This window comes from Ruditapes philippinarum, unplaced genomic scaffold (genome assembly GCF_026571515.1).
Source record: "Ruditapes philippinarum isolate M1 unplaced genomic scaffold, ASM2657151v2 ctg1890_1_1_1_1, whole genome shotgun sequence".
NCBI lineage: Eukaryota > Metazoa > Mollusca > Bivalvia > Venerida > Veneridae > Ruditapes > Ruditapes philippinarum.
The window spans coordinates 1-111,731 of NW_026858947.1; the positions used below are offsets into that span (position 1 = coordinate 1).

At 30.4% G+C, this 111,731-nt stretch overlaps 2 protein-coding genes across 4 annotated transcripts; one reads left to right on the forward strand and one right to left on the reverse strand.

Moving 5' to 3' along the window:
- Positions 1-46,456: 46,456 nt before the first annotated feature.
- Positions 46,457-110,628, forward strand: LOC132754751 (tyrosine-protein kinase SRK3-like; the record flags this gene model as incomplete). 3 transcript variants are annotated; one of them, XM_060745439.1, is given in 7 exon segments in its annotated part: positions 46,457-46,583; positions 55,191-55,618; positions 81,110-81,219; positions 102,191-102,590; positions 105,135-105,238; positions 106,905-107,069; positions 110,474-110,628. In XM_060745439.1, coding segments are annotated over 6 exon segments (1,020 nt in total), but the record flags the coding sequence as incomplete, so codon positions are not given.
- LOC132754753 (uncharacterized) lies at positions 50,199-53,490 on the reverse strand. The gene is made up of 4 exons (XM_060745441.1): positions 53,039-53,490; positions 51,889-52,050; positions 51,136-51,281; positions 50,199-50,643 (listed from the first exon to the last, which is right to left on the reverse strand). Exons 1-4 carry the CDS (start codon positions 53,166-53,168, stop codon positions 50,527-50,529), a joined length of 555 nt encoding a protein of 184 aa, XP_060601424.1. The 5' UTR covers positions 53,169-53,490; the 3' UTR covers positions 50,199-50,526.
- Positions 110,629-111,731: the final 1,103 nt, after the last annotated feature.

Below are 111,731 nucleotides of genomic sequence, written 5' to 3' on the forward strand. Positions count from 1 at the left end.
GCGGAAACATTGTAGTTGTAATTTACCTTTTTTTTCTGAAACCGAAATTGTATTTTGGTATTTTGGTTATGGTATATCCTGGTGGGAATGTGTTTTATATATTAAGGAAATTATGTTTTTGGTCAATTGTTCTTGAAAATGAACTTTTGACAAACTTATGAATAAAACAACAGGATGTTTTTACCTATGTAGATTCACGACAAGGGTATACATATAATAACAGTTTACGTCCGTTTGGTCATTCCGCATTTTGTTAAAAAGAATACCGGGCCGTCATTGCTGTCAGCTATTTTTACATGACGCCAGGGCTTAATTCTATAGTTTGTGATTATAACAAATATTCAATATGTATAAACAGTTGTTTATGTATACAGCAATATCACTATCACGTGGTCACAAATAAAAGGAAAATGCATTTATTAATGACAATTTTAAAATTGTTAGTTGAAGAACTAACAAAAAATTAAATTCTCTCTATTCTGAAAAAAAAAACAGATTATATTTTTAACATTTAAAACAATTTTAAAGTTATTTGTCTTTTTTTTATTTATATGCATGGTCTTAAGAGCTAATATGTAAAATCTTTTTCATATTCTTTTAACAGCTGAAAATTTTGAAAAAAAAAATTGTATTAAAAAAATCATCTTTTAATTCCCCGATGCATTTTGTTCACAATTGTATGAAAAAAATAAAGTTTTTGGTGCATTTCCCAAAAAATATCTTTTAGGTATTGTTAATCTAATGGTATTGGGAATTAAAAAAAACATGCTTTCGCAATGTAATCGGGCCCTTTGGGATTTTAATTTATAGCTTTAACATGATATCAGCACAGTTTTTTACTTTAATTTGAATTTAATTAATGCTACTCTGTAACGAATAATATTTATTTTATAGAATACAGATAATATTGCTCAAAATACCAAGCATTTTGTCATGTCAATGCTTTTTCAACTGAGATAATGTGAAACATTTAGCAAATACAATGTTACAAAACAATCGTTATGTCTAGCAGTTTGGTTAAACATACTCCTTAGGGATTAGATATCTAGCATAATATAGCTACAAAAGCTTAAATACCAAAGCCTTATGTAATTGAGTATGCTATAGCATTTACCCTTTAAAAATTATTCATCGTGTTACTGATTTCTTGGAAATTTTAAATGGAAGAAAACTGATTTTAACCGATGTATTATTATTTCATTATCTTTAAGCTCTTTTCTGATTGATGTTGTCTACTTATGTTCAGTAAATTTGCCCGTTAAAAATGTATCATTCTTGAATTTCAGAAATAAAACTTTGTCTTATTTTAAGGTTTTTTTTCTGAGACTGTTAACAAGCAACAACCTGAAGGGATAACGTATTATATTATAGGAATGCTAGCTTAATGCATTTGTACTTGCTTGGTGCATTATGCAATTAATCAACAAAGTAAAGAATTTGATTAATGAACTTGCTCGGCAAATGTGTTATAATTTGACTTTTAGTCAAAAAGTTTTAACTTCATTATATAACTCACGTATTAATTTTTGATATAAGTATAACGATTGTTATAGATAATGAAACCGAATGTAAACGCTCTTCTTCTCTGACGTGTAATGATTTTAGGTGATTGCTTAAATAAATCATATGATCATTCATATGGAATTGTTAATGCTGTAACATAGTGACGTATCAGAAATTATATGATTTATTTCTGGAAATACGTTTATGTTAATCTTTTAGGTTTTGTCCGATATTTAACCTCGTGTATTATCTGAATAGCGTCTCTCTGACTATATTTGCATTGTAACGTTTCTTTCACTTTTATTTCTGTAAGATTGATGTCTCCTAATCTAGCATAGCAAAATTAACTGTTATCCTAGCTTTATTACAAACCATATCATTATTTCTACTCAACAATCTTCAGAATTAATTTCTCAGAAATTTGATACAGTGCCCGAGGTTCTTTTAAGATAATAACTTCTCATTTATCACAGCATATTGGTTGTCATATTCTGCTCTTTATGATTTTATTATACACTTTATAATCGGCATATGACAATGATACAAATCTGTAAAAGATTTTTCGTTGATAACTTTCTATTGCATTGATATTGTTAAATGAATACTGTCTATCTTAACTATGTATTTGTCTCACATTATTCTTATCGATTTCAGTGTACATTTTATAAAATTAATGTATGACATATACCATTCGTCAATTTAACTATCTTAATGGATGGCAGTTCTGTTTTTGTTACTTTCTGTGACAGAAAATACGTTATTTGAACTTTGCATCATATATCTTTAAATACAGTGATAAATATAACAAATATTTGGTCACTATGATCACTTCTAACTTAACAGTAGAAACGAAATACTTTCTATTTATAGGACGTTATAACATTCTTAACCTTGTAAACGTTATTATCTACCTGTAACGTTGCTTTTACATTATGTCATTTTGATGATTTAAATATTGGAAAACTTTGTCAAATAGTATTTTAAAATTGTTATACTTTTAATTGTATCATTTTAGTTTGAGTATTGTTTATTATTGCCGATATATGCAACACAACTTCTGTTAATCGGGTTCGTCCTTATTGAATTGAATACTCGTTCTCATTGAAATGTGTCAAGTCTCAGCTAGGTATACGTATGTCTTTACCAAAACAGTGCCATAAATAACGAAATTGCCATTTCTCCCGGCTTGATTAAATCAAAATCTGCCAGAAATGGCATCAGTAACAATTATGTATATCCATTATATCTATTGATACACCTTGAGGAAGGAAGGGAGGTGGGTTTCATACATATTTTATCAGTCACTCAGGATTGATGATAACTCATTTTAGATTGATAGACAAGATGAGATGTTTCCAAGAAATGCACCATTGGTCCTAATACGCTACTTCAAATTTAAGATGACGCAAACAATCTCTCTCAATTGCCTTATCTTTTGAACTATCTTTATAGCTTTTCGGTGCAAAAATGCTTTAAGCTTAACAATGTACTCAAAAATAAAGTTTAGTAACATAAGCGCTTGCGAATTTTTTAGTTTGTTTTGACATATAAATGCAAACTAAATAGTTCCCCTTTATTCTAATATCTCTCGCGAAATTGTTTACAATTTAATCATCTACACATTTGATTTGCATGGTGTTATTAATACTGCAGATGGAACAATGGCTAATGTATTAAAATACAATCAAATGATTACATCTAAAAGGAGTGGTTTTATTAACACATTTCCCTTGTAATTACTCCGGTAATAAAAAAAATATTTCAAGGAGAATACATATATATGTTAACATGTTTGGTTCATATATTTGAGTGTACTAATCAAATTTTGTATCATCGTTTGGAGACCTTTCTGTTGAAAATGTTTTAGAGTTAAACAACACAAAGTAAAATATCGAAAAATTTTACACCACATAAAACATCTAGAAAACACTTAGTTTACTCGAGTGAATACATTTCTGTTATGTTTGCTTGTTTTCACATGTAGTACAATATTAGAATTAGATAATGAAAATTGTTCTGAACTCGTTTCGCTGGAAGCATGACTTGGCTTCGACATTTTATGATTATTTAAAAAAAAGTAAAATGGCATTTTCAAAATATCAAGTAAAAGATATAGAGATAAGATAATTGACACCAAATTGCCATACATAAATCAAGCAAAAAATACAAATGCAACTTGTAACTCTATATTTTTAATAAAAGAATTACATCAATATCAACAAAAAATATTACTCAGAGAACAAATATGATATCTGAGGTTTCATTTTAGATGATAACAACGCATTTATCACAGAAATTAATTATCAGATATTGTCTGGTTTTTGTGACTTTTTTAATCGTTTATTGCAATAAATAGTAAATGAATTAGACTAAGTACGAAATTGTTTCAAATTTACATGTATCACAGTATTCGATATCCAGTATATATTGTTAAATGTGTTAGTTATGAGAATGTCGCAGATTCTTCAAATCTATTTTTTTTAGAACATCATTAAAAATAGACAAATCAGTGTCCAATGTTATATCTCATCTATCTTATTGACAGTTCCCTCTATGTTTGATGTTAGATTAATTACTGCACCATTTCAACACAACAGTTAAATGTATAAAATTATTCTACGCTTCATATTTCTTAAAAGATTGTTTTGCAGAAACAATTTAAAAAATAATATAGGGACAAGGAAGAATAAAAGAATCGATTAAGTGTTTGTTTTATAACACGCTGTATGTGACAGCATAATAGTATTGAAACCAATTTTGATGTTTATTGTTTTTACAAAATATGTATTTTAGAATACACACATTCATATTGTACCATTCTGTTATATTGGTAAAAGTAAAACATTTCTTAATCATTGGTACACTTGTAGAAACAGTTAGTTTAAAAATAATTTTCATTCATTATGGGAATAAACATTACAAAGAAAGTAAGGGGAATGATAAAAAGTATTGATTTTAAACTTGAAAGTCGGTTTAACAATGATTAGATTTTAAAGGTTAACCAAGATAGATTACCGAGATAAATTACCGTTCAAGTGATCTCGATAACAAACACGTACTGAAATAATTTTAGACACAAAAGTAAATGAAAGCCTATAGCTTCCTGTATTTAAAGAAAACTTTAGAACGTTGATTAGCTACAACGCAAAGTAACGTGAGATGATGCAACAAAAACTACAGACGTTCATTAATAAAATCTTTGAAATAAGACATGTGACAGAATAAGGACCACCGCAAGTGCATATAAATACTTTGTGACATTTTGATCTTTAAGACTGGTTTCTATAAAGACTTCTTGTAAGTTGTTTATTACATTTTTTTTCTGAAAATTCGTTTTAAAAAGAGAGAGATTTTGCAGTATGATTAACTTGTTGATAGATAAATCTAGATATAGTTACGATAATTTTATAAATAATTTGATACGTTAAGCCTGAAGAGATCGCGAGGATGGGAGATTTAAAAACAGAATGATTTCATGGAATTATCTTTTGCTTTTATTGTTTTGTTGAAATAAACTTATTTAGCAAAAGTTAATAATTAGAACAGAGAATTGCTGTTGATTTTTATGACTGTTTTTCAATAATTATGTGTCGGGCAATATGTTGTTATTTTGTTGTTGTTTTTTTTTTTGTTTGTTTGTGTGTGTGTTTTTTTGTTTTGTTTTTTGCCTAATGAAAGTGTGCATGCACGGAATGATGCAATTTTACGATCACTGCAATTTTTAAAATACAATACTGTTTGAAATGCATTTATTTTCTTTGATTGTGCCATTAAAAACGATTAATGGTATTCTAGCATGTCACTTTTGTAAAACTTATGAATTCAGCGTTGCTAGAGATGGCAACACTCATTTACGTTTTAGCCTTCTTTAAGTGTTTGACAAAGTTGATGCCTTGTTGGCAGTTGCCATTTATGTCTTCTGCAAATAATACTCTGTAACAAGGTGACTTTTAGTTTATTTCTAATTTCATAAAAACGTAGCTTAACAAGCGTTCAATAAATGAGATCCAATGAATATACATGTAGGTTAACCAAGGAATCTCGCAGTTCGTTCATCTGTTTGGAAGAAATAGAAATAACGACAAATGCCTTATGATGTTGACATCATTTCCTTTATATCATATTTGCTTGAAAGAAGTGTTTATAATTATCAACTTGCTAATGTTTTGTCGCAATTTAGACTGAAATATAAAATTATTTGATGCATGTCCAAAACTATCTTTTAGGTATTTGTTAATCTAATGGTATTGATGTTAAACAAAACATGCGTTACGCAATGTAATCGTGCCTTTGGGATATAATTTGATAGCTTTAACATGATATCAGCACAGTTTTTACTTTAATTTGAATTTAATTAATGCAACTCTGTAACGAATAATATTTATTTCATTGAATACAGATAATATTGCTCAAAATACAAAGCATTTTGTCATGTCAATGCATTTTCTACTGATATAATGTGAAACATTTAACAAAGATCATGTTACAAAGCAATCATTATGTCTAGCAGTTTGGTTAAACATACTCCAGAAAGATTAGATATCTAGCATAATATAGGTACAAAAGCTTAACTAACAAAGCCTTATTTAGACATTTGAGCATTTACCCTTCAAATTTATTCATTGTGTTTTTGATTTCTTGGAAATTTGAATTTTTTTTATTTTTTCTCGGAAGAAAGCTGATTTTAGGCCATGTTTGATAAACAATCTAATTTGTTTTTGGTGTTGTCTACTTAAGTTAATTAAGTTTGCCCGTGATTATTTTATGCTGTAATTGTTGACATTTATAATTTGGCATATTGTTAAACTTATGCGTTATTGGTGAAAACAAACCTGTCTGTCCTGGAAATCTTGTATTAAATTCAATACTCGTTTTTATTACAATGTGTCCAATGACTGTATATCTTAACCGGAAAAGTGCAAAAACTTACGACATTACCATTTTACTGGCTTGATTAAATCAAATAATGTCAAAAATGACAGCACTAACTATTATGTATATCCATTTTGTCTGATGATAAACACTTGCGGGAAGAAGAGACAAGTTTCATACATATTCAATAAGACAAACAAGATTGATGATAGCTCAGAAAAGATTGATAAAGACAAGATTATATGTCTCTCTCGCAAAATGATTTTATGAAAATCTGCTCCCCGAAGCTACCCTTTTTACAAGGGATGATATTTTTACAGATATCTACAAATATATATGTACTTTATTTTCTATTCCTTACAAATACTGTGATGCAATTAAATGATCAACTGTCTATCACACAACTGAACTAATTTTAATTCAAACCTTACCTTGAAAAGATACTTTTTTTTACTTTCGGCTACATATTGTACCAGACTGTTATATTTGTAACTGTTCAATATTTCTTAGTCATCCTTTGGTACACTTGTGGAAACAGTAAAAATAACTTACATTGCGTATGAGAATGAACATTACAGTGAAAGTAAGTGGAAATAGTAAGAGGTATTGATTTTAAACTGAAAATTCGGTTTAACAATGATTAAATGTAAAAGGTTAAACAAGATAGATTACTAAGATAACTTATCTTTCAAGTGATTTTGACAACGAACAAACGCGTACTGATATCACTTTTAACTCAAAGGTATATGAAAGCCTAAAGCTTCCTATATTTGAAAGCAACCCTAGAACTTTGATTAACTACAATGCAAAGTACAATTAGTATAGTGCAACCAACACTACATATGGACTTGTATGATAATTAATCTACATTTTTGTTGGATAATTCTCTGAATAATATGATATTTTAAACCTGAATAGATCGCGAGAATGCGTGATTTAAAAACAAACAATTATTACATGTCGTTTCTACTTTTTTTATTACAACATGGAATTATCTGTTGCTTTCATTTTTTGAAAAACGATATAATATTTAACAAAATTTAAGACTTTAAACAGTTTACTAACTTTGAATTTCTATGATTTAGTTCTTATTATTCTGTGTAAAGCAAAGGTTTGTTAGCCCTACGCAAAGTGCGTTATCACGAGAAAACTGTGCTATAAATCTGTTTTACTTTAATCATTAGATAGTTCCCGTTTTCATGTGAAATAGGCAGTGTGTTTTGAGTTAAAAATCATCACTTTTTCATATTGATTTTGCGTGCTACTACAAGCTGTTAAAATTTAATATTTTACTGATTATATTGTTACTGCTCATTTAAAGACGACATTGTCGTCAAACATGCAATTGATTTCCTTTGAAGAATATTTTAGTCGCACTTTTATTTTATTTTAGTATCACAAATGAATCGAAATGATTAGAGAGCTCCATAATGAAAAGGATATCTTGAACCCTTTGAACACTTGATCAGAATTTTTTACATTTATTGCTAATATTAAAGTACAACGTCTTTTGATTTCCTATGATTGTGCAATCAAAAACCATTAACGGTTTTCTATCATGAACACTTTTTGTAAAATATTTAAATTCAGCATTGCTACAGATTGCAACATCCCCTTACGATTTAATCCATATATTATGCTTCTCTAAGTGCAAACTTGATACCTGGTTGACAGCCGTCTGTATTTGTCTGTATCAATACGAGTTTTTGAATTATTTTTATTTTTTTAAAGAAAATTGGATTAAAATTGTGATGATTGAAAATATTTTTTCTTCTCACAGGTGTTCAATGAATGAGATCTACTCTAGAAAACAATACAAAAATAAAAAAAAATAATCTTAATGTCTCTTTAAACTTATGTTATTGTACTTGTAATATGCCAAACGTTCTTTGAGAATCTAAAGAAACAACGGATTTTCATCATTGTGTATCGCTTATTTATGTCCATTATTTTCATCACAAGACATCAAACCATTATCTTTTATGCTGGATATGCAGTTTTTAGTAAACAACAGCTTGATTACTTTTTTGATATTGCAGTTCCTTTACTTCTTTGTATTTGAATTTAAACGTTTGAGATAATAGTTTATCAATGAGTATATTGGTCGACACTTTATTGAACTATTAGTAAAATGATAATGATTGTTCATATGAAGTTGAAAAGGAACTTTAACGTACGCTGAACAAGAAACATATTTCGATATGAAATTCACTAGAAACTCTTAGCAGGATGATTTACCTTGTGGGTGTTTCACACAATTATTTAATGTATGAGCTAGTTGCCAACATGGCAACATTGTTTATGTTAACGATCTAGTCTAGTACCAGCATGTTACGGATGATAAATTAATTACCCGTTACTTGTGATGTAAGTTGAAGTGTTTCGATACAAATTTTAGGTTGAAGAAGTTCAATCGTTTATTATGCGTAACTCTTGCAATTTCATTAGAAAATAATTATGTTATGTAAAGAAAACTATTTATTAACGATATGAATTCTTTAATAAATGAAATCAGTACATATCATAGGTATAAAAGTATATCTTAATAGAATATGTTCTTATAAATTTTATAAACGGTAAAATTATGTTGTTTCCATATACTTATACTCGATTCTAATGTTAGGTGAACAGGAATAAATCATTATGTTGTTTTTTGTAATAATTAATTTTGTGCGTACGCAATTCGCCTATAAATTAATATACGAATATGTTTGTTTTGAACAGGAAGTTTGAAATTATTCCTTTTTTAGAACTAATGTAATCTTTGATCCCTTTACTTCAAATAGACGTGTTTTGACGGCTTTTCGACCCCCCCCCCCCCCCCTTTTTTGAGGCTAAAAATGGCCCTATTTACGTCACAAACACTGTTAATCACTTTTTCGGCGCCGCCCCCTATCAAAAAGGTACATCAGGTGGTTGCCTGAAAGGGGTTGTGCCCCCTTCTGTTTTGGGGGTTTGAGAAGAGCAGTAGTCCCCCTCATCGCCAAGAAAATTTTGGATTTATGAGAGGCTAAAAATGACCTCTTGTAACAGGAGGCTTTTCATTGAAAACTGCCATTTTTCACAATATGCTCATGAAGGAAAGGGTTAAACTACTAGCAGCAGATATAGAGAAATATGCAATTTTATTGGAATGTTTTCAGCTCAAGCAAGATACATGCATGATATTGTTTTAAATTATATCGAAATTTTAATAAAAAAATAAATAAATAAATTTCTAATTTTGTTGATACTGAGAATATATGTGAAAAGGCTTTGCAATGAAAAGACAATCATTAGTTATAGAACTTTTTGTGTGTTCAATGCATCAGAGTGTGTCTGTTTCTAATAATACACACTTAAACTTTCTAAAATTGTCGCACAGTATGATTGATGCTATTTGGAGACAAACCAATCAGGCTGATTTAAAATGTCAATGTAACAAGGTGGATTACGTGACATGCGAAAGAACTCCAATATTAGACACTTTTGCTGGGAAAGTTTCATTTTCAAAGTTTTGTAACAATTATATGTTGATATATCAATACTGATGTGAAAAATATTTTATGACCTCGGAAACTGAAATATGTTTAAAATGTCAATGTAGCAAAGTGGATTGCGTGACCAGCGAAAGATTTCCAATATTAGACACATTTTCTGGCGGAGATTCATTTTCAAAAGTTTTACATCAATGATAAGTTGATATATCAATACTGATGTGAAGAATATTTTATGACCTCGGAAACTGAAATCTGTTTAAAATGTCAATGTAGCAAAGTGGATTACGTGACCAGCGAAAGATTTTCAATATTAGACACATTTTCTAGGAATGTTCAGTTTCAAAAGTTCTATCATAAGTTGATTATAAAGGAAAATTTTATGACTTCAGGAAAAATATTTTATTAAAAACTTTTGAGTCTATGGCTTTTTATGGATTAGTGACAGCAAGAATTAAGGAAGAATAAGCGTTTAATAACTATCAGTGAAAAACTATTTTGACAATAATGTAATATTTCAGTCACTAAGGAATAGTAAGACTCTATATTTATTTAAATGAAGTCATTTTGATCAAAAATTTATTAATAATGTCAAATACCTTGCCAACTGCAAAGTTCAACATTATGTAATCTTCGGAAAAAGACAGGATAAACATTTTAAAATACTAATAAAAAGTATGTTTTTCTTAGAACCTTAGTGTAGCTTAATAAAATGATGAAATTGCAAACATGTATGTGACAACAAATGTAGTGTTCGTTATGATACTGACATAAGTTGATATGTGGTTTAAATATTGAAACAGTTTAGAAGAACCATTTATCATAAGTATGCTCATGGTTTTCTTCTTTTATTTTATTAATATAATATGAAGGAATATCGAGTTTAAATGACTATAACCATTATAAGGTATGTATTTTTTTATACGCGAATGAATTTTGATGAGATGATATATGTTTTCAGTGTACGAATTGGCATGGACGTAGTTTGTACTACCCTGTATAGAATATTATATTCGTTTTGTGTTCAACCATAGTTTTAATAAGTTTCATTTAGAATATGTTATATGACAGTTTAACATCAATCAACTGATCTCATCAATAACTTCTGTCTCAAACATAATGAAGTAGAACTCATATTGACACATCTTAGAAAATAGCTGTGGAAAGAATGAAAAAACTTAACATCATGCAAGACAAAAATTACAATCTTCCACATGTTGTATCAGAGTTTTAAATTGTAGCCTTTTGAACTATTTACTTCAATAACCACTACGTTTTCTTAGTAGCATGTTACACAAACATCAATGTTTGAACAAAGAATCTGGAAGGCTTTAACTATTATTATATGGATAATGTGTTTCAAGTTCCAATCATTACTACTTTAGGTTTACTTAAACGGAATTATTCTTTATTTTGATTCTTTAAGATGCTTTATTATTTCTCTTAGCAGTATATTCGTTGTGATTTTTCCATCTTTTAATATACAGTATAAACATAGGCTTTGAATACATTTTTGTCAATAAAATTTAATTCCTGTCATAACAAGCTATTGACTTGTAGAGATTTGATGCCTGATAGATATAGCAGTCAGGTCAAACAGAGGTAGCATTGTTTTGACTTTCAGTATTTTCTTGGAATATCTATACAAAATTTAGTTCATTATACTGTACCAGCTAAACTATCAATGCCTAAAGTGATGCACTCACTTAATAAGATACCTTAAGTGATCTTTAAAATATCTATTAAAAGAAACAAATTGGATGTATTTAACAAGTAGCATCCAATAATCAAAGATATTTAAAGATCAACTAAAAATAATGGGAAAATTAACGGTATATCCAATTAACATCCACGTCGGCCAATGTGACATAACAATATGAAAATATGTAATGCGGGTGAATTGAAAAATAGTTTTTCTTCTAATTGTTCTTAATACAAATATCAGCTTTTCACCTTAAATTATATATGCTTCGGTTTAAACCGTAAAAACCTTTCCGGCTTAAGACTTTAACATTATCGTTATGACAAAATGACACATTTTATTTGAAAAAAACGGTTACCAGAACCAAAACGAAAACACAAAGTAAACACAGAGAAAGAAAAATCTAAAAAGGAAAATTCGTTAACAGGACAGTCAACATTGATTGGGCAATAATTAAGGTACTTGTATGTAGAAAATATATATAATATGTAGTTCTAGGAACAATTGTCCACATATTATCGATATAATTAGATTTGTTAATTAAAACAATACCTGAAACATTGTAAGCAGTAATTATCTTGCCATTTGGCAAGTGCTTCGTTCCGATCATGTGAGTTAGTATTGATTTTCATTTCTTGTGTTCATAATTCAATCGAAGACGTATTGTCTATGGATTCACTCTAGTATTGCGTTATAAACTGATAACTTCTTCATGTCATAGTTTTTAAAGACGAATTACTATACCTGTTCTTAACACAAAATCAAAACTTTACCTGATATGTACTGAACCATGTTTCTTATTTGCACCACCCACAATTGTGTAGGATAGAATATGTTGTCTTTTCTAAATAGTCATAGTTTAAGATAACATTATTAACAGTACGTAAAACTTTTTTTCTTTTAATCCTGACAAGTTAACTTATTGGCCACGCGCCCACAATTATTGTTGAGTTTAACATGTATGCATGTTTTTTCATTGGATTTTAATTTTTGTGCTTAGGTCACAAAGACTTGACGGTTAAATTTTACTGATTTTTTGTCGATACTACATTAATAAATCATCACTCATTGCTGTTTAGCATGCACCTCATTTGCCTGATACCTTGTTTCAGACGCAAGCAAATTTATCGGAATGATCAGAGAGTTTCGGATTATCTAAAAGATATCTTTGAGAAAATGATAACCAATAATGGCAAACACTTACTGTTTCTAATGTATTTATTTCATCTAATGTATTTATTCCATAAGATTGCGTGATGGCAAAAGTAATTAGTTGCAATGTTTTACTTCCTGCCAACGTTTTGATGACAAAAAGGTTAAAATAAAACGTTGCGTAATAGTTTCCTTCTATGAACATGCTTAACTAATCTTAATCATCTACATATCATTTGAATTTGTTAGATGTCAAGGTGGCGATGCAATACTTCCAGCATCTGACTTTATATGCTATGCATCTATGCTAGATTTTGGATAGTTCTATCATTAAGAGTTGAACTGATTATTTGGCACAATAATGTACAACTTGATTAGTGCCTTTCTTTCAACTTGTTTTATTATTTGATTATAAACACATAAAAATAGGACAATGGCATATGTAAATGAAGTTTAAAAAAAAGAAATGCAGTATCGTTCTCGTTTAGGTGAATAATGAAAACATTGAATAATACATTATTGAAAGAAATTAAAAAGAACTCTATTTAGCGATGATTATTTCGCTGCGGGTGTTTAACACATTTGTTTGATATATTAGCTACGTACCAACACGGCGGGAATGATAATGCTAACTATCTTACCTACCAGCATGATACCGCATAATAGCGGGGACATAAATTAAGCACGTTGTGCTATTGACATATACAGACGAATTGCTCTGTTAATTATTCTGCTGGTGGTGTAAAATGTAAATGTCTCGTCATAGTCAAAAGGTATTTCGCAACAGTGGAGCGTTTAGTGCTACTTTTGTCTCCTTATTTTCTCTCAAGAGTATACTATATGTAATCCTCCAAATGTGTAACAACGTTTGATGTTTCAGAAGAATTTAAAAAGGATTATATATAAGTGATGTTTTTCTTCACAAAAAATTAAGGGGACTTTTCAGTTATTTACATATATTTGCTTGTTGAAAATTCAGAACCATACATTGGGTTTTGTGGTATACCGAGTAGTAAACGTGAGGAAATAGTAATCTAATGATCTCAAACAAACCAATAATAGTGATCTTAATTTCAATGTCGGGAAATGGAATATGAGATCAGCGAAATAATTTCAATAATATACCTTTTTCGGCGAGGCACAATTTCAAAAGATATAAACAATGATCGTTGATAGATATATCGACATTTACAAATAGAAATACTTTATTATTTCGTGAATTTAAAATGAATTGTTAATTATTTTACTTTTTATGCATCAGCGTCTGCAGTTTATTGTAAAATAGCAACAATTTGTTGTTTGAAATATTCTGTGAAACTGTTTTGACGGTCTGATAATCAATTTCAGTCACAATGGAAAACTAAAAATAAATGTGTTTTGATAAAGTCATTTTGATAATAAGTTCACATGTAATGCTAAAAGCCTTGTCAACAGTGTTGTCTTACTTCATGTAATATGCAACAAAACGATTGAAGTAATTGACGTTTCAACTGAATAATTTATAATTGGTTTCTTAGAACTTTAATGTAGTTTCCTTCTAAATATATGCAGCAATGAAAGGCTGATATTGCATAATATTTGTGGCAACAAATGTTGTTTGTGTATATTGGCATTTAACATAAATTGATTCGTATAATTATCAAAAACATACGTATTAGATTCACATTTTACTTTTTTATTAAATGGTAAGGTTTAATGTAAAAAAATGAATATCAAGTATCAATGATTATCAATAATTATCTTGAAAAAAAACCTAACGGAAGGAATGGAACAAGGTCCGTTAATTCTTTTTTACAAAGATAAAAGTCTTTGATGACAGTTTTTGTTTCGATTTAAATTGGTGTGATTTAGGTTTGTTCAACCCTTCATAAAAACTGCGTGTGGCTTTCCCCCTTATATCTTTCTGTTAACAAAATCCATTTAAAAAAATTTGCATGAGAATTTAACATAAATCATTGGTACTCATCGATAACGATTTTCTTAGACATAATGGAGGGGAGCCTTCATTGACACAAAATTTGAAATTGCTGGTGAAAAAATTGAAAACATTAGTCAAAAGCATGGTTGTTAAAATCGATACAAATTAGACAGTTACTAATTACTTTACTTCGATCGCATGTCTTCAATCAATCATTATTTATTAACCTTTTTGTAATTCACAAATCTAAAACTTGATAAAACATGCAGTTTGAAGGTCTGTTATTCACTACAAACAAGCTCTATGATCTACTCTTTTATGTGAACTTCAAAAGTTAATACCAATTTCCAGTTGCATGTGATTCGCAATGTATGCAGTTATTTGATATTCTCCAACAGACTCGGCGAGCCTTTCATGTTTTTAGTGTCTGGAAGAATATCTATTATGTCTCTTACTTACTAGTTGTTATCATAATTCAAAGCAGTTGTATGTTCTTTTGGAACAAACAAACAGCACCTTCCATTTGTAATGACACTGACAATTCAGCTCACTTTCAAGATTTCTTTTTATCACACAAAAGCTATTTAGTCTGATGTTTATTACACAGAATCACTTGCAATTGTATAAAATGCCTGTAAGACATTTAATGAAATTGAAATGAATCTGAAAGAAATACCTGCAGCTCATTTGCATGGAATTTTGATTATTTCTGAAAATTGACATTTAAATGCTTTATTCTTCATCTGAGCAGCATATCTGTTGACATTGTGAATGTTTTTATATTTACATACACTGTTATATTGACATAGATTAAATACACTGCTTCCAATGTAATATGAATTCTTCTGTTTTACGCGATTGAGTTGAAGACTAGTATTAAAACAAGAATACAGAACATTTTGGATGGAACCAATCTTTATAGCAGCTGTTTTACATCCAATGAGGGTTTCCTATAACACTGGTAAAATAAGAATTTTTTATTTTTTAAATGCACGAGCGCTATCATATCAAACACTTTCACATGCACTTGCTTCATTATAAAGATAATCCGTGCAACCCTGCAAGAAGATTAATTGCTTGATTTGCATTGTAGTCAAAAATCTCAAAACATACGATAAAATCCTTTGAAAATCATTAACTTTTCGTGAGAATTTATGTAATAGTCTTCACGTTTTTATAAACAGTCAAATAACCATATTGTACTGTATTGTAAAGATACACATGTATAATAAATATCAAATTTGTTTTAATATATATCAAATATTTGAGAAGAAAATACATAAATTAGTGTTTAAAAAAAGTTATATTGAATAAGCATATATTTAAAAGGTACATATTGGTAGTGAATTGTTGATTGTAGAACTTTTAATTACATTATTATACATATTTTTATTAAGTGTAAAAAATTAGCTTCTACTCAAAGGTTGTGTTTACCATGCTAATATTTTTGAATTTATTACCTTGGTAGCTAAATAATATTGAAATATCTGTTTCGATTAAAAGGATGTGAAAGAGTCTTCTAAATACCCTGATTATACATTTTGTTACGAGAATTGATTCATTTGAGAATGTGAGAAACACTGTTTACTGTATTTACCACCAATGTATTGCATGGTAGATATTTTATGATATGGGGTATCTAAACCATTGGCCGTATCAGTTAAAAAAGAAACTATAGTGTTATTGACTAGCAATGATCCCTTTGAATAGGATATATATTGGCGTCATATATCTAAGAAGTTGAAGGTTAGATTTTAGGATAGAAAGATTTTATTTTTGTTCCTTACATATCTATTGTATATTTTAATAACTCTGTAGGTCAAAGTCTGATGATATACTGTTTATCTCAGGGTATAATTCTGTAAAACAATTAATAAATTTACGATATTTATTATTTTGATATTACTTTTTATTTAAGTATTGAAATGTACTTTCAGTTTAAAAGCATAAACCAGTTCAAGCATTTGTACTTCTAAAATTTATTCCAAACATATGATTGATTTTTCAGTGGAGTTTATGTCTCTCTTTTCTTTGTAATATCTTTTAGGTTTTTCTAAATACCAAAAGGTTTTAAGAATGACTTTTAATTGAAAAAAATTTAAACGACAAATAGACATTCAGAACTGTTGACTTAAAATGTTTTAAGGTTTATACTATAATCATTTATTATTATATATTTATACATTTGTATTTTTAATGGTATCGCCATCAAGCAACTTCTCTTTTCTCATACTATATTGAGTTTATGTCACTATTCAATTTTAGATTAAAGCAATATTGATACCATTTTTCTCGCTATAACTTTAATATTTAGACATGTTCTTGAATTGGTAATTTACTCTAAGTTAATTGTCAATTAACATTATTTGTATTCGAAAAAAAGAGACAATTGCCTCTTAATTAATCGATTAGCATTGTCAAGGTTGATGAGTTGGATCAACAGCGAGCTATTTAAAAACGATCCTTATTGAATTAAGCAAATATGATTAATGAGCCTGTGGCCAAATGCCTGAATTTCTTAAATTATCTTATTGAATTTTTTGTCTTAATGATTATGCTGAATGTTAACGATTAAAATTATATTATTTGAATAATGCAATCGTTCATTTCAGTAATAGGTAGATTTCTTTACAAATATGAGCACTTTCATTTTTGACACAAGGCGCTGCTGATTATATAAGTATACCTTTATAATTGAAGTGTTATCATGTTTTCATTTAGATATTTCCTCATATAAAACAAACGTTTCATGTATTCTGCCATGCTCTTCAAGTTATCAAACAATTGTGCCGGTGTTATATAGCAAATTATAATAAGTATTTCCACTTAATATCTGGAGATTTTACCTTGGGAGATGTTGTAATTACACTTGTAGGTTTACTTCTTAGATTATAGTTCATATCTTTAATATTTTTTTTTTCTACAATTAAATCAAAATAAAAATAAGTGTTGAAGATAATGCGTTAAAAAGCTTGTCAATTGGAACATTCTTTTAAGATTTGTAGCATTTTAATTGCATTGTATTTCCCAAACGTGACACAATTACTTACAGGTGTAAGCTTAACATTAAATCTACGTTACCTAGTAAAAAATGTGTCGATTTTAAGAAAAATAGTGCTGCCAGTTTTCTTGGCAGACAAATACTTTGTCTAGAAGAATATTACCAATAATCCTACCTGATTTGGTAAAGGTTTTCTTAGACATTTATTTTTGTAGAACCAACGAAACACACTATACGTGTAACAACATTACAGGGTATAGATACTTTGATATTTGTTTTCGTTGAATAGCCAGCTATTTTGTTTTATATTCAAATTTCATTCACTGTGAAACAGACTTTTATATTGATGCGAAGAAACAGAATTATTTCATGAAATAACTATTAGTTTCTTTCTTTCTTTCTAGAAGAAATTGTACAAGATATGCTTTGATTACTTGAAGATAACCTCCTAAGATTAACCTCCTAAGTCTTTAATAAGATATATAGAATTCGATCATATCATTGGAGAGTACAAATATTTTTTATATATGTTCATATTTATAAACCTAAAATATAGTTGTAAAATTATAATTTCTGCTCTCTTGGCAGACTTTCAGTTTGATATGGAGACAAAAAAAGACTTGAGATGGTGAATATAAAAAGTTTCTCTCGTCCTAGTCAGAAATACGTCTCGGAAATTGTTATTTACATTGCGATCTTACGCTAAAATCAGATTACTTGCGTGTTCTGTCACAATAGTTGTGATATTTCTGAACAGGGCAGATAAACTGTCAGAAAAAAATCTGAAATGTACTTAATTACATCTACTTTGACAATAATACTGAAATTTATAAAAGAGATGAATATACGTATTATCTAAATCGATTCAATTTATCGTCACCGTTGCAGTAACCCACAGCTTAGTTTTTTTTTGTTTTTTTTTTTTTTGTTTGTTGTTGTTGTCTATTAAGTAAGCGAATTTAACAGCATATTTTTAAAAAATAATTTTGATTACACGCATATGTTATAATAATTTAACCTTTTTCTCCAAATTGTTGAATTTAACAATTTATTATGTATTTTTTTATCCCACACCGTACGTTATTAAATGTTTTCAAAGTAGTAATTTATTAATGAGATCATGTTAAAGATTCAGTTTAATGGAAAAATTACCCTTCTTCATCTTCACTTCTTCTTTTTCTTCCTCTTCTTCTTCTTTTTCCTCTTCTTCTTCTTCTTAGTAGGAGTAGTAGTAGTAGAAGTAGTATGTATTTATTAAGAGACAGCTAACGAACTGACTAATAAATTAATCTAATATTATCTCTAGTCTGCAAAAAACAACATGATTTATGTTTTAAATAACATTTTACAAACAATTTGAAAGTTCATGTTTGTCTTTTATAATTGATATGCATTGTTATGCCAGAGCGTAATGTGTAAAGAGCTCTTACTTAAAAGCATGCTGAATATTTGCTTGAAAGAAATGTGTATAACTACCAACTTGCTAAATTCTATTTTTATAGCATTAAATTTGTGTTTTGTCACCATTGAGATTTAAATATAAAAGTATTTGGTGCATGTCTAAAATAATGTTTAAGGTTTGGGAAAAACCGATATAATTTAATAGTTTTAAATGATATCAGCACGGTTATGTGTATTTGGTGCATGTCCAAAACTATCTTAAAAGTATTTGTTTTTTTGTTTTTTCTAATGGTATTGAAATTAAACAAAACAGGCGTTACACATCATGCCTTCGGGATACACCGATAAAATTTGACATGATATCAGCACGGTTTTAACTTTAATTTGAATTTAATGCTACTCTGTAACGAATAATATTTATTTCATAGAATACAAATAATATGAATCATAATACAAAGCATTTTGTCATGTCAATGCTTTTTCTACTGAGATAATGTGAAACATTTAACAAATACCATGTCACAAAATGATAGTACTGTCTAGCAGTTTGGTTAAACATAGTCCCTAGAGATTAGATATCTAGCATAATATAGCTACAAGAGCTTAAATACCAAAGCCATATTTAATTGAATATGCTAGAAATGTGCGCATTTATCCTTCAAATTTATTCATTGTGTTAGTGATTTCTTGGAAATTTTAAATGTAAGAAACTGATTTTAGGCCATGTTCTATAAACTTTCTTAAAGCTAATTTGTTATTGGTCTTGTCTTCTTAAATTAATCAAGTTTGCCCGTCAAACATTTATTATTTTGAATATCAGAAATTCAACGTTGCCTTATTTTAAAGATTATTCTCTGAGAATGTTATTAACGAGTAACGACCTGAAGGGACAACATATTACATTTCAGAAAGCTAGGTTACTGTCTTGGTGCAAAAGTCATTTAATCAATAAAGTAAAGAATTAAATTTTTACTTTAGGTCAAGAAATGTTCACTTCATTATATTATACACTTTTTATACATGTATAACGATTGTAATAATATTGCAGCCGAATGTATTTTAGATCTTCATTGACGTAGAATGTTTTTAAAAGTCAAAACATTTGTGTATTAAATAACTCAATCATTTGATCATTCCGATGATATTGTTAATTGTGTTACATAGTGACGCATCAACGCATCAGAAAGTGTATGACTTATTTCTGGAAATACGTTTATGGTAATATACAACGTTTTGTCCGACATTTAACCTCGTGTATTATCTGAATAGCGTCTCTCTGACTCTTATTTGCATTGTAACGCTTCTTTCACTTTCACTTCTGTAATGATTGATGTTTGATAGGGTCAATCTTGCATAGTTAAATTAAATGTTAGCATAGCATTATTACAAACTATATCATTACTTCTACTTAAAAATTTTCAGAATTAATTTCTCAGAAATTTGATACAGTTCCCGAGGTTCATTTGAAATAACGACTTCAACAATTATAACAGCATATTTATCACACAGCATATTGGTTGTCATATTTATGATGTTTATTTCGTTGCTCATTCTTTTGTCTATACTATTTGGCAACTTACGTAGCTTACTGTTGTTTTTCTTTCGTGTGTGTTTTTTTATATATAATTCATTTAAAAGTAGTTACGAAATACTTGTTTGTATATGTTTTATAAACAAGAAAATATTCTTAACCTAATCATCATTATTATCCACCTATAACGTGTCCTTTTTGTATCTAGCATGATGACAATTTGACAATATGCATATTTAAAACTGTGTCAAAGTGGTATATTTCTCAAATTTAGGCAAAAAAAACTAAACTTTTTAAATTTAAATACATTTAAATTTATCATTATTAGTTTGGCTTATTGTTTACTTTATTTATATATTTCATACTCATTCCCATTGGAATGTGTCCATATTTTATCAAAATAGTTGTAATTGCTTAACAAAAATAATGCCAGAAATTACGAAATTGTCATGTCTTTTGGCTTAATTAAATAAAAATCTGCCAGAAATGTATATACATTTTGTCTATTGATACACAAGGAAGAGTGAAAGAGTATATTTGGTATAATCGATGAAGTGTTTGGTTTGTAATACGCTGTATGTGACAGCATATAGCTATGAAACAAATTTTGATGTCTATAATTTTTACAAAATATGTATTTGAGAAAACATAAAGATGTTTTTTGCAAGCAAAGGACAATCAATATTTTATACCGCCGGTGTTCTGATTTATTATTTGGTATATTGTTAAATATATCCGATATAGGTGAAAACAAACCTGTCTATACTGGGTATCCTTTATCTAATTCAATGCTCATGTTCATTACAATGTGTCCAGTCTAATTCAATCCGTAAAAGTGCCAGATATTACGACATTACCATTTTTCCCGTCCTAATTGATTTAGATTATGTCAAAACATGACAGCACTAACTGTGATATATATCCATTATGTCTGTTGATAAACCAATGTGGTAAGAAGAGACAAGATTCATACATATTCAATAAGTCAAACAAGATTGATGAGAACTCAGAAAAGATTGATATAGACAAGATTATTTGTCTCTATGAAAAGCTGCTGTCCGAAGCGTAATTTTTACAAGGAATGATATTTTTACTGACATTCACAAATCTGTATGAAGTTTATTTTATGTCCCAAATAAATACTGCAATGCACTTAATTTTGTAAACGTCAAACTATCTGTAACATAATAGAACTAACATTAACTCAAAGCCTTACCTGAAAACATGTTGATATCGACCAAAAATATCACATATTTTTTAACAGTTAAACATTTCTTAAGTATTTGGTACACTTGTAGAGAAACAGTAAAAGTAACTTCCATTTTCGTATGGGAATAAACTTTACAAAGAAAGTAAGAAAAAAATGATAAAAAAATATTGATTTTAAACTGGCAATTCTGTTTAACAATGATTATTTTTAAAGGTTAAACAATGATAGATTACCAAGATAAATTACCTTTCAAGTGATATTGACAACAAACAAACACATACTAAAATAGCTTTAAAACTCAAAAGTAAATGAAAGCCTAAAAGTTCCTGTATTGGAAAGTAACTCTAGAATTTTGATTAACAACAACGCAAAGTAACATGAGTTTAAAGCAACAAACACTTTATACGGACGTGTTCATTAACTATGTCTTTGAAATAAAACTTAAGGCAAAATAAGGAACCTCGCATGCATGCATTGCGACATGTTTTCCCTTTTATAATGTTTTTTTTGATTTAAGAAATGATATCGGTCTTAGCGGTGTTTATCGGCTATTTAACACCGGTATGTAGTTTTGATGCGTATGAATTGACCACGAAGGCCGTAGGCTTGAGTATTTAATTTTTTCACATCAAAACGACAAAACCGTTGAAAAATAGCCGATAAAAACCGATACGACCGATATTATTTAGATTCTAACACGATAAAATAAGGAAGATCACTAATATTATTTTTTCAAGCGGAAATAACTTCCGGTGCCGATTTTCGTATAACGTATAGTTATTTAATCAAGTTTTCAACATCAAAAAACTTAGGTCTTAGAATGGATTGTATTGTGTTTACATCAGTGCCCCATTTATCATTCTTGTATGTATGACGTCAGCGTTTATGAATGAGTTGTATACTTAGGATGACGTCATTACGCTGCTTACAGATTGGCGACCTTTTGTCAAAATATTTATTAACTGATATGGATCAAATATGTGGCGTTAGTGTATGGTGATATTATTTCGGTATTGTATGAAAAGAAAGCATTATAAGAACTAAAAATATGAATAAAAATGCTTTGTGTTGTTGCTTTAAAAGGCTTTGTAAACTATATAATCGAGGGTGTAAACATAACAACCGCATATACAAGTAGTCCCTAACCAGTGTTTATTGGCAGTTTCACACCGGTTATTATTTGTTTGGGTCGTCAGACCAAACAAATAATGGTAGCGAAATTTCAGACTCTAATGCTGTTAATTGCAAGTGCCGAAAGTAGTCCGCTTTTTTGAAGCGGTTACTTCCTTTTATATGTAACACTTAGGCCGAAAAAATTAGGGGGGATCACTGCGTAAATATGGTCACATGACAGGCGGATTAATTTTCAAGCAAAATAATTCCCGAATGGTCGAAGATTTCTAATATTGTTTTATTATTTATAAATATACATGCTTATAGTAAGCGCCATGATTATTTACACAAGTGTTAAACAACAATTAGCGTCGTCACAAACCCTAAATTGAATAATATGGTTTTCTTCAGGCCGTTTACATATAAATTCACCGTGGCCGAGGGGTTTGCGCGCTCGCTTAGGAAGCGAGAGGTCTGGTGTTCAAATCCCAATTACGGCAACTCATTTTTTTCAAATTGTTTAAGTTAAATAAACATTGGATCGAATATCAGTGTTGCAATTAGTCTTGTAGCCAATCTACTACAATTAAAACGCTGGAAAGCATTGGTGGCACTTTATAAAAACAAATTGTTTTATAATCTCACAACCTTCACCTTTCTGACATTCTGAGACCCAAACAAATTCAGCGCTTTCTGTGCTTTGATTCTCTTCTTTGTCTATAGTGACAAAATCACGTGGAGTGTTAGAATACTTTTTTTAACACCTTGTTGTAAGATTTTCTTAAAGGAGATTTTGCAATTTGTGAGTAGTATTTACTTATTGATAGGTTAATGATGATTTATGATAATTGTATATAAATAACTTGATACTTTTAGTATCATGAAGGGATCGCGAGAATGGGTGATTTTAAAACATAGATTATTTCGTGTCGTTTCCATTTCCTTATTACACCATGGGATTATCTGTTACTTCCACTTTTTTGTTAAAATATATAATATTAAACAAAATTTAAGACTTCAAACAGTGAATAAACATTGAATTTCTATGATTCAATTCTAATAATTCTGTGTAAAGCAACGGGATTTTTTGCCCTGCGCAAATTGCTTAATCACGAGAAAACTGTGCTATCAATTGGTTTATATCATTAGATAGTTCCCCTTTTTATGTGAAATGCGCATTGTGTTATGATTTTTCGTGCTGCTAGAAGCTGTTTAAACTTTACTTCTTTACTGATAATATTGATAATGCACATTAAGAGACGTCACTGTCGTCAAATATTCTATTGATTTCCTTTGAAGAGTATTCAAGTCGCCCTTTTATTTTATTTTAGTATCACAAAATTAATCTAAATGATTAGAGAGCTCCATAATGAAAAGGATATCTTAAACACTTTCGTGAGTTTTTTTTACATTTATTGCTAATATTAAAGTACAATGCCCTTTGATTTGATACAAAATATAATGTTTTTAATCTTATTGTCCCTTTATAGTTATGTTATTAACCTATTCGTATGCCAAACTTTCTTTGACAATGCAAACAATCAATGGATTTTCTTCATTGTGTATCGCGTATTTATACCCAAGACATCACGCCATTAGCTTTTTGCTTGATATACAAATTTTAGTAAACAACAATTTGATTAATTCCATGATAAGACATTTCCTTTCCTTGTATTTCAATTAAAACATGTCAGATAATAGTTTATCAATGAGTATGTTGCTTGAAACTATATTTAACTATTATTAGTTAAATGATAATGGTTGTTCATATAAAGTTGAAGAAGAAAATTTTACGTACGCTGAATACAAGTAACATATTGCGATAAGAAATTCACAAGAAACTCTTAGCAGGGTGATTTCCTTGTGGGTGTTTTTCACAATTATTTAATGTATGAGCTAATTGCCAACATGGCAATTTGTTTATGTTAACGATCTAATCTAGTACCAGCATGTTACGGATAATATAAATTAATTATCCCTTACTTTTGATGTAAGATAAAGTGTTTCGATACAAAGTGTTTGGGAACAGTAGTTCTTTCAGTCGTTTATTATACGTGACCCTTGAAAAGAATTATATTATGTAATTTGAACTATTCATATACGCTATGAATTTTGTAAATGGTATTCAGACGTTTAACGGGTATAAAGGTATATATTTTTGTTTATGGTTATAGAATTTATAAACGGTAATATAATATTGTTTCTATAATCATTTTGTCGATTCTAATGGTATTTGTACAGAATAAAATGTTCCAGAATAGATTGTTGTTTTTTTAATTATTTTAGTGAATGCGTAATTCGCCTAAATATACAATCGTACAGGTAGTTTGGAATTATTTTTTTTTGTTTTAAAATTCAAATAATAATCTTAAAACTACTGGAAGTTATAATCAAAAATTAAATCTTGAGTATCTGGATTTGTTTAAGCTCAACATGCAAGCTATTGTTTTAAATTATGTAAAAGTTAATAAATAAATAAATAAATAAAGGTCTATTTCAGTTGATACTGATAATGTATTTGAAAAAGCTATATAGGGAAAAAGACAATCTTTAGTTATAAGAAAATTTTGCATGTTCAATGCATCAAAGTGTGTATATTTCCTATAATACTCACTAAAATTTTCAAAAATTGTCGCACTGTATGATTGATGCTATTTTCAGACAAACCAATAAGGCTGATTTAAAATGTCAATGTAGCCAAAGTGAATTACGTGACCAGCGAAAGATTTCCAATATTAGACACCTTTTCTGGGAACGTTTCATTTTCAAAAGTTTTGTAACTATGATAAGTTGATACATCAATACTGATGAAGAATATTTTATGACCTGGGAAACTAAAATATGTTTAAAATGTCAATGTAGCAAAGTGGATTACGTGACCAGGGAAAGATTTCCAATATTAGACACCTTTTCTTTCAAAAGTTTTGTAACTATCATAAGTTGATTCATCAACACTAATAAAAAGGAATATTTTATTTACTTCGGGAATTTGAATATTTTATTAACTTTTGAGCTTATGACTTTTTATGGATCAGTGTCAGCAATAAATTAGGAAGAATAGACCGTTTAATAGCCATCAGTGAAAAACTGTTTTGACAGTAATGTATAATATTTCAGTCACTAAGGAATAGTAAGAATCTATATTTATTTAAATGAAGTCATTTAGATCATAGGTTTATTTATACTGTCAAAGATTTTGTCAACAGCATAGTTTAACACAATGTTTTCTCCAAAAAATACAAGATAAACTTTTTAACATTTTAATAGACTAAAAAATGGATGTTTTTCTTAGAACAATAAAATGCTGAAATTGCAGTGTGACAAAGTGTTTGTAGTAATATTGGCATAAATGTGGTTTAAATATTAAAACCGTTTAGAAGTACAATTTTCATAAGTATGGTCATGGCTTACTTTTTGTTATTTTATTAAATGGATTCATTCATATAATATGAAGAAATATCGAGTTTAAATGACTATAACCATTATAAGGTATGTACAACTTTAACACTCATGAATTTTGACTTGATGAGATTTTTTTTCAATACACGAATTGGCATGGACGTAGTATGTACTACCCTGTATATAATATTATATTCGTTTTGTTTTCAACCATAGTTTTAATAAGTTCCATTTAGAATATGTTGGTAAGACAGTTTAACATCAATCAACTGATCTCATCAATAACGTGTGTCTCAAACATAATGAAGTAGAACTCTTATTGACACAAGTTAAAAAATAGTTGTGGAAAGAATGAATAAACTTAACATCATGCAACGGAAGACAAAAAAAATACAATATTCCACTTGTTGTATCAGAGTTTTAAATTGTAGCCTTTTGAATGTAGCCTTTTGAAGTATTTACATCAATAACCACTACGTTTTCTTTGTCCGCATGTTACAAAGGCATCAATAATTGAACAAAAAGTCTGGAAGCCTTTGACTGTAATTATATTGATAATGTGTTTCAAGTTCCAGTCTTAACTACTTTAGGTTTACTTAAATGGAATTATTCTTATATTTCGATTCTTTAAGATGCTTCATTATTTCTCTTAGCAGTATATTCGTTGTGATTTTTCCATATTTTAATATACAGTATAAACCTAGGCTTTGAATACATTTTTGACAATAAAATTTAAATTTTTCTATTTAAACCAATTGTGTAAAAGAAGTTTGATAACAAAAACAGGAAAATGATATTACATTGTTGCAACCAACTAAAATCTATAACGTCTAATGAAGGTATCCTTTTTACCGGTAAACCAGAAGTGTTATCATATTTAACACTTTCTCATGAACTTGCTACATTACTTAGATAATCTATGAAACGCTGCAATAAGATTACATTGCGGATTGGCAGTATAGTGAAATTAATATCTGTTAAGGTTCGCAAAACATCAAAACGTTTTTCCAATCTTCGATACATAAAAAAACACTTTGAAAAAAAAACATTTATATTACGTTTGAAAAAATAACGTTCATGGTTTGAGAATTAGTTTATTGTAATAATTTTGAATATTTAGTTATTCTGGGAGAAAGACAAATATTATGACGTATATCATACACTTTATTTGGAAACCATAAATTTAGTTTTAAAAACTCTATTCAGTTATTGCATAAATTGCCTCAAAATATGAAGAATGATTTTGTCCAAGATTGGACAAGTCTATTACAGATATTAATATTTGTATATCATACACTGCCTCGTATCTTTATTACATATCAGCTAATTGCCACTGTAATATGATTAATGACGTAATTGTCTTCCTGTCATAACAAGTTATTGACTTGTAGAGATTTGATGCCTGATAGATATAGCAGTCAGGTCAAACAGAGGTATTATTGTTTTGACTTTCAGTATTTTCTTGGAATATCTATACAAAATTTAGTTCATTGAACTGTACCAGTTAAACTATCAATGCCTAAAGTGATGCACTCACTTAATAAGATACCTTAAGTGATCTTAAACAACAAATTGGATGTATTTAACAAGTAGTATCCAATAATCAAAGGTATTTAAAGATCAACTAAAAATAATGGGAAATTTAACGGTATATCCAATTAACATCCACGTCGGCCAATGTGACATAACACTATTAAAATATTTAATGCAGGTGAATTGAAAATTAGTTTTTCTTCTAATTGTTCTTAATACAAATATAAGCTATTCACCTTAAATTATATATGCTTCGGTTTAAACCGTAAAATCCTTTCCGGCTTAAGACTTTAACATTATCGTTATGACGAAATGAAACATTTTATTTGTAAAAAAGGTTACCAGAACCAAAACGATAACACAAAGTAAACCAAGAGAAAGAAAAATTTGAAACGGAAAATTCGTTAACAGGACAGTAAACATTGATTGGGCAATAATTAAGGTACTTGTATGTAGAAAATGTTAATAAGGTGTAGTTCCGGAAGCAATTACCCACATATTATCTGTATAATTAGATTTGTTAATTAAAACAATACCTGAAACATTGTAGGCAGTAATTACCTTGTCTTTTGGCACGTGCTTCATTCCGATCATGTGAGTTAGTATTGATTTTCATTACTGCAGTTAATAAAGACGTAGTGTATATAGATTCACATTAGTACTGCATTTAAAACCGATTTTTTTATTTCATGACGTCTTGTTTAAAGACAAACTTTCACATTTCTTCGAGTGAAACTTCAAAATTAAAACTTTACCTGATATGTACTGGACCATGTATCTTTAAACTCATAAAATTATCTCAACAATTGTATAGGATAGAACATGTTGTTGTCTTTTCTAAATTGTCATAGTTAAAGATATAACATTTTACACAATACGTAGCACTTAGTTAAATCTTGTAATCAGAGAGTTAAACAAATAGTTGACGAATTATTTGTATTCACTTATTATTCTATAGTATTTGTTATTTTCACGAAAATATATTCGGAAACATTTGTGTTAGACAAACATGATTCAAACAAATGAAATTACATCATGTAACATTATTCATCGTCTTTTGTTAATGAATTAAAAAGTAAACAATCAGTTAAAGTAGATATGACTTTTTTTTGACACTTATGCTATAAGTTTATAAGCTTTATTGACTTAGTTTATACATGATGTATTTCTATTTTGATTGTGTATGAAGATTAAATTTGAAATACACACTCCCGAAATCATTCCCGGAAATAACCAGTTCTGAGCAATAGGGGAAAGAGTTGTTGTTTTTTTTTTCGAGGAAACCACGGCTTGCCCCTTCCGGTACTTGAATCCTGACAACTGTGCCACTCTGCCACAAATTTTGCTGAGTTATCATACATTGAATTTAATTGTTGTGCTCAGGCCACAAAGACCGGACAATGAAATTTTTACTGATTTGGTGATACTACAATAATAAAACAACACTAATTGTCGTTTAGCATGCAACTCATTTGCCTGATATCTTTATTCAGACGCATGCATTCGTTCCATCAGACGAATTTATCGGAATGATCAGAGAGATTCGGATTATTCAAAAAGATATCTTGAAAATCTTAGTGAAAATGATAACCGATAATGGCAAACGCTTACTGTTTCAAACGTATTTTTTTCATTCAATTGCGTGATAGCAAAATTAATTAATTGCAATGTTACATAATTACTTCCTGAGAACGTATTGATGTTAAATGTTTCATTAAAGTTTCATTCTGTGAATAAGGTTAACAAAGCTGAATCATCTATGTACAATTTCAATTTGTTAGATGTCCAGTTGACGATGCAATACTTCAACCATCTGACGTTATATCGTAAGCATCTTTACCAGATTATGGATATCTTTTATTACGATTGAATAATCAACAACTTGGTGATTTCAACGATAAGGCTAGGTTTTTTTCTTTCATCTTATGTTAATATTGGATGATAAGTAAATTGCCAAATGGCATATGCAAGTGGAGATTTTTTTAAAAAAAGGGAGTATTTATACCAATACATACTGAGTACAATAAAAACAGGAAATTTAAAAGGACCCTATGTAGCAATGATTATTTCTCTGCGGGTGTTTGACACATTTGTTTGATATATTAGCTAAGTACTAACACGGCGGGAAAGTTAATGCTAACTATCTTGTCTACCAGCATGATACCGCATGTTTACGGGAAAATAAATTAATAACGTTGTGCTAATTGACATATGCAGACGAATTGTTCTGGTAATTATTCTGCTAGTGGTGTAAAATGTAACGTAATATGTAATTTGTGTCGTCCAAATAAATTTTATGTAACAGTGGAGCGTTTAATCGTATATAAAGTGCTACCCCTGTCTTTATATTTTCTCTCAAGAATTGATGATGATAACGTATAAAGAACAAAAAATAAAGAACAAAATATGAAAAAATAAATGATATGTAATCCTCAAAAATGTTTAAGAACGTTTGTTATTTTAGAAGAATTTTAAAAAAAGAGTAAATTGAGTAATAATGTTTATAATAATAAGTATTTCCTTCACAAAAATTAAAGGGGAATTAAATCTGATTAATTGTAAGAAGAAAAATTACTGTTTGATATACTTGTGGTTTGTGAACATGTTGTGGTAAAAGCGTCGGACTACTAATCTAAGGATATCTGGTGATATATTCAAACTTACAGTACTGATCTAAAAGTTTAATGTCGGCAAGTAGAATATAATATCAGCGAAATATTTCCGATACAAAATACTTTTTCCGGCGAGGTTCAGTTTCAAAAGAATTTAAACAATGATCAATTGATTAATATATCGACACTTACACAAATAAATATTTTATGACTTCGTAGGTTGGAAATGAATTGTAAACTATTTACTTTTTCATGACTTAGTGTATGCAGTTTTTTTGTAAATTATTAACGCTATATTGCCTGTGAAACAGCTTTGACTGCCAAAATGGAAAACTTAAACTGTTTTGATGAATTCATTCTCATGTAATGCCAAATGCCTTGCCAACAGCAATATTTCACGTCATGCAATATGCAACAAAATTATTAAAGGTATTGACGTTTCAGCGGAATAATTTATTATTGCTTACTCAGAACTCAGATTCTTATTTTAATTAAATAAAATAACAAAAAGTCATGAAAATGTGTACCTTTTAAACTGTTGTCACATTTTTTTGCAATTTCAGCAATTTATTGAGCTACACCAATTATTTAAGATAAACACCATTTTTATTAGTCTATAAAAATGCCTTTCTATTCTTTTCTATTCTTTTCTGGAGATAAAATAATGTTTAATTTTGCTGATGGCAAGGTCTTTGACACTATAAATAGACCTTAGATGTAAATGACTTCATTTAAATAAATAAAGATTCTGACTATTCCTTTATGACTGAAATGTTATACATTACTGTCAATATTTTATACTGCAAGTGTTGTGATTTATATTTTGTTATATTGTTAAATTATTCGATATAGGTAAAAATAAACCTGTATATTTTGGGTGTCCTTTATTAAATTTATTACTTGTTTTCAATACAATGTGTCCAGTCTAGTTTTAATGAAGAAAATAATAAACAAGTGCCAGCAATTACGACATTACCAATTCTTCCGTCTGGATCGAATCAAGTTATGTCAAAAAGTGACAGCACTAACTATGATATATACCCATTATGTCTATTGATAAACAAATGCGGTAGGAAGAGACAAGTTTCATACATATTCAATAAGTCATACAAGATTGATGAGAACTCAGAAAAGATTGATATAGACAAGATACCATGTCTCGCAAAATGATTGTCATGAAAAATAGCCACCCGAAGCTTAATATTACAAGCCGTACTGATAACCACAAATCTATATGTTGTTTTTTATATATGACAAAGGAATTTGCTGTAATGCAGTTGAATGTTCTTACTGTAACACAATTGAAGTAAACTTAACTCAACTCCTTACGTTGAAAAGATTCGTTTTACTTTATGGCTGCATATTGTACCAGACTGTTATATTTGTAACAGTAAAACATTTCTTAGTCATCCTTTGGTACACTTGTGGAAACAGTAAAAATATTTTCCATTGGGTTTGAGAATGAACATTACAATGAAAGTAAGGAGAAATGATAAAAGTATTGATTTTAAACTGGAAATTCTGTTTAACAATGATTTGATTTTAAAGGTTAAACAAGAAAGATTACCAAGATGAATTACCTTTCAAGTGATCTTGACAACGAACAAACACATACTGAAATAACTTTTAACTGAAAAGTAAATGAAAGCCTAAAGCTTCCTGCATTGAAAGTAACTCTAGCACTTTTATTAACTAGAATGCAAAGTACAATTTGTATAGTGCAACCAACACTACATAAGGACTTGTCAATAATCAAGTCTTTGAAATAAGACATGTCAAATGTGACATGTGCATATACGTGCATTGTAACATGTTTGATCTTTTATATTATTTTTTAATTAGTTATTGTAACACCTTCCGCCTTTTTTAAGAATATTCGTTTTACATAAATGAAGATAGATTAACTTAGAATTTTTTAAATTGTTTTATACTTGGATTCTTTGAGTCTGAAGGGATAGCAAGCAAGGAATGTTCGCGTCATAAAATAGTCCTTAATTAGTTTAATCAATCGATCCTTTTTCATGTGAAATATGCATTGTGTTTTAAGTTCAAAATCATGACTTTTTGATATAGATTTTTCCTGCTACTATCAAAAACAGAACATGTTAAAACTTTACTACTTCACTGATTATATTGATACTGTACATTTAAAGACGTCATTGTCATCAGACATGCAATTGATTTCCTTTGAAGAGTATTTTAGTGGTACTTTTATTTTGTTTTAATATCACAAGTTAATCTAAATGATTAGAGAGTTCAGTTCCTTAATGAAAAGGATATGTTTAACACTTGCATGAGTATTTTTACATTTATTACGAATGTTAAAAGTACAATTGCCTTTGATTTCCTATGATTAACGGTATTCTATCATGATTACTTTTGTCAAAAAGTTAAAATTCGTTATAAATGGTAAAATTATGTTAATTTCTTTATCGATTATAATGGTATGTGAATAAAAAAAATGTTCCAGAATATACAATTACGTTGCTTTTTAAAAACAATTACTTTTGTGCATGCGCAATTCGCCTATAAATATATATACATTGTACAAATATATTTGTTTCATACAAGTAGTCTGGAATTATTCATTTTTTTAAATTAAATAATATCATTAGATATTCTGTTGCTTCTAAGAATGTATGTGAAAAAAGCTAGACAGGGAAAAGATCATTTTAAAAGAAAGCTATATATCACAGTGTTTGTTTCCAATAATACACACTATCATTTTCTAAAATTGTCGCACAGTATGATTGATTCTATTTTTCAGACAAACCAATAAGGCTGATTTAAAATGTCAATGAAGCAAAGTGGATTACGTGACCAGCGAAAGTTTTCCAATATTAGACACCTTTTCTGGCGGAGTTTCATTTTCAAAAGTTTTGTAACAATGATAAGTTGATATATCACTACTGATATGAAGAATATTTTATGACCTCGGAAATTTGAAATATTTTTAAAATGCCAATGTTACAAAGTGAATTACGTGACCAGCGAAGGATTTCCAATATTGGACACCTTTTCTTTCAAAAGATTTGTAACTATCATAAGTTGATTCATCAACATTGATAAAAATGAATATTTTATGACTTCGGGAATTTGGAATATTTTATTCACTTTTGAGCTTATGACTTTTTGTGGATTAGTGTCAGCAATAAATAAGGAAGAATAGACCGTTTAATAGCCATCAGTGAAAAACTACTTTGACAGTAATGTATACTATTTCAGTCATAAAGGAATAGTCAGAATCTATATTTATTTAAATGATGTCATTTAGATATACTGTCAAAGACCTTGCCATCAGCAAATTTTAACATTATTTATCTCCAGAAAAGAATAGAAAAGCATTTTTGTAGACTAATAAAAAGGGTGTTTTTCTTAAATAATCGGTGTAGCTAAATAAATTGCTGAAATTGCAAACAGATGTAGTGTTCATGGTGATCTTTGACATAAGTTGATATTTGCTTTAAATATTGTAACAGTTTAAAAGGTACACTTTTTCATGACTTTTTGTTATTTTATTTAATTGAAATCTTTCATATTATTTGAAGGAATATCGAGTATTAATGAATATAATCATAATCAGGTATGTACATATTTATACTTAATTAAATGTAAAACTTCATGAGATGAGATATTTTTCAATACGAATGTCTGTTGCTTAGTATTTACTTACCTGTATAGAAATTTGGCTTCATATTTTTTTGCCATATTCTTAATACATGTAAATTCTTTTTAGAAAATGTTGTATGATAATTAAACATCAATCAACTGATCTCATCAATGACGTCTGTATCTAACATATTGAAGGGAACTTTTATTGACACTATTTAGAAAATAGTTAGAAAGAATGAATTCACAAAATCATGCATCGGAAGCATGGTTATTAAAATCAATACAAAATCGTCACTCGGTGCATGTATTTAATCATTATTTTCAGTTCTTGGTGGTAACCATAAAACCTACTAGAACTTAAAAAGGACTGTATATTAACATTAGACAATCTCTAAATCACTTATTTTATTATCTCATCTTTTATTGACGTGTTCTTTAGAAGTTAAAATGAATTTCATTTCCAGTTGCATATAATTTGAAATGCATATTCTGTATTCTCGTATAGTTTTGAAGAAACTTTCATGTGAATTGCGTCTAGAAAATTGTTTTTATATAATAATTCTAAACTATCAAATTCTCCTTGAAGACAAACAAATACAATCTTCCACTTGGTTGTATTGTATCCTTTTGTACTCTTTACTTCAATAACAACTACGTTTTCTTAGTCCACTTGTTACAAAGGCAACATTGTTTGAACAAAAAATCTGGAAGGCTTTAACAGTAATTATTTTGATAGTGTGTTTCAAGTTCTAGTCAGAACTACTTTAGGTTTACTTAAATGAAATTATGCTTTGAGAAGATTGAATGAAGTTTGGTTCTTTATGGTGTTTCATTTTTTTCTCACAGCATTTATTCTGATACTGTATCAAAATTGGCTTTGTCTACATTTTTGCCAATAAAATTTAGATTCTTCTATCAAACTCGATTGTGTATATAAGGTTTATAACAAAACAGGAAATGATAGGATATATTTTTGCAACCAATTAAAATCTATAACATCAAATGAATGTTTACTTTTAAACCGGTAAAACAATAGATATCCTTTTCTTAAAAAATGCAAAAGTGTTATCGTGTTAAACACTTTCTCATGAACTTGCAACATTATATAGATAATCTGTGCAACGCTACAAGAAGATTACACCGCGTATTGGCAATAAAGTGAGAATTATATCTGTAAAGGTTCGCAAAACATTCAAACGTCTTTTATAATCTTCGATATAAAATCCTTTGAAAAGCATTTATATATCATTTTGAACAGAAAAAAAAACGTTAATCATTTGAGAATTAGTTTATTGTATTAAACTTTGAGAATACTTAAGATATGTTTATTTATTTTGGTAGAAAGGGCAAACATTCTTTCATGGAAAAAGACATATCCAATTTGATGTTCTGAAATAGTAGCATATTGTAGTTATGAGAAAAAGGTTTATAAACTTTTTAATTATAGACTTATATATTATTTATATTAACAAACAATTATGTACATCTCGGATGTCTCATCACAATGATACATATTGATCTTGTTTCTTTGACAGCTATTCCTAGGTACTTACTAGTTACGAGTAGTAATGATTCTCTGTTAGAGGGAAAATGTTTTATTTCTTTTATAAGTAAACAAGTTATCATTATGGTCATCATTTCAATATTGTTCTAAATTCTTATTAGATGTGTCGGTTAAAATAAGCTTGTTAAACATTATACAATAATATAATTGTTTAACCTATTATATTGTTATTATGCCGCATTCGTCCAGTTGTTAATTTTAAGGTAAAAGGCAATTTTAAATCATTAATAATATAAATTTTCTAAATTTATATGATCAATGGCATCAGTTTGTATTTTAATTACCATACACCATACATGATTTGGGAACCATAAAGTTTGAAAAGAAAGGTTAATTTTTGTGGTTTGCATAGGTAATACGACGATAAAATCTTGCCCCAAATTAGAAGGAAAATAACGAAAATCAAAAATGAAGAATTATATTATGTTTGACGCCAAAATTTACTACAAAGATTTTAACATTTTCATTCATAACTAATTAAGTAGTTTAAGTTTCATAATGTTTCATTGCAAAATGTTTAAAGATATTTATCCTCAAAAAACGTAAATATAATATACTTTTGGCGGAGCATCATTGGTTTACCTGAATTAACCTATTCAGCCAGTACAGACCAAGATAAAAAGGCAAATCCGTGCCTTCTGTTCATGGTCTGCTCTATTATAATGAATGTTTTTGTCCAAACTAACAAGAATTGTAAACGTCTATTAAAAATATTAATATTTGTATATCAAATTCTGCTAAATATATGTATTACATGTCTGCTAATTGCCCTTGTTACATGATTAATGATTATCTCTCTTGGCGTCATAACAAGCTATTGAATGGAAGATAATATATGTTTGCTAGACGTATATAGCTTTACCCATGACTTGCCGTCAGGTCAAACAGAGGTATCATTGTTTTGACTTCCAGCGTTTTCTTGTTACATCTATACACAATTTTAGTTCATTGTTCTGCACAAGATAATCTATAACGTTTTCTTTAAATATATTCATCTATTATAAAGTGAATTATCTGGTTTCAATAAAAAGAAAGTTTCTTTTTTATATGATTTAATGATTTAATACTGGTACTCTGTATCAATCATTTTGCATACAATCACTTATTTCACTTTTTTTCTATCATGTTAATTTCGATGGTATCCAATCAAAGAATTCACATCTGCTATACTTAAACATGACCCTATAGTAGATGATATTCATTGTGACTATTAATCAATCAGTGGCAAGTGACTTTCGATTAATCAGTTAACATTGTATAGTGGAATACTTGGTTAAATAACAAACTATTTACACAAGTGGTGTCGTTAAATTAAGCTTCATAACATTGATTTTGTGATTAGTGAGTTTGTAAAAGAACATTTGATATGATGTTCTGTTTTTACTGAACATGGGTTGCTTTAAGTATTATGATCAAACATGCGCACCATTATTCCATCTGAAAAGGCGACGATATTGCCAATCGATTTAAACAAATTTTATCCTACTTCATACGTAGAATATACAATTACATAGTGTTAAAATAGCAAATAATACCTACGATATATATAAATGCAAAATTATATTAGAAGTATATGTTGTGCAAACGTTTTTTTTCTATCTGTGTGAGAGTAATTTGCATTTAAGCATATGCTAATGTTGCAAACATTTTATACTTATTCACACTTTTCATAACCTAAATTGAAAAGTCTATGTTTTATTATAATAATAAATTGCATTACGTAGGTCAATTTAATGTACGTTCTTAAGTTCCAGGTGTGTTATATAATGCATTTAATTCCAACTGCATCACATTATTTAGAGTTTCCGTGTGGGTAAATACAAAGTTACGATTATTGTTGTTAACAAACACGTAGCCACTGAACTTGTTAGAAGAGCTTAATTGGATTGAGTGAATAATGTTTGTTGAATCTAAGCAATGTTAGTGCAAGTCTTTTGGAGACAAAGTAGACACGCAAAACATGCAACACGTAAGGAATAAATAATTCCAGACGCTTGTTTGATAGTCATATAAAATAGAGTTTAATTTATCATCCTGTTCCAGCATTGTACAAAATGAATTTGGTTGCATTCAAATGGTGTTTAATCTTAAATTTCAGCTAAGAATGTATCCTGGGATAAAATCTCCCGAAACTTTTCTGTATCAGACATAAATCTTACTTACATGTTTTGCTGTCAAATTAGATAACATACGTGTTTATGCACACTAGTGGTGATGTATCCATACAATAATGACAAACAGTCAAGAATATATGTGAAATATCAATGTATATATTCTTTATCACGTCAATGACCTTTTGACCGTAATAAAGATAGAAAACAAAAAGTTTTAACAAGGATAATTCGTATAGTGATGCACTCACTGATTAGGTTTCCTTAAGTAATTAAAATGTGTGAAAGTTTAAGATTTTTTTTAAAAAGAAACAAAATAGATAAATTTGTAAGTGGCATACTATGATCCAAGATATTTAGAGATAAACTAAATATAATGACTTAGGAAATAATGAGCCGATATAATTATTATACATGTATATTCTATAAATAGCTGTGAAATGCCTTTACGTGATTGGCTAACAAGCAACTATTTGTAAAAAAATAACAGGTCAATATCAGAGTATATTCACTGTTTTTTCCCTAAAATAGATTTTCAGAGTATATTCACCGGTTTTTCTTCTAAAATTAGATTTTCTGGAAATCCCTGAAAGACGCGATACTATGACGTGACGTAACGCCAAGTTCGTTGTTATTCTTCTGGAAAAAAGTGTTGAGTGACTCGCAAATAAGAATAAAATTAATCTATTTTTGTTACCGTCTTTACATTACGAATTAGCGTGCCAATGCGATCATTTAAAAGACAGGGTCAAATCATGGAACAAGTAGACAAGCTGAAATTTAAAATTTTTGATTTCGGTCAATATTATTTTTCAGTACATATCACATCATATTCACCAGCTAAAAAGTCCATATTTGTATAATATCCAATTAACATCCAGCTCGACCAAGGTGATATTAAAATATTAAAATACTAAACGCGGGTGAATTGAAAATATGCAACATTTACAAAGGATTTTTAATTTTTTGACTTTCGTATGTATTATATATATCAGCTTTCCCTCTTAAATGCATCTGTTTAAACCGTAAATCCTTCCTTTCCAACCTCAGGTTGTTATGACGAAATGAAATATTGTATTTGTATAAAAGTTTACCAAATCCAAAAAGACAAGACAAAGTTAACCTGTAAAAAAGAATATTAATTAACAGGAAAATAAACATTGATTGGGCATTAACTAAGGTACTTTTATGGAAGAAATGCTAGTAAGATGTAATTCTAGAACAATTGCCCACATACAATCTATATATTAATTAGAGTTGTTAATTAAAACAATACTTGAAACAATGTTAGCAGTAATTACCTTGTCTTTTGGCACGTGCTTTGTTGAAAATCATGCTATTAATTATTGATTTTCATTTCTTGAGTTCATTATTCAATTAAAGACGTATTGTCTATAGGTTCACTGTAGTATCGCGTTAAAACCCGATAACTTCTTCATGACACATCGTATTTAAAAGACAGATTTGCTATATTTGTTCTAACTACAAAATCAAAAACTTTACTGATATTTACTGAACCATTTTCTTATTTGCAACACAATTGTATAGGATAGAATATATTGTTGTCTTTTCTAAATAGTAATTGCTTAAGATAACATTACAATCAGTACGTTTTTTTCCTTAACTTTTTAACTTGACACATTAACTAATTGGCCACGCAGACACATTTATTGTTGTGTTTAACATGTATGCATGTTTTTTATTAAATTGAATTTTTGTGCTTAGGTCACAAAGACAATTAAACTTTTCTGATAAGGTGATACTACAACAATAAAACAACACTAATTGCCGTTTAGCATGCAACTCAGTTGCCTGATATCTTTATTCAGACGCATGCATTCGATCTATCAGACGAATTTATCGGAAAGATCATAGAGGTTTGGATAATCAAAAAGATATCTTGAAAAAATTGTGAAAATGATAACCGTTGATGGCAAACGCTTACTGTTTCAAACGCATTTATTTCATTAGATTGCGCGATAGCAAAATTAATTTATTGCAATTTTTTTATAATTACTTCCTTTGAAAGTATTGATGATACAAAAGGTTACAATAAAGCGTTGTGTAATAGTTTCATCCTATGAAAAGGCATTACAAAGCTAAATTATCTATATATCATTAACAAAGCTTAATTATCTATATATCATGTGCTATAAGTCCCGTTGACGATGCAATACTTCCAGCTTTTGACGTTATATCTTAAGCATCTATGTTATTAAATGTTATAGATTGAACTGATCAATTGGTGCAATCATCCACAAATTGATTATTTCCGCGATAAAGCTTCTTTACTTTCAACTTATTTTTTTATTATAAACAACATATAGCAAATGGCATAAGCAAATGAAGTTTAAACTAAAAAAAGGTATAATTAAGTATAATTCACTTTTATGTGAAAACATATTGGGTACACTGGATAATATGTTTTTAAAAGAAATTAGAAAAATACATATGTAGCGATAATTATTTCCCTGCGGGTGTTTGACACACTTGGTTGATATATTAGGTAAGTAACAACATAGCGAGAAGTTTAAGCTAACTATCTTGTCTACCAGCATGATACCGCATAATCACGGGAAAATAAATTAATTACGTTGTGCTAATTGACATATGCAGGCGAATTGTTCTGGTAATTATTCTACTAGTGTGTCAAATGTAAATGTTTCATCAAAAGGTAGGTTGTAACAGTCGAGCGTTTAATCGTATGTGAAGTGCTTCTTTTGTCTGTCTCAACAATTGATGATGATAACGTATAAAGAACAAAATATGGAAAAGTATATGTTATGTAATTCTCAAAATGTGTAAGAACGTTTGTTATTTTTGTAGAATTTAAAAAAGATTAAAATAAGTAATAATGTTTATAATAATGAGTATTTCCTTCACAAAAATTAAAGGGGAATTAAATAAGAAGAAAATTTACTATTTGATATATTTGTGGTTTGTAGGAAAAGTCAGAAACAGACATAAAATGTTGTGGTAAAAGCGTCGGACTACTAAGGTGATATATTCAAACTTACAATACTGATCTAAAAGTTAAATGTCGGCAAGTAGAGTAAGATATCAGCGAAATTATTCCGATATAAGATACCTTTTCCGGCAAGGTTCAGTTTCAAAAGAATTTAAACAATGATTAATTGATTAATATATCGACACTTACAAAAAGAAATATCATATGACTTCATGGGTTGGAAATGAGTTGTTAGCTACAATATATTTACTTTTTTATGAATTAGTGTATGCAGTTTATTGTAAATTATTAACGCTATATTGTTCTAAATATTCTGTGAAACAGCTTTGACAGAAAACAAATACTGTTTTGATGAAGTCATTTTGATAATAAATTCTCATGTAATGCCATAGCCTTGGCAAGGCTTTACGTCATGTAAATATGCAAAAAAACGATAAAAGTAATTGACGTTTCAGTAGAAAAAAATATAATTATTTTCTCAGAATCTTAATGTAGTTTCTTTCTAATAATACAGCATTATATATTTGTGGCAACAAATGCTGTACATGTTTATTGACATTTAACAGAAATTGTTATTTAAAAATAGTATAAATTTCATGAGCAGACCCAAGATTCACGTTTTATTTTTTATTGGGTTGAAACATTTAATGTCAAATTAAATACATATCAAACATCCTGCATAGAAAACTGTGTTTACCTTTTCTCTATTATATTTCTGTTAAAACTTCAATTTAAAATTGTTGTATGATAGTTTAACATCTGTCAATTAAACTCATCATCAAATATTTTCTTGGACATAATGGAAGGGTACTTTTATATACACAATATTTGGAATTTGCTGGTGAAAATTTGAAAACAATTTATACCGTCGAAACAATATTTATTAAAATCGATACTAATATAATTAGACAGCTACTAATTACTTAACTTCGATCGCATGCCTTTAATCAATCATTATTTATTGTCCCTGTTTGTAATTCTCTAATCTTCTACAACTTCATAAAACATGCTGTTTGAAGGACTGTTATTTCGCTACCAACATTCTCTATGATCTACTGTTTTATGTAAACACTAAGGTTAACACCAATGTTAACACCAATTTTCAGTTGCATCAGCTGCATTTGATATGCATTACATGCAGTGATTTAATATATTTTGTTCCAGATTCGACAAGTACTAGTATTTCATGTTACAATTGTCTGGACGATTTCCTATTATATCTTATACTTATGGGGTTTTATAAAAATTCAAAGCAGTCAAATTTTCTTTGAGGGCAAACAACTTAAAAAAGACATGGTCGTTTTAACCCCTTTTCAAGAATTTAACCTAATAATCGCTTTTAAGTCTTATTCAACAGGACACCAGCCATTGTACAAAATGCCTGTAATGCATAATTATAATGTTATTGGAATGACTCTGTAAGATATACCTGTAGCTTATTTGAATGGAATTATGATTATTTATGAGAACTGATTCGAGGCTGATCCTTTGAGATGCTTCATCCTTTCTCTGAGCAGCATATCCGTTGATAGTGTGAAAGTTTCTGTTTTACATAGTTACATTGCCATGTTTACATATATTGAATACACTGCTTCCAATGTAATATGAATTATATCATTTGACATGATTGGGTTACACAAGTTAGATATAATAAAACAAGAAAACACAACATTTTTGGATGGAACCATTTAAAATCTTACTAGCTTTTTAACATCCAATGAAATATTCATTTTTTTTTTTGGAATGCAGGAGTGTTATCATATCAAACACGTCCACATGCACTTGCTACATTATAAAGATAATCCGTGCAACCTTGCAAGAAGATTAATTGCTTGATTGGATTGCAGTGAAAATTTTATCACCAAAAATCGCAAACATCCGATAAAAAACCCTTTGAAAATTATAAAATTTCCGTGAGAATTAGTGTAAAAATCTCCATGTTTTTATAAACAGTCAAATAATCATATTGTACTTTATTTTAAAAATATATAAAATTTAATATAAAACATATTTCAATATATTTAAAATATTTGAGAAGAAAAGACATTAATTCGCGTTTTGAAAAAAAGTACTATTGGATATGTATAAATTAAAAAAGGTACATACACCAGATACATATATTGGTGGTGAATAGTTAATTGTAGGACTTTTCATTACATTATTATACATATTATTTATTTTCTAATCGAAGGTCTCGTTTACAGTATGGTTATAATTCAGAAATTATTTAGAAATTTGCACATCTTACAAGAATTTTTCTCTTTTTATCATAATTTTTAATTAGTAAGATCTTATATTTTTACAGACAGACAGACGGACATATACTTTTATTTACTTTTATTTACATAAACACGTGTTTCTATTAAGGATGTAATAGCCTTATTACGTATTTTGTTATGAGAATTGATTCATTTTGGGAATGTGAGAAACACGGTTAACTGTATTTACCAACGACGTCGTGTAATAACAATGTATGGAATGGCAGATATTTGAATGCTATACGAATATTTGTACCATTTTCCGTACCAGTTTAAACAGAAAATATAGTGTTTTGACTTGTAATGATTCTCTTAGAATAGGATATACATATCGGAGGCATATATCTATGAAGTTAAAGGTTAGGTTTCTAGGAAATATTGATATGATTTTTTACTTATATATATTGTATATTTTAATCATATAATAATCTCTATAGTATAAAGTCTGATGATAGATCGTTTATCTCAGTGTATAATTCTGTAAAACAATAAGATTATTATATTATATGATATAATAATTATATTGGTATTTTTATCGTTTGACTGATGAAATGTTCTTTCAGCTGAAAACATAGGTTAGCTCAAGCATTTTGTACTTATAAAATTTATTCAAAATCAAATATAATTGATAAAATGGTGTTGTTTTCTTTTCTCTGTTTTCTTTGTGGTATTGTTAAGTTTTTTTAAAGGTAAAAAGGTTTTAAGAATGATTTTTTTTCATGAAAAAATAAACAACGAGATATTCAGAACTATTTACATTAAATTATAAGGTTGTTGTGAATGGCTTATATTATAATAATCAAATACAATTTGTATTATCAAATATACGACATTTTCATTATATTGACGCTATAATGCAATATATAATCAGAGATGTATCTATGTCTCTGATGTAATTGATGTCACTATCCAATATACGATTAAAACAATATTGATATATTTGTTCTCGCTATAACTTTACTATTTAGACATGGTCTTGAATTGGTATTTTACTCAAAGTTAATTGTCAATTGACATTATTTGTAATCGAATAAAAGACAAGTGGCTTTTAATTAATCAATTAACAGTGTCAAGGTTGTTGAGTTGGATCAACAGCGAGCTATTTAAAAACGACCTGTATTGAATTTAGCAAACATGATTAATGAGCAGCTGGCCAAGTGTCTAAATTTCCTAAATTTATTTCATTGAATTTGTTTGTCTAAATGATATGCTGATTGACATATACTTGAACGTTAACGATTAAATATTATTTTCTTTGTATAATGCAATCGCGCGTTTCTGTCAAAGGTCAGGTTCTTTTTAAATGTGAGCACATGTCATATTTTACTCAAGGCGAATTTGATTATATATGTTGATAGGTATACCTTTATCATTGAAGTGTGATCATGTTATCATGTATATATTTTATCATATAAAACAAACGTATTAGGTATACTCATATGTATTATCACACTCTTCGAGTAATCAAACAATTGTGCCGGTGTTACATAGATAATAATGATAAGTAGTTCCACTTAATTTTTTTGAGAATCTATCTAGTGCAAAAAATGATGATATGTTGTAATTATACTTACACTTGTAAGTTTACTTCTTAGAGTATGGTTTATCTCTTTATTAATGTTTTTGTAGTATTCAATTACAATAAATATAAGTGTTTCAGGCAATGTGTTATAAGAATTGTCAGCTGGAGCATTATGTTAAGATTTGTATCATTGTGATTGCATCCCACACGTGACATAATATTTTCACAAACTAACAATGTTGCCAAACTCTACAGTACTACATTTAAGTTACGTAACCTAGTACAAGATACGTCAATTTTAAGAAAAACAGTGTTTTCATTTTTATTATTTTTTTTTTTGGCAGAGCCATTACTTTGTCTAGAAGCACATACTCACTAATCCTATGAGAACAGATTAATCGGATTTGGATAAAGGTTTCTTAGACATTGTTTTTTTTTGTTGAAGCAATAAAACACACAATACGTGCAACAACATAACAGGGAATAGAAACTCAGAACTCAGACATTTATTTTCGTTAAATAGCCAGATATTTTGTTTTATATTCACCAAGAAACATTTCATTTACTGTAAAACAGACTCTTTTAATTGTTCAAATCTAATATTTGTTAACACTTAATGCAACCGGTCATGGCCTTTGGTTTCTAAACGTAAGTGTAGAATTGAAAAATGTGACAGAGGACATACACTATGTGTAAAAAACTAAACTTTTTCATGGTTCTTGATAATGTTTCGTGTACCTGAAACTTATGTTTATCCTTGGTTATTAAGCAATAACTATAAGCACGGTTTATTTAAATTCTGCTTAAGCCGGTGCTAGGAGGCATGGACGGTAGTTTGCACTTGACAGTACCGTCCATGAACAGGCTCAATCAAAATGAGCCTGCAACATTTTCAATTTTGTCGTGTTGGGCTTTCTTTAGGGATTCTTATTTTCTCTATTTTATTTATTAAGATATGTTTTGATAACTTGAAGAAATTGATGCAAACTAAGATGAAGCTCCTACGTCTTTAATAAAGCATCTAGAATTCGATCATATAATTGTCGGGTAAAAATATTTTCATAACTAATAAATGTTCATATTTATAGACCTGAAATATATTTGTCAAATAAGCATGTTTACTCTCTTGGAAGACTTTCAGATTACTATGGAGACAAAAAAGACTTAAGATGGTGAATATAAAAAGTTTCTCTCGTCCTAAAAGATGCTGTGTCAGAAATACGTCTCGGAAATTGTTATTTATATTGCGATATTACGCTAAAATCAGATTACTTGCGTGTTCTGGCACAATAGTTGTGATATTTCTAAACAGGGCAGATAAACTGTCAGAAAAAAAGTATCTGAAATGTACTTAATTACATCTACTGTGTGACCTAGTACTTACAAAAAATTTTTTTCTACAATAATACTGAAATTTAAAAAAGAAATGAATAAACGAATTATCTAAATTCAATTTATCGTCACCGTTGCAGTAACCCACACTATGGTGACGTTAAGTTTGTTTGCTTAGTTTTTTAATTTTTGTCCTATTTAGTTTCATGTTTACGCTAAAAAATTAAATTGTTAAATTTCCTTTTACACGCACATGTTATATTAATTTAATCTTTTTCTCCAGATTGTTAAACTGACCAATTTATTATGTATTTTATATTCCACCAGTAATAAGATGTTTTCGATGTATCAGTTTTGATGTATAACGAGATACGCTTAAAAGTTGAAGTAAAAGATATAATCTGTTCCTTCTTCTTAGTAGTAGAAGTATTAGTATAAGAAGTAGTCGTAGTCTTAGTGATTTTCAGTATTATAAGTGGGTTGTTTGTAGATAATACTAATAAGAGGCCGTCCTGGAAGTAATTGCTATCTTATAGTCTATATAATTAGATTCGTTAAGTAAAACAATGCTGGAAACATTGTTAGCAATAATTACCTTGTTTTCCGACACGTGTTGTAGCGTTAGTCGTAGTGTTTACAGGATAACATGTATTGATATACGTTAATTAGCTTGTGCTGGGAAATAGTCAAATCAATATGCATGCCAGTATATACAGGAATAGTTGCAATAGTGAATATATTTCATTCGGAGCTATTTTGACGTTACGCTTGATTAATATGATCTTCTAAGAAGGTAGGATAAATTATTCTCACGATTTCAAAAGATTTTATTTCATTCTTTATTTCTCAGTGAATCGTTTCATGTATGTTTTGTAGCGGGCTTATTAGGGGATTATGTGATTAAGTAACGGTTTTTCATTTCTTCTGTTTATGATTTAATCAAAAGCGTCAGCACAGAAAGGGTCAAACAATATTGTCTGTCTCGATAAATTGGAAGCACATTTTCATCTTTCAAATGATCGGTATCATGTAGGAAATTATGAATAATTAATTTCTCTATCTTTTGAACTTCTTGATCCATCAAACGCTATTTCATGTTTCACAGTGTTTTGTTTACATACGGTTTGTTTTAGGTGGGAATATTTTATTTCTCCGACTATTCTGCAATAAAACCGTAAGCAGCACGAAGTTGATTAATGTCGTCCCTTGTTACAATGTATGCTGTGAAATTGCGAAAATGTCGATTTTCTCTTCGGACAAACATTTAAGTACAAAATCAAATAGTAAAAAAAATCTACAGATTTCATGGAATTATATTTTAAGATAATTTACAGCTTGTAAAAGGAATAACTTCAAGTGATTATGATGGTGACATTGTTAAACAAAAACGGGGCTGTATATATGTTAACTGAATAGTTTGAGTATAATTCCAGGCTACGGGATATAACTTAAATTCGGTTATTTCACTTGGAAATTATGAAATGTAAATACATGTTATCCAATTTTTATACTATTAAATATGTGAAACATTTATCTAAAAACAAGAAATACAACACTCTTAGATGAGTATCTTTTGAGTGGAATTTGAAAACTAAACATTGAAATAGTTTATATTAGATCTAGATGTAAATAAGTGAACTTTCATTTCTGCTGTTTGCATTGGGAACGTTTGTAAAATTTTGAAAAAGAAATTACGGATACTAGTTTAAAACCATTGAAGGTAAGTAAAATTATTTTTAAGCATGTTTTAACTGACTTATTTTGCAAAATATTTTATAGTGATATAACTCATTTGTATTCGATACACTCAGCTCAATAAAGAAATTGAATCGATCTAATATTGAGCATACAGTCGTACATCTTATGTTTTGTAACACACAAAATTATTCATCTTAACCTTTCCACGCTCTTTCAATCTGGAGAGAACCTTCAATCATAGTAAGGAAACATTTCGAAGTTAGTACTGACTGAATACCTACTGGACGCATGGTTAAAGTCAGTTGGCATGAGCATTTAAGTACGCAGGCTAGTGACAATACCGAATTGATTTGAAATCGCATGTTTTAACCACTGCAGGTGACGGACCCTGCACCTTTACGTGTTGAACAGTGGGTACCGCTTCAGCCGGTGCTGGCGGCGCGAGCGATATTACACTATTTTATAAGCCCTCACGTACAGACTCAATCAAATCAAGTCTGCAATTTTCATGTTATTATGTTGTGATTAATTCTTCGGAGGGATCACTCTTTCATCAGATTTTTATCAAGGTGCAAAGAAGTCACAAGATGAGTAATAATTTATCAAGATTTTTATCATGTTCCAAAAATTATCACAAGCTGAGCACTGATCACTCAGCAAATTTTAGTTTATTTGAGTTGATGCAATACGCAATAACATCATTACGTGCGTGTTTTGTTACAATTCAAATAAAAAAAAGAGAATTTCATGCGTGCAAATAAGTATTTATTTAATTTTACTGTTTAATTTGTTTTTGTAAATCCAGTGTTATTGGATAAACAAAAACTTGATCACGCATGAAATTTTTTCCCGGGTTTAAATTTAAGTAATGTGATATCTGTATGCTGATAAAATATTTACGTGTTTGAAGAAGCAACTTAAAATTGTTAAGTATGTGTTAAAAGTTTAACGATCACAATGTACTTGTGTCAAGTGTGCGAAGGTTCCATATACAAAAAAAGCATTTATAATCAAATATAAGGAAATTATTTCTTTATTCTTAAAAATAGAAATAATTAGGTTTGGCCGTGATCACTGTGACGATATTTAACATAACATAGAAGTGCTAAGCGATCTGTATGTTGATGAAAATGCCATCATGAAATCTGGATGTGCTTATCTTTAATTATGATTACGTAATGTGATGAAGATTTTTGGCAGGTTATATGGACCTATATATACGGAGTTTGTATATATAAGCCGAGCCGGGCCGCTAGGCAAGGGTTATAGGGTTATATTGCAAACAACTGTCTATATGCGGCCATATAACCTGTCTGGAAATTTTCAGAAGTGCTTAACAAACAGTGCCAAAATAATTATCACAATCCTTCAAAATACTCACCACCATGTGATATACAACGTTTTAGTCTTTAAATCCAATTTTTAAATGCGTTTTCATAATCTTTTCGAGGTATACTGTTCAGACACCCGAGATTCTTTCGCGTTTGATATTTTCTTCCAGCAAGGTGTTTTATGAGCCTCGAAAATAGGAAAAAGTCAGAAGGGGCAATATCTGGCGAATAAAGAGGGTGAAGAAGCTCGACAACTTTTTCCTGTTTCAGATATTCTCGTACAATGACCGCTTTGTGTGACGAAGCATTGTCAGTCAACCACCTGACACCACGGTGACCAGTTGCTGGTCGACGGTTTTTGAAATATTTCTTTAATTTATGAAGGACATTGCCTTTGTAAAACTTGGCATTTACATATTTACCCTTTGGTACGGCAATTTGAATAGCAGGACCTTTATTGGTAAAGAAAATTACATACATGACATATTTGACGCTCATACTCATGGTACGTTTTGCTATGCCAGGTTGTTGACTTCCTTTGGTTTCCTATATTTCGTTATGTATCTATCGCTTGGGCTCATAAACGTGAACCCACGTCTCATCTCCAGTGGCGATATTTGCGAAAGATTAAGGGAACTATTTCAACAATTGTTTGGAGATCTTACCCGAGCAAGTTTTGCTCTTTTGTAAGGAGATGGTGTATCCATCAGTCACTTATCCTTCTCATTTCTAAATTACATATTAGAATTGTATGAGCGGCTCCTACAGAGAAACCAACGCATTTAGCTTTATACCTAGTTATAAATCTTGCACCAGTGGCAATCAAATCGTTTAATTTTTCAATCATTTTTGGCGAAGTTGCAGTTTTCACACGGCGTGCATGAAACACATTTTTACTGAATCCACACTCACGCGACTACAAAGTGCATCTGTGATATATATTTTCTTCACGTAATTATTGATATTTGATGGACTGCAGTGTATACGTATATGATGCGTATTGCCATATCTTAGGTACGCTATAAAGGTGTTATTACCATGACGATGTCGGTTATCTTAACGCAAAAAATATGATAAACAAGGTCAACAAGGAAAGGCGGCGTTCAATGAAGCATACGACACACAATTATGACATGTTTTCAGTTCATTGTTCTAGCTGAAATATTTTATACGAATATCCGGATCTGAAAATTGTATTCGGACACCGAATCGTGATTCGAACGTTCGGATATCCGGACTCCGGATGACATCCCTACTTTCTATTGGCTACGTTCTGTAATGTTGTTGATCTTTACACCAATATTTGTGTCAGTGCATGTATATCTTTACCTCTCTTTAATGCAAGTGTACTAATTGTAACAAAAAACAAGTAACAAAGATAAGAAAAACAATATCTTACAACTAAAATCTACACTTCTATAAGAAATTAAATTGTTGTTGTAGTAAAACAACATTCTTATCGAATCATCACTAGAAAGATAAGCTTATCATGTACATAGTTATCTTATATAACTACAAATTTTGATAAATATACTGTTCAACATTAAAAAATGAATTAATAAAAGTCTATGGCATGAATATATTTCATTTTGTTTGTTTTTAAAGCAACAAATTCTAAAGAGTTTATCAGCAAATCACGTGTCCTTCGACAAATTACCATATATCGGTTTCATTCGTTTTCACAAGGATTTTCTGAGAATATGCCTATCATACCATCACAAACACTGCAGCAGAACCCATGGCCTTTAGAATCGCCGCTTTACTTATACCAGTCATACCAAGACTTTGAAGCCACGCAAATACACTACCTTTAGAAACAATACCCTGAAAAGCAACATGATGTGCAGTACATTTGTCATGATTGTGTTATATTGACATGATTATTATTCTGTTTTGAACAATATATCCAGAAACGATAGATTACCAGTTATAGCAAAATTCATGGAGAATGATCACGTGACATTATTTACGGTAACAATGTGTCACTGCTAATGGTATTTGCTATTTTTTGTAATATCTTTCAATATTTAAATAATGAAGAAATACAAAGTTATATGTAGATATTTGCTGATTCCATTGGTATATAAATTTCCATTTAAGCTCTTACTTTTCCCGTTATGCTTGCAAAAAGTTTTCTTTGTGGTACTATTTTGATAAAATGATCAGTCACATATTCTACAAGTGATAATTTTATCTACATACTACACACAGGTGGTATGCGACATTTCATTATAAAATAAGAAACAACTTTGAACGGTTCAGAAACGGATAGTGTATATTCATTTACAGATAAAACAAACATGTAGGCATACATACAATATATGCCATCCATTTGGCTGCAAATGAACCAGCTAGTATTCCAACAGAACCAAATCCTAGAAGGCTCAGAAGGTAAGGAGATGCGGCTATAGCTCCAAAAATCGCTGTGTAACATGCCACTTTTTTGCTACTTAACCATTCGTCTGTAATACACATAGATGTGCATAAAACCATTCAACAATGAAATCGCACTTGAGAATGAGTTAAGATTATCCACAATCAAATCGCACTTGAGAATGAGTTAAGATGCTGCACAATCAAATCGCACAAGTATAGTGAGTTAAGATTATCCACAATCAAGATTATTAACAATCAAATCGCACTTGAGAATGAGTTAAGATGCTCCACAATCAAATCGCACAAGTATAGTGAGTTACGATTATCAACAATCAAATTGTAGAATGAGTTAGGATTAATTTGAATTACATAACGGCTAACATAATCATCGGTAAACTTTATACATATACTTAATCATAAATGTATGATAATAAAAGATAATTAAAATAGTTTGTTATCAAATGTCAAATCGAATACAATTAAAAATATTAAATGACAACTACATGTATATAATAAAATGGCTTTCGATGATGTAATTATTAATCATGTGAAGACGACTCTTGTTCGTGTTTTTGTGTGTTTTTTGTGGGGTTTTTTTGTTGTTGTTTTTTATGTATATGTATACTTTGTATGCTAAAAATATTGTAAAATGTTTAATGCTGAATAAACTATTTTCTTGCATTGAGAACTAACCTTTAACACATGATGAGATATTGTAATTCCATTCTCCATAGCTATCTTTCCTGATAACGTGGCATCCATTTGGACTATAACCTTTGTTGCAGTCAAGAATACATCTTTTGGAACCATCTTTTCTATTCAAGCGCCATCTACCATTCTCGGATTCTCCTTGGTCTGGAATGATAGTGGGCAAAGTTCGTTTGTTAAAATTCATATGTTTCTTTTGAACAACCTTACAATGTGGCATAAGTTATAATGAACATAATTGTATTCTTTTCCTTCTAAAGTACAAAATGTACAGTGACAGAGTGCAGATGAATGATTCTTGCATCTCAGACAGGAATTATCTACCGTTTACACCGGTGCTAGAAAACTCTGTCTTACACCCCATGTTAGACAAGTCGCGTGCTTTAAATGATGTCATTGACGCGCGCCTTTATGAATGAATCGCGTTCTTATGATGACGTCATTTTCCTGTTATAAATGAAGTTGTATGTTCATACGCTATTATAAAAAAAAGTGCGTAATGAGAATATCAGTTTTTATAATTTCTGTTTCGAAAATAATTAACATGTAATATGCAAGAAAAAAAATCAAACACCGGTTGTTGGTACAGACGGGAATATCTAGCTCTCGGGTAACTCGGGGCCTCGTTACTGCTGTAAACAGTTATCCGAGAGCTAGATATTCCGGTCTGTAACGACAGCCGGTATGAGATTCTTATAGTGTAAAGAAGAATGTTATGGTTGTGTTCTATGTTCTACTTTGAATACTTTTATTATAGCTGTTATATAATTATATAATTCTAAATGCATCCTTGTATGAAACTATATTTGTAAAAAAAGTTGTATGTTTATAATCCATAATGTACATGCATATAATTATATTTGATCAATAAAACAAAAAATAATAATAATAAAATGACATGTCGCTGGAAACAGACAAATTGGCATTCATGCAAGTATTATAGTATTACCTTTTCCTTTCTGCCTGTTGTCCTGGCGTTTATGAGTGCCAAGTCTTCTCACATAACGGCACTTTAATTTATAGAAAGTATTTTTTCAAGTCCAAGTGTAACTTTCGATATTATACATTTTAAGTACCCTACAAATGGTACCCTAAATATCTAAGCCCTCTTTATGAAGAAATATTTAGTACTCACTTGGACAATAAGGCAGTTCGCGGTAAGGCTTGTGGCGATTTGTTTCCTCCAGTTCTTGATCAGTTATTTCCTGGGCCACAATGAGAATTTGAAGTGAAATCAAAACCATGAAAATATTTTTAAATGCCATGCTTTAATCCGTTCAATTCAAAATGTCTGTTCGAATGAATAATTACTTGTACAATTTTTTTCCCAATACACCCCTAACTTTATCAAGAGAAAACAAGTTTCTAGTTTAAAGTTCATATATTTAAGATTAAACCGATTTTTCAAAAATAGTTTGATAAATCAATACTGAAAGATACGGTGTTTTTCAAAAATAGTTTGATAAATCAATACTGAAAGATACGGTGTCCCGTTAGCGCCTTCGCGACACGCATAACTCGAAACAACGAAAATACGAAATTACGATGGTGAAAAGTCGAAATAACGGATATACAATGGTGATTAGTCGGAAACACGATTATGAAAAGTCGGAAGTAGGATGGTGAAAAGTCAAAATAATGCAACTACGATGGTAAAACCCCACGTACAGAATCGTACTTTCGACCTTTCACCATCATGGTTTCGTTAGACTTTTTATCATCGTGGTGTCGACTTGTCACCTTGCTGTACTTTTCATCATCGTACCTTTGACTTTTCACCTATATATTATATATTATCAGAGATGTAGATGTTATCTATGTCTCTGATATATTATCAAGATACAAATCAACTTGTACATTGATTTGCATGATTTAATCGCTACTTGTTAATGACTTAGGTAGATTAGAAATAGTTTCACCTAAGCCATATGCGACATTTACTGTTACGTTTGTCTCTTAAATTGTATTTGAAAGTGGTTTATTTTACAATGGCTTGTTTGATTATGTATGATTATCAATATTATCATCATCAGCAGTTGCAGTAGCAGCAGGATCATCGTTGTTATTTGTCTAACAAATACACCCCTATAAGTAATAGAAAGAGCATCGAAACACGAAGCTATCTTATTTGTACGAGTGGGCGTAGCCCCCGAGAAGTAATCAGATTGCCGAGTGTTTTGATGATCTTTCTCTTTTGTATCATAGTCAAACATAAAACACGTTGCCTGTTGTCACATATAAAACCCCGGCAAAAAGGAACCAATGAACGAACATCTGAATACATATGATATTTCTGTCGCTTTCCCTTTCTCTGCCGTCACAATCTATAAATCCCAGCAAAATGAGTAAATCAATGGGCATGATCTGGTGTGCGGGTAACTAATACCTGCACTCCAGTTAACGCAATGTGCATGTATATGTATACGATTTAACTCTGACACATTTTCAACAGAAAGGTCCCCAAACTATGATTCAATGATTAGTATACACCGCATAGAATAAAATTTTGTCTCTAAGCGAAAACATTTCATCATGAAATGCTGTTTTTCACAAACGCAAGTCCGTCTCGGATAACCAATACAATGTTGTAAAGCAATCGTTATGCCTTCAAACATGGTTAAACAGATTTCATAGAGCTTAGATATCAGTCTAAACATTAATATAAAAGCTTAAATATCAAAGCCTTACTTAATTGAATATGCTGGAAATGTGAGCAGTCACACTGAAATCTATATCCATTCTGTTATTGATTCCAGAGTAACTTTATAATTGGTGGATAGTAAAAAAGTAATTCTTAACTCAGTGTATAATAAATGCACTAGCTTGCCCCTGAATGATGTTATATTTAACTTCCGTTGCTGGATAAAGTTAAAGCGGCATGTCCCCAAATATATATAAAAGTATTCAAAAAGTCAAACTTAAGAAAAATATGTAAAAAGACTGAAGATTATGAAAAAGTGTGAATAAACGCATTATAATTTATATTAGCTAATAAGATAACAAATATGTTTCATAATGTTTTACTTCAAACTAAATGAGTAAGTGCTGATTCTGCAGGAATGTGTTTTTGAAGTGAAATTAAGGTGACTAAGGTATCCATAAGCCACACAATTTGTAGATTTCAAAATTATTTGCAATTCATTATAGTTATTATAGAAATGGCATGGATGAGGCAGTGTGCAGCTTTAAAGACTTTGAACACCAAAAGAAATCGTATTCTTTATGATTTTAATTAAAAATAAATGTTTAAATTAGCTAAATACACGTCACAAATGTTTTTTTTCCAGACATGATCACCAATTCGCCGAGAAAAAGAAGCACTTTATATACAAGCGCTAGTGGATGTAAATTGACGTTATTTGGACTGTAGATTGTGCAATGACAATATCAGGACAAACACTGAAGATCAATAGCAAATAATTCATATATATTTATCTTGACAGCCATACAAAGGGATACTGCAGTGGAACTATTCAAAGAGAAACATTGTAACATCGTCCTTGTGCTTTAAATTACTTATCTTGAACTAGATCGACAATACAACAGATCAGCTTGAAAGTTTTTATCTAAAAATTTACACTAGTGTTTAAAATATATATAAATGGAGTGGAAATAATGTTTAATATTCAATGGAAAGATTTAAATGTGGATATACAATGATAGGTGGGAATAAGTCAAGAACGTGTAGAGTATCACCAATTCCTGATAAAATAAGGTAAGTGCATTTTAGTTTTTAAGTTTAGTACGGTGACTTTGTCTATGACAGTCAATAGTATAATATTACATACATTATATAATAACACTTATTTCATTTGTCCAAATCTCTCTTTTTCTTCTTTATCTCATTTATTGTTTATTATTGATTTCAAAAACACATGCATGTACATTTGTAAAAGTCTCTTTTTTCACTCTTATTGTTAAAAACCATAACCATGATTTCGAAAATACTTTTGTGTATACATTAAAGGTCTATTTACCCTCATAAATGATATAATTTTATTTTTTGGTAGCCTTTTACAGTTTCCAAAAGTTACTCACTCATTGCCCTTATTTCTAAGCAATTTTTTCTACTTTTTTTTATTTTCTTTTTTTTTTATAGATCTTCTAATTTTTTTTATTTTTTTTTTGTACTCAGTTCAGTTATAGTGAATAAGTATGTTGTTTCACTTTGTTTACATTTTGCTACCTTTATCCAAATTTATTTTTTCACATTCAGCATTATTTTATTAAGGCGATGAACATCTCGCATGTTCTAAGTCAGTTATTACAACATTATTTAAAACATATTTACCCTTTCTGCATAATGAAAAATTTAATCATTACCGAGAAATAATGTGCTTTTAAACGATGAAATGAACGACAATAGAATATGATAATATATAATAAAATGCACATAAAAACAGCATTTAATATAAGATAATAAGAAAATTAATAACCTAAGTAAAAAAATTATACATTTTATAAAGAATGATGGGGTATTCCAATATTTACCTTGCGTGTGCAGTATTTTTAAAGACAATTAGTAATTTGAATTCGTAAAATAGACGGGTTCAGCTCTATTTTAATGTTCTTTTTTTTTTGGGGGGGGGGGGTCAGGTTGAGTTAAATCAGATACATATTTCAAACGTTTGGCTTTTTTGATGGGGATTTATCAATCGTTGATAAATAGAATTGTTTAGGATAAAATATAAAAACTGCCTAAAATATAAAAAAGACTGCCCCACTCTTTTTATCAACAAAGCGTATTGTTTCTTGATAGCTAAGGTAATGGGACCAAAGAGAAGATCTTTTACTTTTACGTAATCTTAAACAGCATACTGCTTGTTCTGAATATTGCTCCACAAAATTTATATCACATAAGTTTGTCTTCGTAATGCAACTTATATTGGCACAATTAAAAGTCAGATTTATTTCTGGAAATATGTAAATGTTTATTTATAAGGTTTGTCCGGTACTTGACCTTATGAATTGTCTGGATGACGTCTATTTGTCACAATCTTATTTGCACTGTAATAATTGTTCTCATAATAAGTGAGATTTTATGTGTGATATATTTACAATTTGATATTTTTACAATGCCTTAGTTATAACTTTTGTGTAAAGATATATAGCAGAATGGAATGCAAAAGTACTTTTCACATCGGTACTGGGGGTGGACAGTATGTTGCATTTACCTCTGCAGTCCATGGGTAGGCTTAATCAAACTGATCCTACAATATTTTCAAATTTTGCCAATTTTTTTCTAAATCATATGTTAAAATGCATTAAAATATATCAACTTAGATTTTTTACATGAAGGGAATGGAAATTGGTTTTGGAGATTTGTATACCATTTGATGTAGGTATAGACCAAACATTTGCGTTCAAGGATACATATCATGTGCTCATTCCGTTTTTTCGGAATAATTGTTTTATTGTGCACAAAATGGACTAAGAAAAAAAAATCTTCAAGCTCAATTTTGGCTAGAAATCACACTAAATATCGATATTCAATATAATTTTCATGCAAACTCGTTAGTTACTTTCGATTTTGTTGGTTCCTTGAGAATGTGTAGATAACGAGGCCGCATCTTAATAAGATTTGTGGATTAATTAACTACATGTGTTAACACAAGGAAGTTTTAAGATAATCTAAATGCATACAGATGCGTCAAGTAACTTTTTAATCAGGTACAAATGCACTTGTAATCATTTTCATTCTTTCTATTTTTTTCAACAATGTCATCATTTTATAAGAGAAAAATGACAAATTTATTAGCTTTAGAGGATAGATATGAAGAAAATTTAACGTGTAACTCTAGCATTTGAACAAAGCAAAGCATCACTTCTAAATCTCTATACATAATTTCCCAGAAAGCATATTTGATATCTGAGGTTTCTTTTGAGATAATGACTTTACATTTATCACAGAGTGATTTATTGTCAGATTTTATCTGGTTCTTGCAATTTTATTAATCTTTCAGGATAATAACGACTAGCAGAATAATACAAAATTGTTTCGAATTTCCATTGTAATATACATCAAAGTTATTTAAGATGTCTGCGAAAGGTTTTATTTTTTTACAGACTTTTCGAATCCTCTTTAGTGAACGTCTTATAAAATAGAAGGTTATATTAAGAAAGCGCTTTGTCTCAGACAATTCACTTTGTTTTGTGACAACAGACATGTCACTGCGCCATATTAACTCAGCAGGAAAACGTATAAAACATATAAATCATTTACACTATACACTGAAAACATCCAGATCTTACATATATTTGTCACTATAGACATTGAAATATTTTGGTTCTCTTCCATAAATAATTCACAATTTACTACTGCAATAAACATGTAAAAGAATGTTTTATAGGTCAGACTATATACAGAATAATATATTTTTTTCTAAAGAAATGTAAGGTACAGTGCAATTATCTCAGAGCGGCCTTCTAAAGAGCAATTAATTTCTTACATCAATAGTTTAAACTTTTACAAATCTAAAACCTCAAATATACATTGTACCTGTCTGGAGATAAACGAGTAACAACAATAATATGTGTGTCCAAATGTTGTTGCTCTTGTACAGGTTTTACTGTTACTGATTGATATACACATGAAAAGTTAACTAGCAATCACTGGTCTCATAAACATATTTGATACTTGGTTTCTTTGCAATGTGCCCAGTCTTATTTAAATCGCCTTAATGTTTTGACCTAGGAAGTGTCAGAAGTTTCGAAATTTGCCTTCTTTCGGCTTGATTGAATTACAATATGCCAAAGTCGGCACCACAAACTATTATGTTTATAGATAAACAAATTAGGGAAGATGAGACGCGTATCATACATATTAAATAAGTTATAAAGAATTGGTGAAAACTCAAAAATGATTGATAAACAAGATCTAACAAGATATGTTTAGTAAAAATGGCATTGTAAGCCAAACGCCATAGCATAATATTCAAGATGGTTGTAATGATATTTCAATGGATTTCTTTTCGTTTACAGCTATTTAGTTATAGTAATTCTGGTAGTTTTTTTTTTCAAGATTCTACTCCTGATTAAGTGATTATTAATTATTGGTATATGTTCAAACAAAATTAATTAAGTATGCATAGGAAATACAATTACAATCAAAACTATTTGATTTTTCTATTCTGTTATCAAATTGTTATTTTTCCGTTAACGTTATTCCATTATTAATCATTAACGAATAAGATTTAAAACATCGGACCAAAAACGTATACTTTTGCGAAACACATCAATATTAAAAATACTGCAAAATATCATTATTAAAATTCTAACGTTTTCTTTTCAATTTATTGTCTATCATTTTCTTGTTCTTAAGATACAAATGGAAATTAGGTCGAGCGGTGATTAAACATACGTATATAATCAAACATTGGTTTAATAATTCGGGTAAAAAGAACGCAGAGATACGATTATTTTAGAATCAAATTACATTAAATATGATAAACAAGATCAACAAGGAAAGGCGGCGTTTAATGAAGGCAATCCCACCCGACCCAGCAACAAGAGCCAGTGGCAAGAAGCCCAGAAGGACCCCAAAACAAAAACAGGACAGGGCACAAGGGCAGTGGACAGGCTAACCACTAAAATCATAAATAATTAGTGACTGATGAGGAACTAAAAGAAAATTATTCATATGATTATTAAAATTATTAAAATTATTCTTTATTTATTCAAATAAAGTCATGTCAACAATTTAAAAACATTGTTTATACTTAGTTCTATGACTGAACGAAGAAACACTTTTCAGAAAAAGAACACTTTACTAATGGGTCCATGGAGAGTTCGTTTTCTTCAGAGGACAAAAGTCCAGAGACAAATATTTAGAATTAAATTTCTTCATCGTATTAGTAAAAAAAGAGAAAACAATAAGTTGGATTATTGGCAATTTAAACAGTCAGAATTCACAATAAATCAACATTCAATATGCTAAAATAATACGGTTCCCAAAGGAATCAGTCTCTGTCTTAAAATTATACGAATAATTTATAGACTACAGATATAGCAGCAAATGTCTTCCAATCCATTGAAGTTTACCAGAAAAATATAATATGTATACAGTACTTAATACGCGACGTGTACTCGTATTAATGTCTTTAATATACTTGATCAGATCGAATAATAGCACTGTTTTTAATTGCTTTGAAGTTCTTGTCTTTGTATTGTACTTTTTTGTAATTTATATTATTAGTTATAAAGATTTTTGACAGGTTATATGGCCATATATAAACGGTTGTTCAGAAAAATAACCCCCGAGCCGCTAGAAATATTTATAACGGATTTATAATACAGCAAGCATCTTATTTTTAGAGAGAAAAAAAATTAGATTTCTTCTCAAAATGACAGCAGTCGTTTATATAATCAATATAAACGTCACGATTATCCAATGAAAAGCAACGTTACGAATGTACAGTATTATATAAATGCATATACAATGCATATGCAAATATAATTTAATGCAAAACAAAAAAAACGTGTTGGTGTAAAAACGCCAAAAACATAGCTTAGAGAGGCAATCATCGTCAACTGTGAAACGTATAGCTTCTGTATGCATGTTATTGTCAAGAGAACATTACATGGTAATGAAATCAAGTTATAACCATCAATATCATGATTTCATGCATTCTACAAGTAAGCAACATTCCAGATATTGATGCTAATTAATTTGCAGTTGATTGGCAATTTGGAATTATCTAGTAATGAATAATTTAACATGCGCTTGATACTTTGTGCTAGAGGCAATGCATCGGTTATCATTTATTTTTATTGCCGTTATTAATGAACCTGAAAATTGCAAGAAAAAATGTATTTATACTCTCAGGAGGTTTATCATAAAACAGTTCCTCTATATGTGCAATATATTTGATTAGCTTTCGAACATTGCCGTGAACATATGAATTACTTTGATGACTTGACATTACATGGAAATCATTGTGCGAAGCATTCATGAAGAGGTATATTACATATAGTCAGAGGCATAGTTATCGATAGCAGAGATAGGCAACTTCCTCGCTAGTTAAGAAATCACGCGTGCTTGCTAAACTTAAAACTTGTAGCAAGTAATGCTTATTAACGAGATATCAAAATCAGTAAAATAATACATTTTCTGAAAGCTTATGCATTTGTCTATGGCTGCAGGTAAAAACATTTACAGTTCCCATTTAAATGAATGATACATCAATTTTTAAAGAGAACTACTTTTTAATTTTTGTTACAAAACTATCTACATCTCTGCTATAGTGATTTTATGCATTTATATTACTTTATTTGTGTATTATTGCCAAGTGATATTGGTGATAATGTTATTTTATTTGTGTATTAAAGGTTAGTGCTATGTTAGAATATGTTATAGACTAGAATTACGGCAAAATCTTTAGTCTTGTACAATCTGTATAAAAATGTCCACCGCATCAAGTTTCAAGCAGATATTTGTTTGACCCAAAGCCATATTTGCTCCTCTTTGGCCTAATATCAAGGCAAATGTTTTATATTTTGTTTTATTTAGGATGAGAGATCAATTGTCAAAAAGATACAAAAGGGTTTTGTCGTAACCGTGTCATGTTCTTAATATTTATGCTGATTTTCAGACAATACTCTTTTCTTACCATGTCCATGATATATTGGACTCTCAATGTCATAATCAGATACTTCATTGATCGCTTCAACGTTTCATCGAACGTGTATATCCTGAGTTGAATTAGTTTCATTTAACACCACGATAAATGACAAAAAGAAGCATTACAAATTTGAATGATGCCTTACTTACTCGTTTAACATATATATGTTTTGGTTTTAATTTTAAAAATCAAAACAGTATAAAGTGAACTGGAAACAATTTGGAAACCTTTAACACTTAAAGCTTTACAACTTGTTAAAACACGCATATGGTACCAATTTTTGTCTTTTTGAGTGTTCCTTGAAGAAACACGTTTATGCTGATATATAACGTTTGTCCGATACTTGACCTTGTTTATTTCTCTGTTTCATTCTTATTTGCATTGCAATGATTGTAGGTTTTGTTCTAATATTTGATGAGATTTCCTTGATTCTTGACAAACATTTACAACCTTGGCAATGCTAAACGGTTAACGGTTCCAATTGTGTTCGTTAAAGAGGATATAAAATGAGTGTAGGTTCAATGCTGAATTTTTGAAACAGTTGAGTAAAATTATATTATGCGAACCTCAGGCGAGCATATTATTATTTTATCCAACGAGTTCAATAAATTTAATAATGAAGCTACACGGATATAATATGTTATTTATCACATATCCAAAATAAGAACCGTTAACAGTTAGAAAACAAAATCACTTTTTCGTTGATGCGCTTATAATGTAACGCTAACATTACGCTATGTTTTATTACGCTAATGACATCACGTAAAAATATGTGCACAGCCGTCCAAAACCGTTTTTATGGAGTCGCAAAAGCAGCACGGGTATGTGATTAAAACATTTAATATGTAATTTGTACAAAAATAATTTCAGATTTTTAAACTATATAATGAAGTGCATCTAGCTTTTTTATATTTCTTGAAGCTTACACATGTCTTTTCTCGCTTAAAAGTTATTTATAATTACACGTACAACAAACGAGTTCCTTAAAAGAATAGTCTGTTGTAATAAATTACTTGAAGAAAATACTATAAGTACTAAATAAGTAAATCTTGTTGATTTTTGAAAATATCATAAAATATATGAATACGGTATTTTCAAATCATTAAATCCTCTTAGAAATCACAAAGAAAGGAAGATCCCTTGAGAGCGGTAACAGAGAAAGCCATCTACGTAATCGCAGAATGTCTAATTCCGCATCTTTCAATATAGAGCCATCAAAATATGAAATTGCGGTATCTTAATCAGTATCGTAAATTAATTCGTTAGGTTTGTCATCTAATATGAAATTAAAGACAGACTGAATACACAGTGATATGTCACTTAATCTATTTTACTATGTATAATCCCCAAAGGATTCATTCACTTTTCTTGAGAAATTGACCTTCTGGTAACCTTTCCGAATAAGTCTCTCTCTCCCTTCTTCCCTCCCTCTCTCCCTTCTCTACCTCTCTCTCTTGTTTTATTATTTTGTTGCAGTGCAAAAATACTCTATCTGATGAATGTTTTAAAGAATATATAAACCTGCAACAGCAATAATGTAACGTGTAATCCTAGAATTTATCCAAAGCATAGCATCACTTGTAAATCAACAAAAATTATTGCTCAGAAAACAAAATTTGATATCTTGAGGTTTCTTCTGAGATAATGACATTACATTTATCACAGAGAGATTGATTGTCAGATTCTGTCTGATTCTTGCGATTTTATTAATCGGTCGTGGTAATAACGACGTAGAGGAATAATACAAAATTGTTTCAAATTTCCATTATTATATGTTCCTTAGTAATTTATACTGTTAGATGCCTTAGCTGGAGATTGCTCTCCGATTGTTTTAATATACTTTGGTGTACGTCGTATAAAACAAAAATATAATTTGTTACATACAAACCAATGCTATGTCCCATATATCTTGCAGACAGTTCACTCTCTTATGTGACAATAGACACATCACTGCACCATACTAATTCAACAGGAAAGCACATAAATCATTTACACTATATATCTCGAGAAGAAATTAGAAACAGAGCTAACATGTAATAGTCGGTTCAGACAATGACATCTAGTTCAATGTTTCCTTGTTCAAATCATGGATTTTTATAATTTAGGATATTTAGATTTTCTTTCCAGAATACAAAAATTTTGTATAAATCTTAGGTTAATGCCAGTTATACGCAAATATATACATGTTTTGCCTAAGGTATTGTCTGGAAAACATTTTTCAGAGGTACAAATGTACAAGAAGCGTGTTTTTAATTAGGTAATTATACATGGTATATATAATATTACTTAATCGCCTTTCAAGACTTGTGTTTGCAATGTTAAAATGTATTAACAATAAAATCAATGCTACAGTTATGATAAATGAAAATTATACATAAATCGAAGAAAATAATATAGTATCAAAATATTTTTAAAATATCTTTCAATTTTACTGTTAGATGATTCTAATTCATGTTAACTGCTTTGCATACTGCAAATTCAGAATTGATAAGTCAACTGTCTTTGTATTCAGTAACAAAAAACTTTCAATCAAATCGTTAAATAAATGATCAAATTTAATACTCAATTTTGTAATGTGTCCTGTCTAATCTAAATTGCGTTATCTATTGACCTAAAAAGTGCCAGATATTACGAAATTGCCATTTCGCTTGGTTGGACTGAACCATATTATGTCAAAAAATGGTAGTATAAACGATTATGCATATCCATTATGTCTATTGATAAACTAATGTGGTAAGAAGAAATAAGTTCCATACATATTAAATAAGTCATACAAGATTGATGAGACCTCTGAAAAAGATAATTGATATAGACAAGATATGTATTATCTAGCGTTTAGCGTACAATATCATTTTTATAACAAAAAAATGCTAAATGCTTAACAAGATTTGTGGCGGCGTATATATAAAACAATATGTTTCCTCCCTTTTACAGCGATTTTGTTAAAAAAATACTTGAAGCGAGTTTCAAGAGTCCATTAGAGATAAAGTGAGTTATCAATTATCAATTGTGTACATACAACCTTGTCAAGAAGACATAGCAAATATTTGTGCAATTAAAATTAATTGATTTTTCTTAATATCTTATCTTATTATCTATTTTTATCAACAAATGAATAAATCACTGCCAATGTGTATACTTTTGAATATCATAAACATATCATACTCAAAATAATTGCATTAATATAATTGTTATTGTTTTATCTTTGCTATTTATAAATTTCAAAGAGTATTTATACAGCTAGCTTACGGAACCTTGGTGGTTCTACTCAGGTGCCCGTTTGTGCCTGAAATAATGCACGAAATGGTACCCGAGGTGTGTTCATCCACCAGTATAGCCGGAATGTCGCCATATTACACGTACTATCTTGGTGTGACGTGAAACCAAATCATACAAGCAAATAAATCAAAGGGTACATACAGACAGATGGTGCATACTAACTTACATATTTTCATCTTTTGCAAAACCTACTAATTTATGTATATAAATATTTCATTTTAAAGTACGTTATTATTTGGGTCGACAATGGTAACATGCGTTTATCATAAGTTTCATGGAAACATACTATATTCAAACAATGCATTTCACGTATGCGTCTACAAAAGTGCCGATAAATATAATTGAAAAAAGCCTTCGTCGTCGAATACGACAATAAGAAGGGTTTTTTATTCCTTGTACGGCGAACTCGTGCACAACAAAAACAAGCTATAAAACTATAAAATTACGATTACGAAAAAAATATATGAAAATAATATGGTTTTGGCTTTATGTAAATAGCATTATCAGTTGATATACGCCTGAAACATAGTTTAGACAGGCAGTCGTCGGTCGTTTTCATATAATTATATTCCATATATATGCAACCATAAATGTACCCATAAATGTATGCACCACTACAATGTATTAATGTCAAGAGAACGATATATGGCAATAAAATGTACTGTTGTACCTGCATGCTTAAAGCAATCATTATCCCACATACTGACGCTAATTTATTTGCAATTAGTTTGCAATTTAGAGTTCTCGAGCAATGAATAATTTAATATGCGCTTGTTACTATGTGCTTGAGGTAATGCATCGGTTATCATATATTTTATTGTTTTCAAAATTAGAGATGAAAAAGTTTTAACTCTCAAAGCATTAATCATAGAACAGTTCGTCTACATGTTCAATATATTTGATTAGCTTTCGAACATTGCTGTGAACATATGAATTATTTTGATGACTTGGCATTGCATGCAAATCAATGAGCTAATTATGTATGAAGCGGTATATTGCGTATAGTGATTTTATCTGTGTATGCTCTTATCTGAATATTTCATTATTTTACTTTACTTATTTGTAAGTAAAGTGACATTGTCTTTCCAATTTGTTTTTATACATATGCCTGATATAAGCAACCATAAATGTATGCACTACTAAAGTATATTAATGTCAAGAGAACGATATATTGCAAATAAAATATATTGATATCAAGCTTGGACGTACCTGCAGGCTGAAAGCAATCATTATTCCACATACTGACGCTAATTTATTTGCAATTAGTTTGCAATTTAGAGTTCTCGAGCAATGAATAATTTAATATGTGCTTGTTACTATGTGCTTGGGGTAATGCATCGGTTATCATATATTTTATTGTTTTCAAAATTAGAGATGAAAAGTTTAAGTCTCAAAGGATTAATCATAGTACAGTTCGTCTACATGTGCAATATATTTGATTAGCTTTCAAATATTGCATTAGCTTTCAAATATTGCTGTGAACATATGAATTATTTTGATGACTTTGCATTGCATGGAAATCAATGTGCTAATTATGCATGGAGAGGTATATTGCGTATAGTGATTTTATCTTTGCATGCTTTTATCTGAATATTTCGTTATTTACTTTACTTAATTGTAAAGTGGCATTGTCTTTCCAATTTGTTTCTTAATTTCTAAATAATCTATTTTTAACTGTATTGTCTGTGGAGAGAGATTATCATATAAATATTTGACAGTGACAATCAGTTTGTATAGGGATTTTAAAACTTAATTCATATACATGTATATAAATATATGGAATAAGTCGTTAATGTTTAAAGCATTAATAGATAGTCTTCCCTTAAAACGAAAGGCAGTCAAAATAGAACGGATGTTACTACATGTATATATACAGTACGAAAATGCGACTTTCAATTTTTGAAGTACATGTACTTGGCATTGTTATCAATTATTAATGACGATAATAAATATATGTCAGCTCACCCGTGAATCATGTGGGTGTTTAATTAATGATATTGTTTGATATGATATCATCAATATATATCTCATTAATAACAGCAAAAAACTATAGGATAAAATGACCTAAATCTAGTTTTAACAAGTTTTTTGTAACCAAAGATAGCTTTTTAGTTATCATTGTCATCAACCTTGTACATTACCAAATGCGTGTAAAATCTTACCAAAGGTAAATGGTGTTGTTTCTGCAAAGTCATTTTGACACACAATAATATTGAAACTCTGATATAATGTAATAATAAACAACTAGAAAATGCTACGACTGAAAATTGCGAGAGCTTGTCAACTAAAGGCATTTTTCAAAGAAATATATTTGTATAAAACGAAATGTGCATGGCTTTCTTTCAAATTTTAAAACAGTTTTTGGTTATGAATTATAATACTTTTGTATTTTTTATTGAATCATAAAGATGGGGGGGGGGTAAATTATTCAGATAAATTAAAAAAAAAATAAATGTCATAATATTCGTATCCCATTCATTAAATGAGACACAATGAAATACTGCATGATGAAATATGTTGTATACCATGCAGAGAAGATAATTAGCGATTGTCTTGTCACAATTTTCTGTGAATCTGTCCTTGTTGTTTCGTGCAAGAGAAAAAAAAAAATTTCGCACATGGAGAAAACAAATATTTAAGCTTGTAACATTTAATACAACACAGAACTTAATACACTAGTAAGCCATTTGGTACAACAATTTCTGGTCGATATTAAAATTTGATTATTAATACTGTGTAGTTTTAACAAAGAGACTTGCTTAAGTAAATGTCACTCCGTAGAGCCCGTGGTGCTTTTTTCTCTCGTAATATTGTGTCATTACACGGTACCAATATGTGACAGCAAAATTTACGAATATCCATCATGTCTGCTGACATACGGTTCAGGAAGTACAAATAAGGGGAACATGATCGTGTGTGGTACTGAATAGACAATCAATCACGCCCCTATGTTTGATTGATAAATGTATAAATACCGGTATGCATCAACAGTTCCATTTCCTTAGTGAAAGAACAAAGCTTGTCTATTGCTTTTATTCCATTCAGTCACACATTTTAACTTAAATTAGAGAACTTTATGATTTTTGAATACTAGTCATGGTTGTGACACGTGTTTACTCTCACGAATTTTGCTGCATGTTTATTCATTCGTATGAAGAAGCCTAGAAAGCTTGATTCTTGGGAAAAAAGGAAAATACTAAGGTTAAAATGACATTAAAGATCGTGTGAAACTGCCAAATACAAATTCAAGTTTGGTTAATTTGAGCCAGCGTTTAATGCATTCAACACCCCTAATACAATCCCAACCCTAATTCAATTTCTTATACTGTATGTGAAAATATTTGCGGGCTTCAAATTTTCGCCATCTTTAGGTTAATATTCGATCCACGAATTCATGTTTAGCGCGAATAATTCTACTTCAATAATTTCTTAATAGTCATATTTTCGCGCTTCTATAGAACAATGGATATCAGTGCATTTTATGCTTTCAATACATACGATTGTATTAACATTTTTACCGAGTAAATGTGTTTTGTTTTCCGAGTTTTTAATCAGTTTAACTAACTGTCAGTTAAAGTTGTTTATGTTTGTGTTGTTTGTATTGTTTGTTTAGAAAATTGTTTAGATCTGATCAGATATTAAGACGTTTATGACGCAAAATGTGAAAAATCATACACGTTAACGGACATTACTTTTGTTTACGCTAGACACTGGCTTTGTTCTGTGCAATAGCGTATTGTTTGATCCAGGTATTGAAATAACTATGAACTCCCACGATGATTACAGTAATTCCCCTTTTTTGGGCTTAGCAGTCTACGCGAATTTATGACTTTCGACTGTCACCTCCGCGAATTCAAAATAGAGCGAATATTTGTATAAATTGACCCTCAAAATGGACGTTTCCGCGAAAATTTGCTTCCACGAATTCAAATACACATACAGTATGAAATTGCTGAAAGTCCCATTCGCTATTTGGGCTTAGTAATCCAATCAAGTTTATACTGACTTGTATGACCATGTTCACAAATTATATATTTGTAAATTTCTTTAATTGGTTTTTAGATGTGACACTTGATTGTAATATTCTGTAGTACGTGTCCAATCCTTTAAAATTAAGCGAAAAAAATCATGTTTGCCATGCATGAAACAGAAACATTTCCAAGAACGATATAGTGCCACCGGCATAATAATATACCATTATTGATATTATATAACTAACATAACAGTTGATACCGTGAGACTTCATTCTTATTGCCTATAAATGAAATGTCAAGTTATGATTTGTAAAAGGCCCTGCAATGATATATTAGTTTGACATAATTTATTGTTGTCTATTTTGATAACGAAACAAAGAGAAGCGGAATCCATAAAGAAGGCCCAAAATGGCAAGGTAATTTGTCAGGTAATAAATTTCCAGGCCGTTTTTTCTCGGTATTGACCTTAATATCTGTACAAAAGTTCTAAAATTTGCTCAATTTAGAAAGAGGTGACATAAATCTGGTGTGATTAATCAACTGTCGACTTGGTACAATAGACCATTGACGTAGTGGTGTCATGTTCTTAATGTTTATGCTGATTCTCAGACGATGATCTTGGACTTGATCTTATTGCTAGGGCTTGGATACATTGCACTACCTATTGCCTAAGTAGATATTTCCTACTTCTCCCCTTTTTCATTAAATGCGTATCACCTCAAATAGTTCTCTTCAATGCCAGGACAAATGGAAAAAATCAAACTTTTTTATACTTGAATAGTTTTGAAACCTACTCTACAAGCTTAGCATATCCTGCCTTAGGACCATAAGGTCAAAGAGGACTCCTTATTCAATATGTTGACTTTTATAGAGAGTATTTGTGTTATTTTCATAAATGGTGTTTGTGCAAGAACATTAAGTTTTTAAAAATGTTAATCATACATTACAGACAAGAACCATGCATTATTCACACACAATCTTGCATTTTTATGTTGATAATTTCATAACAAATGAATGCTTAATGGAATGGTCCAGCGGAAACGATTTGGAACCTTTACCAGTCCAGTTTTTTACAACTTGTCTAAACTTTCATATAAATCAGTATGAACCAGTTTTCGTCTAAATTGATTGCTTATTTTGTAAATTGTATATTTAATTTCCTTGTATCGTATTATATCGTAAATTGGTACATCTGAAATTGCTGGAAATACTGGCTGCTTGTTTAAAAGGTTTGTCCGATACTTGACCTTACGAATGGTCTGAATGACGTCTTCCTATCTCATTCCTGTTTGTACTTTAATGATTGTTCTCGTATTAGGTGAAAAAATTTGTGCCATATACTGGTGTTTACAATGTTGCAATTGTATCATGCTGTAACTCTTTGAAGGTTTTGTAAAAAATAATTTCACAATTAAAATGTTGCGTTTTTACTAAGAATGGTGCTAGGAGGCATGAACGATAGATTGCATTTTACGATCAGACTAAATCAATCGATTAATTTTCATTTAATGTTCTCATTTTCACTTTTTACAAAATATTTAATCCCATTTCGCCTGTTAATATTTTTCTCAAATTACAGATATGTAATGCAAATTTCTTTATCGCGACTGAAGGATAATAACATATAAAAAAACAAATTTCTGTAATGTTTCTTTTAGACAAGGGTGGTTTTATAAGCCTTAGTTTTCTGGACAAAATTTACAAGCTAATAAATAATATGACTTTGTTGTTTTTTTTATATTATACGATATATTAAAATGGTATTTTCAAAACAAACACTTAAGCTTTTGAGCTATTCTGAAAACATGAGTTACCTCAAGAGCGAAATTAATGTAACAGTTATCCTGCAGAATCTTTTCTTACAGATGCCATAAAATATCCATCATTTTGGCCTATCTAAATCAGTATCAATGATAAATTGATTGGTTTAGGAGTGTCATCTAATATGATGTTTAAGGTAGCTTCAATGTACAATGAATCTTCACTTAATCTATTGACCTATGTGCAATGAATCTTCACTTAATCTATTGACCTATGTGCAATGAATCTTCACTTAATCTATTGACCTATGTACAATGAATCTTCACTTAATCTATTGACCTATGTACAATAAATCTTCACTTAATCTATTGACCTATGTACAATGAATCTTCACTTAATCTATTGACCTATGTACAATAAATCTTCACTTAATCTATTGACCTATGTACAATGAATCTTCACTTAATCTATTGACCTATGTACAATAAATCTTCACTTAATCTATTGACCTATGTACAATGAATCTTCACTTAATCTATTGACCTATGTACAATAAATCTTCACTTAATCTATTGACCTATTGTACAATGAATCTTCACTTAATCTATTGACCTATGTACAATAAATCTTCACTTAATCTATTGACCTATGTACAATGAATCTTCACTTAATCTATTGACCTATGTACAATGAATCTTCACTTAATCTATTGACCTATGTACAATGAATCTTCACTTAATCTATTGACCTATGTACAATGAATCTTCACTTAATCTATTGACCTATGTACAATGAATCTTCACTTAATCTATTGACCTATGTGCAATGAATCTTCACTTAATCTATTGACCTATGTACAATGAATCTTCACTTAATCTATTGACCTATGTGCAATGAATCTTCACTTAATCTATTGACCTATGTACAATGAATCTTCACTTAATCTATTGACCTATGTACGAATCTCTCTTTTCTTAAAACGTTTCAATTAATACCAAAAATAAGTAGTCGTATTCACTTATGGTAAAGAGAATAAACTACCATAAAAATGCAACTTGCAATCTTTGAATGTTTTGGGTTTTTTTTTTTTTTTTTTTTTTTTTTTTTTGTGTGTGTGTTTTTGTTTTTTTTATTTTTGCAAAGCATGACAATACTTCTATATCAGCATTATTCCTGATAGAACAAATTTGATATCTTGGGGTTTCTTTTAAGATAATGACATCACATTTATCACAGAAGATTGGTCGTCATCAGATATTGTCTGATTCTTGCAATTTTTTAATCGTACTTTGAAATATCGCTTGAAAAGGAATAGCACAAAATTGTCTCCAATTTCCATTATTGAATGTATCCAAGTTATTCATATTGTGAAATGTCTGAGCTGTAACTGGAGGGTTCTCGAAGGTTATTTCAATCTCCTTTGCTGGGCGTCTTATAAAATAAAAAAAGAAATATTGTTTGCAATCATCATCAAGTGCTTTGTCTCGTCCATCTTACAGACAATTCACTTTGTCTTGTGACAATATATACATATTGCTGCTCTATATTAATTCAACAGTAAAACATATAAAATGAATAAATCATTCACACTTTATATCTCTTACATTGTAGAAATACGTCGGAAATACCAAGATCTAATATGTTATTGTCGGTATAACCAATGAAACACATTTGATTTTGTTTCTCATAAAACATTAATTACATTTTCTTTATTGGAAGTACATAAATGTCCTTATATCATATGTAGACTTCCTATACATTTAATATGTAGAAATCCTTTTTGACTTGATAAAATGTATGATATATGTATTTTATATTGCTTCAGTTAATGACTAAGATATTTAATTGAAACACTTTTACATATGTATACATTATTTATATTCTCATAATGCATTTATAGACCATTGTATTTATTTTATACTTATTAATGAAATATTGATGAAGTAAAATGTATATTTTCATTTCCCGTATTTTAACTGTAAAAATATTTTTCACTTTAAAGTTTTAAGTACTTTTTTGGTAACTTCTGCAAATTTAGAAATGTCTAAGTCAAAGTTTCTAAGTTAAAAACTTTGTGTAATATGGAAGTAACAAACAAAATATGTTGCTTGATTTATTTTATAATGTGTCCAGTCTGATTGCCTTAACGTTTTGACCTATGATGGCAGAAATTTGCAAATTTGCCTTTCTCTTGGCTATATTGAATCACATTATGACAGAAATGGCAACATAAACTATTATGTACATCCATCATATATATTGATAAACAAATGAGGGAAGAAGAGACACGTTCCATACATATTCAATAAGGTATACAAAATTGATGAGAACTCGGAAAAAGATTGATAGACAAGATCATATGTCCAGCTAAAATGATATTGTAAACTGAACGCTGGATAAGATTCAGGATGGCGGGTATATAAAAGTTTGTTTTCTTTTTCAATCGCTTTTGCTAAATCCAAAGATTTTGGTAACAATTTGTCGATAAAATCTTCTTTTTTTCTAAAATATACGAACTGAGAATAAAGTAGATTAATGTACACACGAATTCTTTTTAGAATTGAGGCATAGTAAATTCAAAATTATTCGATTTCGGTTCTCTTTTTATAATTAGAACTTTGATATTAGGGATTGTAAAGATTTGGTTGTGGTAAAAGAAGGTTTTAAAGAATTACACACGAAGTCAAACTACAAATAATTGATATTGTAACACATATTCTTTGCGATTCATCAGTTTTGTTTTATGAGTAGAATAAAATGAAAAAATGTACATGTATATTAAAGCATATATGTTATAACTTTAAGACATTTATTTATCACTAAATATTTCATTGATTTTCCATAAAACTTATCAGTATAAAACAAGAGATAATTTTTTTTTTAATAATATAACTAATCCGGCCATCTATTATTACGTTTACCATTGGTGTTATGGTCAGATTCAGACGACAATACATGTATTTAGAAAACAGTTAGCCTCTAGGAAAGTTCTTCAGACAACAAAAGTCTGGAAAAAAAGATTTTGAATAAATCGGCATTGTATAAATCATAAAAAAGCGTTAGCTGGTTGTTTTTGTGTTTTTAGGCATTGAAGATCGCATGAATTCGTAATAAATAAATAAATAAATCATTTAATATGAAATCTGTTGAAAAATACAATTGCAAAAAAATGACACTTTTCCTGGAATTACAACGCAATGATTATTTGAACTATAGTTATCCAGCAATTTTGCTTTAATCCGATAAAATGACATAAGTAGCAAAAAAAAAAAAAAAAAAAGATACAATCTTTTTAAATACTGCCGATCATTTGTAAATATGTTGTTGTTGTTTTTTATTGGCTTTTTATAAATATTTTGTGATTTTTTTGTTTGTTTTTGTTTTATTTCATTTATTATCAGAAATATGAACAAAGTTAACGTATTTCAACAGCAAAGTGAGAAAGCGTACATGAACTTGAATTTTGTCATATTTCATACATAGTGTTTCTACAAACGAGCATAAAGGTATGCTTATAAATCAAATAAATGTCAAGAGAACAGCAATACATGGCAATGAAATTTGATTAAAGCTATCAATGTTGAATGTACCTGCATGCTTAAAGCACTCAAGTTTCTAAAACTGAGATAATAACTCAAAATTGCTTTTCAATTTGTAAATGTATGTACCATATAATGAATAATTTACGCTGCGCATCTTATGATGAACTTGAAGCAATGAAATTGTTATGATTTATTCTATTGCTGAAAATTATATATAAATAAAATGTAAACTCTCTGGAGCTTTCTACAAATTAGGTCTTGAAATATCTGCAATAAATTTGACCTTTCAAACCCTGGTGCGAAAACCTCAAATACATTTACTTTGATGACTAGCTACATGAAAATCAATGTCATGATGTTTTTTTTTTGTTTTTTTTTTTGTTTTTTTTTAAATTCTTTTTCCTAAATTTTTCAAAAAATACTGTTTCAATTATCATTTTTTGTCATAATAAACAACAGTATATCAGTATATTCCGCAGCAATTCTACCAAAATAGAGTGTTCATGATCCTGTACAATGAAATAGCTTCAATAAACATTTTTTTTGTGGTAAATTTAAAGACCAACGTTTTGCAAGGTATGAATAATACAGCGTTGATTTTATTCATTCCAGCAGCTTTTTGATAGTTTCTAATCATTTTACTTAATTCGGAAGTTCTTGACTTCGAGCAGAATGTAGCAAAATTATAACGGAAGTTACTATATAATCAATATACATGTATTAGATTTGTCAGTTGTGTGACACTTGTCAATTCTCAGCAGTGTTTGGATAATTTTCTTGCACAAGGCATTGTTATCAATTATTAATGACAATAATAAATATATGTCAGCTCGTCCATGTTTCTCATGGGTGTTTTATAATTAATGATATAGACTGATACGGTATGTCAATATATCCTTCATGAATAATAGAAAAATGCTATAAATATTGCATTTCTTTTCTTGTTTTCTTTTTTTTTTTTTTTTTTTTTCATATTTTTGTTATTGTTGCTTTTTTGTTGTTGATATTTTTGTTGTTTGTGTCGTTCTTGTTGTTGTTTTTTTACCTTTTGTGCTCTTATAACATTTGTCCACGTGTAAATTATGTAGTTTCTGCAAAAGACACAAAATAATATTGACTCTGAGTTTATCAATTGAATATTCATAAAAGATGCAAACAAATCCTTTTGACACAACCAGAGTCTCAGTAAATCAATATTTGTCGTAGGCGGAGTTCAAATATATTGATAAAGATGGTATTTTGACGGTATTTGAAAGATTCTTTGAAATACGCGGAATTTCGAGTTAACGAGTTTGAGTTACTGAGAGTCAGTTGTAACTTAAAACGTATAGTGCTTTCTTTCAAAATAATGATTATTTTGACGTCGGTGCGTTCATTATATTCTTTTTATAACTCATTTAGTATTTCTCAAATTCAATGATATTCGGTGGTGGGTACATATCTTGCTTCATCATTTTATTGAGGGGGAGAGTTATTCAAACAAATTTTCATACAATTTAATTTCGAATAACGTTATTCAAAACTATGTACCAAAAATAGTCAACGCTGTGCCATATACACTTTGTAAAAGTATCCTGGTTGTTTTTTACAGCAAAAATCAATGTTTCACATGGGAAAAACAAATATTTAAGGTTGTAAATTTCAAAGGCAGATTTACGTCATTCTGTTCCACGATATTTTGTTCGATTTCAAACTGATTGTTTATTCAATGCTTTGTATACAAAGAAATGCATTGGCATGCAGTAAAGGTGGAACAGTTACTTTTTCTGTTATATTGTGTAATTAGGCGGTATACCACTGAATGACAGCAGACAATTTTACAAATAATCATTATGTCTGCTGACATACGGTTCAGGAAGTACAAATGAGGGGAACATGATCGTGTGTGATACTGGATAGACAACCAATCACGTCTCTGTGTTTGATTGATAAATGTATAAATATTCATCGTCAGTTTCATTTCATCAGTAAAAGACTGTAGCCATTTAGTCACACTTGCAGCTCGTATGGTAAAACAATAATAAGATGTCATTTAGCATAATGTCCTAAACTACTGATTCTGACGCATTTTCTTTTTTTGCGCATCTTTCGAATGTTTATCGGTTATCTACATGTATAAACTTGAATATAGAATGGTTGATATTTGTAACGAATCTGAAAAACAAAACATAGATTAAAATATTTGAAATCTTGAACGCCATCAAACTTGGCCAAACTGACAGTATTGCAAGTTTTGTTTATGGATGGCGGTTTTAATGCATGCTACCATTACGCTTGCGTCGACTTTAAGCAGAAGCCAATTTGCGCACCGACTTTAAGCAGAAGCCAATTTGCGCACCGACTTTAAGCAGAAGCCAATTTGCGCGTCTTCGGATAGACCTGACATTAAACAAATCTAAAGGCTTTTTTCATATTATAGAACAGATTTGCTCTTGAAAATTGACAACAAAACCACTATATAACCAAGTTTTGAAACAGATATTTGTCTGTAAATAAATTCACAAGGCCATTTTGGCTTGGTATTGACCTAATATTGGTACAAAAGATTTACATTTGCTTAATTTAGAAGGAGAAGGGACATCAATCTGAGATGATTGATCAACTGTCAACTGGATACAAAAGACTATTGACGCACTAGTGTCATGTTTCTAATATCTCTGATGATATTCAGACAATTCTCTTTATTGTCGCCTGTGATATACATGAATTGAAGCTCCCAATTCCCTTAACCAAAAACTTTAGTTATCGCCCTACATTTCTTAAGTTTTTCTGAGTTGGTTTCATGAGAAAAACAAATCCAATGTTTTTTTTTTTGTTTTTGTTTTTTTTTACTTGCGTTTCAAGATTTTAATACTATCGGTGTAACTGATTAAAACATGCTTTTAAAGGCATAATGCTTTATTTATATTGTATAGATGCGTTTGTTTATAATAATAAATGTTTTTTGTTGGTAGACGATTTGTGTGCAAAAGCATCCTTAGTTTTGTAAAAATGCACTTCAAACTCAAAATCAAATCCAAAGGCAAGAGAATTGAACAAGTTTGAATAATAAAAATGTGTACAAACAAAGTTATCTAAATTAAATTTTGAAAAAATGCAAATATTGGGCAAACTGTTAGATCACGTTTATGTTACTTTTTGTTTGTACCATTCTATATTCAATGATGTATGCAGTGGACTAGAAATGATTTGGATATGTTATATGGGAAGGTCAACACTAAACACTGGCAAAATATCAAATTTTACTATAATATAGGTATAAAATGACAACGTCGCACTTGTTTCAAAGATGAGCGTTGACAGCTTAAAGACGTCTTTTTCCACGATGTGATAGATATAGATATGTTCTGTATTTTATAAGTGAGATATCGCAAAATGGTTATTGAAATGAAATACAACACTAAACAATTTGTACACATAATGCACGCAATTAGTTAAACAATCCGTTTGTATAAAAATTCCTATATTGATACGTTGTTCCAATTCCCTCGGATAAAAGGAATAAAATAAGATAATAAAAATCCGAAAAGCATGTAAATTAATGAATCAGTGTTTATAAGTTTTATTTTTCAAATATGCTGTTCTATCCGACTAATTGGAAACCTTACTTGAATATAGTTAAGAAACACGCTATCAAAATTAATAATAATAACAACAACAACAATAATAATATTAATAAAAAAAAATAATAATAATAATAATAACAATAAATAAATAAATAAATAAATTATAGTAATAATAATGACAACGACAATGATGATAATGATGATGATGATGATGATGATGATGATGATGAAAATCAAAAGCAAAATAAGCTTCGGAGCACTACTTTGTAAGATGTATGTATATAACGTGTCCCTATTTACGTGTCCCTATTAGTGCACTAACTAGATGATTGCGTGACTTAAACATGTGATTTGAAAGTTCGTATTACAAAATAAAACAGTATCATAGCAAGAGGTTTGACATTGAGGTCATCATGTTACAGTTACATATATTTTATTACAATTTTGTTACATCGATATTTCTATTTAATGAAATACCTATTATCTGTGCCAAACCATCTTCTTTCTCATACAAAAAATTTCTATTTGAAATTTCCGGTTCTATACTTTCATTTTAGCAAAGAGATCTCGAACCTACGGTATTTTAGGTTCGACAAAGGTGGGTTAATGCACCTTTTTTCGTCCATTAACATCTGCAGAAGCACGATGACGAATTTAAAGCGGAAGCCCTTAGGGGCAAGGGATTTTATAAGTCCGAGGGCTACTACAGAAGCATAAAAAAGGTGCATTAATGCTATTCTTACGCAAAAAAATACGTTTAAATCGGTAATTCTGCGTTTTGTTTTTTTCGTGCTAGTGCGATGCATCAAGCTAGTTTTACATGGTACCCTGAGTCACGCATATTAAAAACAATAATAAAAAAATCATCTATCGAGGCGGGGTATACACCCCCCCCCCCCCCACAGACACTTATATAATGTATAGCTGCTTGCCCATTTCTAATTTCTGGCATGGCACAAGCATACGAAATACAGATATCAAAACGTGGAATTACAGATTTATTGCAAAAGGCCTGCGGGTTCGGGCTTTATAAGCGTGCTAGTGCTTCTGCAGACGTTAATTATACACAAGAATGGTGCATTATTAACCTTATGTCACGGTTCAGAACTGTTCACTATTTAGGGGAGATGATGTGTAAGCGGCCGGATAGCTCAGTCGGTAGAGCCGCGGTACGGTATTCCGAGGGTCCCGGGTTCGAGTCCCGGTCAGGCTGCACATTTTTCTCACCCTGTGACAATTGGCGCCCAACGGGGGACAAACATTGCGAACCTTGCCAATAACAGTTATTGGGCGCCAAATGTTACAGGGTGAGAAAAATGTGCAGCCTGACCGGGACTTGAACCCGGGACCCTTGGAATACCGTACCGCGGCTTTATTGACTGAGCTATTTGGCCGCTTACACATTTTTTTTTTAAATAGTGAACAGTTTTGAACCGTGACATACTTTACCACAATATTGAAATTTGTTTTTGAATTTTACAAAGCTACAGAGCAATGCTAATTGATTTTTGAGCTAGAGGCAGTTACGGTCCCATGTTGGGCGCCAAATGTTACAGGGTGAGAAAAATGTGCAGCCTGACCGGGACTTGAACCCGGGACCCTTGGAATACCGTACCGCGGCTTTACCGACTGAGCTATGTGGCCGCTTACACATTTTTTTCCCTAAATAGTGAACAGTTTTGGTTTTAAAAGGTGGGATTTGAACACTGATATTACTAAGACTTTTGACAGGAAGGCAATTTACAGAAGATAAAACAGTAAAAACATTACTTTATTTAGCTGGTACCTGACAGGTAGGGGCCAAAGTTTTAAGAAAATTTAAAACATTGGTACCTACAATTAGAGGAACTGAAAAAGAATACTTGGTATTTTGAACCACTAACAATGGCACAGAAACAGGGTTACAATTAACCTTTGGTATACCAATATTAACAATAATATAGCCAATGTAAGGAACAGAAGAACCATTAGCACTGGAAATATTTAAACTAAAATTTGTAAGGCTGTGAAGTTTTGGTTTAGGAACTAAGGATGAATAAAAAGATTTACTAATAGAAGAAACCATGCTTTTGGAATTAAGAAGACCTTTACATGAAGTGTTACAAATGAGAACTTTAACCTTATTGGCATGACCTACCAAAGGTGCAATATATGGGCCTTTAAAAAATGGCTGACCTTCTGTTGGCCCTGTTGAGAAGGTTACTTTCGGTTTAAAGTATTTTTTGGAATTTTATTTGTAACAGGCTTGTTAGTAGCCTTAGGTTTTTTTTTTGGCTGGACCCTGCTTTTTACTTTTATTACTTTATTTGCTTTTATCTTGGTATCCACCCTGGTAATTTCTGGACTTTTTTAAACCCTGAAGTTTTTTTTAACAGAGTGTGTATTTATATAAGGTTTAGGAAATGAATATTTGGCAGCAGGGGTACATGAAGGGGTACCAGTGCTGGTGTGCTAGATTTCACATAATGAAGATGGAACTTTTCGGAACGACGGATAATATTAGCATAATGTTATTTGGAAGGTCGTGAGTTGACATAGAAAAGTCACAAGAAAATTCAGCCAGACGCAGCCAAGTTTCGAACCAAGGGCCTTTGGATTGCCGGTCCAGTATGCTTACCATTAATATTTGTATGCATTAATTGATCAACTTGGAAACTTTAAAGCTATAAGTTACAAGGGAGGTAAACGTGAAAAGTATCTTAATGTGTAGTACAAACAGTTGTCTCTCTTTAGAAGTTTAAGATGGTTTTTAAACTCGATACTCCAAAATTATGTAAAACTTAAACTGGGACTTGTAATCATTTTTTCCCATTTTTTTTTTTCAATTTCATTTTATTTTCCATACATTTTTGTGGTTAGATGTTTATTTACAAATGGCGCCAAAACCTGATGAGCGTCCACTATTAAAATGACTCACTTTAAACACCTTCTTTCTGTCTCTTTCTTCTTTTTTGTATTACATTCATTGAAAGAAAAAAAATAAACGATAATATTTTTTTTTAGTTTTCTAGTTTCCCACTAAACAATATTTCTGGAGATGATATTGCCAAATTTGATAATGACTTATTTTATCATTCATATTTGAGTCGATTTTTTAAGATGTGCTATTGCATTGGCAACATCTTTTTGCGGGCATATTATTAAGTGGTATACTCACATAGTTAAATGATATTCATACCATTCATATTAATAGTAGAAATAGTGGGTCGAAAAATATTTTAAAATCGTACTTTATTTTATCAACTTTTATTTCACTAAAAAAGCTTTTAAATGTACCATGTATCATTATTTTCTATACATATCTAAACATTCGCCAAATTGATTGATTTCTTAAATCATTATTATTAATATTATACCTATATCTTAATGATTTTTTTAATTATTTGATTAAGGCCCTTATACATGCATGGGGGAATCTATGCGAATAAATTTTATTTACATCTGTAAATACTTTTAATTTTCAGTTTAGACGATAAAGGCGTTAGCATGAAGTATTTTGCAGCATTTACATCTATTCCTGGCAATATGAATAACTTCCGGAGGGAAGAGAGAAATTCGTGCCCGATTTACACAGGTAAGTTTTCCCCTAATCGTACCTCTAATTTGGAATTTCCCCCAATCTAATTCCGCGCGCACCTGTAACCTTGACCTTCTTCATAACAGAACGTCAACACGAGGTATATCATCGGTGTTTACAATCTGAATAATGCAGGAATACATGGTTGCAAAGTGTTTTTGTATTGTAAAGGTGAATATTTTCTCTTAGATATTCCTGTTCATCATGCACGACATTGCTAACTATTTGTCACGCGGTGTATTGAAGCAAATTTTAGTAGGAGTGGTAGCCAAGTGTCAAAACCAATATGGCCGCTGTCACTTCCTGTGTGAGTTAGGGTCAACTTTTTTTTTCATTTTACGCAGGTTCATGAACTGACATTTGTTATTGTATTAGCTTGCTATCAATTAAAATGTTATTATAACATATTGCATGAAATATATCGTGACATATTTTTTTTTTGTAAACTAGAAACGAATGATGAAAGTTAAATTTTCCCACACTGACTGAGTGACTAATCAAGAGCTTGTGTTACTGTTAGTATCGATCATATTATATTTAATATTATTTACTTAATTTGAAGTTTGTTATTTGTTTATAAGGTAACAATATGTTTTATGCTTATTATTCAAATATAATGCAAGAGGGTACTAACACAGTTACCACAACATTCTGCTTGAAAACAAAATAGTGTTGCTTACCCAAATCATTTTATTTTTAAACTAAAGCTTGCTGTAAATTATAAATGTAGTCATAAATAAAGTAAATAATAAAGCATGGTTTGGCATAAGTAGCCCCTACCAGCCCCCCCCCCCCCCCCCCAACCCAGTAAAGTCTGCATTACCTGTGCTGTAGCTTCATTACATAGTATGCAAAACTGTTGTTACCTTAGCTATGACATAGGATTCTGATCATATTGCAAAATACATGATTTGTATATTTGTATGATGGCACGATATTTCAGTTACTTAGACCACTGGCTGTCACTCATGAGGTCCCGGGTTCTATCATGGGTAACAGAGACACTTTCAGTGTTTCCCACCTAATTAGAGGTGTACTGGTAAGAAATCCAGGTAATCCTCGCATGTATCAGTGCTATACACTGGGGTTATAAAACATATAACATAATGCCACATATTTTGCAAGCACAAACATTTTTAATTTGCCAAAACAATATAAATGCCTAATTTTCTAAAGTTGACAGTTTAGCAATTTTTATAGATGATTTAAAACCTGGAATTTTCAGTTTTTGGGGGGAATTTTCAGCATATATCCATAGGTTGCCATGATTTGTTACCCTAAGCATTTCCATACTGTTGTTTAATAGACTATATTTTCTAACAGTTAAACAGTAACAATTATATATTTTCTTTATAATGAAGAAATTTGTCAGATACATAAAATTTATGTTGATGTTTAAAAATATCCAATTGTTTTCTTTCTAATCGAATATTGGTCCAAACTTAGTGACATATGATAAACCGAAATGGTGTTGACCCTTCTAGCCAAAGACAGGGACAAATTTAAATTTAAGTCACCCAATGATAATTGGGAATTTTTAATTGTTTTGTCAATGACAGTTTAGCATATTTAATGACATAGTATATTCTATAGATGTTTAACATTTAAAAGCTGAAAATCTTGACTTTTGGTTGAATTTTCAGGATATAATACAGAATTTTTAATGGTTTTATCAATTGGAAAAAGGGGTTTATTCATTATCAATTTTATGAAAAAAATCACTAAGTCAAACATATAATTATAAATAATATTTTCATGACATTTCTTCAAGGTTCCTTTGCTTTCAGTAGAGGAATTTGGTCAAAATATTTGATGCTCCTGCAACAATTTATAAGGATCTCAATTCTGTATTTAAAGAAGGAGTATAGATTACATAAATTATATTATAAAATCATCAAATTTAAGCGCTGCCTTTTAAATCTGTGCAGTCAGTCAAATGTAGATAAATTCATAATTGCCAGAAAGTTTCATGTAAGTATACAATAGATGAAAAATTGGTTGGTATGGTAAGGTTGTAAGGGTTTGAACATTAGATACATTGACAACCTCTTATCTATCTGTTTCCCATATCTCTTAAACTTTTTGAATGAAAATAAAGACAGTTTGAAACAGTATATTGATTATGAACACATGTGCACTTATGCATCAGACTCCCTGAAACAAATGAAAAAAAATACACTTTTTTAATTAAAAGTTTATATATATAGAAACTCAGTTTATAAACGAATCAACTTGACAGTTTGTGTTCTGTATTGAAAATATACTTATACATCTGAATGGTAAGACTTGACAAATTTGTATAGACATTAAAGGAGATTGCATGTTTAGAGATGAACTATACAAATTGTTGTTGAAACTAGATACTTTTCATTCATAAAACTGTCTTGTTTGTTAAAGTAGGTCGAGCATACTGCAGCCATTAAGGTAGCCGTCTCGGATTACTCTGTTTGGCCCATTACTCTGGTCCATTCATAAAATGTGGGAATCTGTTTTATATATGTAATTTAAATAGTCATATTTCCTTCTGTGTATGTGAATTTATCCACTAAAGATGTCATTTTAGTTACGACTGAAGTTAAAGAAAAGAAAAGCAGTGATTTTTGTAGCTTAATTGGGAAGAGGAAAAAATTGTCGTTTGGGAAGTGAAACAGCTGGTGTAAGTTCAGAGTTTTGGGAAAACTGCATGATTGGGAAGAGGCCTTTTATAGGCCTCAATTATATAACTTAAGTCAAATCACTGAAAAGATATACTCAGGGCCTATAATTTGCCTTTATAGTTACTAAAATGTCTATCATTTCACCAAAAGAACTTGAAGTATCATTGATCTTATACTTCCACACTTTTTGATTAAGTTTTTTTCCCACTCTTAATGTTTGAAATAAAAAAAAAAGAAAACCTACAAAATAGTTTGATATGAAAATTCTTTTTAATTACTTTCTTTTTTAACAAATTGTGGAATTTTGAATGAGTTTTTAGTTATTTCCCAGGTCTCTATTCACCTGTCCTATTTTTTTTAAAGGTATATATATATAATTCATACACACCTATTTTTTATGAGCCCCGGTAGCAGGCCTGGAGGGAAGCTTTGCCAAGAATGATTATTATGAAACAAAACTCCAGTGTTTGAATTCCAATAGATTATGATTGTTGATTTATGGTTCTGTTGTACATTGAAGGCAGTTGCCAGATTAAACCATAGTTAACATTCCAGTAAGCTCACTAGTATTGAAAACATTCATATTTACAATTTTACCTGGTTTTCAAGTTTTTCTTTGAACTTTGCACTTCAATGAAGGTGGCTTCCAAACTATGGGAAGCATGGGGGAAATAGAGTGTTTCCTGTCTTCTTTTCTGGCATAACAATAATTAAAAGCAGTTAGTTGGTAGTAAGAGAGTATTTGAGGTATTTTTGATTCATGGGGAAAAAAATATTGTGTTTTGTTTTAATGAATAAGATAGTACTTTGAACTTGCCAAATGGGGAATTTGTTAAGATGTTATATTGGGTAAATTTGGCAGAGGGGGGATGGGGGAAATAAATTTTGGAATAAAATGCAAGATCATTTTGAATTAATTAGCAGTATTTTTTGGAGGAAATGCTTTTTTGCAGAACATTGGTATTAGCATTTTGGTAACAGGTCCAATTCTTCAGAAAGATCAACACTGGTGATATATCATATATATATGAGCCCCGTCATGACAGAAACAACATAATGCGTTTGCGACCAGCATGGATCCAGACCAGCCTGAGCGTCCACGCAGTCTGATCAGGATCCATGCTGTTAGCTTACAAACCCTATTACAAGTAGAGAAACTGATAGCGAACAGCATGGATCCTGATCAGACTGCGGGGATGCGCAGGCTGGTCTTGATCCATACTGGTCGCAAACCCACTATGTTGGTTTTGTCATGACGCGGCTCATATCTCTATTTGTATCATGTTTCATAAGCTGTATTATTATGTGTTTTACAAAGAGCAGTCTGCACGTCCATGCCTGCTTGGTCATGGTATGCATCGTTTGCCATTCAATCTCGACATATTTTGAAAATTTCCTAAGAAATGATGAATTGACTGTGTCAGTATGTCCAGAGTAAATGATGGGAAAGTCCATTTAAGATATTAAGGGTGATAGAGGGCAAGTCCTTTCAAGATATTTATATTTAGGGTGATGAAGAATAAGGTTAAATAATTTTCATGTGCTGATGATACATGTAATATCATTAATATCAGTCTTAAAACTTCAAAAAAACATTTTTGAGTGATCTATAGCAAAACTGCTTTAATGCTGCATTAATAGTTGTAATATTAAAGTAATGAGAGTGATTCAAGGCTTGGCTAAAATCCTAAATACAACACTGGCCTGTGATATGTACGTAATTGTGGTTTTGGGGGCGTAGTTCAGACTGTTATAGAGATATATATTATGCCCCTTTTAAGCTTCAGGATATCATGAAATACATGAGATTTCACGATGCCTTCCCTTATCTATTTAGCAAATTAGCACAATCCTTTAACCTGCTGAAAGGATAATTAGCTGTGGAATTCCATAGAAAAATCATAGAATCTTCAAAAAATCAAAGGCGAAATCAAAGGTAAAGAACTTCATCCTATTATCTGGTGTTGATTGTTTAGAACAATCCTAGAGAAGCCTTGTGGTAATTGCATAAAGACCTCATTTCATAGTCAGTCAAAGAACCTGTGTGTGTTTGATATCTTTACTGTTATTTAGATGGGTTTAAAGTTTTTTTAATGTGGGTTGCTTTGCAGTGTAATTTTAAGGTGAAGTTTTCTTAGTGCTTGTTTTTCTGAACTTTTAAATGATTTAAACTGTGAAAATGTTCATATTCTTTATAAATGTAATGTTAATTCAGTAAAATCTGTTGCATTGTAAACAGGGTTGTTTGTTTGGCGTTTGGAGTTCATATGATTATCCTTTTGACTAATATTTACATGTACATGTATCAGATAAATACTCTTAAAAAATTGTAAGAGAATGCGCAATTCCTATTGGTCAGTTTTAAAAAAATACTTTTAACAGAAAATAAGGTGTGGTTTCTTTATGTCATAGAATTTGGACAAACATTATTTGATACAGTTCACTATGAGATAATATATTATAGAGCCTTGTTGCCCAGTTTTAGGGCACTGTATGTTTGTAAACCAGTTTAGTAGTTTTATGGAGACCACGACAACTTCACCACCCCATCCCCGCTCCCAACTTTTCATAAAGCTTCGTTTTAGGAACCTTATATAGGTTTCCTTATGTATGATAGCGTTAATGATTAAATACAACGTAAATTTTATTATGTATATATTGTTGTCTTCTTAATAATTTGTTGTTTTTTTAAACCCTTACTTCTCTAAATAAAATTATTTAAAATTTACTTGTCCATCTTTCAGTCAGTATAAAACCATTAAAAATTTAAAGAGAAAATTTCAAAAAATAGCAAACAGTACAGGCCATCAGTTATACCGCACAGATGTGCCAGTGGAATTTAATCTGCACTGGTACAATGTAGAATAGGTCGGTTCTCAACTTTCGTAGCCACCAGCAGGGCTAAGTTGAACTGAAATCTTGACTGGTTCAGAATTGTTTAGTTAATGTATAATGTATGAACTTCAGTAACCAGTCATGTTTCTCGGCTCCCTGTAGGGTAAATGAATGTAAATGATGTTTTCATCTCATATAATTTGCCCACAAATTGCAATGTTTTATACATATTAATGATAATTTGATATATAAAGGTCATCTGATGGACACAAGTTGACCAGGCCTGTATAATCAATAACATTACTGTCACCGGACATTGATACGATGTCATTTATTATGAATTAATGTCTTGGGTGTTTCATCATATATTATAACATACAACACATAGGCGCCTCCGAGAAAATTAAGGTCTTGCATACAAGTTGTTAACACTTAAGTTAAGCTGTTGTTTCCATGAGCAAGAAAATTCACCATCATTGCTTAGTACTGGTTGGTTCCAGGAACAGATTTGACAGTGTTTCAATAATCTAATAGCTTCCAGCACAATCAAACTAAAATAAATTAGTATAAACTAAGTTGTAAACATTACAATTACTTTTATACACTTATTTTAATATTACAAATTTCACAACAAAAAATTGCGTTGTTCTGTGATTTTCATTCCCATTGCATGCATGTTGTGCTTTTAATTTTAATCTTTAATTGGTAATGTATAAAAATTCTTAAGCTGGCAGTCGACAATAAAGTCAGCCTGACTTGACTACACTAGTGGCATCTTTAGGCAAGTTGTTGCTACTCAAGCCGTCAAATGGTAAACATTTTGAACCTGCATTTAACCATGGATCTGTAGTCTATAATCCACATAATAATTATGTAATTAGTTGGCATTTCTCTGTACAGAAAATATTTTATCAATATCTCCTCCAATGTATATAATTATCCTGATGAGTTATTTAAATGGTGCTGAAATTAGAACTTTGACTTTTATCTTAAAGACTTTATTACTGGGGTCTCCAAATTTTAAGATGAAAATTTTATGTAACAATTTTGTATGCACAGTGGTATAAGCTGTATAACCTATTAAAGGAATTTATTCTATGAGATGTTTTATCTTATAAGATAATTTTCACTGATTGCTTAATGTAATTTGATAGATGTCTTATCTGCAGTCCTGAAGCTGATGCCAGCGAAGATCCTGGTGTATTGTGGGAAAAATACATGGTGTGTTTTCTTTCTGAATTCTTTTAACCTCCGTAATTGATTTGAAAGCCTATTTTTGTATTAACTATTAAAGTTTGTTCGATTTATTTTTCCTTTTGAAGATTTGAATTGATTTTGTAGCATGTAGGCGTTATGGGTGTTGAATTAAGAAACTTGACATTATCGTTTGTTCTTGCTGTTACGCAAGGAAATGTTCAATGAAAGTGGAACCATTATAAAATATGGCAAGAACAATCTCAAAGTGAGGTGTCTCTTTTTAGGTTGGTTTGGATTTTCAAAGATGTTTTTCAAAAATTATTACCCCCCAGTAAAAGTAAAAACTTCTAAGGAAGTTCTTTTATGCATTATAAGGAAATGCCCTTCTGTTATTTAATTCGCAATGAGTGTAAATATTGTGTAATTGTGTCTCATGTGGCAGTGTGGCAGTGGATTTTTTTGGCTGGGTGGTGATGGGGAGGGGGGGGGGGGGGGGGGGGGGGGGGGGTTTGGGTTGAGGCTTGCAGATCCAGGTATGATGTTTACGCTGTTGTAATATATCAGAAATTAGGTCCCCCTGCTTATAGATGAATAGGGTAGCATTAGGTTTGAAATCAAGAGGTCACAGATTTGATCCTTGGGCAGGGCAAAATTTCTCCATGACAATTTTGATCTTTGACGTTGATTTAAAAGGTCATTTGTGTCTTGCCCCTAAGATCATGTGGGGTTATAGATGGACTGGTCACTTGCAGATAGATTGGTTATTACTTTATTACATTATTCGGAGGGGCCGATTAGATGGACATTGACATAAAAACCATTATTTTCTATAAATTATTGAAATATAAAAGCGTCTCTTTTTAAGCTCAGTGTTGAGTGCTCCAGCCTCAGGTTGAGGTTTTTCAAGTTCAAGTCTTGGGTGTGACGCATTTTATACATGTATTATGGTGCATGAGCAGAGGATAATGTTTTTTCCCGCTAATTATCTTAAATGGACTTGTCCATCATTCAGTCTGGACAAAACCATTCATCATTTTTTGGGGGAAATTTTCTGATATGTACTAAATAACATACAGTGCAGATCCTGATCAGACCGCCCACCTATGGGCTAAGAGTTGACTGCAGTTTGATAATATAATAAATGAATTATGCTGGCATATCATGAATACTGTTAAAAATTTATGGAAAACTTGGCATTAAACATTTAATTTCAACAATGCATGTCATTTTTCATATTATTATGATTTGTTTTAGCGAACTTGATCCCAAACCGCTGTTTTTGACTTACAAATTTGTACGCCATGCCTGCATAAATAAAGGTCATTTGGAGAAATATGAGGCTTTATAAACTGCATTATTTTGTATGAATTGCGAACTAATATTCATGAAATTCTATTAGAATTGCAAACATTTTAATTATTAATAATTTATCAGTGAATGTTTTATTGCCGAATGAAAAGACAGAGAGATAAGAACTTGTGGGTTCACGTTTCCTGGATATTTATGTATTGTAAATGTCAAGAGTACATGTAATGAAAGAAATATCAGTGTCCATTACATGAAATGTTGAAATATTAATATTAAAGATAATTTTGTCGATTTGCGATTTGCGTTGCTAAGTGACAGTGGCTGTTTTTTTTACATGTACATGTTTGGAACTATACTGCAAAGTAAAACTGGGGAAAATGGAAAGTCAATTATGTTGTATGTAAAAGATGGGAAATATATAAAAGTGGGTTGTTAAGATAATTTTATTTAATAATTCATACCAGAAAATATGGATGTTCATTCCAACCATATAGATGGAAATGATAAAGGTATGTACGTAACTTTAGCCTTATATTATAAAGGTAAAAAAAAAACTTATTCGAAAAATATTTTATTTTAGTTATTATAAGATGTTTACTGAAAATAAAAAAAATAATTACAAAAACTTTAAATTTATTTAAAATTCACTTGTATAAAGTTTTACTTACTCTTTAGTTTTTACCATAAAGTAAAATTAAATAACAATTTATTTTAAATCATTTTAAACAAGAGGTGTGATTTATTTTAAATCAGTTTACATGAAGGGTGCCATTTATTTCAAATTATTTCACCTATAGAGGGAACCCGTAAAAAAAAAACGTTTTTCTTTAAATTGATAGAAAGTGTCACAAGTTCCCTTACGTTCAATGAAAGAGGATATGGGTTATTTTGTAACCTGTATTTTTTTTGTTCTCCAACATTTGAAACCTTGTCAAAAACAGTATCAAGTTCTTCACACTCGCCTATCATGGCTGAAATCTAGAAATTGTAGCTTTTTTATGAAATCAGTTTGAAAAAAAAGTATTACCTCTTATCAGATAAAAGTTTAGTTACAGTTTTTGATAGCATAGAAATTTTACAGGCAGCATTTAAGTGGTGTGAATTGAGAAAATTCGAATTTTATTATTGTATTTATATAGGTCGTAGAAAATGTATTATAGATAAATTAAAAGAGCGGGATTTAAATTTTATTGTTTCTGTCAAGTGCTAGTGGGGTTTGGCCCTTGAACAGCTTTCTGGTGTTTTTCTGAAAGAAAGGTTTGTAGTTTTGGTTGTTCATGAGCTATTAGCTTAAAATTGTAAATTAAAGATATTTTTACTTCTAATCATCTTTACTTCTAACAATTTTACTTCTAACCATGTGCTTTTCACTTTTGTGGGTTCGAATCCCACTGGGGACCTATTAGGTCCGGCCTTATGGATTCTTTCATGTGAGGAAGATATCCAGCAAATCAGGAAGCCTACATGTAGCTTACATACGGTCGTTGGTTTTTCTCCAGGAGCCTGGTTGTGCCTGAAATAATATACATTGGAGGATCTTCACCAATGAAGCTGGAAAACCACCATTTTATGATCTTATTATTAAAACAGTGTCAAACCTGACCGAGAAAAAACAAAACAAGCTAAATTGGCATATTAATAATGAGACAACTAGTTTTTTGCTAGTTTTTTTTTGGTGTTTTTTTTTTTTCATAGATGAATTAAATATAATAATATTTGCATAAAATTGTGTGTATTTGACATACTTTTGACTTTTATACCCATAATTATCTGTAACAGTCATACTTTTGTTTTTTTACTTGGTTTTTTACCAATCATTAGAAGGTGACATACTTCTGATATTTATACCCAGCAAGATCTGTGTCAGCTGGAAGATGTTTTCATTCTGTCTCCCAAGTGATCCAGATTATACGAGGAGATAAAGCAATTAGATAAGAGGCTTCCTGCAGCTTCTAACTGTTGCCTCCATGCCTTATCAGTTAACATTTGATTGTAATCTGGGTGAAGAAAAAAAATAGCATAGAGTACATAAACAGTCTGAAGCCCAGCCATAACAAATGATCTCGATTATTCAGTCATACCTAGATCAGAGGTGTGATGTAAATACCAAAACTTCCGGAGGAAAAAAAAATTTGCTTATAATCAATCTGTTGTGCAAAATACCTATGAAAATGAGATTTTAAAGTGATACTATGATACATGAAATATGTTTATTTGAAAGTTTACATAAATTCCGTGCCTCTTCCTTTCTTTAAAGTCATGCAGTTTTCCCGAAAAATCTTATCTTACTCCAGCTTCTTTACATCCTAAATTAGCAATTTTGATATTTTTTTTTTTAAATAAAAAGGCCAAGGCATCTTCTCAATTTAGTGAGAAAAACCATGGATACAGTAAAAGCAGCTATTAAGCACTCTTTAGTAAATTATATGTAGAACATGGTTCAGCAAAAATAACCAGGAGTAAAAATCTGCATTTGACTGCAATGTTGCTGGTCATCTGGGCTTATACCTATAATGATTTAAGATCTTATTTTAACTCCTTCTGCACTAAATTATTTTAAAAAGAATTGTCCACATTTAATCTGAACAAAACCATTCATTTGTTGGTGGGGGGGGGGATTTCAAAATATTTATTAAAAAATGAAGCAGGGATGTCTCATCTACCATTGGACTGCACTGGTCACATGGGTACATGTGTATATTCAGTAGCAGCTAGCATGCTGATGGCTCAGTAAAGGAATTTGTTTCATTAAGATAAGTTTCACAGCATCTAATCATTCAGATTGATATACCAGTGTGAACGGTTATTATTAATATGCATTTCAAGCTGTTCTGCTCCATTTTCATTTGAGTTGGAAGTGCAGGTTAATATGTACTTTAATCGCAGAGCCAGGTTTTGGCAAGAAGTCTTGAAATTCTACCAGAAAGTCAAGAATGCCACACAGAGTGGTATAGATTTGTTGCCAAATTGTAAATAGGCAGAATACATCTTCATTGATGAGTTTGATATGTTATCACCCCGGATAATCTTACACAGGAAGTGATCATATTCGTGCTAGTGGTAATACAAACGACTTGATTATTGAATGCTTCACCTACCTGCTGATTTTAGGTAATGGATTTGCTTAGCTTTGAATTTGGAACGATCCATTTGAAAATTCAGTGATTTCAATATTAAAAATTCAAAAATTAAGCTACCAGCCTGGCAAGACTGCACAGAAGTGAAAGCTGGCCCATACTGAAGTCACTTTGTAAAGTTTAAGAGTGAAAGCTATTGATACTTGTATATAAGTCTCTATAAGTCAAGTATGATTTAAATTAAAAATATTTAAGGTCGATTGTGAAACAAGTTCTTGGTTCTTGATATTAATCACTTTCGACTCCGTTTCCTGGAACCAACCAGTACTGAAGTTATATTAAGAAACATGGTCATGACCCGATCAGGGCTCAAACCCATGATCCCTGGATTGAGAGGCCGACACCCTAATCACTAGGCCACAGCTCCAACATAAATTTCTCTGAACTTTAGAATATTGTGAGAATTACACTGACACTATTTGAACTTATCAATATTTTGGATTTTATTGTCAAATACATACAAACAATTCATTTCACTTTCTGTTTGTTACATATGCAAGTTCACAGGGGGGAGGGTGATTTAGTTGAAATAACCAGCTGCGGTATGAAATATTTTGATATCGCTATCCCTGTATTGTATTATCTATGACTATTATTGTCGACATTGACGGTTAGATAGGGTGAATATTTAAAATCTCCTATACAAACTGGCACAGTCCCCACAGCAGGTGATTAAACTTAAAACATAAAGAAGTTCTTTCCTGTCTACAGCTGCTCTCTGCCGGGTTGATTCTAGATCTTTCATTCATCAACAAGATACAGGCTGCTGGCACCGATCCCCGTTAGAGCAGGTGATTTAACTAAAACAAAAAAATGACTTCCAAGAAATTAAATCTTGCGGCAAGCAAAAGCATGACAACAGATTTTGATAAATACTTTGGCAGAGTCAATTAGAGAAATGTTCTGATATTTCCTGAATAAAACTATTGGCAGATTTTAAATAGTTATTAATGAAAAATGAAAAAAAATAGTTGGATGGTGTATATATCATGCCAATTGATGTGAATTTAACCGAGATATTATTTTTCTAAAAAAATGTGTTACTACTTCTTGCCAGATTTGTTGAAGCATATTCTATAGGTCTGATTAACTGGAATTTCAATACCATTGTTGTACCGGTATTATTATCAGTGTCAGATACTCATATTCCAGGCTGTCTCTGTCCTGTGCCAGCTGTTGCCAGTATAATGTCAGGGAAGTCTGTAAGAACCTATACAATCTGACTTGACCTTAAACTTGTTAAAATAATTGCTGCTCTCAAATTTAGGATCTCAATATTAAAGTTCATACCTGAGAACTAAAGATGGATAGTTTACAAAATTTAAATCAAGAGCCAAATTCTTCATGAAATAAACCAGGCAATGATTTTTTACCTTAATTAATTATAACAGGGGTCTATAAAAGGCCTCTTGCCAATCAAAATGTTTCACCTTATAAAACAGAGGCCTTTAAAAAAGACTCCTCCCTCCGAAATCTTGCAGTTTTCCCAAACATGTGAACTTATACCAGTTTTTTAATTTTCAAATTAGCAATTTTAGCAATAATTTTTTACCAAATAGGCTTCTTTTAAATTAAGTGAGAAAAACCACTGACCAGGATGGTAAAGGATAATTAGTTTCAACTAATTTTCTGTCACATGCAATCATGTAATTTTATTTCTGAAAACACTCCTCAAGAAATATTATTAATTTTTTGTAATTCAGTTGCATTTATTCAAGTTGGAAGTTAAGACACTGATAATAAGCTAAGTACCAAATAAACAACTATCTTATTTTTCAATGATTAAATGACATGGTCAAAAGCATGTACATTGGAATTTAATTTTTGCCACAATTTTAGCTCATAAGCTGCAGAATTTTACTGAGATTTGAATTTGAAAGTCCATTCAAAGTTGTAGGCATTTTAATTTATAATAAAAAAAATTGAACTACCATAAACGGTATAGAGCCGGTATAGAGCCGGGTGAGACTTCATGGTTCAGGTGCAGACTGGCCTGGCTCTATACTGGTGGCAAAGGCTAGTTACTTTCAGTTCCAGCAGGTTAAGGGTTAGCGGTACCCAAGGTTTAGTAAACATTGTCTTATCTTTACATCATAAAAGTAGGAACCTCTGTGAGTTTGATTCACTTGCACTACTGACTTAATTACTTATTGTCTGCTCAGATCCTGTTTGGACTTCCCAGATGCTTTTACATGATTCAGTTATCAAGCCAGCTGGTGGTTCACAGTACAGTCTGTGACTAAAATAATGTACACAGAGAGGTCAGAGGTTTTCCTCTTTCACTTTTAAAAGTGGGAATGTCACCTTACATGACCTTTTCAGACAAAATAATTACCATTAACATGATTGTGTAAAGCTATATGTTTATTTCTGCTGCAAAATGTTTTAAATTTTTTGAAAAGAACACTTCTATAGATATCATATGAAAGAAATACAATGTTTGTTTGTATATATTTACTTGAAAGGAAATGGCACATGCACAAAATCATTGCTAAAAGTTAAAACCCAACTTCAGATAGCAGCATATATTTTTTTTCATTTCATTATAATTATTTAAGAAAAAAAAAGAAAAATATGTATAATGGTTGCTTCGGTACAATGGTTATCATTCTTGTATACAAATTGTTTTCGAAGAAAACTGACTTCCACTGCAAAAGTCCAGAATGTTGTCATAATGAATTTATTAATGGCCAAATCCCATACTTCATTCATGTGCTCTTCATAGGCATTCCTTGCGGTTATTTCCGAGAGAAAAAAGAAAAGAAAGGCAAATAGTATTTAACACAGTAATTAACGATATAACTAGTGCACTCTATGAATCTCCTCCATTAATAAAACATCTTAAAACCAGGGCTTCCTGTTGTCTATTTGTACTCATGAAAAATTTGGAAACCATTCAAACATAACAGAGGTTGATTGGAACATCTTCCTGAGGCAATACCTTGAGAAATATCGCATGAATTTTGAGGATTGTAGTTTGAAATTGAAGCATTCTCTCAAAGAAGTTATAGCTTATTAAATATTTCAAGCTGAAAGCTACTAGGATTTTTTTTGTTGTTTCTCTCTTTTATCTTTGAGAATGTTAGAAATGTATGGAAATTTTACTCTTCTCCAGTGTGATTAGTGATGTTTAATGGATTTATCTGGATTAACAGATGATTTGCCAAGTGATAGGATCATTGCAATGTGATATTGGATATTAAAATAAAATACTTTGAGAAAAAGAGAAAAAATGCTCGAAACTTGACCTTCACACTTGCATAATTATTCTAATTGTGTAAGCTCAGCAGATTTGAGAATTTCTGGTTGATTTGGACAGTTTGAATTGCATGTTGGTTTTTGTTTTATTATTTTATACTTGAAAGTGAAGTGCATTCCTATCTGCTCTCTGTTAGATTTATGTTTTCAATGTCTAATGTTTAATATGGATCAAAAGTACTGTAGGAGTGTAGCTTACTAAGCAAGGAAGGCTAGCGATTATGAGTCCAATAATTGAAAGTATATGGGAAATCCAATAATTGAAAGTATTCATGGGAAGTCCAATAATTGAAAGTATATGGGATGTCCAATAAATGAAAATAGTATGGGAGTCCAATAATAAAATGTTGTGCAGGAGTCCTATAATTGAAAGTAAATGGGAAGTCCAATAGTTAAAATAATACAGGGAGTTCAATAATTGAAGGTATATGGAGAGTCAAATAACTGAAATTTGAGTCCAGTAATATCAAAAATTGCAAGAGTCCAATAATTGTAAGTATATGGGGAGTCCAATTATTGAAATTCAATGGTGAGTCCAATAATTGAAAGTATACCAGAAGTCCAATAATTAAAAGTATAGAGTCTTACAATTTGAAGTGGTATAGGGAGTCCAATAATTTAAAATAGTGCAGGGTTCCAATAATTGAAAATACTACACTGAGAAAGTCCAATAATTAAAGGGACATGTAAAATTATGTGAAATGCAATATTAAAAAGTGGAAGGGGAGTCCAATAATTAAAAAGATACCAAGAATCAAATGATTAAAAGATATGAGATTTTGTGATTAAAAGATATGGGCTTTTCTTTTTATGACATCCTTGCAGAGCTGTCTGACATGCTTGAGGTCCTTTCCTCGGATGATTAAAAAGACTTATTTTGATTATTGTTTTGTGAGTTTTGAGTGTCTTTTATTGTGCTTATTCCCCAGTTGTAATCCCCTCTTAAGTGGTTGAGGAATAATAGAGAAATACTCCTAAATCAAGAAAAGGTGTCTTTGTCATGAAAGCAAAATAGATCTTCAAGAGATCCCTTTAATATTTAGAGCAAAAAGTACAGAAACAAAGAAAAATGATATTTCGGCGCATAAAATTTTATTTTATATAACAATATTTAATGAATGGGGGAGTATAAAATGCATGATAAAACATGACAGTTTTTGTTAAGAATGATTTTCAATGGACTGAAAGCAGCACGTACATAGTAAAACTGACAGATGTTGAACTTCCGGGTTGGAAGAAAAATATATGATTAACTTTGTTTGGTATTAATTAGTGAAATAGGAAAAATCTGCTGTTTCTGTAGTAAGGGTGTCTTACTAATAGGATGAAAAAGATTGTGTTTTTTATCTGTTTGGGATGTTTGCGGAAGGATTGGGGGTGTTTTGGAGATGTTTCTAATTATCTATATTGAACTGGCTTTGTTGAAGTATTAGCATCTTTTTCTTGTTCGTCTTCTAATTATTTTTTTTTTTTATTCTCTTAGCGGAAGTTTACACACTTGTGTCTGACCTGATGGCGAAGTTATTCTTTAAAAAAAAAATTTCTGCAATGAAATTGTTTAATAAACCATCTGGCTTTCTGATACTTCTTTCCTGAATTATACAAAATATATATACATTTTCCTGCTCAGAAAAAGATGTCTCGATTAAGTTTCATGTTAAGAAATACAGAGATTTATTTGTAATTTTACCCCTGTGCCACAATTGTTTTTCTTCCCCTCTGCCAATGCTTAAAAATCATAAAAACTAGTGAAATAGTATTTAAACTACTAAATTTACGCAGATTTGCCATGTTCATGATACTGTGCCAAATTTTGAAACAAGGATATTTTTATTTTATGCTTTCTGTACAAGTTTTATTAATGTATTCTAATTAAATACGCAGGGCCTGAAACCATACTGTAAGTAACATAGTTTTTCCATTCATATTTATGTTAATTAACCTGGCTGAAACAGTCATGTAGCCTGGCTTACCTTTAAGACGTCCTCCTCTTTACATAAAGGCCGATAGTGTAAAAATTGTTTGTTTATAGTGCATAAATTCAAATTAAGGCATTTCCATTGAACAGACTAAAGTTTAGTCGTATGTAACAAAGTATGTAACAGAGTGTTAACCACAGATTCATAATACATTATAGTAAATTAAATTAATAAAAAAAGTAAAAATAAGGGGCACTATTAAATTTCAAAATCAAAATGATACTTAAGAATGATTTTTTAGATAAGTAAATTTTAGTGTGTGGTCCAAGTTCAACCTCAAGTGTACTTTTTATCCTTAACTGGTTTTCTTTTCATCATTTTTTTTTTTTTTTTTTTTTTTTTTTTTTAAATAGATTATTTTTAGTTGTAAAAAGTGCTAAAATGCTGATCCATGATCCAATATATATTTCTTGAAAAAATAAAGATATTCTATGCAGAGTTCCTGAAGGATTAAAGGAAGCAAACACATCTGAATTAAACTGAATAGACTACTAATTTGTTTCAATTTTGTTGGTTGTAAAATTAATTATTTTATCATTAGTTTGATTACAATATATATAGTTGTTAGAAAAAAGATGTAATAATTTTTTAAGCAAGGCCTAACATTGTAAAAAAGAAACAGTATAAAAAAGTGAAGGAAAAAGAAAAAAAATAAGGAGTGTACAATCCAGCCGTTTACGTTCCCTGAAGATAGGAAGCTGTGTAGCATATGCTGTGTATATCTTTATAAAATCTAGATGATGATGATGATAATTACCTGATTATAGATTCTGGCAAAGTTTTAGCCCTGACCTCAATCATCTATTCATTCATTAATAAAACACAAGAGCCAGGAATTTTGTTGAAGTATGCCGGAGAGAAAAATCAAAGTAAGCTGCTCTGCCAAGTTATACCGGTAGTGAAGTGTTCGTTTCGGATTTTGTGAAATACATTTTTTTTTTCAAATTTAGAAAGAAAAATATATAATTTTTTGTTTTTGGAATAAAATCAAATTGAAAAGATGTGTTTGTGATAGGTTAACTTAGAGACTGAAATTCTAAGCACCTTTGTGGATTATTGAGAAATTAATATTAATTATTGTTCAGAAGTTACGTTTTGTTTTCTCTCTGGAATTGAAATGTTGCGATGTTATAGTTTAAGTATGCCAAATAATTTCTTTGCATTTTATAGAAAATTAAAATAACATGAAAAAGTATAGGATATTTTTTTTTTCAATTTGATATCAGTAAAAATAGGAAATAAATTTAACTGAGAAATTATTCAGGAGCTGAAACTATTTATTTGTAACAGTCAACTTCTAATTGATTATTGCATGTATTTTACAAGCTAGGAATTATTGATTATAAGTCTATAACTAGTAGACTGAAAATGTCACGAGGGAAAATGTCACAGAAAAGCTATCGGTTTACAGAGACCATGTGCCGATTTTATATTATACCTCCCTCGGGGCCTCGGTAATTGAGTTTGCACAGGATTTTTGTATCAAATGCTGAAAATGTGTATGGGAATTCACAGAATAGAGCCTGCGAATTACTGAATTAGGGCAAAATTGCAAGGCGAAGGGTTGTTTACGAGAAGAATTGCAAGATAATTGCCTTCCTTGCTTAGAAATTTGCGGTAAATTGAAACATATTATTCATGTTATTGAAAACAGTAGCTTAGTGGATTATAAACGACATAAAACGTTCAAGAAAAACTGGAGTAAATGTTTTCTGAGTGTCTTTTGAATATTTTAAAAGAATTATATTGGCTTTTGGGAATTTAATGCTGTTTTTTTTTGTGTGCAGCAGGGAATTTGAATGAAAAATTTATGTTTTATTTTTTAATGGATTTATAGGGATTATCTTTGAATGATCATGGAGAAAAGTGGTGGTGAAAATAAAGAAAAACGTAAAGTTTCCGTAGGTAGAAGTTTGACTATGAGATTCACAAACTATAGAAACCGAGGTAAATCTGTTGACAAGTGTGGGAGGTTAACCGGAAACGTGACAAACTTCGGAAAACCACTAACTACCTCTATGTCCATGGGTGATATGGACAAAATGCAAAATAAATGTGACCATGTCACTGCTTGCAGTTGTAACGTTAATAGAGGCAATTTATCCTCGTCAAAATTGAAAGGAAAGTCGGCAGAAAAATTAACTTGCTCCCAGTGTGAGAGTGAAAGATTGAAACTATGTTCGGGAGTTGTAAGATTAGATTCTATGAACGTTAGGTCAGTTCAGATGTTAGGGCCGATGACGGGTTGTTCACGATCTCCAGCCCCTGATGGACCTCCTCCCTGCACGCCCACTTCTGGGAGGACCGACGGGGCTTTAGTAAAGAGTTGGGATAAGATTTATGCCTCTAGAAAAGGTTTGTTTATAAATAAAATAATGTTGTTGACAGTTTTCCATGCATGTTTTGTACAAACAGAATTAATTAATAGGGTACATGTGATATAAAACTTTATGAGGTCTCTGTTTGGGGGAGACATGTTTTTTGAAGATGTAAAGATTTTTTGAAACTTGTAAGAAATTGAATTGTAAAATAAGTTTTGTTGGGCAAGACAAGTCATGTGTTTTTCATATTAATTCATAATATCACCTGAAATTTCTTAAAATTGCTGTTTTTCCATGAAAATACATGTTAAACAGAGGATGAATGGCCAGTAATATTAATGCATTCTTCAAGTTTTAATGGATTTTTATATGAAAACAATAAAGTGATGAAAGAATTGTCCATTTCAGATTCATTATCAAATGAAACAATTCCTGCTTTTTAAACATTTTTTAAGCAATTTTTTTCTTCTAATTTTTAATTATTTTTTATGTTTATAAAACACAGTGGTTTTTCTTAATTAATTGGAAAAGGTCTGAGCCCCTTAATTTTGGGAAATTTATTGTTAAAATTTCAAATTTGGAAAGTAAAAAGCTAGTGTAAATTCAGTTTTTGGGAAATCTCATAATTTTAAACAAAAATTCTATTTGATATGAGGTGAAATATCACTAAAACTTTACCTGTCATAAAAAATAGGGGAAAAAATATTGTTAGATATTACACCAATAGGTGTAATCCAATCAAACCTCAGAATTGCAATATGGTTTAAGAATGCAATTCTGCTGTAATTACACTTTTGAAAATAAACTTGGAATTTTAAGTTGAATAACTTATTAACATAAGAATTTATGCGATTATATGAACCTGGCAAGCTTGATTGAATATGAGGAGATTATTAAGGAAATCGATTCTGAGAAAACCTAGGTAGGTAGGTAAAACTAAGGTAAAAAGTTCATAGCACAATTTTGATTTTTTAGAGCTTTTTGAATTGTGCCGAGAGGATGTAAAAATTAATAGATTGTAGCAGTCTGACAGAATTATAAATGAACACTCTTTCAGTTAACTAATAGATGGATGTAGGGAAATTTTTTTTAAAGCAGTCAATGCAGCCAGATATTTTTAATTTATTGGCCAAGTGCTCTGGGCATGACCTCTCCTTTTCCCTTTTTCACCTTTCAGTAAATTCCTCGGATTTTATTTTAAAGTAATGTAATAAACCGGTTCACCATAAAAAATATAACAGCAATTTTGGTTTAACTATTTTGTCTACACATGCATTTATACTCATCTTTTAGTGTTTTAAGTGTAGCAGAGGGTAGCCCGTTGCCTGACTTTAATCACCACTTGTTAAGAATGTCTGGTTCTAATTTCCGAAACATTTTGTTTCATGTATATTGAAGTCTGAAAATCTGCCGGTAAACACATGTTCATTTGGCTAGCCGTTTTTTCACTCGCAGTATGTAGCAAGATTGAATGCAGAAAAAAAGTTTTAAGATTTTAATTGGTAGCTTTCTTTGGGCATTCCTTATCTGTTTATAAAGAAAATTCTTGAAATATGGAATTAAGAAAGTATTGCGATTAAAACATGTGAGTTACAAGGTATGGATGGAATTTAATGAGTTATTAAGTTAATGAAGTTAAAAATAGAAACTGGAGCAGTAGTTAAACTTGATTGTTGAGATATGGAAAAAAAATAGATAAAATTCCAGGTAGATTTCAAAGCATTTTGGTTTCCACACTTTTAGGGTTTTTGTTGTTCAATTTTCATGAGGAGTTTGTTTTTTTATCTCTCTGCTTTCAGAAAATTCTGTGAAAATTGTACTCGAGTAGTAAAACAAATAACTTAACCATATTGTAGATATTAAATTGTAGATAATTTTGGTGTAAGAAGAGTAAAGTTTGTTACAAAAACAATCACATAATTATAGTATGTTAATATTTCTTAGAAAAAACATTTTCTATTACTTTGATGGAAGATAAAAAGAAAAAGAGCGAAAAAATCATAAGTTGAATAAACTGTATTTTTCTGTTCTTTTAAATTATACAGTAAACAGATATGATCCTAATGCCATGCCTTTCCCAAAATTGTGATTTGTTAATAACTTCATATAATAAACCTACCAGCTTACCATTCTCAACCACCCGCACCCAACCCAACCCCTTCTCCATCAATTTACCTTATTTCACTAAAAACTGGAGAGAAAAAAGTCCAGATTGTACCTGTACCCAAAAAAGGGAGAAAAAAGAAATACTGATTTTATTCTTTTTCTATTTTCAGAATGGCTAAATATGGCAAGGTCCCATAACGGTAGGTCCAGTCTAAAGGAAAAGTTACAAGAAGAGTTCTTGTCGTGTAAGATATGCCTAGAACCCTACCAGCGTCCGAAAGCTCTACCGTGTCTTCACAGCTTCTGTAAACACTGTCTACAGGACTATGTAAGACGTCACACTGGGCATCGACCCGGTTTCTTCCCGTGTCCAATGTGTCGCAAGGATATTCGCATCCCTGACGGAGGGATAGATCAGTTTCAGGACAATTTCTTACTGTTGAGTTTGTCGGATACTTTAGAAGAGGACGATGATGTCCAGGTATGGCAGGATCCATACCAGCAACATCTTTCCCCACCTAGAAGCCTAGCCCCACCTACACCTTTAGAGGAGAAGTTGAAACAATACGAGTAGGTTCTTTTTTCTCTTTTTGTTTGTTTTTTTTTCTCCCCAGTATTTTGATTGATTATTGCTTGTAAGTATGTTATTCCAAAATAACTTCTGTTATAACTACTTAGATAATATGTAGTACTTACGGAAACATCTTATGTTATAGGACTACTTTGAAAGGCAGCTTGATATAATTTTATTGAAAAATGACTGACCATGACCCCTGAATGGCCTTGACTATCAAACCTGAAATTTACCTGTCATTCAAGGTCAGATTGTCAAAATTCAGGGAAACTAGCAATTATTCAATGTTAATTATTAACAGATTTATAATGGAGATATCATTTTGTTAGGAACTCAACATTTTTTTTTATAAGATCAGAAATGCTTTTAAAAACACTCTAGTTAGAATTTACTTTAAGTTTATAATACATGTATTGAGTTCACTGGGATTCCAGGAAAGCGACCATATTTGTTGTGCATTTATAACATCTTGCACTGTCTATTATTGTTTATTCCTGAACATGTATTTAATTTAAATTTGAATTTTTAGCTCACCTGTCACAAAGTGACAGGGTGAGCTTTTGTGATCGCTTTTCGTCCAGCGTCCGTCCGTCCGTCGTCCGTCCGTTCGTCCGTAAACTTTTACTTTAAATGACATCTCCTCATAAACCACTAAGCCAATTTCATCCAAAAATCACAGGAATGTTCCTTTGGTGGTCACCTTTAAAAATTGTTCAAAGAATTTAATTCCATGCAAAACTCTGGTTGCCATGGCAACCGAAAGGAAAAAACTTTAAATATCATCTTCTAAAAAACCATAAGAGCTAGAGCTTAGATATTTGGCATGAAACATCTTCTAGTGAGTGTCTACCAAGTTTGTTCAAATAAAAGCCCTGGGGTCAAAATTGGCCCCGCCCCGGGGGGTCATTGATTTTCCCTATATGCATATAGTAAAAACTTAAAAAATCTTCTTTTAAAGAACCCAAAGAGCTAGAGCTAAGATATTTAGCATGAAACATGTTCTAATGGGTGTCTACCAAGTTTGTTCAAATAAAAGCCATAGGGTGAAAATTGGCCCCGCCCCGGGGGTCATTGATCTTCCCTATATGCATATAGTAAAAACTTAAAAAATCTTCTTTTAAAGAACTCAAAGAGCTAGAGCTTAGATATTTGGCATGATACATCTTCTAGTGAGTGTCTACCAAGTTTGTTCAAATAAAAGCCCTGGGGTCAAAAATTGGCCCCGCCCCGGGGGGTCATTGATTTTCCCTATATGCATATAGTAAAAACTTAAAAAATCTTCTTTTAAAGAACCCAAAGAGCTAGAGCTAAGATATTTAGCATGAAACATGTTCTAATGGGTGTCTACCAAGTTTGTTCAAATAAAAGCCCTAGGGTGAAAATTGGCCCCGCCCCGGGGTCATTGATTTTCCCTATATGCATATAGTAAAAACTTAAAAATCTTCTTTTAAAGAACTCAAAGAGCTAGAGCTTAGATATTTGGCATGAAACATCTTCTAGTGTGTGTCTACCAAGTTTGTTCAAATAAAAGCCCCGGGGTGAAAATTGGCCCCGCCCCGGGGGTCATTGATTTTCCCTATATGCATATAGTAAAAACTTACAAAATCTTCTTTTAAAGAACTCAAAGAGCTATGGCTAAGATATTGAGCATCAAACATGTTCTAATAGGTGTCTACCAAGTTTGTTCAAATACAAGCCCAGGGGTCAAAATTGGCCCCGCCCCGGGGGTCATTGATTTTCTTATATGTGTTTAGCAAACACTTTAAATCTTCTTTGAAAAAGCCCAAATAGCTAGAGTTTAGATATTAAGCATGAAACATCTTCTAGTAAGTGTCTACAAAGTTTGTTCAAATAAAAGCCCTGGGGTCAAAACTGGCCCGGCCCCAGGGGTGTCATTGTTTTTAACTATATGTGTATAGTAAAAACTTTAAAAAAATCTTCTTTTAAAAAGCCCAATGAGCTAGAGCTTAAATGTTAAGCATGAAACATCTTCTTATGGGTGTCTACCAAGTTTGTGCAAATAAAAGCCCTTGGGTTAAATTGGCTCTGCAACGTTGGGGGTTGGGGGGCCTATATACAGGTGAGCGACCTCAGGGCCATCATGGCCCTCTTGTTTATTTTCCTCGAGTCTGCAGCTTTATAATTATAATCCGAATTAGGCTTGATCTATATAGTTTAAAAATAAGCCGAAGTTGACTAAATATTAAAATAATATAGAAATTACATGAAAGATGTATTCAGGGCCAAAAAACCCTTCATTGTGGAGGCCGAATATAGGCTGCTTCCCCAACCAAAATAGCCTCTTTTTTTCCCCAGTTTGGTCCTCAAAATTCCCCAGTCTTTTGAAATTTCCCATAGAATTTAGAACAAAATTAAATGATGATGTTGAATTAAGGTATTTTACTGCCTTATTACTAAGTATGCCAAAGTATGCCAAAATCACACATATTTTCCCCAAGAAAAGGGTGAGGCCCTTTCCCCAAAAATGGTGACTTGGCCCTGATATTCGACATTGTCATCTTTATGTTTTTGTTTTACAGCTGGTATTTTGGTAAAGTGAGCAGGAACGCATCAGAAGAATGGTTGTTGTCTACTGGTTATCCAAAAGGTTCATTCCTGGTTAGACAAGGCGAGGCATCACCAGGTAAGCAGTGGTCAATGTTAGACAGTCAATGCTTGGGGTAGGGATGGTGGCGGGGGACATTGGCACTTGACAGTAGTTTGCCATTGCATTTACCACTAGCCTCTATAAGCAGATTCGATCTAGCAGAGTGTGCATTAATTTTAATTTTGCCGTTTTGGGCATTCTAATTTATTTAACAATTATATTTGATAAATAGTGATAATATTGATTTAGATCCACAAGTTTTACAATGTGTATGTTCCTGGAATGATTTTTCTGTTTTATTGATTAGGAACGGCCAATAAATATTTAACATGATTGTGAAAGTTGGAGTACAGTAGCTGTATGTTTTGCTATGGTTTTACAGGTATACATGTATATACTCAGTTGAATCGAGCATTTGCAACTAAATTATGAATGAATTGGTGGTTCTGTATGGGTGCCCACTTTAGTCTGAAAAAATGCTTGGGAGATTTGGGGTCATCTAAGACATAACCACAGAACAGCTAAAAGGTGGCCACATTTCAAATATTGACCAAAACAAAAAAAAAAAAATCAAAATTTTAAAAAATGATGATTTACCAATAGAATGTGTGTTTGAAAGGATGATTAAAGTGGAAAAATTCAGTTACTTTACAATGCCTGAAAAATAGAAGTAAATTACTTATTTTTATGGAGCTGAAAGAATGTTTTAAAACCTTGCGCTGATCTCTGCAAATGAAGGAGAATATAATGGTACACGATTGTCCATCGTATCTCATGTTGCTTTCATGGCTTTCCATAAAAGTTTTTATTGTAATTTGCTTGTCCGTCTTAGCCTGACCATTATAGTAAATGGATAATTTGTGTGCCTAAAAGACAATAGTTATATGGTTACTTTATTCATTATAGAAACTCTTAAGATGTCCATGTTTTCTGATCAGCCGTAATAAATCACTAGAAACGACTGGTGGAGTAGGCAGATAATTGTCTTTGCGTGATGTTGTGTCCGTTTGTCTGTTACTAATACTATAAACTGTGACCGACAATAATGCCAATCCATGACATTTTTAAGTTATTTTTTGCAACAACCTTTTTGTCTTTGAAATTGGGAAAATTGAGTGTGGTAGCCATAAGGAAATTGGGAAAATTTTACACAGTTTATTAAATCATTTGCTTATTTCAGAGGGTGATACACATTAATGAATGTTGTTTTTCATACAAAAATAGCAATATACCGGTATGCATAAAAAGTTTAGCTGGAGGGGGGAAAATGATAATCTTTGGAAATTTTCATGATAAAAAATTCGAAATTTTATACAGTCAGTTGGGAAAAGGTCTCAATATTCCTTCACCTTTTTTATTGAGATGAAAATCTCTTATAATAGGAGGTCAAGCATTTTACCAGAATTAGTTATTTGTTGTTAAGGTTGGTGTAAAACTGTATCATTCTGAAGAACAAAAGGACGGCTAAGGCTAAAAATAGAAGTGAGCTTTTTACATGAAGTCTCGTCCTAAACCACTTGGTAGATTTTGATGAAACTTCAACATGAATGAACCTTTGATGATTCTTTAATAAAATATCTAAAATTATTCCATTCAAAAGAAGAGAAAAAGACGTTCGCGGAGCTAAAAATAGAAATGAGCGTGTAACATCCAAATTAATACTCAAAAGGAAAAATAATCATGTATAATTATATATTTTCAGATACTCTCACATTGTCAGTGCGTGACTTGGACGAATTACAGGGCTACATAGTGAAACATTATAAAATATATACTCACAGAACTGGCAATCCTGTCATAGAGTACTATTTTATAACGCTAAAACGAAAATTCAGATGTTTGAACGAACTCGTTAAACATTATTCAGGTATGTTGGGCGACTTTTTCTAGTCTATAATTAAAGAATTATGGCACCTTCCTTGAAAAAATAAATTGTTGAACGGCCTTGTGAAAAAAAAAAAAAATAATAATAATATTTTTCTAAATTATTGTTATTGACTATGTTATAGCACATATTTAATTCTGGCATGTCTCCTCTTTCCAATTTTGAATTTTCTTTAAATACATAACAGGGCATATTAAATTTTGTTCAAAGTATTTCATTTTTCCGAAATTTGTCTTTCTTGCCTGTGGCTTATTGAGTTACAGCCTTTTGATATATAAAAATAGGCATCTTTGTAAGAAAAATCAGTCTATCTCAAAATCTTGTTTTAATAGACCTTAATAGTTTGTATTTTACCCTATTGCCCATTTTCTAAGATATTTTGCATTAATTATATAAGTAAATCCGTTTCATCTAGGATCATAATAAAGTAACAAATTTGTTTTCAATTAAAGTTGTAGCATTTCACAGTGTGTCACATTCATAAAATTTTATCTTTTTTTATGCTTCTTTCAATTATAATGAAAAACACTGAAGACAAATTTGAATTCAACTTTAATTATTATGCCTTAAATATATATATATAAGATTTTCAGTTCACACTTGATTAAGTTGGGAGGCGGGAGGGGTGTTCTTTTCTGTGTGTTTTTTGTGTTTAGACATATTGGAATCACTTACTAAATACACAGCAGACAAAAATCTTGACTCATAAGTTAATCATGTACATGGTTATTAAAGTTTCAACCTGTCACGATTAAAAATGATTTAAAATTTCAAAATTCAGTTTTGGTTCTTGTCACCGTTATTTTCCATTTCTAAAGAAAATTGCTGCAATTACATTTAATTATTTTACTCAGTGAGGATTTATATAAAATGACAAAAGAAAATTTGATTTTCGTTATAAAAGCAGAGACAGTTTAATTGCTATCATACAAATTTTGTTCGTTTTTTGGTTGAATATAAAACGAGAACCTTTCATGAAATATGTGTTTCCATTAATCATAGAGATATTTTTATTAAAGAACGCAGAAGGAAAATTGGTTTCTTTGGGTTTAAAGATTATTGACAAGTTTGATCTCGAAAGAAATTGCTAAAAATGTGTGATCCACTTAGGATTATGTACTCTTTTAGAAAAACAAAACGATTTGAAATTTTGCACTCAAGAATTTGATAGTAATAGCAAAACATCAAAACAATGAAATTTTCAGACCTGTCCTGTCAAAAAAAAACATCTGTGGAATCCTAAAAAGGACTGGTAAATCAGATGTTCAGAATAAGTAAAGTTGAATCATTGCTTAAAGGGACTCCACTGACGGTTTTTGACATGACAGGATTGTAAAATATGTTTTCAAGGTTAATGTTCCATTTTATGTTGGGATTGGCAGATAACTCCTGTGCAAAATTTCAGATCATTCTGATTGTGAAAAAATGACCAAATATGAAATAAGTGTTGCAAATTCTTTTCACTGCAATTGAGCTAAGAATAGAACAAAAATACGATTTTCAATTTATTTCTGAGTATGTTTCTTCATTATCTTTTGTACCCCCAGTTGATCTACGTAAGAAATTCAATTTTTATGTTTTTAGGCTTTTTGGACCTCAGTGAAGTTCCTTTAAATTAATGTATACTTTGAAAAAAACAAAAGGAATTGAGATACAGACTGTACCATATAACCTTTGAATGTTACTATATTTAGAAATCTGATCTGCTATCAGAAGTATTGGTTAATGATGGGAAACAGACCTGCCTAAAACCTTCAGCATTTCCTTGTACAATTTTAAATGCAGGTCTGGTTTTACTTCCAGGCCTTTTGATAATTTGATAACCTCTTTTTCTTTTTACCTACCTAATGAATCATTATGTCTAGATATTTTTTTAATATTTTTTATTCCTGTAATATTTTTGGCAATGAAAATTTGTTCCATGTGCAATGTTTTAAAGTCAAGGTGAAAAAAATGAAATTATAGTCTTACAGTACAACCTGTGCAAAACAAGACCCTTAGTGAAAGATTTTGGTTGAAGTTTAAAACTGACATTTATTTTGGTAATCCCTGCAAACGACATCCATTCCATGTCAGCTCGGAAAGTTATGTATACATAGATATGTTACAGATAAAAGAATAATGAAATATTTGTAATAGTTTTGTTTCTTATATATAAATAGAAATAACAGTTGTTATTCTGTATGCATTCTTAATTAGAAAATAATTAATATTCAAGTTTTAAGTTGGAGTGGGCGAAATTCATAAAATATTACGATTTTACATAAACACATGCTGACATTTATCACATCATGCGGATATTACTATTCCAATGTCAAAAAACGAGCGGAGAAAATAAATGTATCAACAAAAAAAAGAAAACAGTAAAGGTATTTTGTCCTGTAGTTCAAAACCATTTCCTGTACTCGTTCGTAAATTACCCGCAATTATCTGCGTACAAATTTCTGCCTCTATAATGGTATGATTATCATAAGTTTAAAGCACTTGGTCTCGTAGTTTGTTTTTTTCGCTTTCGCTTCCTGTCATTTCGGAAAGTTTGACTCGGATATTTAGAGAACTTTGGTCTCTGACATTTAATAAACTTTTGTTATTTCAGTATTTATATTCTGACCTTCAAAATGCTAGAAATTTTGTTGTAGTAGTGTATTTTAATGGCGGAAAGAGGAAATTTATGCCAAAATAGTGAATAAACATGGGTAAAAAAAACAGCTTTGAAATAAAATTTTAGATTTGTAGGCAGTTTAGAAATTTATTGCACATTTTGCATTATTTCACTCTTGCAATTATTAATCCATGCATTAATAGCACCTGGTGACATTTTTGTGGTAAATAGTCATCATTAATCTTCATGAGCTAAAGGTTCGAATCTAAATATAAAGGTTGAAATCTCCTATATGAAGAAGATATCCATATAACAAAGATTGGTGATTTTACTTAGATGCCCACTTCCTTGCCAAAAAAAAAAATAAACGCACTATAAAGCTGCAAGATGTCAATATGGCCTTGATAGTGTCTGTATGGGGCACAACCCAACATCGCAAAAAAAAGCAATATAAAAAGCAACCACAATATTTTACCTGTCTCTTGCCATTTAAGGTTCAAATCTCATTAAGGATTACTGTATAGTACTATACTGTACATATAAGGAGAAGCTTGCACTTGCAGGATAGTATATTGAAAGTATCTGACACATATCCTGATGCATGCTTGTGTCAGGAATAATGCACTGAGGTTCACCTCCTGTCGATCTCCACCGGTTATTCTTAAAAGTTGCCATATGACACAAACATTTTTTGATGTGCCCCCAAACTTAGTCTTAAATTTATTTGAATTATTGTCATTATTTTCAAGTATATATATATATATATATATATTGTATTTTTCAGAATCGGCCGATGGGTTGTGCTGTAAATTGAGTCAGGTTTGTGGGAAGCCTCGTTCATTGTCGTGGGCATCAGAACGAGGGAAAGATGATGATTATACGTCATCAAAGGAAACTGTTCAACTAACCAAGCGAATAGGCAGCGGACAGTTTGCTGATGTATTTTTAGGTATGGTTCAGAGGAGTGTTCTTAACAAGTATTTGCTATCAAATTTTTTTGTGTGTAGATATTGTTCTCAACACTTGCTTCGTAAAAATTAAAGAAAAGATTTAAAGGGCTAACAATAGAAAATTACAAGCAGTTTATTTGAATTTTTAAAAAATTCAAGCCCTTCAGTTGCTTTAGTTTTGACCAGTTACCAATTTATTGTGGTCAGATCTGTTTCCAAGTTAGTAGCCGAAGCAAAGCCATGATGATTTAATTGGCCTATATGAACTTAGATAATACTCTCTATTAGAAGTAATTCATTTATTGATTAAGTCTGCAAAGCCTATTTTGGTAAAAATCGCAAGATTTGTCTGAACGATTCTTTTCTGAATGATTTGTTTTATATTCAAATACAATAAATAATTCATATGATTTATGTGCTTGGATCAGAATTATTCACTGCCTACTGTATTATAGATTATGATAGATGGATGCTAAAGTCACGGAAATAACGAGGAAAGCTTAAGTTACTTTAATTCTCGGAGTTTAGGAAAAATATATCACCGGCTCAGACTTTTCTGAATTACAGTAAATCTTTTCATTTCCATCTATCTTGGAATTTGTCTGAAAATTTCCTATTGTTTCTACAGAATTTATAAGGACATGCTGCTATCTAAATCTGTTATCGAGACCTCCCAGCTTTTCCGTTATTTATTTCTGGTGTAATTTAGACCTGCCCTAGGTTTCGACAGATACTTCGTAAGGATTTTTTAAAAATTGTGTCACTGTGTCAAGATAGTTGTTTAGCCGGCGGGGCAGCTTTTGTTTCATGATGAAGTTATTTGTATATCGTATTAAAGTCTTGAAGAATTTCATTGGAAATTTTATATTTTAAACCTTAATAAACTTAGCTCAGTAAAGAAGAAGTAACTAAAAAAATACAAAACTAAATGTAAGAAATGCAATAATTGGTTAGCTTTGAATGAAAGGTTTTGAACAAAATTGGCTTTAATGTAATAAAATTATATGTCTTTTTTAGTAGGCATATAGTTTTGCCTTTGTCCGTCTCTAATGCTGTCAGCTTGTAGACTGTAAAATGTTGGGACATTTTTGA

Coding starts and splice junctions, on each gene's coding strand:
- LOC132754753 (XM_060745441.1), bottom strand. CDS start 53,168: ATGGCATTTAAAAATATTTTCATGGTTTTGATTTCACTTCAAATTCTC. Junction 51,282..51,888: donor TATCTCATCATGTGTTAAAG/GTTAGTTCTCAA, acceptor TGTGTATTACAG/ACGAATGGTTAAGTAGCAAA. Junction 50,644..51,135: donor CCAAATGGATGGCATATATT/GTATGTATGCCT, acceptor GTTGCTTTTCAG/GGTATTGTTTCTAAAGGTAG.